Source organism: Leptopilina boulardi, unplaced genomic scaffold (assembly GCF_019393585.1).
Source record: "Leptopilina boulardi isolate dan_hultmark-lab unplaced genomic scaffold, ZJU_Lbou_2.1 LbouV2_361, whole genome shotgun sequence".
NCBI classification, from domain to species: Eukaryota; Metazoa; Arthropoda; class Insecta; order Hymenoptera; family Figitidae; genus Leptopilina; species Leptopilina boulardi.
This window is the reverse complement of record NW_026137931.1, coordinates 172,898-301,150: the sequence shown is the minus strand read 5'-3', so window position 1 is coordinate 301,150 and position 128,253 is coordinate 172,898. Positions and strand designations below refer to the sequence as shown.

The following is a 128,253-nucleotide window of genomic DNA, read 5'->3' as shown; positions in this document are numbered from 1 at the left end:
TTTGAATCCCGTAATCTATCTAGCGAGGCGTTAATCTGGGGTATCGCATATACGTCTCGTATCGTCACGGAATTTACTTTACGGTAATCGTTGCAAAATCGGTATTCTTTATTTTTACGTTTCGTTAGCACGATGGGCGAGCACCACGACGCACGTGACGGCTCGATTTTGTCGGCCGCGAGCATCGCATCGGCTTCGTCCATCATGATTTTCTGCATGGCGGGGTTTCTGGGGGAATAATTGAAATTTATTGGCTCCGTGTTGGGCTTTAAACGTATTACGTGTTCTCCTGCGTTCGTAACACCTTTTACGTTTTCGAAAAGTTTCAATTCTTCCGCGATTTCTTTTAACGCTTCAGCTATTACTTGTTTTTCGGATTTACGGGAATCGCTGCTTTCCGACGCGATATCGTCGTAGTCGAAACGATAATCCACGGCACTTAAAATGTCCAGGCCGAACAATAAATCCGAATCTAAGTTGGGGAGCACTCTAAACGTTACGTCAATCGTTTTACCGTAAAAATAAATTTTTAGATCTACCGTACCTAAAATTTTTGCACGACTTCCGTCCGCGAATCTCGCCATCGTCTTTACGGGTTGCAATTCCGCGACTCCATGTTTTACGATCTCGTTGAACACTTTTTCGCCGATAAATGAACGGCTGGCACCAGTGTCCAAAAGTGCGCAATACGTCACGCCTTCTAACGAGATCGGTTCATAAAGTCGCGCGTCGCTCGGGATTTTTACTACGTCTACATTGTCTGGCTTCCGGCTGTCAGGATTTGATTCTCGGACCGTTCTTCCGCCGGTTTTATTTCGGTCCGGCGTGCGTTTCCCGGTTTCTGTCAATCACATTCGCGAGAATATATGTCCTTCTTTCCACACCATGAGCAAAACTTCTTGGCGGGGATGGTACATTTCTCGCGTCTGTGACCCCGTCTTCCGCACCGCCAACAACAATCTTTTCGAGAGTACTCGTATTTGACACTGGCCAAATTTTCCTTTGCGGGGCGATTGTCGTCATTTTTGCTTTGCCTTTGTTCATTAGACAAAACAGACTGTGGTGGGGGTTTATACGATTTTTCCGCGACAAGGATAAGTTCGTATTCGTTACATAAACGGATAAGGTCGGCCACCGTTCTAATTTCGTGCCGCCGGATGTAACGGCGGTATTCCGGACGTAGATTATTGTATATACGTTCTACTTCGCTATCATGACTCATGCCGCCGTAACGTCGGATAAGAGTTTGTAACGCGGTTATAAAGTCGTGTGCGCTTTCTTTTGCACCTTGGGTCCTATTACGGATGTCTTCTTCTAGTTGACGGTTTATGTTAACCGGAAGGAAATATCTTTTGATGTCAAATTCGAAATCTTCCCAATAATGCCAATTACGGCGATTATTACGGTACCAGAGGATAGCTTTACCCTTTAGTAGCATAGGTAGACACGAGACCAAGTTGTCAAGAGGAATTTCGTATGTGAGACTAAGTTCGTCTATACGTTCAAGGAAATCCAATACGTTTCGCGTTCCGTCGAACGTAACTCCCCATTTACGGACCCGTTCAGCTAGGCACTCGGTCGTACGTTCGCGAGGTATATCGTGATTTCTTTGACCATGGATTGGTTGCGGTCTTTGATACGGATTACGGTCGATGTGTTCGTTATTACGGCGGTGATTGTTTTGTTCTAATCTGTTCCTTTCATCGGGTGTTGGTTCGCGATTTCTTACATAATTACGGGGAACATAGTCGCGTCGGCTTTCATCTCGATGAAAGGCGGGTGGGTCGACGCGGGGAACGGAAGGGTTACGGACAGAGCGTTGTCCGTCGCGAATACTGTGACGTTCGGAATCATGCTCACGGATACGGTTGCTTATAGTTCTATCGATTTCACTATCAAAAATGCTAGCGGTACTACTTGAAAGGAGACTAGTCCGCGAACTACCGGAATGATTAGAATGCCGTCCGCTTGCGATGTTATTTTGAACTATCACGTTGGGGTCTACATGATCATTATTTGTTAAATCATCGTTATGTGAATTTATTGTACGCGTGGTTTCCATCTTAATAGTTTCACGAAACAAATTCCGTAATTCCGAGAGAGCGAATCTGAGCGGCAATGGAACGAATCTTCGTCTTAATTCGTTTTCGAGATCTACTATACTCATTTTTGAAACGCGGGGTTTGGTTTGTTAATTCCTGTCGTCTGCCATTACTAATTTTTCTAAAGTCGATCTATGAAACCTGACATCATGTCCCTGTTCGGGCGCCAAAATCTGTAACGTTTGTGTTACGATCAAACTCCGTAACCTTTTAAATAATTGTAAAAAACAAATTATCAAATTGTTTTCTAAAAAATTATGCAATTATTTATCAATATCGAAAACATAATTACACAAAACACCTTCAAATGTAAAATTGATAAAAGATAATCTAGTCTGTTTGATTTTTATTCTAATGTCTTAAAATATTAAAATAATTAGATAATATTCCTCGGTTTTCACAATTTGGGCTGAAGGGACTGAAGAACAAAAAAACAGGGTTGTTTAATACGTTTCTTTGATTTTGACCACAGAATTATTGACCTTCTTTAGAAATATTGAGAAACATATAAGAATGTATATTTCTCAATATAAGGAGTGGTGAATCCAAGTCACTGAACTCGGATCACACCACTACCTAAATTTGCAAGATTGTAGAAATGTACTTAGCAACAACCAAGTGCATTGAACTTGCAGTACGATTTCCCCATCAAAATGTCTTTCAATAAAACGGATTGACATCGGGAAATCGAGGCAGTTTAGCCAGGAGTTTTGAACCGGGCCTTCGTAGCCGGTGGTTGTAATTCGGCAGTTTCAAGCCGAGAGTTTATCAAGCGTTTTTTTAATCAGGCAAAGAGCCTGTTTTATTTTAAAGTTCGGCAGTTAGCCGTGAATATAAAGAAAAAGAAGAATCAATACTCTGTGGTGGAAATTAGAGGAAAGTTTAAGAGATATTTAAAGAAATTGAGATTTACATATATAAAAAATTAAAAGTTCTTTCTCCTGAAATTGTGAGAAGCAAGAATTCCTTCGAAGATTCAGCAAATTGGTTAAAAGCGAAAAGAAAAGCATATCACTTGTGAGTATTACATAGCATCTCACCTTACACACACAGTATACCAACACATACACACAGCTCAGAGTTAGAGTTTCGCAAATATAAACAGAATTAGATAAAGTTGTATTAGGGTTTCTTTTTTTGGGGGAAAATATATAATTGTATAAATTTATCTTTGTGTTTCAATTAATTTAAATACATCTAAAGATATCCTCTCCTTCCTTTTGTAAGAATAAGGTTCTCAACCTATTGGCTGAAACAATAGCTAATTAGAGGGGGAATCCACTACCTATTACAATTTTGTCCGAAGGACACGTTAGTTAAAGTACACGACAATACGTTCGAATTACAGAGATTAAATAGCATAGAATTCTCCGAATTCTACTTTAACAAACTGGTGGCAGCGGTGGGATTCTTTCTCTATATTCTTTTCTAGAGAGGAGAGAAAATTTTCTTTTTTAATTTCATTTTTGAGTAAAGAAGATACATATGGTATACACTATACACACCCATACAAAATTATTGTACTGTGGAAAATTATATGGATACATTGATTTCATGTTTTAAAATACTTTGTCTATCTGTTTCTTCACAGGAAATATATAAATATCAAAAGTGCGGGTAGTAGATTTTTTTTAAGCTTATTTACGTTAAGCTTCAGGGGAACAGTAACCAACCTTGCGTCGGCAAGCTCTGGTTTCTCTAATAAACCGCGACCAATTCCTTGACTTAACCTTGCCGGAAGTGGGTAGGCACTTGGGCAAGTGAGAGGATTAAAAAAAAAAAAAAAAAATACATGTATAAATTACAAAAATAATAATCACGAGTTAGCTTACGGGAATAAAATACAAATTTTAAATATCGGCCTTAAATTCAACCCTATAGTTTGGAGTATTTTAACAGAGAATAGAATTTTGCATCGGATAGCATAGGAATAGAATTTAAAAAAAAAATATACAAAAGTCCAACAGAATAGATAGACTAAAAAGAGTTTTATTTTTCGAGAATAATATAGACATACATATAAAAAGGAAGGCAGGATAATATTTAAAAAGAAAAAAAGAGGTTTTAGAATTATACCGTGTTACTAGAAGAGTTTTCTTGGTGAGATAGCAAATTTCATAAAAATTGAGTCATAATGGGATTAATGAACTCGATGTAAAACAAATATAGAGATTAGATCAAATTTCGCTTAGACAGCAAGTCCAAAAGACGAGCGTTTAGACATATGTAGGAAAGGTCAGGATCATACTATATTCATTTTTTTTTAAAAATCTCTTCTCTTAATAAAAAGAAAAAAAAAAGGGGGGGGACAAATTATATTCTTACTTAGGGAATTTCACATTTAAACTAGTTAACGAAAACATCCCCAAATAAAAAAAGAACTAGATTAGAAAAGAGAGTAAGCCATGGAGAACGAAGGTCAAGACCCCCCTCCAGGAAACGAGAGACAAGTTGGACCTGAACAGAGAGGAGCTGGAGCTTTAAACGCGTCAACTTTAGGCGAACTATTTAGAAATAGAACAGATTTAGGTTATGCTGCAAACCCAACAAATTTGAGGGACATGATGGGGGAAGAACCAGCAGACGGAACCCTTTTAGTCCAACAGGCCATAGCACACTCATTGACAATACAACAAGCAGTAAATTGCGTGCCCTACTTTACAGGACAAAACATGCGAGTTCGGGATTTTATTCAAGATGTAGCATTCGCGTCTACCCACTTACCCCTAGCTTGTCAACCCTCTTTCATAACAGGAGTCTTAAGTAAATTAAAGGGCAGTGCAAGGGAATGCACTATTAATAAACAGTTCGACACCATACCGCAGCTAATGGACTTACTAAAAGAAAGATTTGCCCCTGGATTACCTTTCCAACATTATTTCGTAGAAATTACAAAACTACGCATGTTTAGAGAGGAAGATATACACGGATTATATGACAGACTCCAAGGATTAGTGAGTGGAGCAAGAGCGGCCGCGCAGTCCAAATATGCAAATGTTGCTGACGCATCAATGGTGATAGTAGAAGACGTAGCTCGACAACAATTTATTAGAGCACTTCCGGACGAAATTACAAACGTGATAGAAGCCAGACGCCCTCAAAGTTTAGAACAAGCTTTCCTCTTCGCAAAACAAACTCAAGAAGAAAGAGGTATAACTAGTAGACAAGGACATTTCTCATACTATACAAAACACAATTATGATAATAAACAAACGAATAACTACAATAGACAGGAACAATCAAGAGAAACCGGGTGGGGGTCTAGAAATCTAAGGAACCGAGAACTATTCGATGGCAGGAATCACACGCAGAACGTATATGGAAATTCCAACTACCGAGAAAACCGACAGAATGCAACAAATTACACGCAAGGAAGTTGGAGGGAACGACAATCTGGAAATAATAGAAATTTCGGGAACAATGAGTATAACCAAGGGGGATACAGATCAGGACAAGCGAATGGCAGAACCGATAATTTAAACTGGCAAGAGGTTCGTCATACGGACGCACCGATGAACCCTCACAACTCAATGCGTCCAGGAATTTTACGACAACAAGAGAACACAAACTTTACAAATTAAATAAACCATTAAAAGAGTCACCTGTAACGAGATTAAAAGGGAATCATTTATATAATGGGGAAGCAAATTTCTTTATAGATACAGGAGCCGATATCAACGTAATTAAAGTAACCGCATTGAAAGGAAATGCACCTGTCACGACTACAGATACATCCCATATAACAGGGATTACCCCAGACAAAGTATACACGTTGGGAACCCTTGAAATAGAAATTATGGATAAAAAGCATATTTTTCATGTGGTTGAAGATAGTTTCCCTATAGAAGCCCAAGGAATTTTAGGAAGACCGTTTTTAAGAGAGGAAAGATCTAGTGTAAATTTCTTTTATAACAGCTTGATAACAGCATCCAAACCTACTGAACCTATACCGTTTATTGACCTCGAATCTACTCAAGCTAATGAAGACTTAAAAAAAGAAGTGAAACCCGTACCTAGGACACCCTGCCCCAAGTCAATAAAAACAGTACCAGAATCAAAAAGGGAAATAAAATTAAAACCAAAAATTTTACATATTAAAGCCAGAAGTAGACAAATCGTGGAAATTCCAGTCGAAAAAACAGATTTGAAGGAAGGGTATTTACAAAAGATAGAAACACAAAAAGGATTATTTTTGGGAGAAGCCTTAGTAACTCAAAAACAAGGAAAATGTAAAATAATGGCCATAAATACCACAGAAAGAGACATCACCGTATCTATTTCCCCACAAGAACTATTGCCTTTTGAAATAGCAAACAATACGGAATCAGAAATTACACATAACGCAAAGATTGCCGAAAGCAGGACTAAAACAATCTTAGATACAATAAAATTAGACTATTTAAATCCCGAGGAACATAATTATGTAAGAAAATGGATAAGAATGGGTCAGGACAGATTTTATTTACCAGGTGACAAGCTACCAGTTACCCCATTAGTAAAACATTATATCCCCACTTCAGACGAGAACCCCGTCAAACGCAAGCAGTATAGGCAACCTCCCGAGTACGAAGAAGCAGGAAAAAAGTTAATCAATAAAATGGAAGAAAACGACTTAATAAAACATTCCAAATCCAACTATAATTCACCGGTACTGATAGTACCTAAAAAGGCCGACGCAGATGGTAATAAAAAATGGAGATTAGTAATTGATTTCAGAGCCCTTAACGAAAAGATGGTGGGAGAAAGCTACCCCATACCTTTGATCAATCATATTCTAGAGAGGTTAGGAGGAGCACAATATTTTTCAGTTTTCGATTTAGCGATGGGTTACCATCAAATAGGGACAGCAGAAGAGGACCAACATAAAACAGCATTTTCCTGCGGTAGAGGGCATTATCAATATAAAAGAATGCCGATGGGAATAAAAAACGCTGCTTCTACATTTCAAAGACTCATGGACAATGTTCTATCAGGACTGCAAGGAGCCGAGTTATTTGTTTACCTAGATGATATAATCGTATTTTCTAACACTCTCGAAGAACATGACAAAACAATAACTCGATTATTTGAACGACTTAGAAAAGCCAAATTAGCATTACAACCCGAAAAATGCGAATTTTTACGAAAGGAAGTGGCCTATTTAGGACACATTGTAAGTGCAGAGGGAGTCAAAGCAGACCCTAAGAAAATAGAGGCTATACAGGCTTTTCCCACCCCACGAAAACCGAAAGCAGTCAAAGGATTTTTGGGTATAACTGGTTATTATAGAAGATTCATAAAAGATTACGCTAAAATCGCAAAACCATTATATAGTCTATTAAAAAAAGAAAAAATATTCAAATGGGACACTGAAGAAAAACGAAGTTTCAAAAGACTTAAAAAAGCCTTGTGCGAAAACCCCATTTTGTTGCACCCAGATTTTAAAAACATATTTAGAGTTACTACAGATGCCTCAGAACATGCAGTCAGTGCTGTACTCACACAAGATAAAGATGGAATAGATTTGCCAATAGCCTATTTTTCAAAAACTCTTATTGGCGCAGAAGTAAATTATGATCCCACGGAAAAAGAGTGTCTAGCAGTGATACAAGCCTTAGAACATTTCAGACCATTTTTATACGGTACGAAATTTATATTATCATGCGATCATGAACCTTTAAAAATTATTAACAACGCGAACAAACCAACCACAAGAATGACAAAATGGTTATTAAGATTGCAAGACTATCAATACGAGTTTGTATGTAAACCCGGAAAAATAAACCGTTGGTTACCAGCATTATCGGAAAATCCCGTAGGAAAAATAGAAAGTGAAACAGAAGAGAATGAAACTACAGATACAGATTCTAATGAAAGGCTGACTCCAGAAAATACAGAAGACGAAGAAGAAAAACCGAAAATGAAGGAAAACAGAACATTCCCTATAAGTAGCGCCGCAAGAAAATACAATCCTATGAGAAATAGATCAAAATCAGATTCAACGTTAAAAGGTAATAAGATTGAGAAAAGAAAAAAAGGAAGACCCCCCGGAAAAACGGAACCAAAAATGACGACAATAGATACAGATGATCGTCCAATTGCTACAAGACTCAGAAGTCAAATTCCAAAATCTACAGTAACAAATTACGAGGCGGAAAAATTAAATGACAAACAGTGTGAAGAAGTAGAAATTGAATCGAGTTCAGACGAAGAAAGGACAGAGCCTCCGGAACTGATTCCTATATTAAGAAAACAATATAGTGTGCTACCCTCATTAGCTGATGGACCATCTACCTCGAGAGATTATTCATCAGAAAGTGACGAGGAACCGATAGAGAGAGAAAAGAAGAGAGAAGAGATAGAAGAAAATAAAATAGTCATACAAGTTGACCCTCCTGTAAATAGCTCCGACAGTGAAGAAGAAGTTTTTCAGGAAGCTGTAGAAACGGAAACTGAAAATCCCATAAATGAAAATTCAGAAAATAACCAATTAGATACAATGAAGGAAGATACTCTACAACCGGAAGGTGTAAACCAAGATACATTAGAAGGTATATTGGAATCCATAAGAAGATTCGACAATTCAATGGCAGAACATCAATCGTATTTCTGGGATAACCAAATGTTCGAAAAAGAGACGGAAATTGAAAACTCACAAGAAATTCTCACTACAGAAGACAAACTGGACGAAGAACCAAAGGACATCGAAGAGATCATGGAAGAATTACGAGATATAGCGCAAAATCTCCCAAAACTTAATACTGAAAAACAAACCGGGGAAGAACAATTAAGGGAAGAAAAGAAAAGAAAATCCGTAACCTTCGACACCCCTTTACGGCTCGAATTACCTAAAGCTCGATCAACCCCTTACTTAAAAGAAACCATTACAGAAGAATCAGACACTGAAGAAGAAGTAGAGAACAAAAAGAAACGTTTAATTCCAAGAAGATTAACGGAGACAGAAATAAATAAAACAACAGAAAAAACCCCACCCCATACGAAATTAGGATTAGGATTCAACATGCCGTACGTTGAAGAAAATTATCCAAAAAGGAAAAATTCTTTGGATTCGACCACAGAAAGAACGTTAAATAGATTAGAGGTGTTACAATATAGTCGAGAATCGATCACTGCAACAAGGGATAATTATGTACATTTTATGTCATCAGACTTAGAACCAAATGAATCAACATCCAAATTAATGATCGCTATAGGAGCAATAGACTTGTTAGAAATGAAATCCAAAAAACCTCAAAAAGGGCAAATATTAGTAACCAATTTTGGGAAAAACAAAGTGTATACTGTAATAGTTTCTAAAAAATATGATGACATAGTAGAAAAAGATGATTTAGCAAACGCCCTTAATAATTTGAAAAATACACTTGTTAAAAACGAAATTAAACAAATACGAATACCAAGATTTGTAGAAATATTAGAGGAATCAAATTTCGACTGGGTAGAAGAATTAGTGAAGACCTTTCTGAAACAGGATATTAGGATAGCTATATGTTACGGAAAAACAATAATACCCCCAGAAGAAAATAGGGCACAAATCATCGCAAATTATCATGATAGCCTAATTGCAGGACATAAAGGAGTGAATAAAACATATAGAAGAATAAGAGAAAAATTCACATGGCCAGGCTTAAGACAAGAAATAACAGAGTACATTAGAAAATGCAGAAGTTGTGCCGAGAAGAAAATAGTACGAACAAAAAATAAGGAACCCATGGTGATAACTGACACACCATTGGACGTATGGGATAAAGTTTCCCTAGACACAGTGGGAAAACTTCCAACTACTACTAACGGGAATTGCCATAGTTTAACGATGCAAGACCAACTCAGTAAATACTGCATTTTTGTAGCTATACCCGATATTAATGCCACGACGATAGCAAATGCGATAGCGACGCATTTAATTTCTTTATATGGAGCACCTAAATGCATATTAACAGACAATGGAAGATCTTTCACAAGTAAATTATTAAGAAAACTCGCAAAATTATTCAGAACAGCCCAGGTTACTACCACAGCATATAGGCCTCAAACGAACGGAGCGTTAGAACGCAGCCATGCCGTGCTGGCTGAATTCATTAGACATTACGCAGAAACGTTTGATGACTGGGACAGATTGTTACCCTACGCCATGTTCGCCTATAATACTTCGGTACATGAAGCCACAAAATTCACGCCCTATGAAGTAGTTTTCGGAAAAACAGCTAGAACTCCTAACAATTTTCCCACAGAAAAAGAAATGGATACATATGAAACTTATTTGAGAGAATTAGTAACACGACTCATCGAGATTCGAAGAATAGTAGCCAGGAATCTGATCCAGTCGAAAGAAAAAATTAAAGAAAAATTTGACAACAAATCAAGACCATTAAATATAAAAATAGGAGATTTAGTAGATGTGAAAGAAGAGGTAAGAGCAGGAAAATTCACACCTTATTACCATGGGCCTTACGAAGTGGTAGGAATTACGGAAAAGAATAATTTGGTATTAAGCGATGCAGAGAAGAAGAGATTTCGTAAACACAAAGATCAGGTCAAAAAGGCATACTCTTGACATAATGACAAAAACGGCTTGAAATTAGATGAAGAAGGCTATGTACACGCATATACTGATGGAGCTTGTAAAGCAAATGGAAAACCAAACGCTCAAGCCGGAATAGGAATCTGGTTCAACCAAGATCACCCCTTAAATATCAGCGCAAAAGCTTGTAATAGGCAAACTAATAATAGTGCGGAAATAGAAGCCATACAGAAAACTATCGAAATTCTTAAGAAACGTAAATATAGAAAAATTCGAATACATACAGACTCTAAGTTTGTAGTAGATGGGATAAAAGAATGGGTACCAAAATGGGAAAATAATGGCTGGAAGACAAGCCGAAAACGAGAAGTAATCAGTAAAAAGGACTTTGTAAAAATGAAAAATAGCATAGAAAACCTAGAAATAGAATTAATTTACGAACCAGGGCATAGCGGTATTTTAGGAAATGAAGAAGCAGATAGATTAGCAAAATTAGCAATAGAAACTAACCCATAAACATACAAAAATAAAAAAAAAATTTAAATCTATTGTTCAATTTAATTTACAGAATAAATAAAATGAACAACTACCTAAAAATAGGCATTGTATTGCTAGGATTGGCTGGACAAATAAAAACAAACGATGATGATGCTACTATCAAAATAACACCCATGAATAAAAACACAGGACTTTTTTATGAATTGATGCCAAATTTACAGCGTGTAACAGGGACATGGAGAACAATAATACTATTAGACACTGATACATTCAAAACACACCTACCAAACTTAGAAACGGAATACAAAAAAATGGAACCACTTTGTGAAAAATCAATGGGAATAAGTTGCGAAGACTTTCTAGAATATCAAACGTTGAACAAGAAAATTTCAGTTGCCAAATTACTCCAAGAACAATTAATAAACGTCATGACAGAACTAAGACAACAAACTTCAGCGAATCAAATGACTTCGTCCTCAAACAGAAAAAAAAGAAACGTACCACTACTAGGATTTATAGGAAAAATCGCAGGACCCATCGTAGGAGTATTAACTTACGACGAAGGAGAAAGATATGAACAACTATTCACAGAACTAAACGAAGCCCAAAAGAATACATCACATCTAGTGGGAGAACAAACGCATTTGGTGCGCGCAGAATTGCAGAATTTGTACGACATAGCACAACAACAACATAACAGATCCGAAGAAGAAAGAAAGAAATTATATGAATTAGAAGAAAGTATATTCCGTGTAGGATCCAAAATAGGCACAACTGACTTTATATTACAACTACAAAAAACGGCTCGAAAATGGAACGAACAAATAGAAACCTTTAAACACGGTTTAGAAGAAACTCTGAATGTCATATACAAAGTTATGGAAGGAAAACTACATCCCAAATTATTAAACAACCAACAAATAAAAACAATAGCAACGGAAGCACACAAATATTTGGAAAATCAAGAATACCCTATGCACATAGACAACCTAAATGTAGCAACAATAGCTGAAATTTCCAAAGTAAGTTTATTAATAAAAGATGAAAATCTTATGGTAACGTTAGACATTCCACTTCTAGAAAAAGAAAAATACCTACTATATAAAATGCATGAGCTACCAGTTCTACAAACAATGGGCCCAACCATGAACAGAGCTTATATCACACCTCACACTAAATATATTGCAACTAGTATCGAAGGAAGACATTATTTTTACCTAAAAGAAGAGGAACTAAATACCTGTCAATCAATTGAAAGAAAATACATATGTTATCCTACACAAGGGATATATGACATAATTTTAGCCCCCAGTTGCGAGTCAGAGCTATTGAGAGAACCGAACAATAATACCCTGAGGAGTTGTGACATAAGGATCACCAACAATCAACAACCACTATGGGAGCCCATAATAACAACCGGAAGTTGGTTATATTCATTAACAACAGAAGAAACAGCTTACTTAATTTGCCCTAAGCAAAAGGTAAGAACATTCCAACTAAAAGGAATAGGAATAATAAAATTATCGAGTAAATGTAATTTAAAAACCGACACCATAAAATTACCCACGCTACAAATCATAAATAACCCTAAGGAATATATTTACACACCAAAAATAGAATTGAAATTAGAAGAAATATCACCCATTTTAAAAACGGCTAAACCACGGGAGGAAACTATAACACCTAATGATGTTCGCCCTATTTGGAGAAAAACAGAAACAGATGAGAAATTACAAGATATAGAAAAAGAACTAAAAACACAAAGCTTGCACACGCTCAGTAAACAGAAACAATACCAATACACTAACTCGATAATAGGAATACTAGCAACCATCCTTCTAATCGTAATATTTTACCTAACAATAAAATACTGCACAAAACACAACGTGAAAGTCATATGCTGTAAAAACAAAAAAAGAAAGAACAACGAAGCAGAATCACTACACATATATGCTACACCTTCTCACGCAGTACAAAAGAAAATCGACAGAATAAGTATGAGAGACTTAACAAAAAAACAAGAAGAATGTTCACCCCCTTTGACCAAGAAACGAGAAATATTCCTACTAAGTGAAAATGAGAAAGAAGTTGAACCGACAACCAGTAATATGCCACAAACGGAAAAAAGAGAACGAGAAAACCTAAGCCCTATTTTTCAGTCTAAGAAAGCACCAAAAATCAGATATATCGATGTGGCCTAAATTCAAGAATAAAGAGGGAAGACACAAAACTGAATCCACAACCTATACATATATATGTACATATTGAACGCTTCAAACTAAATATAACATTTTTTTTTGGGAAACATTAACTAAAAAAAAAAATATATAGAAAAGAAAAAACTACAAAAAAACTAAAATACGAATAACAAAAACGGGAGACAACAATCTATAAAAAAAAAACTCTCTTTCACTCGTTCTTAATAATTGTGATTTTTTTTTAAAGGGAAAACCGTAAACTGAATGAGAGTAGTCTACTCACAAAAAGAATAAGTTAAGGAATAAAAATGGATAAAAACATAAATAACTAAAACTACCCATATATACTTCAACTAAAATATGCTTTAATTTGATAATTCACTACTAAGCCTTAAATGAATATATACGCACTAATATACATATATATACGCATAAAGAAATACTAATAAATTAACAAAATAATAGCGGGTGAAAATACAAACAAAAAAAATGTAACTCCGGTCAACAAATCAACCATCGTCACTAGGGTGAAGCGGCAACAAGGCAGCCATTTTTTTTATATATGTGTTTGTTTCCTTTGATATCCAATTCCATCTTCAGAAATTCAAAAATCCTCCTTTTTAGGATAACATTCGAACACGTTGAGACCATGAAAGTACCGGAAAGCCAAAATAATTCCATAAAAGCCAATCCATATCCAGACATCGAAATGTACCACCACAGTTCACTGTAATATATCGATAATAATAAACAAAGGGGAAACATAACAGTATGTATATGTAAACAAATGATAACTAACAATTAAGAATAAATAACAATAAAATGGGGAACAAAATTTTAGTATTAACACGTAATATAGTATAAAGTAAAACAAAAATATAACAAAAATATAATTATATAAATAAACTATATAAATATAACTATATAAATAAACAAAAATATATCTGATAATTACTAAAATGAAATAATAGCATTAAATAAAAAAAAATAAAGAATTAACTAAAAGGTCAATTTCATATTTAAAAAAAAAAAAAAAATTTTTTTTTAAACACAGATATTTATAATAAGTTATTAAGTATTAATAATAAACTAAATGTTAGGAAAACATTTTTTTTAAACATAAAAAAAAGGGGAAACATTACTCAGATCTTACCTTAAAAAGAAGAACAGAACACTAATAAAAAAATAGAAATATACAAAAAATTAAAAAAAAAAAATTTTTTTTACACATATATATAAAAAAATGTTGTATATAAATATACAAAATATATTCAACGACGAACATCTAAAACAAACAAAAGAAGAGGAAATATTAACCAACTGTACAAAATATAAATAAAAACATAATTAATAATACTAACCAAATCCTAGGATATGAACCGTCCCCACCATACATACAGTAATATCCATATTGTGGACAATTACCCCCTACCCACCCCGACTCCTCAACCAAGGCAAAAAACAATCCTGTGATTGACAGGAGCAGATGCTAAAAAAATTAAATAAATAAATAAAACTTATATAAGAAGCATAAACACTAAATAAATTTAATAAAAACCAACCTATAGAAGCACTTGAAGGCATACACACCGACAAAACACGAAATACCCCAGAAGACGAGGGAAAGGTACCTTACTGAGAAAAAAAAAGTAAAGTCAATTCACAGAAGGGGAGGTAAATAGAGAATATTTAGATAATAATTTTCACAAAAAATATATTTTAAATCTTTCCAATACAAAAGATTTCATAAATTTTTACTATTTTACAAGCGTAATTCTTACAAAAACCCGATTAATCCTTTATTAAAATCCGTAGATAAAATTAAGAAAATGAAACCTATTTTAAATTTAAAAAAAAAAAAAAATAATATTAATAACGATTTTTGTTTAACAATAAAATTCAAATAAATTATTACAATATACAAACAAAACAAAACCCACAAAATTAATTTTCCTACAAATAAAGAAAATATATATGGAACACAAATATTACGCCCCTGAGGAACAGGAATTTGAAATTGGACCCGACACATAAACCTAGACCTACACCTTCAATAAATTTTCAAAATATTACCTAACAGAATAATAAAAAAAAAAAACAAGAACAAAACGTAATGCAAATAAAAAGTTTAAAGAATTAATTATCAACACAATTACAAAAAATTACACAAACTCACACTTTATTAAAGTCTCCAATACCTTGAATTAATCACAAAAATTACACAAAAAATAAGAAACTTATAACATTATTATTTTACACTCATTACTATAAATACCTATAATATTTTTTTTGTAAAAAAAAAAAAAAACAATACTAAATATTACAATTACTTCAAAGTAATTTTTAACCTCACACCACACGCAGCACTTTAACAAACCACGAACAACTAACGAAACATAGGTGATACGAAACAGCGCGGGGCGAGAGGGAAATATGAAACCATTTACTCATAAGATGCAGTCTCCAAACGTCAGCATAATCGACCACCACTCTTACGGTATACTAAACAACAAAAGCAAAAAAAAAAAAAACTTCTAAAATCACCACTAAAATTTGTATTTTTTTTCTTACTTTATTTCTTAAACACAAAAATCAATACTTACCTGTCATCCTCAAAAACAGAAAGCTCCATAATAAATTAATAAATAATTCAACAAAAGAACAATTCAAAACCCCAAGAAAATACAGAACAACGCATTATCTTAAGTTAAATAAAAAAAAAGAGATTAATAAAAAATGACATCAACAAGAAGAATTTGAAACCCCAACTTCCCTAAAAAAGAAAGCAGGATAAGGAATAAATATTTTTTTTTCTCTCTTCATTTTTTTTTTAAATTCATTTATTGTTTTTTTTGTCTTTCCTCTTTCCTTTTTTTCTCCCTCTCCTTTTCTCCCATTACAATATATCTATCACGTCAAATATGATACTAAACCTATGTCTCCACCCAAAAATGCTTTAAAACAATACGCCAACGCTGAAACAAAAAAAAAACACAGTTTATGTACAAAACAAAGGTAAATATTGAAAAAATAACTCAAAATTTTACAAAAACCAATTTAAAAAAAAAAAACACAAACTTACAATTTCCCAATCGGAACTGACCAACTCCACCTCATCCCAACTACATTGATATCGCTGCACCCAAACTAGTTCCAAGGCTTCGTTCTGCATCCTATACCCACTAGCGGGAGGTACAAAAGGCAACTGGCGTCTAGGGCTGTAATTGTAAATAACATTTTAAAAAAAAGATATAACAAAATATATGAGCATATAAATATTACAATTAATATAAAATTTTTTTTCTAATAAAACCAAAAGAGTAATAAAATAAAACAATTCTTAACTCACTACACATAAACATTTACGCCTAGACAACCCTCTATCACCTCCACAGGCTCCTCTTCCGGCACAGCCACGACAGTGGGAAAAACAAAACCCTCAAAATCCCAATAGCCACGTACTTCGTAAACCTTACGCCCCCAGTTCCAGCGGTACTCTTGGACCCAACGAGAACACACACCAAACGACTCAAAATCAGTGGAATCCTTCAGACACACCCAACGATGCCCATTGCCAGTACGGCTAGGAGCATCTTCCCACTTTGGAAAGGCCAAAACAACCCTAAAAAAAAAAAAAAAAAAAAAAAAGAAATAGAAAAATATTTAATAAACACTAAAAAGAATCGTTTAAAATTTAAAAAAAAAATATAAAAAGAAAAAAAACGAAAAAGGAATTTTACTATATTTACCCTCGTTTCCCAATGCGATTCGCAATGCGCTGCCTTTCAATTAACTCCTCCCTTTTTCTCGAAAGGAACACCTCAACGTTAAAACCATCCCTACTGACGTATTCCAACGACATTTTTAGGACAGAGAAATCGAAACAATTTCCAGACATCATGTTATACACTTCACAAAAATTAACAACCGAACAATTCAACACACGAACGAGAACTAATGAATACCGAAATCAAAAGTCCCATAAGAAGTGAAAAAAAAATCATAAATCAGCAACTCATACCGTGAGAAGCAAACAAAAGGAAATATCAAATAAAATACGACAAAGACACTCAATTTACGCCGACAAATGATCTTTTACTCAGTATCCCATTACTTGCTAAATGAACACTTCCCGTATTGACTGTTTTCAAAAAGCAACGATTAACAATCCACATATTTTTTTTTCTTTATCACGCAAAATAGAAGCTGTCAAGGGACGACAGTTCAAATAAAAGGGGGGCAGTAACAACAATTATGTCGTCACATTCATATATTCAAAAAAAAAAGAAAACTGAAAATATTAACAATTTTTACAAGTCACTCATTTGTTTTGATTTTTTTTATAAAATTATACAAAATTTTATGAATTTAAAGAAAAAAATAATAAAAGAAAAAAAAAATAGTAAAATAAAAAGCATAATTATATATAATTTTTTTCTTTCCTTTTTATATCTCACACGAGCTACCGGTAAATCATCAAGTTACATTCCGACCTTACATTTACCTTGACGTTATACTGACACAAAAAGCCCAAATTTGCAAACGCAGCAAATCAAAACAAAACGAATAGTTTTTTTTTGACACATCGCATTTTTTTATTATTACTTTATTTTATTTAATAAAAAGTGGAATTTTAGTTTTTTTTGGTTTGCTGTTTCTTTGTTTTTCTCTTCTAATAAATACTTACCTTACAGAGAACCAATTATGTAAAAAAAAAAAATAATAAAATGGACACAAATTGTAAAACTCGAAGGAGTTATCTATCACAACTTACGCGGAAGATACACCTGGACCACAACATAAACAACACGCACATTTCTAGCAGCTGACAAGGGACGTCAGCCTAATAAAAGGGGGGCATTTGTTACGATCAAACTCCGTAACCTTTTAAATAATTGTAAAAAACAAATTATCAAATTGTTTTCTAAAAAATTATGCAATTATTTATCAATATCGAAAACATAATTACACAAAACACCTTCAAATGTAAAATTGATAAAAGATAATCTAGTCTGTTTGATTTTTATTCTAATGTCTTAAAATATTAAAATAATTAGATAATATTCCTCGGTTTTCACAATTTGGGCTGAAGGGACTGAAGAACAAAAAAACAGGGTTGTTTAATACGTTTCTTTGATTTTGACCACAGAATTATTGACCTTCTTTAGAAATATTGAGAAACATATAAGAATGTATATTTCTCAATATAAGGAGTGGTGAATCCAAGTCACTGAACTCGGATCACACCACTACCTAAATTTGCAAGATTGTAGAAATGTACTTAGCAACAACCAAGTGCATTGAACTTGCAGTACGATTTCCCCATCAAAATGTCTTTCAATAAAACGGATTGACATCGGGAAATCGAGGCAGTTTAGCCAGGAGTTTTGAACCGGGCCTTCGTAGCCGGTGGTTGTAATTCGGCAGTTTCAAGCCGAGAGTTTATCAAGCGTTTTTTTAATCAGGCAAAGAGCCTGTTTTATTTTAAAGTTCGGCAGTTAGCCGTGAATATAAAGAAAAAGAAGAATCAATACTCTGTGGTGGAAATTAGAGGAAAGTTTAAGAGATATTTAAAGAAATTGAGATTTACATATATAAAAAATTAAAAGTTCTTTCTCCTGAAATTGTGAGAAGCAAGAATTCCTTCGAAGATTCAGCAAATTGGTTAAAAGCGAAAAGAAAAGCATATCACTTGTGAGTATTACATAGCATCTCACCTTACACACACAGTATACCAACACATACACACAGCTCAGAGTTAGAGTTTCGCAAATATAAACAGAATTAGATAAAGTTGTATTAGGGTTTCTTTTTTTGGGGGAAAATATATAATTGTATAAATTTATCTTTGTGTTTCAATTAATTTAAATACATCTGAAGATATCCTCTCCTTCCTTTTGTAAGAATAAGGTTCTCAACCTATTGGCTGAAACAATAGCTAATTAGAGGGGGAATCCACTACCTATTACAATTTTGTCCGAAGGACACGTTAGTTAAAGTACACGACAATACGTTCGAATTACAGAGATTAAATAGCATAGAATTCTCCGAATTCTACTTTAACAGTTTGTAATAATTGAATCATTTTAGCTCGCCGAGCCAGGGTTTTTTGATTCAAAAAAAAAAAATATACAATTACGGTTGTTTAAAAACAAACAATTTATTTATTTACAATACTATATACATCAATATAAAATTACTTGACATCTTACGTTAATCGGATATGGACTGATATCAAGTTTCATTTGTTCTCTTTAATAGATGAGATACCGTGCGATCGGTTTTGTCATATGAAAAGAAAAAGACAGTATGACGGTAGTGATAAAAACTATATTAACAATTATAACGGCGATCAGCTCGCAAACTTCGCGAAACATTTACGGACTTAATACGGAACGGTAACATTAGTAGTACGGAATTGCGGGTAATGAAAGAAAATTAATTACGGTCGGTACGAAATTCAGGTGAGTTTACTGATTATATTATTGAGGAAAAAGAACGCGATATCGGTTCGGGACTTGATTTCACCGGCATCCATCGGGGTGTTGAGCCGCGGGGTAGAATCGGCTTCGATGCAGGTCGAGCCGCGGAATTCAGTTGATCGGCATTCAACCGGGATATTTGGAGCCGTTCGTAAAATCTTCTGCCCAGGTGATGATCCTTTCCTTGGTGGTGGTGTTCAATTTCGAAGATCCTGCCTAATCACGAGTAATACTCGTGATTACCTATACTAAGAGTAAAACTCTAAGTATATCTAATACCATGTTTAAAAGAACGAAAATATTCCACGTTTGAAATCTGCGTGTTCGAGTAATACTCGACATACGTATATTGCTAGAGTAAAACTCTATTAACGAAGAGTAACACTCTAAGTTATTAGTAAGGTAACACCTTACTGCTCCGAGTAATACTCAGTTCTGTCTTGAATTCACAATTTCTCCACCTTTTATATTCGTTCGACCGGCTGGGCAGTGGTGGGGGAGAACGATCGGATCGGGCGTCTGGAGGGAGAAATCTCTCGTTCTGCGCGGCGCTAGGTCGTATCTCGTTTGCTGGCGCGCAACTTTACGCTCCGTGCATAGGGGCCTTTCTCCACCGTCCGCGCCTTTGCCTGGGTCTTTTCGCTCGGTCTCGCGCTCTATAGTTTGCGTGCGCACGCCTCTCAGCTGATCCTTGGAAAAATCAATAATCGGGACATTATTGATTTTAACGCGTATATGTTTTTTTTTGTCGGGAGTAATAATATTTATCAAAATTCGCTTTCGTATTACACACGTAATAACTTTGTATAGTTGAATTTATATATAATTAACAAAAGGAACAATTGTCACACTATGTAATTTAACGTTATATCTCCTTATATTTGTAAAAAACTAATTAAACGATTATAACATATTTTTTTAAAACTAAAATTAAATAAAATAATCTGACACAAAAATCTTGTAACAGAACACTTATTAAATAGTAAATTTTTAGTGAACTCATCCACTGCATGCTTTGAGTACTCCAGATGTTACATTTGGTTTAAGTAATAACATAGTAACATAGTTGTTCTTTTAAAAATCACATTATTTAGGTTGATAAATAGAGAATTTGGAACTAAGAACTTTTTGGATAAATGATTTCATCGAACTAATCTACTGCATTATTGCGGTACCCAAGGTTTTACATTTCATATACGGAATCATTTTCTTGTAACAGTGTAATGTTATAGCAGACATGAAAATATTTATATAACACTCACAGAGATACGAAAGATTAAGATTGGTTTTTGTAATTTTTTGATGAATCATAAAAAGAGACACAAATTTCAAATTTTGCTATTTCACGTAATGACTTTGTAATGTTTAATTTATATATAATTAACGAAAGTAACAATTGTCGCAATATGTAATTTAACATAAAATCTCCTTATATTCTTAAAAAACTTAGTAAATGATTATGACCTATTTTTTTAGCACTAAAATTAAATAAAGGAATCTGACACATAAATCTTGTAACATAACACTCATTGGATAGTAAATTTCATTGAACTCATCCAATGAATTCTTTAGGTACTCCAGATGTTACATTTCGTTTAAGAAATAACATAGTAACATACTTGTTTCTTTGAAAATCACATCAATTAGGTTGAGAAATAGAGAAATTCGAACCGAGAACTTTCTGGATAAATGATTCCATCGAACTAGTCTACTACATTATTTCGGTACCCAAGATTTTTCATTTCATATACGCAATCAAAATTTAAACATTCTTCTTCTCTGTTAAACTACGTAATTAGGTTGAGAAATAGAGAAGTCCGAACTCAGAACATTCTGGATAAATGATTCTATTGAACTGATCTACTACTTACTTTGGGATCTAAAGTTTTAACTTTTCATTTGCGGAATCATTTTCTTGTAACAGTGTAATGTTATAGCAGTAAAGAAAATATTTATATAACATTTACCCAAGATTTTTCATTTCATATACGGAATCATAATTTAAACATTCTACTTCTCTGTTAAACTTCAATAATAAGGTACAGGAATAGAGAAGTCCGAAATTAGGACTTTCTGGATATATGATTATTTTGAACTGATCTACTACATACTTTGGGATCTAAAGTTTTAACTTTTCATTTGTAGAATCATTTTCTTGTAACAGTGTAATGTTATAGCAGCAAAGAAAATATTTATATAACATTCACAGAGAAACCAAAGTTTAAGATTATTGGGTTTTGCAATTTTTTGATGAATCATAAAAAGAGACACAAATTTCAAATTTTGCAATTTCACATAATGACTTAGTAATGTTGAATTTATATATAATTAACGAAAGTAACAATTGTCGCACTATGTAATTTAACATAAAATATCCTTATATTTGTAAAAAACTCAGTAAATGATTATGACCTACTTTTTTAGCACTAAAATTAAATAAAGGAATCTGACACATAAATCTTATAACATAACACTCATTGGATAGTATATTTCATTGAACTCATCCACTGCATTCTTTAGGTACTCCTGATGTTATATTTCGTTTAAGAAATAACATAGTAACATACTTGTTCCTTTGAAAATCACATCAATTAGGTTGAGAAATAGAGAAATTCGAACTGAGAACTTTCTGGATAAATGATTCCATCGAACTAGTCTACTACATTATTTCGGTACCCAAGATTTTTCATTTCATATACGCAATCAAAGTTTAAACATTCTTCTTCTCTGTTAAACTACGTAATTAGGTTGAGAAATAGAGAACTCCGAACTAAGAACTTTCTGGATCAATGATTGTATTGAACTGATCTACTACTTACTTTGGGATCTAAAGTTTTAACTTTTCATTTGTAGAATCATTTTCTTGTAACAGTGTAATGTTATACCAGCAAAGAAAATATTTATATAACATTCACAGAGAAACCAAAGTTTAAGATTACTGGGTTTTGCAATTTTTTGATGAATCATAAAAAGAGACACAAATTTCAAATTTTGCTATTTCACATAATGACTTTGTAATGTTGAATTTATATATAATTACCGAAAGTAACAATTGTCCAACTATGTAATTTAACATAAAATATCCACATATTTGTAAAAAACTTAGTAAATGATTATGACCTGACACATAAATCTTGTAACAGAACACTCATTGGATAGTAAATTTCAGTGAACTCATCCACTGCATGCATGCATGGTACTCCAGATGTTACATTTCGTTTAAGAAATAACATAGTAACATAGTTGTTCCTTTAAAAATCACATTAGATAGTTAAAGTAAAATTAATACTGAATTTATTAACTTATTTGAGATAAAACAGGTAAAGCGATTTTTACAGAGCGGTTCTATATGATGCGTACGAAAGACAAACAGAAACTAAAAACTTCGCAGATACCACTACATACGACGCACACAAGTTGTCCCTCTGCGGGCAAACTATGGAATCATCCTTGATTTAAAAAGACTGCGAAATAAAATTTAAAATAAAAGTAAATGAAATGCGATGAAATCGTAAACATACTGCCCACCTTGCGAGCGTATTTTAAGATTGCAATGGTCACAATAGAACAAAAGGTACGAACTTAAAACTAATTGGCGAAATTACAAGAATACGTATTAGGTTACAAATATTATGAATAGTTGCACGGTAATCGAATTAATTGTGTGATTGGACGAGTAAATTCAGACGCACTCGTCTTTACTTGAACGACTCTAATGTGACCGTCTTGACCGGGAATACATTTAATGACACGTCCTAATTCCCATTTAGCGGGTGGGAGATTAGGATTTCGTAGTAAAACAACATCGTTAATTTTCAAATTAACTCGCTCTGGCAACCACTTTGTTCGCTGTTGCAGTGACTGTAAATAATCTTTGGACCATGAGCGCCAAAACTTTTCTAAGACACGTTTATAAAACTGCCAACGCGACAAGTGGTTCTCAGGTAGATCCAGAACAGATATCGCAGGTACAGTTTTTAACGCAGATCCGATTAAAAAATGTCCAGGAGTTAATGCTTCACAACTCTCTGGATCTTCGTTTAGTTGAACAATAGGTCGATAATTTAAGCAGCATTCGATTTGACAAAGTAAAGTCGTTAATTCTTCGGAAGTCGGTGTAGCGTTTGATAATAATGTACGCAAATGAAATTTTACATTTTTCACGCCAGCTTCCCACAGACCTCCAAAATGCGGCGCAGACGGAGGCATGAAGTGCCACGTGATTCCATCTGAGGCCATGTGAGAAGCAATCGTCGGATCTTTCATAATGAGCTTAAATGTATGTGACAATTCGCGATCAGCACCGCGAAAATTCGTGCCATTGTCACTATAAAGATCTGTTGGCAAACCTCGACGTGAGGTAAAGCGTCTCAAAGCTGCGAGAAAAGCAGCTGACGTATAATCGTCAACAAGCTCCAAATGTATGGCTTTAACAGAAAAACAAACAAAAACAGCGATCCAAGCCTTATGTGACTTGGTTCCGCGACCCGAACTAGAGCGGACCAAAAATGGACCCGCGTAGTCAATTCCGGTATGAGAGAAAGGACGAGAAGGAGATACTCTAGCACTAGGTAAATCTCCCATAAGTTGGTTTTCAACACGCGCTTTGTCTCTCACGCAAGTGACACATTTCCTGATAATTCCTTTAATGAGATTTCGCGCACCAATAATCCAATATTGAGTGCGAGCAATATAAAGAGTCAACTGAACTCCCCCGTGTAATAAATTTTTGTGCAATTGTGTCAAAATTAAAAAGGAAATCGGATGATTAGGTAGAATATCTGGTGGGTTTTGGTAAGTCAATAACTTAGACTAGCGTAGTCGTCCGCCCAATCTAAGGATACCATTGTCATCGAGAAAGGGTGAGAACTTTTGTATGCGAGAACTTGAGAGAATTGGTTTTCCTTCCTTGAGACACTGAATTTCGTGAGCAAAAGAATTTTCTTGAACGTATTCAACCCAAAATAAAGCGGCATTGTTGATTTCGGTAGCCGTCACTTGATTCGAAAACAAAATTTGGCGTTTAAAGGCTTAAATAGCTCGTAAAATTTGAGCAGTCACACGCAATAAATGTGCCCAAGATGAATAGTGAGACATCAGTTGTGATTGCCAATCAGGTTCGAGGTTATTGTTGATCAGATGAGAAACTATACGAGACTCTTCGGTAGTTTCCAGACCACAATTTCGTCGAGGCCATGTCTCCGGTGAATCTCGAAGCCAAGTGGGACCCTCCCACCAAAGGGAAAAGGTTGACAAGTCCTCCGCTGAGAGGCCACGTGAGGCACAATCCGCGGGATTTTGCTTGGAAGGAACATGATTCCACGTAGCTGCAGGCAACTCCGTTAAAATACCTGACACACGATTTGCAACGAAAGTAGTCCAGGAAGTTGGTTGCTTCTGAAGCCAACTGAGAACAATTGTAGAGTCTGTCCAGCAAAAAACTTGAGAATTCATTAAACCGAGAGAATCAATAACAAAATGAATTAATTTAGACAAAAGGCTTGCGGCACATAATTCGAGTCGTGGGATGCTTATTGTCTTGAGCGGAGCAACTTTTGTTTTGGACATGAGGAGACTGACTAAAACATCACCTGAAGCGGACCGAATTCGAGAGTATACGACTGCAGAATATGCGACACTCGACGCAGCCATGGATTTGTATCGAGACTGCATCAGAAGAATTATGCGTCCATCTTGGAACTGAAAGATTTGACAAGGCCGACAATGAAGATCGAAATTGATTCCAATCTTTAAGCAAGTCCGAGGAAAGAGAATCGTCCCAGTCTAGCTTTCGAAGCCAGAGTTTTTGCAAAAGAATTTTTGCAATAATTGTCACAGGCTAAATCCAACCCATTGGGTCGAATATTTTCACGGTAGCCGAGAGTATTGATCTTTTTGTTGCAGGTTCTTCAGGAATTTCACAAGTTTTGAAGTGAAAGGCATCATCTGACGGTTTCCAAAAAATTCCGAGGACTTTGAAACCTGAAGAATAGTCAAAAGGGATCTCAACTGCTAAACCATGAGCAGCAGAATCCAATCCGTCTAGTAAATCAGGAGAATTACTAAACCATTTCCGTAATGGGAATCCCCCAGCATTTGTCATATTAATGACTTGATCTCTCACCTTGAGTGTGGAGGTTTTATCCGATCCTCCAAGAAAAACGTCATCAACGTAGGTTTGCTCCAAAAGCACGGAAACAGCTAAAGGAAAATTGTCCTTTTCGTCATGTGCCAACTGTCTCATTACGCGAATGGCAAGATATGGCGAAGACGCCATTCCGTAGGTAACAGTATTTAATTCAAACACATGGATCGGACACTTAGGAGCTTCTCGCCACAAAATACATTGATATTTTCGATGGGCAGGATTGATGAGAATCTGGCGAAACATATTAGCAATATCAGCACACAACACGAATTCAAATTGACGCCATCATAAAATGATGGAGCAAATATCTGTTTCTAATTTTGGACCGATGTGTAAAATGTCATTAATCGAGGTTGTGTTGGACGTTGGACTCGAAGCATTAAAGACGACTCTAACTTTCGTTGTTTGGCTACATTCGCGAACGACAGGGTGGTGCGGAATAAAGACACGAGATGAATCAGTCTGGTCAACGTCAACTGGAGTCATATGTCCCATCTCTTGATACTTTCCTAGAAAATCACGATAATTTTCAGCAAGCAGAGGATCACGAGTAAATCTTTTTTTTATTCTACACAACGAATTGAGAGCTATGTTATAAGAGTCACCTAATTTCGAGGGGGAATCATCAAAAGGTAATTGAACTACTTATTTTCCATTTAAGTCTCTAAAATGTGTCTTCATAAAATGATGCTCACATTCAATTTCTTTTTTTGTCATTAAATTCACTGCTGGTATCTCTTTCAATTCCCAAAATTGACGCAAGCTTTCGTCAACTCGGGTTTCCATGGAAAAGTGGACATTAATGTGATAACTTTGAAGAGGAGATCCTTGTAGTGGTCCTGATAAGATCCAACCAAATATAGTTGACTGAGCAACGAGATCTCCACGTGGTCCAGGACAAATCTCAGGTTTGAGCAATTGAGCGTACAGATCGGCTCCAATCAGCAAATCGATCCGGTCACTTTCCCATGGATTTAGATCGGCAAGTTCGAGACTTTGAAGATTTTCAGGAATTTCTAAAAGGGTAAATTCAGCTGGAACATATGCAGTGATTTTTGGAAGTACGAATGCTTGAGTTTGGAGCGTGGTTGAACAAGGTTTAATCATTTAAATAGTGATAGGAACGGAATGAAGGATTTTATTCGTACAACTTCCTCCCAAACCGGACACTGTAACATTGGTATTTTTGCGTGAAAGACGTAATAATTGAGCAATTAATTCGGACAAAAACGTAGCTTCTGACCCTTGGTCAAGAAGAGTGCGGACATGAACGCGGCAGCCATCAGGCGCCTCAACCATCACTCGAGCGGTTGCCAACAGAACAGTAGTGCGGTATTTTTAGACGAGTTCAAATGCGATGAAATCGCCACATCATCAGACACTTGATTTGATTCTGAAACGCTATGATCAGTTTTTAATTCGCGACTTTGTGACAAATTTTTATTATCGCGATGCAATAAAGAATCATGAGGCTTTTTACAAATATTACAAAATTTTCGGCTCTGACATAAATTGCGATTATGCTTACCTAAACAGTTGAAGCATCGTGAATTAGCCTTTAAATATTCAGAACGTTCATCAATTGTTTTTTCTTTAAATACAGAACAAGCATAGAGGTTATGTTCTCTGTTACACATTGGACATACAAACTTTGTTGAGTTTTGATGCGTGTGTACCTTCTTGAGTACCGACTGCGAATGATTTGAATTTTTACTTTCAGGACGCTTTTTAATATCTACTGTAGCTTCTAAAGCGCGAATTCGAGAATCAAGAAATTTAACAAATTGATCGAGAGAGGGAGGATCTGTCTCTTCACTAATTGACAATTCCCACTGATCACGAGAAATTTTATCTAACTTGTTTATTAACATAAAAACTAACAAATCATTCCCCTCATCGATAGGACGTTTTAGACTTTTTAAAGCAGATGTCGCAGTAATAGAAACGTTACGCATAGTTTTTAAATTATTCAACCAATCTGATGTGACAGGTGGCAATTCAACCATCTTTTTTAAATATTCATATATTAAAACTTTAGAATTACTATAACGAGTTTCGAGATTTTCACAAATATTCTGAAAATTGCCATCTGTCCCTGGTTGATTTTGAGCAACTATTAATGCTTCACCTTTAAGAGATGATTTGAGATAATGAAGACGCTCTGCATCCGACAAACGATCGTTGTCAATTACAAGAGATTTAAACAGATCTCTAAAGGTGAGCCACTCACAATACGAACCTGAGAAAGTGGGTATAGTAATGCGAGGAAGTTTTACAGATGATGATGCTCCTCGTGGCGTTGCATCTGGATCTGGTGGTTGAGAACGGTCTTGTACCGGCATGGGCGGTGGCTCAGGAAGACTGCTAAGTATGTGGTATATGGCCTCCTCATACAAGTCCTCAATCTGATTAAACTCTTCAGAATTATAAATTGTAATTGTTGTCTCTCCTCCTTCGGCTTGATCAGGAGGATCTATTATTGGAGGATTTGCAAGTAAAGCGGCATGATTTTGTCGACACCTCAGCCAGCAATCTTGTAAATTTGTTAGGCGTCATAACAAAAGTTGTCGAGTTGGATTTTCGTAATTTAAAACACGATTAACAATCTTTTTGATAGAGTTAAATAGAGTTTCTTGGTCACTTAACACTCGTTCATAACTAGTCGTGGCCATGTTTGTTACAGGAAAAATGGCCGACCACGCTACGTAAAATATAGTGAAAAAAATTTTTCATTTTTTTCAAATTTTTCAATTTTTCAAAAGGTTCTCGATACTGAGAAAAAAAGTAAAATAGCACCAAAATATTGCGGAAAAAACACAATAAAGTCTTAAAAAAGTACTTTTTGACTATTCAAGTCACTTGAGAGAATAAAAAAATGCAATATATAAAGGAAAAATCCCTTAAGCGTCACTTAACACACAAAGCACTGATTTCACTTTTTTTTCTCCTTTTTGGAAATCCGGCTCAAAGGACCATGTTATGAATTTAAACAGTTTAACATAAAGGACTTGTGAAAAAAAGGAGAATAAGATAGTGAAAGTAAAATTAACACTGAATTTATTAACTTATTTGAGATAAAACAGGTAAAGCGATTTTTACAGAGCGGTTCTATATGATGCATACGAAAGACAAACAGAAACTAAAAACTTCGCAGATACGACTACATACGACGCACATAAGTTGTCCCTCTGCGGGCAAACTTACTTTGGAATCTAAAGTTTTAACATTTCATTTGCGGAATCATTTTCTTGTAACAGTGTAATGTTATAGCAGACATGAAAATATTTATATAACACACACAGAGATATCAAAGTTTAAGATTGGTTTTTGTAATTTTTTGATGAATCATAAAAAGAGACACAAATTTCAAATTTTGCTATTTCACGTAATGACTTTGTAAAGTTTAATTTTTATATATTTAACGAAAGAAACATATGTCCCACTGTGTAATTTAACATAAAATCCGTATTTTTTAGCGTTTATTAATTTTCCAAATGGAAAATGCATTTTTTATTGTAATTTCTGAGAAAGTACTGTTACAGTTTTTGTGAAAAAAGTGCTCATATTTAATTTATTGACATGAAATTTTTTTCATTATTATAACTCAAAAAAGTTTTAGCTGGTGTATATCTTGCCAATAATCAATTATCCATAAAGGAAAAAGCATTTTACCTTCTTGTTTTAAAGAAAAGGCTGTTGAAAATTTTCCAAAATTTTAGTTTCAATGTAGATGGCGCTGCCTCACTTGGACCTGGCCTTAATTCCTTTGCCTACATGGACCGTTAGAAATTGTTCTTATTTATTCGAAAGGAACGAGTATTAGAGATTAAGAGAAAAGAAAGTATAATGATATGCAAGAAAATATTAATTTCTTATATTAAGATTTCAAATAGAAACTCAAATTAGTTTTTAAGCATAATAAAGTATTGCAATCAAATATTACTCACAACTTACTTATGTGCTTTCCTTGAAGGAAAGTATACGTAGTATGGTTAAATAATTTATATGTTTAGATATTTTAACGATGTTCAAAATTGGTCGGAAGTCAATACAGGTACCAGATTTTAATTATCATTTATCGAAAGTACAAATACTCCCATTTTTGACCATATTTAACACTGGAATCCAAAATAAATTACACCGAGTACAATGGTTCGTATGGAACATGCAGTATTATTGTTTAATTGGACAACTAAGTCCGAATCCGGTTTCGGAATGAATAAACAAATCTATTACTAATGGGTCAAAGGTTAAAGTACAGAAACCCGGATAAAGACAATTAACATATTATACCACACTAAAATAATAAGATTATTATTATTCGATATAATAGATAATGCTTCTGAAAAAGATTTTGTGTAAATCTAACAGGATCATTTATAAAAATACGAAAATCTTACAGTTTGTGGTTTCACGTAATATCATGCCTTAAATTATTTCTGTAACGCATACTTTGAGGATTTTTGTTATAGTGTAGTGTGCATGTTAGTTAGCTCTGATTATATAAGTAACGCATACTTTGAGGACTCATTGATAAAATTGTACTGAAATTATGCGTTTTTTCGAAAAACTACAAAAATTTCAATGGTTCCCTCTTGAAAGATATTTGACTAAATGGAAAAATATTGTTACTAACAATGATTATCTATAAGTACTAAAGTGTCTCGAAGTGGAAGAAAGCAATTTTCTTTAACATGATTACTTTTGAGAAGAATTTTTTTGACATACTTTTTTTTTTATTTTGTGTTGTGTTTGTGACAAAACAAATCTTATTGTAGTTAATACCACTCTGCAATTGTTAGACTTTTGTTTTCTTGAGAGTAGTCTATTTTTGGTTGAATGTTTTATGATTTCTACTGTTATAATTAGTGATGCACAACGATACGAGAAGATCGATTATCTCGCACGAAATTTCTCGTTTTTAACTGTCATTTTTTAAAAAACAACTCGAGTTTTTATTTGTTTTTATCAAATCGTCTCGTCCCGAAAACTAACACAAAAACGATCGAGTTCTCGGAGTATCTCGGAAACGTCAAAGATAATGGGAGAATTATTAAAAGAAACTCAAAATCTTAAAAGATCCTTAGAGAGGTATATTAGCATTTTCAAAAGTTTAATTTTATCTAATATATAGTTAAGATTATTAGTTTGAAAGTTTTATATAAATATAGTTTTTAAAGGTTAATAAACAAATAAATTGTAGGTTAAATGTATTATTTAATAAATAATACTTAGCAAAAATTAACATTAAATTAAACCAAATTATACATTAAATATAAATTAACGATTTATTCCTTAATAATTCATTATTTATTTCAATTTATTTAATTTATAGTTTGTAACAATGTGTAATTTTTAAAATTTACATGATTAGAATTATACCTAACTAATTTTAATTTATAAAAGAAATTATCACTAATTCGATAAATTTATTTGATTTATACTTTTTAACAATGTGGAATTATCAAAATTCACATGGTTAGAATAATAAATAACTTTAATTTGTTAAAAGAATTATTATTTTTCGTTAACAGTTATTAATATATTAATAGTAATTTATTAATCTTTTAACCAAAAAAGTTAAAATCATTTTTCTACTAACCTCCGTTTAATTTTTACATGTTTGAATTTGCAAAACGAGATACTCGTGAAGCTCGCTCGGATAGTCGAGAAGATCGTTTTATTAAAACAAAACAAACTATATTCTCGGTTGTCAAAATTAAAAAGTCCGATTTTCTCGCTCGTTTCTCGGATCGTCTTGCTCATATGCATACATGGGAACTTCCCATGTACTCGTGGGATCTAAATGGAGACTACAGAAAACAACAAAAACAAAAGTGTTTCGCCTGAGAGTACCGAACACTCTTTGGAGAGTCGGGATTCAGGGCTTGAGATATTGCTGCAGGAAGAAAGGGCACATTTAACGTTAACTTTAGCCTCGGTAATATCGCCTCAGGATGAAATGAAACCTGAAAGGGAACAATATATTTCTGAGGCTCTAATACAGAGAAGTTCGGGACGATCTCAGGGTTCCACTGTTACTGTGGTCGAAGACCTAATGGCGAGATAATCCGTTAAGGGTAAAAAGCTCAGTGGCAGCGCAACAAGGAGGTTGGAGAATCCAAGGGTACAGAACCGGCAAGGGTCTCAACCTGCTTCATCATCGACTTCTATGCGGGCCAACAGTAAAGCTGGGTCTGTTGGTCAGGCACGAAAAGGAGTTCGCGCCGATAAGAGTCAGACACCTCTCCACAACAGGAGAAGAGAAGGAGGCAGAGACCCCTAGTTGGAACCGCCTAATTCTCCCAAGTGTCAAGATCTGGGATTGCACCTCGTTTCTGAGAAGTTCGCCTCACAAGAGGGGCGATTTTAATTGAGTGTCTTGACTCAGATTCTCGGGAGTGGTTAAATGTCCACGTACCAAATATCTGTCAGGCAATCGAGGGTCTGCCACTTAAAGTGATAGATAATTCTAACCTCATTAAGAGGGCCAGGGTGGTTGCTTGGGTACCAGGTCCTAAGGTGGACCAAGTTTCAATCCTGACTAACCTCAGGTAACAGAATCCTGGGGTGTATACAACTAATTGGAGGTTGTATTCGGGAGGTTAAACAGGATCAGGGGTAGTTTCTACGGCTGCAAGCTGGACTCTCGCGGTAGATGTGCCTGAGAGTAAGCTGGGTGTGCTTGAGTGTCTTCACTACAAACTGTGTTTCGGTCTTAGGCATATTACTCTTCGAGTGAGTAAGCACAGAATGGATCCGGTGAGTTGTAGACAAGACACGGCTAGCGAAGCGACGGAGGATTTCGTGGATAAGTCTTAATATTGACGGACCACAGTATTCAATGTTCGCAGATTAACTTGCATCACTGTATAAGCGCAACGGCGATTCTAGCCAAGAACTTTACAGCTATTGCCTTCATTCAAGAACCTTGGGTTTACAAGTGTAAGATTAGAGAACTAAATAACTGTGGGGAGTTAGTGTATTCACCACAAGAATTACCACCCATGGCGTGTATTTTCTATAAGGGAGTAAATACGGTTCCTCTTTCAGAATTAACTAATCGAGATCTGGCAGTTATAAAAGTCATGTATCGAGATAAAAATGGAAGTAAGAAAGAGTTGATTCTTGCCTCTGGTTACTTTCCAAGAACAGAAAATGAACTCTTACCACCGGACAAGGTGTACTGTCAGTACTGGCCTCCCTGTTAATGCAGACAAGACAAATATTGTTTTCTTCACTAGAAAATACAAAGTTCCAACTGTGAGGAAACCTGTATTTTATGGAAAAGAAGTGCTGTTTTCTGATTCGGTTAAATATCTAGGAGTGATTCTGGACAAGAAGCTAATCTTGAGAAAGCACTCAGAATATCAATATAGTATGTTTTGCACTACTTTTTGGATTTGCAGAAGGGCAATTATATTATCTTGGGGTCTAAAACCGGATATGGTTTTGTGGCTCTATTGTATGGTCCTGTTGACAAAGTTTCTGCATGCATCAATTGTTTAGTGGATTAGAGAAAACGGTTGAAAACGGTGAACTTCTGCCTTTGAGGTCTCTTTTGAACCATTCCTCTTCAAAAATATTTGACCGAATGGAAAAATATTTTTACTAAATATCTATAAGTACTAAAGTGTCTCGAAGTGTAAAAAAGTAATTTTCTTTACCATAATCCCTTTGCGCAGGATTTTTTGACATACTGTAAAAAACTCAATACAACATAATTTTACTTTACTGAACATGGAACAGGGAAAAAAAGCTATACTGCGCATGGTGATTATTATATTTTTATTTCAAGCAATAATTATTATTTTTGAAACGCATACTTTGATGAATTTTTATGTAGTGTAGTGTGCATGTTAGTTTGCCCTGAATATATAAGTAACGCATACTTTGAGGACACATTGTTAGAATTGTACTCAAATTATGCGTTGTTTTTGAAAATCTACCAAAATTTCGAACCATGCCTCTTGAAAAATATTTGACTGAATTGAAAAATGTTTTTCCTAAAAATAATTATCTCGAAGTGGAAGAAAGTAATTTTCTTTACCATGATTACTTTTTCGTCGAATTTTTTTGACATACTGCAAAAAAACTCAAAACAACATAATTTTACTTTACTGTAAAGGAAACAGGGAAGAAAGCTATACTGCGCATAGTGATTATTAAATTTTTATTTCAACAATAATTATTATTTTTGAAACGCATACTTTGAAGACTTTTGTTATAGTGTAGGTTTCATGTTAGTTTGCCCTGAATATATATATCGGGCTGAAAAAACTTGTACAAGAAAATGTACATGTTCTTGTACATATTTTTTGTGCAGGTTTCATGTATAAGTACTTTCCCATGAACACGTTCATGTTCTTGTACAGGAACATTTGTTTAATAAATTTTATTATTTATGAAACGCATACTTTGAGGACCTTTGTTATGGTGTAGTGTGTATGTTATTTGGTCTTGGTTATGTAAGTAACGCATACTTTGAGGACTGCTACACTGCGCATAGTGATTATCACATTTCGATTTTAAGCCTTAGTTATGTATTATTTATGAAACGCATACTTTGAGGACCTTTGTTATTGTGTAGTGTGTATGTTATTTGGTCTTGGTTATGTATGTAACGCATACTTTGGGGACGGCTGCACTGCGCATGGTGATTATCACATTTCGATTTTAAGCCTTAGTTATTATTTATGAAACGCATACTTTGAAGTCCTTTGTTATAGTGTAGTGTGTATGTTATTTGGTCTTGGTTATGTAAGTAACGCATACTTTGAGGACTGCTACACTGCGCATAGTGATTATCACATTTCGATTTTAAGCCTTACGTAAACCTACCCAAGTGTTACACTCCGATTTGGATGAAACTTGGCACGTTTTTAGAACTTGTAAAAATAAGAAATACGTATTTTTTTATATGGGCTGAGACGAAGGTTTAAGGGGTGAAATCACCTCCTAAAGTTGCTAAAAATCCCCCCAAAAACGCATAATAAAATCCAAGCTCATAAAAGGTATAATTAATTTCTATGGGACATTAAACACTATATGTAGGGGTTTTTTGGGTCACTGATTAAGAATCAGAGGTTATATTAGCCAAATTCAAAATGGCGGCTCCAATATGCCGGACGAATTTTTCAAAAATTCATTGAATTCGCTTAAAACTTGTTACTCGGGGGTTTTTGGGGTCGCTGATTACGAATCTGAGGCCAGATTTACAAAATTCAAAATGGCGGATTAAATTTACAAAAACCACTGTTTTTTAGTTATGTTTTAGTAATGTAAAAAGTCATATCCCGTATAGCAAAATGAATTACAGTCAATCGTTTATCGAGAGCTTCATTAAATTTATGTAATACGTATGTAGAAATTTTTTTTAATTTTTGGCTTCGAGTACCATCATCTAAAAGTTGTTTTTTCCAAAAATACAATTGTTCCTTGAGTTTTAAGCGTCGAAACCGATTCTTAACTGTCTCGAGTTTCAACCGACCGTTCCTAGATTTTCAATAGACAACATTCGTTTTTTGATATTGCATAAGAATATCTCATTCCGAAAAAAGGGAGTCTTCATTTGGTTCCACCTTCATACACACCTGATCTTCTTCTTGTTCGTCTTCGATTGAAAGCGAAGGTGGTAATGTGTTTGCATTATGAATATGCAATTGTTTGGAAATTTTAACATTTAAAGAATCATTGATTGCATCCTTTAATTAATATGTATGACCTGATTTACAAAAAGCGGGCTAATGTATCAAAATGATTTTCCATTTTTTTGCCGTTTTGGATAAAGGTTGAGACACTTGTTCACATGATGTTTCACTGGTGGTAGTTCACTGATTTAAAAAAAAATCTGTAACAGCTGTTTGTCATTTATTTTTACACGTAAGCCCCCTTTTTGTAGACCAGATCACATGTATAATATACAATAGCATAATATATAAATATATTTGAAATTATATTTATATTATAGTTATTTGTTTAAATTAATTAAATACAAAATATTGGTATTGACATATTGTTAAGAAACTTCATTTCAACATTTGAAAATTCCCGCGAGAAAGTAAGTACAAAACTTGTCGGTAGATGGATGTCTTTCTCACAGGAGAGGTAAATCCAAATTAATATAATTACATCTACCACTTTTTCATTTCTTCGCTTTACTAATTTTATTTTCAAATTCTTTGAATACGTTAATATTGCAGGTAAGTATTTTTAGCATCAGGTAGTATCATTGATTAATTAATAATTTATTATATTCTAATCGTTATTACGTTGATTCATATTTCATGAATTTTATTTTAATCTTAATTTTTAAAATGTAATCTAACAATTTGCATAACTATCATGTCTATGAATCCTAAAAATATTGTCAAGTTATTACAAATAGCTTTTTCAAAACCAATATATGATATCGAAACCGCCATAACAGAAAATGAAAGAAACTTTAGTTCGCATTTGGAGACCTTAATAAAGGATGCAATCAACGATTCATTAATTGTAGAAGTTTACGAACAACTGCATTTTGATAATCCAAATGCATTAACACCTTCGCTTCCAATTGAAGAAGAACAGGAAGAAGATCAAATGTTTATGAAGATGGAGACGAATGAAAACTCCTGTTTTGTAGAAGATATTCCTATCGAGTATAAAAAAAAGCAGTTGATTATTGGAAATCTGGAAACAGTCGATTAAAATTCCAAACAGTTAAGAGTCGGTTTAAACGTTTAAAACATAGGGAACAATTGTATCGTTGGGAAAAACAACTTTCAAATGATGGAACTCGAAGTCAAAAATTGAAAGAAATTTCTACATACGTTTTGGATAAATTCAAGGAAGCTCTCGATAAACGATTAACTGTACATGACTTGGATATTCGTAGATGGGCTTTAGAAGCTCGACAAAATGTCTCTTTATCGACTGATTTATTTAGGGCTTCAGAAAAATGGCTTTATAAGTTTAAAAAAACGTATGGAATTGTTTCCCGAAAAATAAATAAATTTGTAACTCAAAAATCAATAGATGAGAGAGACAAAACAGAAACTGCAGCTAATAATTTTGTTAATGAAGTAAAAGAAGTATTGTCTAATGTTGGAGAAGCCAATGTTTTTAATTCCGATCAGTCTGGCTTTAACTTGGAAATGCACACGGGACGAACATTGGCTTTCAAAGGTCAACAAAAAGTTGAAAGTTTGACACAGTCCAAGAACTCCATGACCCATAGTTACACTATTCAGCCGTTAATTTCAGCAAATGGTATTTTATTGTCTCCTCTTTTGCTTGTTTTGCAAGAAAAAGGAGGTCAATTTGGGCCTTATGTGAAACAGAAAATGTTTAAAGCAGAAAACATTCTCGCTTTAGCTTCAAACTCGGGAAAGATGACATCTGAACTTTCGAGAACGTGGTTTCGAGAAGTTTTTCTTCCACAAGCAAACCAAAATTCTGCACTGTTGCTTGATTCTTGGAGCGGTCAAAATTCTGCAACATTTAATACAGTTCAGCAAAGTGGCAAAAACTGCATCATTTTAACAATTCCCGCCGGTACTACAGGTATGGTGCAACCTTTAGACGTATTTTTCTTCAGACCTTGGAAGAATTTCATTCGGCAATTTTCCGACAAAGTCATTCTTCACGATTATGATTGCAATTTACATCAACGAGACAATATAATAAAGCTTCAATCTCTTATCCACAATCAATTCTCATCTCCTCGGTTTCAAAATTTAATAAAATACGCATGGTATAAAAGCGGTTACCTTGAAGATAGACCACCTGAATTCGAAAATCCTGTAGAATACTGCTTTCAAAACTGTGCAACAGAATGCGCCGTTTGCAATGATGTGGGGATGATTAGATGTGCTTGGTGCACAAAATCTTTGTGCTTTACCCATTTCTATGCAGAGTATCATTACTGCAAACCCGATAATATTGATGTGAGTAAGATCCCATAACGGATAAGATTGTTTGTGTGTACGTTCCGTTACAATATTTAATTTCATTTTTTAAAACTAAAGTTGCAAGGTATACTTACTTTTGTGTTAATTTTATAGGTAAAAAATTATTCAAAATAATTTTTTTTTATTTATTTTTTAATAATTAAAGAAATTAAAAAACCTAAAAAAAAATTAAAAATGTAAAACCAAAAAAAAAATTAAAAAAAAAAAAAAAAGAAGTGCCTAATCTTACCGTAAACCTCCACGTGGTGCACTTCGGGGTCGTGAAATGTAATTAAAAACTTCACCAGCTAATTACGGAAGTAAATATTCGTTAATTTAATATTCTTTTAGAATCTTCAATAATATAAATTATTGATCTTTTTAATGACTTTAATTCATTTTGCTATACGGGATATGACTTTTTACATTACTAAAACATAACTAAAAAACAGTGGTTTTTGTAAATTTAATCCGCCATTTTGAATTTTGTAAATCTGGCCTCAGATTCGTAATCAGCGACCCCAAAAACCCCCGAGTAACAAGTTTTAAGCGAATTCAATGAATTTTTGAAAAATTCGTCCGGCATATTGGAGCCGCCATTTTGAATTTTGTAAATCTGGCCTCAGATTCGTAATCAGCGACCCCAAAAACCCCCGAGTAACAAGTTTTAAGCGAATTCAATGAATTTTTGAAAAATTCGTCCGGCATATTGGAGCCGCCATTTTGAATTTGGCTAATATAACCTCTGATTCTTAATCAGTGACCCAAAAAACCCCTACATATAGTGTTTAATGTCCCATAGAAATTAATTATACCTTTTATGAGCTTGGATTTTATTATGCGTTTTTGGGGGGATTTTTAGCAACTTTAGGAGGTGATTTCACCCCTTAAACCTTCGTCTCAGCCCATATAAAAAAATACGTATTTCTTATTTTTACAAGTTCTAAAAACGTGCCAAGTTTCATCCAAATCGGAGTGTAACACTTGGGTAGGTTTACTAGTTATGTATTATTTATGAAACGCATACTTTGAGGACCTTTGTTATTGTGTAGTGTGTATGTTATTTGGTCTTGGTTATGTAAGTAACGCATACTTTGGGGACGGCTGCACTGCGCATGGTGATTATCACATTTCGATTTTAAGCCTTAGTTATTATTTATGAAACGCATACTTTGAAGTCCTTTGTTATAGTGTAGTGTGTATTTTATTTGGTCCTGGTTATGTAAGTAACGCATACTTTGAGGACTGCTACACTACGCATGATGATTATCACATTTCGATTTTAAGCCTTAATTATTATTTATGTAACGCATACTTTGAGGACTGCTACACTACGCATGATAATTATCACATTTCGATTTTAAGCCTTAATTATTATTTATGTAACGCATACTTTGAGGACTTTTTTATAGTGTAGTGTGTATGTTATTTGGTTTTGGATATATAAGTAACGCATATTTTGAGGACTGCTACACTGCGCATGATGATTATCAAATTTCGATTTTAAGCCTTAGTAATTGAAGGATTGAACGAACTTACCTAAGTGAAGGTCAATCCAAATTGTATGAGCTGTCTCGTCCGAATAGATCAAATATATGTAGTACCGCCGTACTGCTGGTTCCGCCACAGTAATTTCAAAGCTAAAGCTTTTTTCGCGCCTCCTATAGGTGACGCTTCTATACTTCCTTCCTTATGTTCCCTATGCTCCTTACCGCCATTATAGTTTAAAGCTTGGCTTAATTCGCATAAAGGGTTATTTTTCTAGGAATAATTATAGGGAGGGGAGGGTTTGATCTATTCGGACGAGACAGCTCATACAATTTGGATTGACCTTCACTTAGGTAAGTTCGTTCAATCCTTCAATTGTACTGCGCTGTCTCGTCCTCAAGATCAAATATATGTAGATGTTCAAAGTTTCATGCGAATTTATGCCATTTAGTTTTATTACATTTATATATTATAATCGTGATTTGTTCCGCTTAAGCGGGCACTACAAAGTAGAGTAGTAATCTTATGAAAAAAAGGAAATAGAAATTAAGATTTCTGAACAAGAGTTAAGTGATTAAACTGTTTTAAGTAAGAAAAAAACAAAAAAAGAAATTAGTTAGTTGCAAAAAAACGACGCGAATGTTCCGTTATCTGTCACGGGTCTGTTGTAGAACCGTGCAAACGTAGATGATTTGGCCGACCAGCCGGCTGCTCTACGGATAACTTCAATGTTTGTACTTCTGCGAGCCGCTGCTGAAGTTGATGCATGTCGCGTGGAATGTGCGGTGAAGATTTTCGTATCTATACCGCTCTCTTCTAAAGTTTCACGAATCCATCTGCTTATTGTTTGCGCTGTAGCAGGATGGTGAGGCTTTTTGTGAGTGAGCAACAATTTTCCTGCACTCGATTTGCCTGATCTTAAGTTTTCTGTTTTGGTGATATATGCCCGAAGAGTTGAAGCTGCACATATCTGCGGCTTTTCTGTGAATGTTGGCATCTCTAGAATTGGTTGGAATTTACTCCTTGTCGACGTCTTCAGATTTTCTGTGATTTTGATCCGGATTGTATCCCTGTCAAGGCTGATATTCTCCAGTTGAATCGCTGACAGTGTCTGTACTCTCTGTGCAGTGATTAGAGCGAGTAATGTTACCAGTTTTTTAGTGAGCAATTGCAGGGTGAGGTTTTCGTTAGGGTACCATTTCTCTAGGTGATTGAGGACCAAATCAGGGTCCCAAGTAACATCGTATTTGTAGGTCTTAGGCAGTTGCGTGGCTGCGCCCTTGAAGAATCTAGACACTCGATTGTCCTCGCCGAGTTTGTTTCCCATTATAAGGGACAAAGCTGCCCTGTAAACATTTACAGTGCTGTAAGATTTCGTCTGATTCAAAATTTCGGTGAAGAACTGCAGAATCTTTGAGATGTCGTAGTTGTATAATTCAATACTTTCCTTTGCGCAGAACTCGCTCCATAACCTGATCGGCTTGGCATATTGTCTGAGTGTACTCTTTGCAATTGATTGTAGCATTACCTCCGCTGCTTCCTTGGTTGCTCCGTTCCTCTGGAACGATTCCCTGATAATCTGGCAGCTATCAACGTGAGGTTTTGATGCAGGGGATGCGTCTTCCTGTGAGGAGAAAATAATAAGTGAGCATGAGGTTTGAGGTAAATTAGTTTCGAGACTGTTAAAAGCGTAAAGAGCGGATACCATGGTTGTGTGGGCCACATGGGTACCACAACAACTCCTGTCGCCTTGTCTGTTTGAATTTTCTGTAGTACTCGCAGTATTACAGAAAAAGGAGGAAAAGCATAAAACGAATATTGATTCCAATTTATGGTGAACGCGTCTATGTTAAATGAATCCGGGTCTCTTTGCCAAGAGACATATTTTTTGCATTTTGCGTTTGCTCTCGAGGCAAAGAGATCAATCTCAAAAGGCCCAAGGATTCGTTCGATTTTTCGGAATGCCCAAGATGCTAATTCCCACTCGGTTTCTTGTGGAAGCATTCTCGATCCTTCATCGGCTTCTTTATTTTCTTTAGAAGGCAAGTAAGATGCATGGATATAGAGCTCGTGACTTTCACACCAGTCCCAAATTTCTCTTGAAATTTGAGTTAACCTGGGATACTGTATCCCGCCCATTCTGTTGACGTAAGCAATCCCAGTCGTATTGTCCATACGAAGCAATATCTCACGATTGTGCATTTCTTTGGCGAAACATTTCAATCCAAAGAAGGCTGCTATCAACTCCAGAGCATTTATGTGAAGGTTACTCTCAGCTTCCGTCCACAAACCGTAGGCTTTTTCACCTTCACAAAAAGCTCCCCAGCCCGTCAATGATGCATCTGTGTAGATCTCTTTCGAATAGACGTTTTTCCTAATGGGATTAAATGAATTTCGTATTTTTTCTGCCCACCATTCTAGATCTGGCTGAATAATATTGGGAAGTGTGATTTTGCTATTATAATTGTCGTTGGATTCTATTAGTGCAAGATATTTTTCGCGTTCAAGTCTTTTTGTGTGTAACCAACCGTATTTAACTGCGGGGCATGCGGCAACTAGGGTGCCGATCAATTTTGCTAAATCCTGTATTTTACACTCTTTGTTTTTCAAAAACCTATCGACTAGCTTGCTAATTGTCAATCTTTTTTTATCTGGTAATTCAATGCGAAATTTTTTGGTATCTAGTACTAGCCCTAAAAAGATGCATCGTTGAGCGGGCTGTAGCTGGCTCTTGCTTTCACTAATCATGAATCCCAGAGATTCCAACAACTTTCGTGTGATGTGAACATGTTTACGACATTCTGCTTCTGATTTTGCTATAATCAGTATGTCGTCCAGATAGATCACAAGGATAATTCCTTGACATCTGAGTTGATGGACAACGGGTTTGAGCAGTTTCGTAAAAATGTACGGGGCTGTGCAAAGCCCGAAAAGTAAACTCTGGAATTCATAGGTTTCGTCCCTGAAAGCAAAACGAAGGAACTTGCGGTGTTCCTCTGTTACTGTGACCATGAGATACGCATCTATGAGATCGATTACCGCCATGAAAAAATTTTTATTTATAAGGCTTATTGCCGTTTTCAAATCCTCAATCTTAAAATGTGATGTTGGGATGAATTTATTTAGTTTCTTAAGATTGAGGATGAAACGGTCTTCGCCACTAGATTTTTGTCTCAGAAAATATGAGGACAAAAACTGATTGCTGCATGGCTTGCAACGAAATATTGCACCTATTTTTAGTAATCGGGATAGAGCGTTATATGTTCTCGTTTCGTTCTCAGTCGACAGCTGAGGCGTAGTCGGAACAATCATTTGTGTTGGTTTTTGTTCAAAAGGTATTTTGTAACCCAGGATAGTATTTATTATATAGAGGTCTTGTGTAATTACCTGCCAATTTTTTACAAAAAATTTTAGTCGACCTGTCATTGCGCTTACCTCTAGTACTTCCGGTATCGAGATGTCTGATTGCGCGGTGTCCGAGTTCCTCGTCGATTCCCCCCTCCCCTCGAGTTGGAACGTGGGTAACTCTTCTTGAAGGGGGTTTTGGAGTTTAAATGATTTTTGTGTGATGTTTTCTCTTTGTCGGTGTTGACCCTCATTGATGTTTGCTGCTTGGAAATATCTTTGCCGGACTTTTCCACTTCCTTGGCTTGCTTTAATTTTTCCGCTAGTGAATCTCCAAAAAGTAAGGTATCCACTGCTGTTTCGTCGGCAATTGCTTTCAACCTTAGAGAGAATGACGGAATGATGAAAGATCTTCGTGTCATGGATATTTTATGATGCAGATCTGTCAAAATACGGCCGACGTCACTGAGGATTTCAAAGATTTTTGTAATGTGCGACTCATCGAGCTGCTTAGAGGATTTTCTCATTTCTAGAATATCGGTGAGAAAACGGCCGACTGCAGAAATAGCTGAGCAAAGTTGGACTTGAGAGGCAACTTGGTATTCATCCTTCTTAATAGCTGATGAGCTTAGGCTGGCTTTTATTTCTGGGTTAAGGCGCGGCGCACCCATTGTACGACAGTTTTCGGCAGCATTGAATTTTTTAACCACTTCTTGTTGTATCTCTTTCGGTAATCCAGACTGTAGAATTTTCGACCATAGTTTGGCAATTGACGGATGGATGGCACCACTAACTAGATCTTTATCACTAGCGCCATCTCCTAGTAGCTGCAATAGAAGCTTGCTCTGTCAACTCTGAATTTTTTCCTGTTGATTCCGGATTTTTTTCGTTCGATTCAGAGTTTTTTCCTCTCGTGTCTGGATTTTTTTCACTGTCGATTTCGTTTGATTGGCGCTTACCTAGCGGACTTCTGGATCTGCTACGGCTACTGGAGAGGGACGGCGAGCCTCTGGTGCTGCGCTCATCCCCTCTGCGTGCTCTTGGATTTGAGTAAGGCGTTTCTCGCAGATAACGCTCATAACTCAATTCTCTGGCATAAGTGGACTCTCGGCCCGATGTTCGTCGATCACGATCTCGCATTGTCGAAGAGTCTGGAGTTCCTCTCCGTGAACTCGCAGCCCTACGCTCTCGCGAGCGTGCATAGGATGATTGAGAATCTGTGCTGTTCGATGTCGAACTGTGACGCGAACGATGACGCCGTGCTTTTTCCAGTTCCTTTTTGAGTTTCCTTATCTTCTTGTCCTTCTTTTTCATCGAAGACTTCTTCTTCTTATGACGACGATGACGACTTCCTTCTGATGAACTTGATTCTGGCGTTGAAGATGACATTATTTTAATTTTTTCACTGACTGTCACTGTGATACGTGTGTAGCGGAACGCACAAAACAACGTAATGACGGTAAGGAGCATAGGGAACATAAGGAAGGAAGTATAGAAGCGTCACCTATAGGAGGCGCGAAAAAAGCTTTAGCTTTGAAATTACTGTGGCGGAACCAGCAGTACGGCGGTACTACATATATTTGATCTTGAGGACGAGACAGCGCAGTACAATTATTTATAAAACGCATACTTTCAGGACTTTTTGAAAGTATACTGTACACTTTACTTTGTCCAGATTATTAATGCAATGCATGTTTTGAGGACACGATTGTTACAAACATTGTACTCAAATTATGCGTTCTGTACATAAAATTGTCCTCAAAGCATTCGTTGTATATATAATTTTGTCCCAAAATTATGCCCTGTACATATAAAAGACGTACAAGTACAATGCATTCTTTGAGGACATTGGCGGCATATAAATTTTTAAGTCCCCAAACTATGCCTTGTGTACTTAATCCTTGATTTAAAAGTAGTTAATTTGAGTATAAATCAATTATTCCAATTGCATAATGTAGTATTTTTCATCAGGAACCTATATATGCGGCAAAAAACGTGAGTCCCCAAATCATGCTTTGTACATACATATATATATATATATATATATATATATGTTAATGGTTTTTCTTAATGATGACACATTAAATAAAAGTGAAAAAGTAATTGTTTATATTAATTTAAGGAATATACATTGACTCGAACAAAACGGACATACGTCCCCTTGACAACGTGACAATAACGCATCTCATGCCATTTTTCAACTGACTCAAACTTACGTACAACCAAAACGAGCCAACGCTCCACACAACGCCCTCTGCGTCCATACTGCACACACGCACTATTTCAAAATAAATTTATAATATCGTTAATATGAAAATTGCTAACAGTCGGTCATCCTGACAGAAGTTTGTCCTCAAACTTAAGATATTCGCTTCAAAGTAATATCACAATCACTGTAAAATTTTATTACAATAAGATATAAATTATAAAAGTAATTAAAGTTGTAAAAAGAAATTATTGTTAGTTGCGATCTCAAAAGTAATTCGGAACTTTTCTAATTCTCGCACTTCGTCGGAGTACAATAGGTGATTGTTGATTTTGAATTACTTGAGAATTAACATTTGTGTTTACAGTTTGATCAACTATTTCCCTATTATTTTTATCAATTTCGTCGTCTGAATCGGAATTGGAATCGGACATACTATAATCGTCGTTGAACGTATTTCGCGGATTCCAAATTTTTAATTGGCTAACGTGTGCCGTAGTAGACGATCTTTTTGCACCTTCGTTTCGAAGACTAGTCACCGCATAAGTGTCATGATTCAAGGCTCGTGTAACTACCAACGGACCTTTAAACTTAGGCTGCAATTTGGTAGACTCACCTGTTGCAATCGGATTCGTTTTCATTTTCAATCGCTTAGAATCGTAACGCGTTTTATAATCATTCTGTGCACTTTGAATGTTCTCACGGATTTCGGATTGTAATTCAGACGGAATTCGATAAGTTTCGCTGTTTACAGTGAGTTGACGAGTAGCGCCTTCTGAAAAACGAGGAATGTAACCGTACAAGGCTTCGAATGGAGAACATCCAGTGGATTTCGATACAGATGTATTTAAGTCGCGTTGTAAACTGGGAAGAAGCGTGTCCCATTTGTTCGCATCCAGAGTACCGAGTTTAGCGCGCAAAGCAGGCAAAATAGTGCCATTTAATCGTTCAATATTTCCGTTCGCCTGCGGATGTCTGCTAGAGTTAAGTACATGTTTAATGCCGTGATCTTGAACAAATTTTTCGAACGCTTTCGAAGTGAAACATGTTCCTCTGTCGCTTACAATTTTACATGGCGCTCCGTAGGTATTTACAAATCTTTCTAGTCGTGAAATTACAATCTTAGTACTCGTATTCTTTACTGCTTCGATTACCGAGAATTTAGTAAGGTTATCATTTATGCCAAGAATATATTTGTTTTTACGTGGCGTTTCGACGAAAGGACCTAAATGATCTATGTGAACAACTTCAAAGGGGCGTTTACCAGGAGGTATTGGGTGTAACTCGCCTTCCTGTTTCCCCGGTTTTCCTTTGGACAAAATACACTCGAGACAAGACTTAACGTGAACTTGAACATATTTCTTCATTTTCGGGAAATAAAAAAACTCGCGTATTCTAGCTAAAGTCCTTTCGACGCCGCCATGATCTTTCAGATCGTGATTTCGAATAACTACTGTTTTACGCATGGATTGAGGAACTACATAAAGTTCGCGCTGTGTGTCGTTTACATTAATCAGTTTGTACAACATCCCGTCAGATAATTTGTAATCTTTAATTTCGTTTTTCTCAGACTTATCACGATCTTTCGGATCTTTTTTGAAAATATTTACCTTACGCAAAATCTCAGAATCAGATCGTTGAAATAAAAGCAGCTCATCTTCGCGCGTTTCAACATTGAAAATATAAACATCATCAATCAAATCATCAGGCTCACCTACTGGTCTACGTGACAGGGCATCAACATGTGCCATTTGTTCGCCAGCTCTATGTTTAATTGTAAAATTAAATTCCGCAATTATCCCCAGCCATCTAACGATCTGAGGATGTTTTGTTTTTAACGCGTTAATGTTAACAAGAGCCTGACAATCCGTGACAATGGTAAATTTAAGTAATATTAAAAAGTCTCGTAATCGCGTAACAACCCAAACAATTGCCATCAACTCAAGCTTACTTGAATGGTATGAGCTTTCGACCTCGGATGTCCTTCTACTAACAGCATAAACTAGTCGCAAATTTTTCTTATCACCTTGCAAAAGCATTCCTCCTATTCCACGCGAGGACGCATCTGTGTGAAGTTCCGTAACTTCAGCATCAGGGTTGTAAATCATTAGAACCGGATAACTCGTAAGTTTAAATTTAATTTCTCGAAAACTATCTTCTTGTTCAATTCCCCACGAAAATTTTTCGCAATTTTTAGTTTTTGTTAAATGAGTTAGCGGTGCTGAAATCTTGGCGAAACCGGGAACGAACCGTCGAAAGAAACTCGCCAAACCAAGAAAACTACGAACTTCATGTACGTTTCGAGGTCGTTCAAAATTTTTAATCGCTTGTGTTTTCGCGTCACTCGGTTGTAATCCATCGATACCGATCTTAAATCCCAAAAATTCAACAGTTTTCATCGAAAAACGACATTTAGAAATGTTGAGGGTCAATTTAGCGTCCTTCAACAACTCAAGGACAGTTCTCAATTTTTTAATCATATCCTCCCATGACGTAGATGGTATGCATGTATCGTCAAAAAAATTAAAAACCACTTTCCCCTGTACTTTGCCTAGAACTTTGTGCATCAATTTGGCAAAGTAAAAGGGAGCATTGGTTAATCCAAAATTTACTCTTTCAAATTGACCAGTCTGCTTTTCGGTTATAAAAGCAGTTTTTGCTTTCGCGTCGTCAGTCAAAGGAATTTGGAGAAAACCCTTAGTTAAATCGAGAATTGTGAATCGTGTTGCTCCCGAAAGAAAACGTAATGCGTCATCAAAGTTTGGTAAAGGGTAACTAATTTTAATCGTATCAGTGTTTAACCCGCGATAATCAGTCACCATTCTCGGAATACCGTGTTTATTACGAACAAGAAAGGCGGGACTGGCATATTCTGCGTCTGTTTCTGTAACAATCTTCGCTTTTTTGTATTCTGTCACTATATCGTCCAAATCATTCCTATCAGTCGGATTCATTTTATACGGCTTCGAACAAAACGGAACAGATCCAGGTTTTAATTGAATATCCATCGTGATTTTATTGGTCTTACCCAATTCAAAAAGATTTAACGCTATACAGCACCGATATTCATTAAGTAAATCAATTAATTCCTGTAACTGTTCGGGAGTGACATCGTCGTCTGTCACAATATCTTTTGCCGTAATTGGTAAAACGCGAGGTTTCACTTCATCTAATTCTTCGACCGATAATATTGCTTCCCCAATTAAATCCCCTTTATTTAATATTTTGGGTTTAGAATCGAAATTGACATACGGAATAGTCGCTTCACGATCTCGGTAAACAACATCAACGAAATTAATACAGTTCTGCTCGACTACAGTAGTTCGAGCAACTTCGGCTTTAAACGGAAATTCATTTGTCATTTGCAAATCTTTAAATGGAAAATTATCGATATCGCGAAACTCAAACTTATCTCCGATTCGAACATACGCGAGATCTGTCAACTCCGTGAAATTTCGCCCGATCATAACCTCAAAATTCTAAACATTATCGGGAACGACTCTGAAAACAACATTGCGCGGCTTTACTTGATCGACTTTTAAAACTCCCGTGATCACTCCCGGAGATTCGACAAAACTTCCGCACGCACCAAATCCTCTCAACTCCAATTTCCCGGCCTCGATGAAAAATCCCGAATTAATAGCGGCACTGAGTTTAATTGTTGACACGGAACTCCCGGCATCCACAAACGCAATAAACGGTTTATCATTTAAATTGACAGATTTAATAAATTTTTCGACAGAATTATCCGAACAATTAGAATTTACCAACTGGACATTTTCGCTTACATTTTCTTTTTTTATAAAACGATCACATTTATTGGCCTTATGACCCACACGTTTACAATTAAAACACTTTACCTGTTTTGGCGGCTCATTACAATTCCTACTAAAATGACCGCTTTTACCGCAATTGAAGCATTTCAATACATTTCCGTTGTTTACTTTTCGCTCCTCCGTTGACTCAGACACTGAATTCGATGTTCCGGTCGATGTTGAAGGTGTCGCCATCTGTCGCCTATCGTTGAAATCAGAATTCTGGCGCTCTTTCGATAATACTGCACCTCCAGGGTTCCGCCGATCACGAATGCCAAGCAATTCTCTTCTCTCCTTATCATCTTTCTCGTACTCTTCGATCGAACGATACATATGATCAAGGTCAAAAAATGATTTTGCCTTTATATAATCACTAAGGTTGCGCAGACGAAATCCTTTACAGATCTGTTTTCTAGTTTCGCTATCATTTAATTCCAAAGCTCTACAAAGTTTAAACTTTCGGTGAAAATATGCTGTCGCTGTTTCATTTGAAGCTTGCACGCACTGTGTAAGTTCCAAAAGCAGATCTACCTTTGTTCTTTCGTACACAAAAGTTCCACGGAAGGCAGTTTGCAAACTTAACCAATCAACAATTGTCGCGACTCGTGCCTCGTACCACTCTCGTGCCGAACCTACGAGATGAATGCGCGCCGTCTCAAACGCCATTGCATGAGTCCAACCATGCAAGTGTATGAAGGAATCAAACTTCTCGATCCACAATTTTGCTTTTTCAGGCCCTTCAGTACCATTGAAATTTTCCACGCTACGATGCAAGTCGGGCATAACGTGGAACCTCTGAGGTTGTTGCTGTTGCATGTGCTGTTGAAGCGTCAGCATGGTGGCTTGATTCTGCTGCACAATGGCCATCATGGTTGCCATAAACTGCTGCATGTCCAAGGGAGGGGGAGGGGCATGAGGCTGTTGGTTAGGATTGCGATTTCCAGGATCACCATCCTGATTTGGGTTTTGAATGAGACGATTAGCTGCGGCAGCGGCGGCTTGCTGCGCTCGTATCTCTCTTTGAGCAAAATCTTCAAACTCGTTCGCGTCGGCCATCTTTTACAAAATGTGCACGCACAAACACACAAATCACCGGATTATCCCACTTCTGAACTGTTAATGGTTTTTCTTAATGATGACACATTAAATAAAAGTGAAAAAGTAATTGTTTATATTAATTTAAGGAATATACATTGACTCGAACAAAACGGACATACGTCCCCTTGACAACGTGACAATAACGCATCTCATGCCATTTTTCAACTGACTCAAACTTACGTACAACCAAAACGAGCCAACGCTCCACACAACGCCCTCTGCGTCCATACTGCACACACGCACTATTTCAAAATAAATTTATAATATCGTTAATATGAAAATTGCTAACATATATATATATATACTTGAGTAAAGAAAAATATAAGAAAGAAAAATACTGTGTTCATGAGTACACTTGCACTCAGGAGAATGAGTATATATATATGTGTGTATATGAAAGTCTAAAATATACACTAATATAGAAATCCCTAAAATACAAAAATGCATAGGTAAAATAAATTCAATGTTTAAATATTATATTAAATAATTAACAATATATAAATAAAAAACCCTTTTATATTATCTTAAATATCAATAAATAAAATAATAGAAATTATTTTATTTTGCAAAATTATTATAAAAAATTAATTAATTATTTTAAAAGAAAAAAGTTATAAATTATTAATAAAAATCAAAGAAAAGAAATATTAAGAAATGAATTTAAATCTAGAGAAATAGAATTTCAGAAATAATAGAAAGAGACAGAAGACATTCATAGATAACACTATATAAGAATACATAAGGAAAAATAATAGTAAGAGACGAAAGATATAATTTCGAATATAAAGTAATTATTAATTTAATTCAAATTTAAAGATTTTTTATTAACAATATTAAAAATAAATATAAACTACTATTAAATTAAGTAACCATATTTTTCATTTTCTTACATAAAATAATATAAATTATTTTATTTAATTGCTTAAAATAATAATATTAAAATAAAAATTGTATGTTAAATAAAAGTAAAAATTATTTAAAAATTAATGGTAAAGGTAAAATTTTTGTCAAATTATTATTTTTTAAGATATTAAAGATTGAAAGAAATTATAGTAATAATTGAGAAGTGATTGACAGCTGAACAATGGCATTGTTCCCTGTATACGTTACAACGGAATTAGAAAGAGAGAAATCGCTCTGTCCTTACCAAAACAATTTAAATACTATTGGCTAAGAAAATAGGACGCCGCGAAAAATGCGATTAGAGGGAAAATTTGGCGGTAAGAAATATGCAGCAAAAGTATACGAAGAAAGGTAGGAAGGGAAAACCGCGGATTGTCAAGCAATCAGCTATCAGAGTCTCTCTAACACACTTACTAAATTTAAATATACAAGGGATATAGAGAAATTTGGGGGATGAAGCGTCTTCTCGAGTTAATAAATAGAGAAGGAGACCCAAATTTGGACATACATTCTCTGAATTTCAATCAGACACTCTACATATAACCTTATTTTATTATAATTTTTTGACAGATAGTTTGTGAAGTTTAATTGTGATTGGAATTATCTATAAAACAGTAAGTTCAAAAAGAACAAAAGAACAAGCATTTAAAATTCTTTTATTATTTAAAATATTAAATTTTTATTATTTATATTTTTTTTATTATTCATATTTTTCTTTAATCTTATATAATATCTGAGAGGCTGGTTTAACAACCGTTCCAACTCAGAATTATATAAGAAATAAAATATTTTAACAAATAATAAATTTAAAGTTAATATTAGGAAAGTAGAAGAAACGAAAAAGTGAATAATCACTTTAATTCAAAACATATAATCTACAAAGTCACGCCATGGAGAAAGACTTGAGGGGTTTCTGATAACTCGGAGTACCACCTCATTATCTGGATCCTTAAGTGGTAACAAAAGCAAATCGTAAGTCTTTTGAAGATACATATATCTCAAATTCATTGCAATAGGCGATCAATTTGTTAATGTGTAAGATTCAATTGATTATGAATCCCTGCCCTCCAATTATTTAGTTAATTTAGGAAATAAATAATTTACTTAAATTATTTATTTAGCAATTTTTCAGAGGAGTAAATAAGTTTTTCATTTATTTTCCATTTGACTTGGATCATTTTAATATGTTGTTAAATTAATAACATGTTAAATAAATCAGTGTTTAAGGAACTTGACCTTGATAGTTGACAGGTTTCTTTTATTTTATTAAAATTTTATTTTATATTTTTTTTATAGATAAGCCTGCGAGCTAATTTCGAATCTCAGTTGAAGAAAAACAAATTTATTAGAAAGAAATTAAATAAAAGGTGAAAAACTCAAGTTAATTAATGAGAAGATTTCATTTAATTTCATTCAGAACGAACTCACAATTAATTATTCAGACTCAAATAATAAATAATTATATTAAATGGTTGATTGTATATTTTATTTTTCTATTAATAACTAATATTTATTTTTTTTGTAAGGTAAAAATATTCGACTTTGAAACGATATATGACATATATTCATATATAAAAGTAGAAGTGAATAAGAAAATAAACAGCTGATCTACCGAATAATTACTGGAAAGATTCCTCTAATTTGGTAAACAAGCAACAAGTTTTCTAAAAACAAAATAAATATTTTCTTCCAAATATATCTATAGAAACAATAAATTTAAAAATTGATCTAATTTAAATAATTCTGTTATATTATTACAATCATATCTGTTGACTTAGCTGGCACGTGTCTATTGTATCAAATAATTAAATTTGAAAATATAATGTCCCTTTAAATTTGGACAATAGCCATTCTTTCTTTTGTATAACTTATGTAATGTGGGTGATCACCATCTAAACATTTATGTTTACGGTCATTCAACCACATTTTTGAACTTATTAATTTCTCAGAACCGAAGCAAATCAAGGCCTAAATAGATAAGAAAGTAAACATAAACACGTATGATAATATATATCCCCGGTGTGAGAGTTAATAATGCTACAACCTCTTTCCGGCGCTTCTTCGAAAATTATTCTTCCTGTTTTTAACTCATTTTATTACGCCCTTTCGATTGGTAATATGCAAAAGTTGAAAAAATTTGAATAAACTCTTGAAATCGCGATTTTTAAAGATCGGATTCGGTTAATCGTTAAGTAATTGTTATTTTTTACCTCTTTCTAGCGCTTCTTCGAAAATAATTCTTCCTTTTTTTAACTCATTTTTTACGCCATTTCGATTGGTAATATGCAAAAGTGGAAAAATTTGAATAAACTCTGTAAATCGCGATTTTTAAAGATCGGATTCAGTAAATCGTTAAGTAATTGTTATTTTTTACCTCCATCCGGCGCTTCTTCGACAATAATTCTTCCTGGTTTTAGACTCATTTTTTTACGCCCTTTCGATTGTTAATGTGCAATAGTGGAACAAAATTTATTAAACTCTGAAAATCGCGATTTTTATAGATCGGATTCGGTAAATCGTTAAGTAATTATTATTATTTATCTCTTTCCGGCGCTTTTTCGAAAATAATTCCTCTGGTTTTTGACTCATATTTTTACTCCCTTTCGATTATTAATGTGCAATAGTGGAACAAAATTTATTAAACTCTGAAAATCGCGATTTTTATAGATCGGATTCTTTAAATCGTTAAGTAATTGTTATTTTTTACCTCTTTCCGGCGCTTCTTTGAAAACAATTCCTCCTGTTTTTGACTTATTTTTTTACGCCCTTTCGATTGGTAATATGCAAAAGTGGAACAAATTTTAATAAACTCTGAAAATCGCGATTTTTTGAGATCGGATTCGGTAAATCGTTAAGTAATTGTTATTTTTTACCTCTTTCTGGCGCTTCTTCAAAAATAATTCTTCCTGTTTTTAACTCATTTTTTACGCCCTTTCAATTGGTAATATGCAAAAGTGGAAAAATTTGAATAAACTCTTTAAATTGCGATTTTTAAAGATTGGATTCGGTAAATCGTTAAGTAATTGTTATTATTTATCTCTTTCTGGCGCTTCTTCGAAAATAATTCTTCCTGTTTTTAACTCATTTTTTTACGCCCTTTCGATTGGTAATATGCAAAAGTGGAACAAATTTTAAGAAACTCTGGAAATCGCGATTTTTAGTGTTTAGTGGGGAAGAATCTTTAGTTATTTTCTTCCAATGTGTTTCTGTTTAGTTAATACAGTCATTTTTGCTTTAATTATCTTTAGTATACATTGTCATGTTGTACTTTTATGTTCTTTTGATAATTTTGTTCACTTAAATATGCATGGAATAGGTTTTGATTTCGTTAAAGTTTTAACGTTACGTTCTTCAGCCCATATAAAAAACTCTTTTTTCCAGTAATCTACTTGTGAAAAGACACAATAATTAAATTTTTCAGCTTTCTGGATACAAAAGTGTGTGGGGGAGCCTAGAAAATTTATACCAGTTTTATTTTTCCGTTTAGGCGGAAGATAGGAATTTTTTTCGAAGTTTTTTTTGGAACTTTTTTTAAGTGTTATTGAGTACAGGTTCTTTTGTTTTCGAACTTAGTAAAATAAAGCGGATAGAAATTATTAATTTAAAAAATCAGGAAACTATGTAGGCGTACTACTTATTCAAAAAATTTTACGCCACTTTTAAATTATTATTATTATCGTTATCTTATAGAATATTTAATTATGCAGTAATTGATGTACTTAAAAAGTTGTAACATTTAAATATAAATGAATTATTGTTCTTATAATTGAAAGAAAACATGTTTTTTGGAATTATTTGAAGCAATACTTACTATAAACCTTTAGTTTTTACTTGAAGTTAGTTTTCTGTGTTGAGAATGGATCTTTTGTTACTCCTATGTCTGGGATGCCCAACTCTTTTAGCGATCAATAAATTAATTAGACTTAAATATGTGACTTCAATTTTATCTAAAGAATTAAATTTTTATTACATCTCTTTTTTGGTTGTATTATTTTTTTATTGGTTTTATTTTCACTTTTTATGGAATGATAAAAAGAAAGTGAACTCCCAACTTTTTGTTTAAATTTAAATTGTTTAAATTTTTTGATATTATAATTTAACATTATTTATTGGTGTTATAATTATTTAAAAATTTAGCGTATGTACATTAACGTAGAATTTTGTAATTTATAATTGTTATTGAAAATTTTATAATTTGTTTTAATTTTTAATGAAAAATCAAAACGTTGCAGATTACACTCGAATCTCGTTATAACGAATCTCGATACAACGTTCGCTTGTTATTACGAACACCAAAACTCTTTATATAACGACAAAAATTTGTCCCCTTTACCCCCACCAATTTAAAAAAAACACGATCGAATTTAAATATGTAAGCTATTAGATTCATCAATTTAAAAAGTTTTTTGTTGCTCAATTAACTTGTATGAGGTTAAATAGTAACCAACTATTACATATTTGGTGATTATCGTAAAATTAGAAATGTTGAAATAATAAAAATACCTACAATTCAAAAAGTTAAAAAAATAGAATAAGATTTTGTTTAAATTGAATAAATATTAAACTGACATATATTTTTAGGATTATTTATTTATTATCAAATTCATTGACTTTCAAAATTAAAACTTTTTAATTTATTAACGTATAACCTCTATTACGAATGTTGATTAAGAAGTTTGAAAACAACCCATTAAAATATTTACAAGGTATCTATATATATATATATATGTTTTCCATAATTGGAAATTAATATCATTCGTATATGTATACACTAAAGAATGTTTATATTAAATGTCAAACAAATTTGACATATTGTAAAGTTGGTTACAGATAAATTCACGTTTTTAAATAGAATGTGAAATGGGGGCCCCTCTTGTCATCGTTATATCGAGATTTTAAAGTCCTGACCTTGTCGTTATAACGAGATTTAAGTGTACATGTGAATATAATGGTTTCAAATATATAAGTGTTTTAAAACTTGAAAAAATTAACAATTTAAAATTTTGTACATTGGTCGTAGCTATACATTAATTTCTAAAGTTAAATTATATTTTATAAATGTCATTAAAATGTCCAAAAGTGTAAATAGTACGCACTCTTTCAAAGACGCTTGGATAAATTGTTTCAGCTGTATATTGATTAGATCCAGTTGGTTTGGACACGTGCGTTATTCTTGTGTCAATCCGCTTAAATTTTGATAAGCATATAAATTTCTAAAATTTTACATTTTAAGGATTTTATAATTTAAATCTAAAATATTGAATTGCATCAACTTTCAATTTATGCAAACAAATTTTAAATTAAACTAATATTTTAATTAAAATGAAGCATAATCGGGTATTTTTGATTACCATATTTTAATTTTGAATCTTTATATGTTAAAAAATCGGACAAGTGCGAGTTACACTCGCATTAAAACCGAGGGTTCCGTACCCTTAAACCTAAAATTTGAGGGGTTTAAAGTTTGAAGGCCTAGATAGAAAACATAGACATATTCATAGACATAAACATAGAACATAATCTACGCATAAATTTGAAAATAAATTAATAAAACTAAAAAATAATAAAAATATCAAAAAATAAAAAATGTCAAAAGATAATAAAAATAGTAAATGGTAAAAAATAGAAAATGGCAAATTATAAAGAATGGCAAAATACTACAAAAAAATATAGCAAGCACAATTGGAGTTGAAAAAAAATCAAGAATTTGCCCCAAAAAAAGGAAGAAAATTTTATCTTTCTAGGTCAAAAATTGTAAAACTTAAGGAAAAAGTCCACTTTTTAAAAAAATTGTATGTTTTGAAAAAACTCAATTAAAAAATTTTTTTGGTGAAAAATCATGATTTTTATCGAAAATTATCAGTTTTTCCTTGAAAACGCTATAATAATCAACTTCAATCGTTCTCGCTATATTTTTTTTGTATTCTACACGCAAAATTACGTAAAAGTGTATACACTGCGACCTGAGTTTAGCGGCAGGTTTGGTGGGTCGTTCGCTAATCTCAGTAATGAGATTTCCCGAAATCGGCGTCAGCAATCAGGGCCGTACGAACTACTTGAAATACGAAATCCTTAAACTCTTTTTTTGAAAATTCTTCATCTTATAATACATAATATTTTTATTGAAATAATTATTATAATTATATTTTAATTTTTAGATTTTATTATAATTATAAACAGTAATAAGTAATACTTAAAATTACTTTTAATAAAAATTCAAATAATTGTACTGACATCAGACAAGAAAGGGGAAAAACTCACCATTTGCCTTATAAATTTTAAATTTATTTGAAATTAAATAATATAAATTTCATCATATATAACATTGAGAGCAAATATTAAAATTAAGATTTTCATAAAGTAAATTTATAAATTTGCTGGGAGTGAAAACAAAAATAAAATTTGTATACATGTATATAAATAAGCTTTTATAATTTACCAAATTTTTTATTTAAAATTAAAGAACCTTGTACCTCCCAGACAAACGTCTCCGCTTGGTACTCATTTTCAACTAGAAGGAACCGCGTTGCCTTACTTCTACGCTCCTGCTCGAGTCGGAGCATCTTACGCTTACCGCTTATTTACCATCCTATTCTTGCCGTTTCCGAGATTTCGCTAAACTCGGGTCGCAGTGTATATTTGAAACTCTTTAGATAAAATTTTCTTCGGTTTTTGAGGAAAATTCATGATTTTAAAAGAAAATTATCAGTTTTTCCTTGAAAACGCTATGATAATCAACCCGAATCGTTCTCGCTATATTTTTTCTATAATCTACACGTAAAAATACGTAAAAAAGTATAAATTTGGATCTCTTAGGATAAAATTTTCTTCTTTTTTTATTCGAAAAATCCATGATTTTTTCTAAAAATATGAGTTTTCCTTAAAAACAATATGATCATCAACTCCAATCGTGCTCGCTATATTTTTCCTGTAATCTACACGCAAAAATACGTAAGTATACCAAATATGAACTGTCTTGGTCAAATAGTGTGTGCGTTAGGTGGATTAAACGCTTTTTTTCAAAATTTTTGATTTTTCCTTGACAACGCTATGTAAATTGATCCGAATCATGTTCGCTATATTTTTCCTGTAATTTTCACGTAAAAATACATAAGTGTACCAAATTTGAGCTCTCTATGTAAAAAGATGTGGCAACCAGAGGGGGGGTACATAGTCATTTTCAGGGATTTTTCGTAAAAATTCATGGTTTTTCCTTGACAACGCTATGATAATCAATTCCTATGAGATTCGCTATATTTTTCCTGTAATCTACACGCGAAAATACATATGTATACCAAATTTCAGTCCTCTAGATAAATTCGTGTGGCCGCTAGGGGGGGGGGGTACATGCCTTGCTTCACTAGTCTCATTAATAGGGTTCCCCCTTCGGGTACGGAACCCTAAAAATGTAAGTTGTGAGTTTAATCGTTGCAATAATATCACAAGACTTTTAATTTATTGAAATTTATGTTTCCGTAATATGAAGAGAAAAATTAATAAATTAACAATTATTTTAAATCGAATGATTCTTTATATGGAAGGAAAAAATGTATTATTACCATTATAAAATGTAAACTTACTTTTTATGAAGATGAGTAGCCCGTCTGCCATTTTCCAAGAAGTTGATGTGGTGAAAAAAAGGATTTATTTCAACCAATTGCTTAAAGTTATATATTTTGTTTAAAACTTTATTATTGTTGTGGCGAAATTTTTCAACCAATGAAGTGGCAATTATATCAACCAATTGTTTTAAAATTTCAGAAGATTGAGTGACGAAATTCTTCAACCAATTTTGTAATGAGTTAAGGCTGAAAAATCTACTTGTTACTATTGTCTTTAGTTAGTAACCTCATCTTTTTTCAATTTTATTTCATTATTAAGTATGTTTGCTCAGAAATATTATAACAAATATTGAGATGCTTAAATTTGACAATATGCTATAACATGAATATAGAATGATATTAATTTTAATAAAGTCAGAAAACTTCATTTTCATTTTTAAAAAAATGAATAGTTTAAACCTTGGCATGTCTAGTTGACCGTTATCCACAGAAAGCAATAATTTGGTTGCCTGGTGGAGACTATGGGAGACACATTCTATTGCGCTGGAGTAAACATAACCCAGAGCAGGCAGAATGTGAAAATGACTTAGTTAATATGTGGTGTAGCGTTTTGAGATACTCGAAGGTATCTCTAAAATTTTTTGATGGAGTGTTTTCTTTAGGAAGGCTAATCCAATATGATTTTTCCTTTTTATTTCCTTCTTGGAAGTTTGAGTTTCTTATTTTTGAAATTCTTTGTGCGCTGTTTTCTGATAAACGCATCTTCAGAAAATAATGTGCAAATGCTTGTCTCGTATTTCGTAAGTTACTTTGGTCGAAGTACCTAATTGCTCCACTGCATGCAGCAAATCCCCACATGCAAGAAAAAAGACACAATCATGACAGGGACGATTTTTGTCTTTTAGATCATGCTGTCTTGGTAAATTAGTGGATCTGTATAGAATCCAATCTTTTAAATCTTTTGAAAAATTTACTGGACTATCTTCGCGACTTTCAATAAACCAACAAAATCGATTTATCAAATTTGGAGGTACTTTCAAACATAAAGAATCTAAATAGAGAAATAGGTGGTTTACAAAGTCTACAATTAACAAGGTCCAATGGTTCCTGTAATAGACAGGGACGAGCCATACGGGGTAATCAAATAAATTGTACGTTTTGAATAAATTACTAAAACCATTGGAGACTTCACCTGTTTCCATTAACCGTGCAGTAAAAAGAGTGTCAAATGACATATCACTTAAGCTAATATTCTTGGCTTATTCAAGTATTAAGGAGAAAAAAGTATTTATAATTTCATCCTCAATATCTTTGGATTGTTGTAGTGTTTCCAGAGACGTCTTATCAAGCAAATGTCCTGAAATTTTTATCGTCAAATCTGGAAAATTATCCGGATACTGTAAGGAATCTGGTAAAAAGTGTTTAACTGCTTCACAATTTCTTTCTGGGAATTTAACGCAATGTGTACATTCATTTTTGATATTTGATGATATTGAACTTATAATTTTGTTGGTTTCTGTATTTTCGAATAAAATTTCATCAGTGGAACATTTTGAAATGTTTCTTCTACTTCGTTTTTTTCGACTTTTTGGTCGTTCTTTGTGAACAGCTATTGCTTCTTTTTATTCCTTTTTTCGGTTGATGTTTAACAATATTTTTGCTTGAATAAGTCTCTTCCTTTTCGACAGGCTTATTCGTTGATCTAATTGACTCATCCAAAGCAATTTTTTTTTGTTGATTGATTTTTTGTCTCTGTGTTATTCTCGAATATTCTCTTTCTCTTATGCGGCCTTCAAGTATATTTTCTATTTCGTAAATAAATCTGTTTGATTTCATGTGTTTTTTTTGTGGGAAAAAGAAATTCTTTGTAATTTTGAAATTATTTTCCACTGGTTGATTTGTATCGCGAAGAATTTCAAATTTTTTAATCAAAATTGCAGACTACATTGAGTAGAAAGGGAAAATAAATTTTATAAGATAAGTTATGATTTCAGGACTGTGAAATTAGTTTATACTGTTAGAAAAATTCATTTCACTTTCCATGGAAATCATTTTTTCATACACTGCATTGAATTTGTGGTAAAATGGCGAATTATCGCGTAATGCGTCAGCAATTTCAATGTTTTCATACTCATATAGTTGAATTAAATCTTCATCATCATTATCATTGTTATTTGAAACATTTTTATTGATTTCTAAAAAGTCCTTAGTTTCAAGATCACATTCCGTGGATGTGTTAAAACTCTTACACTCTTCTAAAATCTTGTTGAAATCCGAATTCTTATTTTTATACTTGAAGACGACAATCATTTGTTCAAAAATTATTAAAGTTTATTTACACCACGAGGTTTACTAACTATAGTTCCAGTAGAATCAAGATAGAGAAATACTGGCTTTTCTTTTTCAACAAGTTTAGCTAAGTGCTGCAACTGTCTTTCGGTGAATAAAATCACATAGAAAGGTTTGTAAGAATAAGCTTGCACATATCCATTTACATGCTCACCTATCCAATTATTGCAAGACCTATCTATTAACATTGCCATTCCTTTTTGAAGGAGGATATTTTGCTTCTAACTCCTTCGCAACAATTTTCCGATTTTCACCTGTGACATGTCGACGATGGACTTCATCCACATTGTGAGTAATACTCGAAGAAGACGTAATGATATTCAAAATAATGTCACGGTAAGGAGATTCAATTTTTTCAGTTGTCTTGAAAACAAATCTTACGCATGCAGAATTTTTACATTTACACTACCGTCCGAAATTGTGCGAACTCTGCTTTTTCAACAACTATAAAACTGTTCAAATCTTCAAAAATATTAAAACTAAAATTTTTTCCTCTTTATTTTATTAAAGCTAATAAAAGTCTGAAAGAAATGACACCTTGACAAAGAGAATATGTTAATTTTTCAATTAGATATCTAAGAAAAACCCAATTTTCAATGTTTTTACTATTTTTTTTATTTTTCTGGCAAAAATTAATATTTTTAAACGTTCTTAGGCTCATTGAAATCGTATTTTGTCATGCAATTCAAATTATATAAAACAATTTATGTACACATTCTTCCCTAGCGTATGCAAACCGTGAAATTTGGCTCATAAAATGTCAAAAAATTGTGATTAATATTTATATGACAAAAAATGATCAGTAAAATCTATAAATCTTAAATTTACTTACATAAATCAGAGAAGTTTAGAATGATATATTTACTTGATTTTTAAACATTATATTTTATTGTAGAATTAAATTTAAATTTTTTGACATTTTATGAGCCAACTTTCACGGTTTGCATACGCTAGGGAAGAATGTGTACATGAATTGTTTTATATAATTTGAATTGCATAACAAAATACGATTTCAATGACCCTAAGAACGTTTAAAAATATTAATCTTTGCCAGAGAAATAAAAAAAATAGTAAAAACATTGAAAATTGGGTTTTTCTTAGATATCTAATTGAAAAATTAACATATTCTCTTTGTCAAGGTGTCATTTCTTTCAGAATTTTATTAGCTTTAATAAAATAAAGAGGAAAAAATTTTAGTTTTAATATTTTTGAAGATTTGAACAGTTTTATAGTTGTTGAAAAAGCAGAGTTCGCACAATTTCGGACGGTAGTGTAGCAAGAACCAATAATAATAAAGCATTTTGGCGATTATTCGGCCGCGCGAAATATTTTTTAACCATTAAAATGCACTTGGGGAATACTTTAGCAAAATGTTCATTGAATCGTAAAGTCCAACCATTTTTCAATTTTGACGTATTTGTCCAAAAATCAGTCCAAAAGGAAACAGTCAATAAAAGTTTCTCATTTCCACTTTTTTTATATGAAATTGTCTGTTTCATTTCGATAATTTTTTCATTCTCTTCACTTTCGACAATTAGAAATTCAATTTTTCGTGAGTTTTTTTCAACAGTTGCAGTAAGTGGTGATTCTAACACATTTTCTCTTTCCTTTTCCATTATTGGTTTTATTTCATATGGGTTATCATTCGTTTTGTTTTCAATCCTTTCAGAAATTTCGAAGAATGTAATCTTTTCATTGCCAGTAACTTTGTAAGAAATTGTTTTCTTTTCTCCAGCAAAAATTTCATGCTGTTCATTATTAACGTTGCTCCGCATTGTTGAAGAGGAAAAACTTACATTGTTATCAAAATTAAAATCTTCATTATCAATGTTTATCGTATTCAGTGGTAATTCCAATACATTTTCTATTTCATTTTCCACTTTTGGCTTTATTTCATACAGGTTGTCATTCGTTTCGTTTTTGTTGTTTAATTTCTCCACAAGTTCGATAGAATCTGTTAGATCTTCCATGCATATCTCTGCAGACTGACCCAATCGATTTGCAGTGTCTGTCATAACTGTAAGAGATTTTGCACATTCATTTTTAGATGCAGTTAGTCGATCCTCGTTTAAAATAGGAGAGAACCTATTTTCATTTGTATAATCTGAATCTAAAGACCTGACAGTTGTAATTGTCGATGTTGCTCTTGTGGATTTTTGAAGATTTTCTTGTACGCCAAAGATAACTCTTTGTTTTACATCCTCGAAGTGTCGTAAATATAATAGGTGACATTTTGGTATATATTTTTTATTCACAGGACTGGTAAAGTTTTTTAGGACAATTTTACATAACTTAAACCACTCACCATTTTCATTAACACTTCTATTTTTCAGTCGATTGCACAACTCTAAACATTCTCTTTCATTCAATGAATTTTTATCATTTTCAGATACGATATACTCTAAGAGAGATATTTCTAAATTATCTACAGTAATCTTCATGATTTAAATTCTTTAAATTGAACACACGGGATCAATTAAATTTTATAAATTTAACGGTTAAAAAGTTATAGTTAACTAATTATAATTATTTATGACATCTTGCAAAATAAACAAAGTCACAAAATTAAAGAATAAAACATTACTAACATCAAGAACCAGCAAAGAATGGAGTTTTTTAAAAACTCTCCATCTCAAATTTTTAGTTCAAACAAAGAAAAAGAATTCAGCGATTTCATAAATTTCAAAATAGATCAATTCGCAAGATTTAAAAAAATCACACTGAAAATTGAATTATTTTCAAACACACAATACTTCAGATTTTTCAATATCACAAAACAGAAAACATTTACTTCACTTTCTGCAAATCATAAGTGTAATAAACGCAAAGAACAGCAGTATCTAAGCTTGCGAATCAGGTCATGACACAAGATTAAAAAAATGAAAATTTTATTATTTTTTAAAACACAATACTTTAGAGATCTTTTAATCTCACAAAATGGAAAACTTTTATTTTTTTCCTCGAATTTTTCGTCTATTGAACGGAAAGAGAACAACAGTTTGAAGTTTTGCAAAATAGGTTAAGTCGCAAAATTAAAAAAATTGATAATTTAATTATTTTTGTATATTTTTTTTCATGTCAAAATTCTAAATTTAATTAAAACAAATAATTCAATGATTTCTAAACATGGTGTCCATGATGGATCACAAGAACAAAAAATGAAAAAATATATTTTTAAATATTCAATATTTTAGAAATGTTTATAATCTTTCTAAATGTAAAAATTTACCTTATTTCTTATTCTGTAAAATCCGAAAAAATATTTTTGGATTATTTCACAAAAGTGAAATAGATAATACTTTCACCAGGTTATTCTCCTCTCATTAGATGTAAAGTACATTTACCATAATTTTTATTATTTTAATTGGATTGTGTAAAATGTCACTTGACAAAAGTGACAATCGTCAACACTTCGGGTAACCTACAATTGTAAGGAAGTATGAAACAAATGAGCATCAGAATTTTACGTTATTTCATATTGAGAAATTAAGCCTTGTGTACATGGTACAATCTGTTTTATGTTTTGAGTGAGAAAGATTCATTATGGTGAAATCACATACAGGCGTAAAGCATCCGTATATTAAAAACCTGGTATCAATGATATACCACAATTATTTACTATTGCTTTACTTAGTCTAGCAAAAACTTCTAGTTTTAAAAATCATGAAATTTTTCCAAAAAATGAATTGATCTCTGGTTAAAATATCGGACTGATTTCTGACTAATCTGCGATTAGTCTAAAACATTACGGTTTGTGGTCAGGTTTTTGTCAACCGTAATTGGTCCGGTTAAGTCAGAACACAATAAAGTACAATTTCGGTGAGTGTCGGATCGCGATATGTGTCGGATTTTTTCCACGCCTATAATCTTGTCAAGTGTCGGGTGTCATTCTCTTACTTTTTACGTGGGCATCGAAAATCAGCGCCCTATAAAAACGTTTCAAATATGTACGTTAATAAAATAAAAATAATGTTTTTAATTATGAATTTGAAGTAGGTAAATTGATTTTTAATTTAATTATATATTAAATTATTGTTTAATCTTTTATATCCGAGAAGAATTATACATTGTATATTAATAAGCTTTGGAAGACACCTTGATACGGCACTATCTGCCACCCCACCACAACTCAAGGGGCAATCCGAAATGTATCGAATTTTGTGGTCCCGACTACCCGACACTTACCGAAATTGTACTGTACTGTTTATGAATACCTGGTGAATACAAATATTGTTTGATCTAATCCGGAATTAGTCCGATTGTACGCTTACGATTATTTAAATTCAAATATTTAAAAATAATATTTTAAAGGGGTTGGCTATATTTTTTGTGAAATCTTCACGTGAAATTAAATATGTGAATTTTTGCGATTAAAATACAATAAAAACATTGCAAGTAGAAATAAATTTAAGTTTTATTTTTTTCAAAAAAAAGTTTTATATAAAATAAAACCCAAGTAGCACGATATATCAACCAGATGTCACGGTGATATCACCGGGGAATGTCACCGTGACATCAGGAAAATGTCAAAATGTCCGCCTTACGGTGATATCACACGGTGACATCGAGGTGATATCATGGTGACATCAAGGTGATATCACAGTCATATCATGGTGATATCACCGTGATATCATGTTGATATTTTACAGGGACTTAAAATTTTTAATAATTTAAAAAATAATAATAAATAAAAAAAATAAAATAATAATTTTTTAAAAATTTTAAGTCCCTGTGAAATATCAACATGACATTACGGTGATATCACCATGATATCACTGTGATATAACTGTGATATCACCTTGATGTCACCATGATATCACCTCGATGTCACCGTGTGATATCACCGTAAGGCGGACATTTTGACATTTTCCTGATGTCACGGTGACATTCCCCGGTGATATCACCGTGACATCTGGTTGATATATCGTGCTACTTGGCAGTGGCGTAGCTGTAGGTGTGCGAAGTGTGCGGTCGCACAGGGCCTCGCAAGCCTAGGGGCCTCAGAATCGACTGTGGAGTTGGGAAAATTTTGAAACACTTAAAAAATAAATTTGATAAAAATTGGTCAATTTTCACTTTAATATAATATAAAATGGAAGCAAAATAAAATTGTAATTTGTTTAAATATTATCGGAATATTGAATTACGAATAATCGATTTTTTACATCGATATTATCAATATTATTGTATATCGATACTGATATTCGATATACAACTGTAAACAAAGAAAGCTGCTTGCTGTTGCAGTACATAACAACAGCAATTAATTTCAGCTTTATATGAATACATAAGTATTTCGTGATTTATTTATTATTCTATTACTGCATGGAGTTTTTCGTTAATTGTACCAATCGTATTGGTTGTGTTTTTATATAGCGTAAGTTTTGAAAATAGCTGGAATGTCATTGCGTCCATAGCTTTTCTAACCTATAAATATTCTTGTTGTTTCTCGCGTAGTGTTAAAAATGTTTTATTTATCGTAAATTTTAGTTTGCCATTCGTGTCGACATGTCACCACTTAAAATTATATATTCTGAAAGATTAGTAAATTGATTAATTTTTCACTATTTTGAGCAAATTAATTTTTGAAAAATCATGATGTATGTAAAAGGTTTTTTCAGATTTTTTATGTTAATCATATTAAGTTTAGACTGGACAGAATACTATATTAGTATTTTATATTTTGTAAATTATTTAGTAATAAAATCGAACATAACCTATAAGATTACTGAATTAAATGCATCGATTTCACGGAGGTCTATTATTAATTTTTTTTTAAATTGTGTTTTTGTATAATGTAACCCATAAAGTAATTTCATTATATTTTTTTGATATATAGGTACTTTTAAAATGAGTGATAATTACATAAAAAATATGTCTATAGGTTTTTTATATAATTATGTCGGGTCCGAGTAGAAAATCAGATGCAGTCAGAAAATGGGAATCAGGAGCATCGAAAAGAAAAAGAAAAGCTGCCGAGGCATTGTCAAATGAAGCCATGAGTTCTACTATGATTAAATTTCTTAAAAAATCTTCGAATGATTCAACTGTAAACTCCGATGAATCTGTTTCCCAAAATATAGTACAAGAAAATAATGTATCAAAAAATATAACTGAAGAAGTTTTTTCAACTGAAATGGAAAATAAGTCTGATTCTGAATATCGTATGATGAATGATCCTAGTGAAAATGAAAATGTTTTAGAAGAGATTGATTTTACTGAGAATAAAAGTGATGAAAATAAAGAACCTAATTCAAATGTTGCTTTACCAGAGTCATTGATTAGTACAGATCCAGGCAAGTGGCCATTTTTTATTATGGTCTCGCACCGTCTCTACTTAATTGAAATTGAGCCTTATAAAAATTCAGAAATTCAAGATGATTATTATCCCAAAGATATTGACAAAAGACATTTTTCTAATTCTTATTATGTTAGAAAATTAAGTAATGGCGAATCTCAACAGCGCAAGTGGCTAGTTTATTCAGAATCTCAAAACAAAGTCTATTGCTTTCCTTGTAAACTTTTTTCTAATTCGCAAACACATGTGGTACGTGAAGGATGTGATGATTGGAGACATTTGAGCAACATTTTAAAAAAGCATGAAAACAATCAGGAACACATGTTGTGCATGTTTAAATGGATGGAATTTCATAAAGCAATCAAACTCGGGAAAACAATTGATATGGAAAATGAAAGATTGCTGCAAGAATCTCAGAAATATTGGTACAATGTGTTTCAAAGATTGGTAGATGTAATAAATTTTTTGGCCTCACATAACCTGGCATTTAGAGGTCACAGAGAGTCTAAATATGATCACGTATTAAGCGAGCATTTGCAAAACTTTAATGAAAAAAAAATTAGACAAAGTTATATGAGTCCTGAGATTCAAAATGAATTGATCACATTAATGTCTAAATCATTAATTGATAAAGTAATTGAAAAAGTAAAACAAGCCAAATATTTCGCATTTATGCTCGATTGCACTAGAGACGTAAGTCGAACTGAACAAATGTCCATTATTTTAAGATTTTGCAATGCTTTGACTGGCGAACTAGAAGAACATTTTATTGGATTTATAGCAGCATCAGAAACAACGGGGGAATTTATAACAAAGTTAGTACTAAACGAACTGGAAAAGCATGGTTTAGATATTCAAAACTGTCGTGGTCAAGGATATGATAATGGTGCGAATATGGTGGGTATTAATAAAGGAATATTAAACATAAATCCAAGAGCATTCTTTACACCATGTGGTTGTCATAGTTGGAACCTGATACTAGTTGATGCAGCCAAATCATCTTCGACTGCAACTACATTTTTTGGTTATATACAAAAAATTTATTTGTTATTTTCATTATCTAGTAAACGCTGGGAGCTACTGAAAGATAAATTAAAGTTAACATTAAAATCTTTGTCTGATACGCGATGGGAAAGTAGAATTTCTGCCGTTAAAGCGATCATTTTACAATTTGATAAGATCATTGATTGTATAATTGAGTTGAAAGATCAAACAAAAGAAGCGGATGTCTTGTGTGATTGTGAGGGCGTTTTAAAAGAAATGCTCACTTTTGAATTTATTGTTTCAATCCATGTTTGGTATGAAGTATTACTGCGTGTGAACAATATAAGCAAAATTTGGCAATCAGTCCAAATTAATTTGAATGTGGATGTTGATTATTTACGAGATTTTAAGGATTGGCTCCAAGAATATCGCAATTCTGGCTACGAGAGAACCCTTGCTGAAGCTCGACAATTTAGAGAAAAAAGTGCTTATGAAATCTCACCTGATTTTTAAAAGAAAAGAATCGCTAGAAAGAAAAGAATGTTTGATTACGAACACGTCGATGAACCTGTACAATCTGCTGAAAAAGAATTCGAAATAAACTTCTTTAATGCAATGATTGACCGAATTGCACAAGATATCGAATGGAGATTTAATGCCCTAAATGAATACCACGAACAATTTGGTTTCATTTACAATATAAATTGCTTAAAATCTTTATCAAAAGAAGACCTTTTGAAGCATTGCAGTAATTTAGGAGAAGTTCTTCGAGAAGGTGAGAATAGTGATATACAATCACATGAACTATATGAAGAACTTCAAATTATACAGTCAAGTTTGCCCAAAGACATTATTGATGGTAAACAACTTCTTCAGTATATTGTGGAAAACAATTTACAGGAAATATACCCAAACAGTTACATAACTATCAGAATTTTGCTTACTATTCCAGTCAACACAGCTTCAGCAGAGAGAAGTTTTTCAAAGTTAAAATTGATAAAGAATTTTTTGCGAAACACAATGACCCAAGAACGACTTTCAGGATTAGCAGTTTTATCCATTGAAAGCGAAATAGCGTCCACTTTAAGTCATCAAGAAATCCTCAAAAATTTTATTGCAAAAAAAAGTCGAATTTTACCTTACTGTAAGAAGTAGTGATAAGTGTAACTTCACTTAAAATGTTGTAAAATATATTATTTATAACAAAGTGTATTCATAATGTGAATGACATATACGTAAATTTTTTATATTGTTTTTTAGCAAAGATGTCAACTTTCGTTACTATAGTGACGCAATTTGAAAAAAAAATTAAAAGTTGCCAACCTAAAAAAAATATATTTAAAAATTGACCTATAAATATAATTGAAAAAAGGTACATTTATTTATTTATTAAAATGAATTTTGACCAAACAAAATTTTTAGAATTGATAAATACGATGAAAAATTTATGTAAAGAGTACGATGGAGGAATTGAAAAATGGTAATAAAATAATCCAAATTAACATCAAACCAATGTAACACTCGCTTGCTTGCAAAATAATAATGATAAAACTGAAAGTTTCAGAGATAAAAGATGATAAAAAAACGAATATAATGCAAATTCTCATAAAGTAGTACAAGATGATCAATCTATGAGGGAATCCCTAGGAAATAAAAATGAAAATAATAAAAAAATCGGAAAAAATTTTTATAAATTGTTTTTTTTTCATGATGAATTAAATAAATTTAACTAATGAAATTAAGGGAATTATGAGAAGTTGTAGTTAACAATTTGAATTTTCCCGCCAGAAGATCATGCGCATTCATATTCGCGCACTTCTACCGTGTGTGGTCGGTATAATAAGAGTTCTTGTCACTTTTAAAAAAAATGTTGTTTTTTAATTAAATTGCAATCATTATGAACTGTACTATTAAATAATAAAATAATTTAATAAAATTTGCAAATTTCTATGAAATATAAATTATTTCTTCACACAGTTTACACTAATTTCTTGAAAATATGGTGAAAACTGACGAGTTAAAATCTACATATACGTACCACTTGCACATATCAAGTGATTATTTATTATTTATCACTTTAATAATTGAAATTCTTGCAAAAATTAACTCTATAAATGTTCATTTACCCTCCCAATTTTTATTTTTAAAAAATTTCATCAATTGAAAGCTTTTTTTGATAATTTCTCAAAATCAACTTAGATTCGCCCCAGCTGAGTCGAACTTAGGTAAATCAAATACGCCAGGGGTAAAAATTTGGCACACTTAGGTGTGCCAAATTTGAGTTATTTATGTCAAAAGATGTGGCCGCTAGGGGGGGTAAATAGTAATTTTTAGGCATTTTCCGTAAATATTCTTCGTTTTACCAAGACAACGCTATGATAATCAATTCCAATCAAGTTCGCTATATTTTTCCTGTAATCTACACGCGAAAATACATATGTGTACTAAATTTCAGCCCTCCAGATAAATTCATGTAGCCGCTAAGGGGATGAGTCCACGATTTTGAAAAAACCGATTTACATTTATTTATTTCTTAAAACCCTGGCGGATCTCGTAATCGGAATGTACGCTGAATTCGTCCTACATTCGTTACACATTGGTTAAACATTTAGTTTGAGTGAAAATTGTGTAGAAACTGAGTGGAAACTGTGGAAAAGTGTAATTGAATTGAATAATAAAAGTATTTAGTGATAGATTTGTGCTGTATTTGTGATAAATTAACGTGTTATTATTAAATAACTAAAGTTTAAAGTGTAAAATGTTCGCGTAAGTGAGTTTGACAGGCTAGGGAATTTTCTAGTCACATTCAAATTGATAGTCGATAAAGAAGTTGAGCCGCCGACTTTGCACGGTATGTGGCAGCATTCATACTTTCTCCTTTTTAAAAATTCTCTTTTTTAATTGTAAATAGAAAAATTAATTAATTAATAAGTTATATAGTTTCTATGTTGTCATTTTTTTTAACAATTGAATTTTTGAAGATTGTTTAATGAGATAAATTAAACTTGTATAATCGATGCAAATTGTTGTTTTTAAAATACTTTTAAATAAATCTTTTCTTTTAATTACATTTATATTAAAAAATATTTTAATTTATTGAACAATTTGTATAAATGTACCAAAAAATTTATTGTTAAATTATTATATTATTATTAAATTTAATCCTTTTATAACAAATTATTATTTTTTAAACTACAAATGCATTTAATAAGAAAATTAAAATAAATAATAATTTAATAAATTTATTTTAAAAAATTTTTTTAATAATATTAGTTAAAAACTAAATTTAACAAAAAATGGTGCTCAAAAGTACGGGTGCGGAGTTGAGTGAAAAATAAAAAACTCAAATTTTATTTTTATTTATTTATTTACAATGTGATTAAAGAAAGAAATATATATGTATTATTAAAAGTTTATTTTTTAAGTTGAAAAACCAATACGATATAATAAAAATCTCTCTTGTAAGAAGAACGCACATTAGAAAATTTTCATACCATTCTCAGTTCCGTGGCGTTTCAAAATTGTGTCATGTTTAATAAATAGAATCAGTTTAAAAATATAACTGTATTTCAATTATTTTATTTGATGAAACAGTTAAAAATCGTCACATTTATTTTACAATATTTTTTTATTTTATTTGAAAATTAATTTCCTTTTTATGTTATAAGTATTGATAGCAATGAAAAATAGAATTGCATTTGTAGCAATTAAAAATTTAACCAATCCACATTACTTCTAATTCACAAGCACACTTTTACACGGAAGTTTTTTCAGAATTTTAATTTTATAATCTATCTTAAATATGCAAATATTTACAGTCATTTATACACAAACTGAAATTTACAGCGTCAATTAAATAATATTAATGTAAATTAACTTAAAAAACACAAATATATTGAACATAAGTCTTGAAACTTATATTGAGTGTCATTTTAAATTGGAATCTTTTCCTATTCATTTATAACTTTGATCTTTTATGATCTTTCTGTTTTCATCAATTTAAGTTGTTTCACAAATTTAAATTTTACATTAACTTGGCAGAGAAATAATTTACTGCAGATTAAAATTTTTTATAAAAACAAAAACGCTAAAACGATACAAAATTCGCATTGAAGTTAATTTAAAACGGAATAATCCACCATCCTTAATTTCAAATGAAAATTTTAAGAATTTCAATTTTATTATGTAGTGAATTCTGCGTAAAATTTTCACTCAAAATTTTTTTTAATGAAACAAGTTTTTTTTAATTCTACAGTTAAAATAAAGAAACACGAGTTTTTAAATTTATTATTTTATGTAAATTACAGAAAATAGTTTTTTTTAAATTTAACTTTTTTCGGAGCAGGACACTTTAAAAACACGTTTTTCTCTCTTATAATAGAAGATGAAAAATAATGTAATGTATGAAAATTATTTGTATTTTCTTGAATATTTCAAATCTATGTTGTAAAAAAAATAAAGTTACTTATACGAAAGAACGAAAAAAAATGAAATTGTTTTTATAAAAAGTAACTTCTCAAAAGCGAAGTAATCGATTTTTGATTCTTTTCTGTTATTATAATCAATAATAAATAAAGTGATTCATCTATTTTATGCGAAAATGATATTCTTTACCTTTAAAATACTATTGACAATATACTAGTTACACTTATAGATTTTCGTACATTTAATTTTTAATAATTATAACCACTTTTCCAAAATATATTATGTAAACCAATGTATTTAATAAAAAATTTCCAGGAAATATTTTAACGGTGAAGAACACAGCTTTTACAAAAACGACAAAAATTTATTTATTTATCAAAAATTATAATTAAAAAAAAATAAATAAAAAATTGATAAGTTCGCTTTTGAGAGCAAGTCACTTTTTAAACGCAAAAAATTCCTAAATGAAGTTAAATTTGAAAAAAATCACAACTTCCGTAATTTTTTGTCAAAGAATAAAATAAAAAAATAATATTTTTCATTATTTATTATTAATATAATATAATAATAATAAATAAATAAAATTCTTTATTTTTTATGTAGAATTCTAAAAAAATTGTTCCAATAAAAAAATTTTTGGATCAAAAATTTACTAAGAGTGCCTCACATGTAAAACTGTACAAATTCAACTTGTAGTACTACATTTAAAAATTTTTGGTAGTAAACCGTGTTAAAATAAATCTTTCTGATATTTCGATATTTTATATTACATTGTTTTGCTTTCCATTTTGAACATAATCAGCCAAACATTTGTTGATATAAATTTTTTTATAAATCTATTAATATACATTGATAGTACTTTACTATCACGAGTTAAAAATTCGCGATCTAATATTTTTTCAATAATTGACTTACACTTTTTGACGTTTCAACATTATTGGACTATGGCTATTTCTTGAAAAGTGATTTTTTCATTTAGCTTTAAAAGCTGAACTTGACTTTTTTCATTCTTCGTGACGGAAAGAAAAATTAAATTTTTAAAGGATGATTGAATTTATTAATAATATTGGCTTGCTCGAAGTATGTTTTGTACTTCTATCAGATGAAGAAATTACTTCGTGGTTGGTAAGTTGTCGAATGATGCTTTGTTGGGACTCTGCTTTGTCTCATTAGCGTTGGAGCAGCAATTGGAGAATTTTCTTAGATTTTCCTAAAATTCATAAACAAGCCGTCATTAAGAAAAGGACTTTTTGTGTTTGATATTTAATTTTAAAATAAAGTAACTTAAATTTTTTATTGTATATTTTCTATTATGTTTTTTATGTCGTCACAATTATTTGAAGAAAAAACCGTATATACCTTTTTCCTATGGACGCATTCCTGTTTCCTTGGGATCGTTATTACGAATACAATGATTTCCAACAACATTTTCAACATTCTTTTGTTGTGGTATTGTTTTTCATGGTATACTTGTAAATCACTACATTTTTTCCCATTGTTCAAGACTTAAGGAACTCTCTGAAATGAACTAGGTTTTTAAACAAATAATTAATTTATTTACTTGGGAGGGTTGTGCTGATTAATCAGGATGGTAAGACCTGATATTTTTATTTTGTAGGATCGTTGTCACTTTATAAAGACTATGGGTCTTGCGTTAATAAAAGACAAATATTCCCTTTTATAATAGTTTATTATAATTATGATTTAATAAAATAGGTTACATGTATGATTACTCACTTTTACGAGGAAGATTCGTATTTCAATGAAGTCGCTGAGTTGTTATACAAGAGCTCGGAATTTGCTTTAAATGAATGAAGATACAGTTTGTCGGCTCACACTTGTGTGACACTCACACAACTTTAATGTTTTTGATAATAAAGCGTTCTATTTCGAGTTATAATTCGTTGTATTACGTCACTTACACCTGTACAAGAAGGAAGTCTATTCTGAATGTGAAAGAGAAGCAATTTGTGAATTATAATGAAGAATCTGCTTTATTTTATTGTAAAATTACGACAGTTAAATCAATGAATTTATCTATTCTAAATGTTAAATTGTAGTTACTTGCACCTTTTCAGGAAAGAAACTATTCTAAATGAAAAACAATTTAATTTGCACCCTTTCAGGAAAGAACTATGTTCTAAATATTAATATTGCTTCTCTTGCACCTTTTCAGGGAAGAATTCGTTCTAAGTGAAACACAAAAACTTGCACCTTGTCACAGGAAAGAATAGATTAACTTTCACGAAATAAACTGAAGGGTCGCTCAACAATGATATTAACCACATAGATTACACCGGAACTTTTGACATCTCCTCTTAATTTGCAATGGGTTTATATACTAGTCAATTCATTACTTTATTGGAGATGATTTAGAAAATGAGCACGATTTTTGCTAAAACGTTTAAGAGCACGTTTTTAGTTAAAACGTTTAAGAGCACGTACGATTTTTCTAGGAATCGTATGTGCCTTTATTTCATAGTAATTGAGCGACATTCAATTCAATTTTTTGATATCGATATTATTCATCGATATTAAATTGTTAATCTATTACTATTTAGACAATTTGTGCATTTAATAGTGTTTCTGTTTATTTTTATTTTCTGTATATAAGAATAACTATATCCATATATATATACTCGTGTTATATGTGTATATGGACATACATATGCATTGCACACGTGTCCTTTCTGATGCATCATTATTTCATTTTAATTATTTTACTTTATTATCTGTCATCCCGACTTCACTATGATAATAGTTATGTAGATTATTTATCATCTCTCAAGATAATGAATGAGATGGTAACATTTCCTTTAAAAGAACCAGTTGATAATTTAAAAACTTTTAAACAATTATAATTTTATGTGCATACATACACATATACTCGTACATACATATACACATACTTATTTTATTTAAATATATTACTTATTAATATACGTGAATTTTAAATGCAATCGGTATTGCCTATAGAAAGGGGCTATTGAAAAATTCGCATAACAGCAAAAATGAAAATTTATATATGTCGGGATGTAACAAACACATACGTTCCTACAATTCCTCAGAATTGCAATCACTAACCTCAATATACATAATTCCACGACTTTAACAATTACTATTTCATTCTGCACATATTCCCGGAATGTCGACGATTTCTTCCACATATTTACATGTAATTGGAAATGCAGATTTCACTGTCAATTCAATGCCTAAAAAATTTTCAAATAATATTTTTAATTTTCAATGAAATGCTAAATTTAATACAAAATATTTTAATTTTATTTTCCATTTGATTTCTTTAATTTGAAAAATGTTTATTACTTAGTAGCTCAGGTCATCCAAACTGGTTAATCGAAATTCAAATTGTTACATAAATGCAACTAGTAAATTGTACTTCAAAAGCAAATTTGTTTAAATAAATTAAGTCCTTGTTAATTTATGTCAAATATTTTCAAAACGTTCCAATTTCTTTGTCAAACAATTTTATCAAAATTTTAGTTACTCCGAATTCCATTACAATGTCACTTCTTTGTCTCATCAGCCTACACTTGAAATCTTCTTGATCACTGAAAAGTAAAAATTCTAAAAATAAAGCACGCATAAAATGAACTGATAAATTGTAAATAAATCGTCTATTAAAACTATTGGGAAATAAAAAATCTAAACAAATTCTAGCCCATTTGTTTGAAAATGCGGTGAAACTAAAAAGGGGGAAAGCGCTTTTTTCGATAATTTCATTTTTTCAAACACAAATTATATAAACGGGTTGGATATAATTTTTTTATATGCTTCATGCAAGAAAACAATATAAAAACCAATTTTTAGAAAGTTTCATTAAAATTTTTTTTTTGGGGGGGGGATGGATAAGCCTTTGTGTCCTCCAAATCGTGTATTTTCATTAAAAACGAATTAAAAATCATAATGAATAGTGTTTTTGGTATTTTTTTAGAATTTACTTGAAAAAATACATGTCCATGTCAATTTTATGGTCAATCGGTGGGATATATTTTCATTTAGAGCAAAATAAAATTGGACAGACGGACATAATAGTAAAAACATAAGAGTACTGTATGTACACTTTGTGTGAGGAATCCTAAAAATATATAAAACCTCTTAGATATAAAAGGAATAAAGAAATTAACTAATTATATACTTATAAAAAATTTGAATAATTTGATAAATATTTGTATATATGATATGATGTATTACGAAATGTAACTTACTGAAAAAACGTCTATTCAAAATTGCATGATTTTCTCTCACAAATTAAAGGACCTTGATGTTTAATTTTGTGTGAGAATGAGTTAGTGTGTGTTATTGTGTGTTTAATCGGTTTCCCATACGTTGCAAAGAGAAACTAGAACAGTTCCATGTGCGCTGGAAAGAAGCCTGGATTAATGACATCTCGAAAATGAACAAATTCTTTTTGTCCAACTCGTCTCACGTACTGCATATGCGGAGTTCCATATGCGTTTCCATCGCTTGTCAGTACATTACCAATAAATCCTGATATTGTTTCTTGACCAACCGTGTAGGAGATTAATTTTTCAATAAGATAAAATCTTGTTTGTCGGAAGCGCCTTGACGGTTTGCAGAATGCAACATAATTACAGAATTTTTTTCTAATGCCATCTTCAATTCTGTATTCTACTCCATGAATAGTGGCTATCCTGTAAAGTAAAATTAATCTCTCTGGATGCATTGTAAAACCTGATTGTCGAACAATATCCACTTCTTCTATGTTAGGAAAGCGAACTGTTGGTGTGTTCTCTCCACGAAAGTAATGCCCTTCTGACATACCCTCTACATGATCCTCTCTTATATTAAGAAGACGGTTAAACTCTTCTCTGGTTACATCTGCAATTTCCACTTGTTTAGCCGCAACAATAATGAATTTTTTTATGAAGAATCTGGTGATGAATTGATCTCCTCTTCCATGTGGGCTTTTGACAGCATTAGTAATTTTTTTATTCAGCGATTCGAACGGTAAAGCTGAAAAGGCCCACAAAGGGCCCAAGTCTTCAGCTGACTCCACAAGGTGATTTAAAATGTGAACGTTGAAAAGCATATTCGTCAAGCCATAGTGCCTCTGATAATCTCGTACAAATAGCAAAATCAAATCTCGTGCAGTAATAAACTGTTGTCGAGTAATCGATGAGGAATTCAAAATGTATATAGCTGTACAAAGAAAAGACAAGTGCTCGAGAAATGGTTCATCCAATATTCCAGTGAGACAAGGAAGCGCATAATAAAGTAACCAATTCCTCCATTCAGATGCTTTCCACGTTTTCCACGTTTTAATACTGCGAGGTTGCCTGGCGATTCTTGTAGGTGATTTGATAAATAATAACCTTTCGTCAATAGTTGTAATATTAGCCGGCGTTCCAATGTACCAATTCTCATTTGCATCCGTTAAATGTCTTTCCATCAATCTTTTAGCAACTCCAAGAAAGGGATTGTGTGCCGGATCAATAGCAACACCTCTCTTAAGATTGAATCTAGGAAGTCTAGCAAGAGCTGAAACACCTTTAACTCCATTGACTGGTACTCTTGCGTCAACAGCTGCTATTCCATCGCGTCGGATAGCTGCGTCGCTCCGGGGTGTGTAATTCTGTGCACGATTTCTGCTTTTGTTGTCCACAATTTCGTCATGAGCATCGCAATCTGTGAATCCATATTCGCCATTAAACCTCTTCATCCTTAAGGCATCTGGCCTTGCAAGGGAATCTGCCGTAAATGTTGTTACAATAAATCGACTGATTACTTCAATCTGCCCGTTAGGCTGCCATCGAATTCCATTTCTGTACAAATTCCTAAACTCATTTATCATTGGTCTCAGTATTGTATTCATGTCTGGAGATTTATCAGCAATCCATAGGCCAGCAATAAATGAGTGTTTCTTTCGTGCATGAGGTGAAAGCTCATTTAATTGAAGAACTATTGGATAAGTTGTTGCAGGAGAGGATTTCGTCAGCTTTAGACCATCGGTCCACAATGTAAAGGAGTAGTTATGAGGTTAATTCAAGAAATTTCCTGGTCGACTCAAACTTCTGTACCATTCTCCATCGTAAATGTCCTCCATAGCGTTCTGATTCAATTTTACTCTGTTGTGTTTGTATTGCAAGGCTTCGTGTATATTAGGAATCCGGAAGAGATCAATAATTTGAGGAGTTAAACGTATTTGTATAAAGAGTGCAACAAATGTTTCATTTTCTTCTGATCCACAATTACCGCAAGCACATATTACTACTATTGCACCTTGACCAATTTCCTGTTTACATTCCGAGCAAAGTATCGGTAAGCAAGATTGTCACCTTTACGACCCAGTGTCCTCCATAAGGCATTTTTTGTTGTAGGTATGTTAATGTATCTGAATTGTTTTTTAATCCATTTTAAATTATCCAATAAATGCTCATAAGTAGCATTGTGCCGGACAAACTGAGCTAAAGCTACCAATAATTGATCAACAGCTGTAATGTCTACGTTATAGTGCAAATCTACATGCATACCAGCAGTATTGATGCCCGTAAATAACGTTTCTTGTGGACTTTCTCTCAACTCTTCATCAACGTTATTAATAATTATTGCTGCAGGAGCCTCTATATTTGCAGGGTTATCCAGATCTTCATCGTCGTCTGCGATTTCTTCATCAACTTCGTCGTCGTCCTCAGATACCTGTTCATCGTCACCAAGAATTTCTTCATCAATATCATCATCATCATCATCATCTTCGTCCAATTCCTGTTGCCTGTTTATAGGATTTCCGAAATGTGCTATCACTTTTTAACTGGAATAATTAAATAACAAGAATTATTAACAGCTTTAATTTAATTATTGCATAGATTTAAAAGCTGCAATTATTTTGCAATATTTATTTCAGAAATTTTTTTAATAGAAAAAAGTATCATAACCAACTTAAAAAGTATTTTAAAATGCATCTAATTACTTTTTATATGAACTGTTTACTACAAAACACATAAATTAATAAGTATTGAATACTACATATATTATTAAACACTTTTAATAAGGTAAATAATTTGTGATTGAAATATAAATAATAGAAATGATGGGTTTTTTTCCTACATTCAATAATTTTTATTTCAAAATTTTTATTCTTACTTTTGTTAATAAAATTATAAAATGATGATTACACAGAAAAAATAGTATATAAACTGTCAATTGTACCAAAAAAGTTTTTTGGTAATAAAACTAAATGTAATAGAAAACTTTTAACTTAAAGTTTTTGCTAGGAAGAATAATATTAAGTCGATATTTGCATATGATGACCATTGTTTTTTTATTTATTACATAAATTTAGTTAAAAATAAACAAATGACGTAAAAAAAGACAGATTTTTGGAATAAAACTAGTTTATGACGAAGTTCAATTGAAACATTTAAAACAGAAATTTAAAATATAAAATATAATCTACATAAACAAATTAATTCCTTGAATACAAAAATAACATTCATGCATGGTTCCTTTCAATTCGTGTGTTACTTTCAATGTAACAAAAATGAAATAACCGTTTTTCTAAGATTCCCTTAAATTGTTATAATCTATCTAAAAGAAAATAACCGACATTTCAGACGATCACGAACATTGTTATTAATTTGTGTTTAAATTGTTTATAATATACTTTTATCTTTGATAATGAAGTTTTAACAAATACTCTATTTGTCAATTTTATTGACATGAATAACAAGTAATAGAATTAATAATTTATCCACATTATGCACCACGGCTAACGAACACAAATAAATACTTGTTTACAAAATAAATTTACTGGGAGTGATCGAACAGTACTGCTTGCTTTTGCTTTAGTCTATATCTGAAAACATAATTTAAATTTAAAAATTAAATATAAATTAAATTCATGCCAATGATTGAAAATCGGTTTTTCAATACTACAATAATACATACTTGTTAATTCTTATCGTATTACGCTCGCCTCGAAGAACTGATAAAGCAAATTTTCTAAGAACTTCAAGTGACCAGTCACACTCTATGTCACATGGAATAGACCACTTAGCAATTTTGTTCATTTCAATTGCAACATCTACAAATTTAATTATACATTGTTAAGTATATTAAATTTTTTATTATACTCGTATGTTCCCCCATTTGTTTAATTATATATAAATAACGTCACTTAGCAATTAAAAAAATTGAAAGTAGAATAATTCCATTACAAAACAAAAATAGTTTTAACTTTTTTAAAAAAATGTTTAAAATTTTATTAAGTTACTCAATTTTAGCACCACCTCAATAACTCCGTTTATAACGTCATAGGGGCCATTCAAGAATTACGTAAGCATATTTTTATGGTTTTTTGACCCCCCCCCACCCTTCTCCAGTAAGCACTTGTACATTGTCCCCTCCACTTCTTTTAACAATAGCGTAAGCAAATCAGAGACCCCCCCTCCCCCTAAGGTGCTTACGTAATACTTGTACGGCCTCATACTAAAAGTACTGTATGTTAATTTATTTTATCGTAGGTTTGATGTATTGACCTTATATCATAAATTATATTAAATTAAATATATTTTAAGGTAAAAAAATCGGTTGTTTTTTTTGAATGCATGTATTTATAGTTACTCTACTCAAAACTTCTTTAATTTTCAACAGATTTTCAAAATGTTTGTCTTGCTCAATTGGGGAAGACCACATCTCTTTAAAAATGTATTGTTTGTTTTGAAATAATAAAAATGTCCAAGACTGCATTTGAAAATATTTTCTATTTTTTTATTTTATCATTTTTTCAACTTGAATCAATTTTTTTAAAATAGTATTCGTTGTAGAAGATTTTTTCATAATAACTTCTTAAAAGTATACTTCATTCCGAGTAAAACAGGCATTTTCTCAAAACATTTTAATACAAATTGACGCAGTTTCGTGAATTTTAAAATTTTAGAATTCGTTTGCTAAATTTACAAATACTTCAAATTTGATGTGAAATTTGCATTAGGGAGTTTTCAGGCTTCGCAGTGTAAGAAAATTAAAAAAGGGTAATGGGTGAAACTTTGATTCACAAGAAGAAAAATAGGTGAAAATCTAAATGTCGATTTTATAATAAAATATGGATTTATATTTAATAAAACTGTTTCAAAGTTATTCTAAATTGAAGTCTACTTACAAAAAAGAACAATGTTGAGAAATTTGCTCTAGTTATTGAAAAACTTGTAAATTTTTTTTTAATTTGCTGTAATTTCCCCGAAATTAGAGCATTTTTAAAAATTTGCTCTAATTTTTGCGAAATTGTTGCATTTTTAAGAAACTTGTTTTAATTTTCCTGAAATAGGGGCAGTTTTTTTTAAATTTGCTCTATTTTTCGCAAAATTGAGCATTATCAAAAAATTTGCTATAATTTCGGGAAACAATAAATATAATCGTATGGTAAAGAACATAAAATAGGGGAAATGAGTTAAAAATAGAAGAAAAAGGGGAAATCTTTATTAAAAAATTTTTTTTGAAATACAGGAAAAAGGGGAATAGAAGAAACACTGTGCAGTCTGTAAAGAGCAAAAAATATTTATCAAAGAATTTTCTTATGTAAAGATTTTAAAAAAAATTCTTAATACGGTTGCATTTGTCAGATGCCCATTACAAAGTTGAGAACAAATTTTGAAATATTTTATACAATTTAGTATACTACATCTAAGCACGTTTTCTTTATATTAATAAATATTAATATTATATATTAATTTATTATTAGGGTTAGCCGGGGTAAATCCGAACCCTAATTATTTCAGGTTAATTAAAATTTTTAAAAATAAGTTAGACATGAGAATTTTTACCTCATATCCACTGGAAGAGATTCTAATTATTATCCCATTTTTCCTTTGTTAATTAGCAGCAGTATAAACAAATATATCGAGTATTGCATAAAAGATTGAAAATCAAAGATAACTCTCTTTCAGTATTTTGTCTCGAAGGGGTTTTTCACTGTTTACCAAAATGTTTGTTGAAAACATTTTTTTTGGATCTTAATAAAAATTTAGTATTCAAGGGTTTTTGGAGTCGTTGATTACAAATTTGAAGTTAGTTTTTCAAAATTCAAAATGGCGGATTCAATATGGCAAACGAAAATTTAAAAATTCATTGGATTCGCTCTAAACTCATTACTGGGTTTTTATTTTGGTCTCTGAATCTGAATAAAATAAAATTTAATAACTTAAAAATTAAAAATAGCGGATCAAAATTAATTTTATGTATCATATTGGATCCGCCATTTTAAATTTTAAAAATCTGACTTCAGATTCGTATTCAGCGACCTCGAAAACCCCTGAGTGGCAAGATTCATGCAAATTTGATCATTTTTAAAAATAATTTTTAGAACAATCCGCCATATTAAATCCGCCATTTTCAATTTAAAAAATTTGACTTTTATTTTTGTATTTGCATTTAATCACTCCAAAATACTTTCTGTACTAATTTTTGCATAAATCCGTTATGATTTGATGAAGTTATTGAAGGTTTTAATTGTGTAATGCATTTTAATTCTTATCCTGTTTGATTTTTGTATTTATATATGATGCATTATTACATAATAGGTTATTATTATCATATTTTTATTGAGTTTTTATATAAGTTTAACATTTGCAATACTTTAAATTTATTTTCTTTAAGATTTTTCTGAAATACAGTGGCCCGGTATTTTAGGACAATTGCAAAGTACCAAGGTAAATACGAACGATAAGTTTGCTGCGATTGTAATGTATCAAAAATTTTTGCTACCTCATAAAATTGTTCTATGGAAATAAAGTAACAACTTCATGCACCAGAAAACCGGAAGTATGGTCTTTTAAAAGAAAAAACTTATATTATTGTTGCAACTTACTACAAGTGTTCGGATTTACCCCGGCTGACCTTAATATACCCAAGCAGCACGTAATAAAATCTTAAAGTGAAGGGAATATTCCATTAAATATTAGGAATATTCCGGTGGAATATTCCAGGGATTCTAAAGTAATATTAAAATGTCCGCCTCACAGGAATTTTTTAAGATAAAATCGAGGGAATATTCCCAGGTAATAATGAGGGAATATTCCCTGAATATTCCACGGGGAATATGAGAAAAAAGACTTAATTTCAATTTTTCGAATATCACCACGGAATATTCAGGGAATATTCCCAGAATATTATTTAGGAATATTCCCTCAACATAACCAAGGAACATTCCCTCGATTTTATCTTGGAATATTCCTATGAGGCGGACATTTAAATATTACTTTAATATCCCTGGAATATTCCGTGGAATATTCCGAATGTTCAATGGAATATTCCTTTTACTTTAAGGTTATATTACGTGCTGCTTGGGTAATATATTTATTTCCTAAAAACCAGTTAAATACCCTAAAAACGACCATATTTCATGGTTTTTAGGCAAAACATGGTCGAACACTTTTGATAATGATATCTAAAGAACGCGTTGAGATATTTTAAGTTTCTTGGGTTTAAATTAAAGCTGAGGATTCAAAAATGAATTTTATGTAAGATTTAGAATTTTCGTACAACTATTGTAGAAAATGCAAAGGATCAATTCAATGAATTAATTTGCGAAAAATTACAAAAAAATTAGTCCTTACTCAACAAGTGTTACAAAATGTCTAAATGGTCCAAAAATATTTATTGATACTAATTTCGAATCATTTGTGCATGTCTTACTTCAACCTTTTTAAAAACTCCTTGCTCAACACCTTTCGGTGCTCTGCCAGCCGTTAACTTGTATTCGGATGGTTTCCAGAACCCTAGTATCAGCTGCTTCATTCGTTCCGGCATCTCTGTTGCAAATTTTGCTCTTTCGAGCCGATCTTCGCAAAGGAGTATGCCTGCATACTGAACCTTAAATAAACAATTTCAGGATATATTTGAAATCCCGTGATAATGCAATCGTAATTCAGTTGATGGAAATTAATTTTCCAATTATTTCATAGTATTGTTTTTTATACCCTGAATGAAGTATCTTCATCATCTACCGCCACATTCTCCGCCACGTTTGTCGGTACGTTTGCCGGTACGTTTGCCGGTACGGTTGGCAGTACGCTTGCCGGTACTTCTCTCACCTCTTGTTCTTCTCCTTCCTCATTTACTTCGTCATCTAACACCTCTTGTTCTTCTCCTTCCTCATTTACTTCGTCATCTAACACCTCTTGTTCTTCTCCTTCCTCATTTACTTCGTCATCTATCACCTCTTGTTCTTCTCCTTCCTCATTTACTTCGTCATCTATCACCTCTTGTTCTTCTCCTTCCTCATTTCTCTCTTCCACATCCTCTTCGTTTCCTTTCCGTTTTTTTAATTTTACAACTGTGCTTTTTATTGATTTCAAATACTTCAAAATAACTTCATTTTTTTTAGAAGCTGCAATTTCTCCTTTTAAAGTTTTAACTTCATTTTGTAATTCATGAACTTTTGCTTGCATTTGAACATTATTTTCTTGCACCTCTTTAATTGTTTTATCTTTTTCTTGTAATTCAAGAACGTGCACTTCGCATTTCTTAAAAAAATGTCAACATAATTAACTGAATTTCGGAAATGAAAATATATGTACTTAACTTTACAGACAAAGAGAATTATTATATAATATTCACGAATCATGTGTTTTATTAATGTATGTTATTAATGGAAATTGTTTACTTCTAATAATTTGAGTATAATACAAAAATGGTAGTTTAAAGTAACAACAATTGGTCAATTTTTATAAAAATAAATCTCATGCTTCATTGTAGAAATAAAATCTTATTTTAATATTAAATTACTATTTTTATTTAATTAGCCTACTTTTAAGATAAAAAAGTTTACATTATTTGATTTAAATTATGCACGAGATCAATATACTTCTAAACTATCTCCTAAGTAAAAATTCTAAGTAGAAAAAAAAGAGGAGCTGAATTGCAAAAATTTATAAAACTGCTTATTTCATGAACCGATTTATGGGCTAAAATTAAGGCTCAAAACAACTTTAAAATAAACCATATTAATATTTACAATTTTTTTTAATTGCAGGATTTGTTAAGAGTAAGAGACTTATCTGTTACTCATTTATATAATTATAATTCAAAACGTACATTGAAATTTGAAGTAATTTAAATTATTATTTCTTATTAAAAGAAGATAATGAATAATGTCAGTAATAAAAATAATAATAACAATAAAATTAATAATCATTTTAAAAATGTGATAAATGGAAACAAACTTTAAGTATTTTAATTAAATTTAAAAAAAAGTAATTCAAATTAATGCAAACTTTACAATAAACCTTATAAAAAATAATATTTCCTTTTTACTGTGTTAGATATAAACATTTTATCTTATAATTCACAAGTAATTTGATTTATAAAAAAGGCATTCTCTTTTCGCATGCAAAATCTTGTCTCCCGAATAACCATAGATTAAAATATTTCGACGTCCGCATGAAAAAAGACGACTTTGGCACTGTAGGATAAATTCATAATAAAAAATTCGCCAAGCTACAAGGATTTAAAGTGAGAAGATTCGAGAAAAACGAGTTAGTTCGAGTATTCAATTATTATCTTCCCTGTTAATAGAAAATCAAAATAAAATGTTTACAAGTTTATAATTAAGAAATAATTATGACAAATGCACGAATCAACGCGGGACACTGTAGACTGTTTTCCGTCAATAAAATATCTAAAATTTGAAACATTTTTAGATAATAGCGACCATCTATTAAAATAAAAGCAACAAAGTGGTCCCTTTTCATGCTAAAACCCACATATATTTAATAATTAATTACTTTAGCCTTTCCAACATATTTGAAAATGTTTTTGACTGGAAGGAGACCAGTGAAATGAAAGTTCGGCGAATTCTGTAAAGCAAAAACAAAAATTAATATCTTACAAAAAAAGAATAAATAAAAATAATAAAATGTTACCGGTCAAATTGGGATAAATACTTTTAAGGTAAATGTCCAAATCATTGCGGTGCACAAAAATGGGGACTGTTGTAAATTTATTTTATATACACGGTGGTATATAAATATGGGGCATTCTACGTTAAATTTTCGTTCAAAACCTTTTTTTTATTGAAACATTTTTTTTTAATTCTAATTAAATAATAAATGAATATTTGATTTTTATTTTTTTATTAGATAAAAATTAAGGAAGTTATGATTCTTTATTAATTAAAATTTTTATAAGTAGGGCACTTTTGAAACAAGTTTTTCTCTGATATACTATAAAATAAAAATAGTGTTATATTTGAAAATCATTAGTTCTTTCTTGAATATTTTAAACATGTAATAAAACAATTTTGTTAATTAAACGAAAACAAAAAAAATTGAAATTCCTTTTAAAAAGTAAAATTTTTTCAAAAGCGAATTAATTTATTTTTGATTTTTTGATTCATGATAATCACAGATAAATAACGAAATTTTTCTCGTTAATGCGAAAGTATTGTGTTCTTTACCGTTAAAATACTATTTACAATTTTTTAATTCTGCTCACAGAGTTTCATGCATTTATTTTGTGAATATAAACCTTTTTCCCCTAGCATTCATTTGTTTTTGTCTTTCTTTCAAAAATAAATCATGTAAACTTTTCAAAGATAAAACTATTTTTTAACTTTTACCACAACAGAGAAAACCCGCTTTTAAAAAGTCCCCTGCTCCTAAAAATGTTAATTTAAAAAAGAATCATAACTTCATTAATTTTTGTCAAATAAAAAAATAAAAAACATATTCATTTATTATTTAATTACAATTCGAAAAAAATTGTTTCAACCAAAAAAAGTTTTGAGTGGAAATTTAACAGAAAATGCCCCATATATAGGTTCTTTTGAAAAAAGAATCAGCTACGATTTTCGGAGATGACTTTTTTATTTGGAATCTTGGGACGATTCTAGACAAAACTGCGTTAACACAATTTTGACTCATTTTAGGTAAATCTAAATGTACTTGAGGACCACCGTGTATAAAATTGTAATTTGTAACAACTTGTGCTAAGGACTGAGGTTCTCAATCAATTAAATGATTTTAAAATTAAGTTTTCATTTTTTGGTTAATGTATTTATTCTTTTTACTAAGCATAAAACACAAACAATAAAAATTATCTTTCTACAGTGATCGGAATCTGAATAACTCAAATGAAAAAAATTTGTTGTTCGCGAGCATTTGAAAAAATCAATTTTCCCTTTTTAAGAAAAAATACAATACAACGATTTATCTTTACAATTTAATATATTTTCATTTTAATAATAAATGTAAAAAAGAATAAAAATTGTAAATTTCAAAAACAAAGTTCAGATTTGTTAATCAACATTAATGTAACATTCATCGCCTTATTTTTTCCGGTAACATATCTTATTCTAGTCTGTACAAACTTACATCATTTAGGACGTCAAGGGCATTCCTCTTGTCGCTCTCTCTTTGCGACTGTGTTGCTAATTTTTTAATTAATTTCTAAAACAATTACAATTAATTCTCTTAATTATAATAATTGACAACATTGTTAAATTTACCAAAAGAATTAAAAAAAAATATTTTACTGTACAGCTTATAAAAATATATTTGCTATTTTTTTAAATACTTACCCTACTCTTTAAACATAAATGAGCATATTTTTTTTACTAATATAATGAACAAAAAAATAATGATTTAATAATAATTTATAAGTAGTTTTTTGTTAAAGAGATTGTACTAAAAAAATTATTGAATATTCATTGACAGTTGTATTCTGCAAATGAAAATCGCGAAAAATCCATGAAAATGATTAAAAATTAGTCATATTTCACAATTTGTCAGCATATACGGAGTCAAAGTTTTATACGACGGAAAGCAATTCCATTTCTCCACCGTAGAAAAATTCCATAAAATGCTATAAATGCATTTATATATTTACTTATTTATATTTAAAGAGTATCATATAAAAAAAGTAGTTTTTTTCTTCTTTTATTTACATTTTCTTGTCGACTTTTCTCCGTTATATATTTTCTTTTTAACTTTTCGTCGTTTCTTTTCAAATTTTTGTCGATTCATTGCGAGTTCATTTCGTCGTTGCTTTGCGAGTTCTTTTCTATCACAGTTTTTTTTGCCTTCTCCGGCGTTAAAGACGGTGTATACGGACATTTTGCCGTTCTGACTCGGCTTCCACATCTTACAGCTTCAAAATCAAAAAGAAAATAACTATGAAGTACCGCAATGAACAATAAATTGCGAAGCGTCCACAAATTGTATTACGGTCTGAAGGGTAGAGGGGGGGGTCATCAAAAACGTGACAAAATGTGACATGGGAAGGAGGGAGGTCACCCTAAGTGTGAAATCAATTTATTTTTCAGAGTAGAAAAGTAATATAATTTATATTACTTTTAAAGGGGTCACACACAAACTATGTAAGCTTTGAAGGGGGAGGAGGGGGGCCAAGCAAAATGTACAGTAAAGAGACTTACAGTAGGGGGAGGAGGGGTTAAAATTTCCAAAAAAAGTGCTTACATAGTTTGTGTACGGCCCCTAAGAAAACGAATGATTGCTAACTGAAGAATAAAAATGTTTCATCAATTATAAAGTGTACTAATTATGTTTTTTTATTATTCCTGAAAAAAATTAAAGCAATAGTTAAAGTATATTCTATGAAACTTTGTGTTCATTAAATGAACAATTTGCTTCCTCATGCGGAAATTTTTTTTATGTCAATCAACTTGTTTTTAATGATTTTACAAAATATATTTAATATGTTAATATATACGTAAAAGTGTAATACCAAAAGTCATATTTTTCAATTTTTTGATTGATTTTTGAAACATTGATAACTCCGTTATATTTTTGAGTAATAGGTTCGCAAATAGGTCAACATAGGCATTTTGAGAGATATTCTTGTAGTTGGTTATGTTGATTTTAAAGTTATATAAAGATTTCTTAAAAATAATGCAAAAAAAAATTTTTTCAAAATTTTTTTATTATTAAAATTTCAACAACTCTAGACAAAAAACATTAAAATGTTCTCTAATAGGTCAAAAAATGCTTTTTAAAAAACTCTAAAAAAAGAAAGAAGAATATTTCAGGTTTACCTAAAACACCGTCCGTCACGATTTTTCACACACGAAAAAATCAATGATTTTCAGAAACTATGACCAAAAAAAAGATACCCGTGTCTGGCCGTTTTGCGAGATCAGGTCATTTTTTGCTTTTAGGGGTAAAAACAACCCTTAAATGAAAGGTGATAGGAAATCTTGTACAAATTAATAATTTTTTATGAAACCTGGTATCTCGTGGTTTTCCGGGTCGCTGATTACGAATCTGATGTCAGATTTTTAAAATTCAAAATGGCGGATCCAATATGGCGGTCGAAATTTATAAATAATAATTATTTTTTATAAAACTTGGTATCTAGGGGTTTTTAAGGTCGCTGAGTACGAATCTGAAGTGGCAGATTCAATATGGCGTTTCAAATTTATAAAAGTTCGTCGAATTCACTTGAAACTTGTTACTTGAAGGTTTTTGGAGTTGCTAATTACAAATTTGATGTCGGGTTTTCAAAATTCAAAATGGCAGATCCAATGTGGTGGTCGAAATTTATAAATGTTATTAATTTTTTATAAAACTTCGTATCTCTGGGTTTTTGGGGTCGCTGAGTACGCATCTGAAGGTAGATTTTTAAAATTCAAAATAGATCTAATAGTACATAAAACAAATGACAATTGTAGACTTTTTTACTTTGCACAGCAGTCTATTTTTTTTTCTTTTAGCAACTTTCCTCTCTATAGATTTAAAGTTTTTGAAGCAGTATTCATAAAACATTTTTTCCACCATAACGAAAGCATTGTGAAGTGAAACAAAAATAATAAGTGTAGCAGGCAAAATTATAAAGAATTATAAATTAACTAAGTATAAACATTGCTGTTTTTTAAGAGAAAATTCATTTTTTAATAATCTTTTAACAAATTTAAATAAATCTTTCTACTCCTTGGTTTTTTAGGTCGCTCATTACGATTCTGAAGTCAGTTTTTAAAAATTCAAAATGGCGTATTGAAACATTTTTGACCCGATATTTTTAGCATTTAAAGGTATTCTGAAGGGTTAAGATTTGAAAAAATTAAAAAAACTTAACAAAAATTCTAAAAAAATCTTTTTTTTAATGCTTGTAAATTGTTTATTTAAAAATTTTCGGTTCTTTTAGTACACTATTTGATATAGCCTCAAATTACTTGTAAAAATTTTATTAATGGGTTAATGCATGCCTTCTTTTCCTATTGTATGTTACTAATTTTCGAGCGTGAAACGCGAGTGTCGTGATGAGAATGTTATCCTTAAAGTCAAAGTACTTTAAGAAAATGAAATTTAATTTATAATAACCAAAAATTTCACTTACATAAATTGTACAAAAAAAATTTTATGAATAAAAACATTAGGGCAAAACCTCATACAATAAATTTGTTGATTTAAAAATGCATTTACTTTAAAGGTCTTTTTTTAATGTTTTTAAATTTTCAATTAATTTTTTCTTTTATTTAATTGAAATTAGTTCGAAGCGGAATATCTTATTTTAGTAAATAATTTGGTTTGTCGATTTTCGTTAATTACAAAGACCTGGCCAATCAACGGCGCAAAATTAAGGATCTAAGTTTGAACAGCTGCAGTGCCGCTATTCTCTTTTTTTTGCTCGATAAAAAATTTATTCTAATACCTTTAAAACTTACCTATTTGTATAATTTAATTTAACGCATTTTAATAAAGACTATGAGTTGTTTCTAATAAATTTTTCAAAACAAGTCGATTATATGAAGCTCCCTTATTAAAATAACTACTTTTGTACTTATTTTAACTCTGTGTGTAATTAATTTTACTCTTTTTAATAAAATTAATAAAAATAATTTCTTTCTTCTTGACATTTTACATCAAAATTAATTAAATCAACTACGAAGTCTGAAACAACTACAAAATCTCATACTACCAAATGGATTCTTGGGTCATTCAACTACTTTCTGGTAGTATAATTAATACAATTTTTGAATGTAATTGAAAAATTTTTGAATTTATATATGTTTTTTAATGTATATAGTTTTAAAAAATAATATTTATGTTTGATTAAATAAACATATTAGAATATATTCTTATATATTTGAAAATCAAAAAGACAAAAGGAAGCTTTTTCTATTTCAAGTAAGTAAAATAATAAATAAATTTATTACTTCATGTCAATGTTTTATTTGTTTTAGAATAAAATGCGAAGTATTCACAAGTCTTGCTGCTGATGTCAAAGCACTTTCTCCAACAGAAGGACAGGATTTATATTATTCCCCTTCTCGTTCTTTTGAAGAGAACAATAAAAGATAAAGAAGAAATGCTACTGGTTTTCTGTACTCAACGTATTTATCGCTTCGAGAAAAAGTTTCACATCTTAAACTGTTTGATTCTTCAAAAAAGCTAAAGTTTAAAAGGAAAAAGAAAGTGAAGGTGCATTTTTGTAAATTATTTTGAAAATTGTATTTATTTTCCGTTATTTCAAATAGTTTATATATATATTATAAATATTTATTTATAATTTATCATTTACTATTCTTTAAACAATTATCAATTTTAATTTTTACATACTACAATTGTGAAGTAACTTTTAAAACTTAAAATTTTTATTTACATGATTTATTTTGTTTGTTAATTATTAATTAATTAATTTATTTATTAACAAAAATGCAAACTTATAAAACGCAACTATTATGTTTGTTCACTTTCTAGAGTTAGAAGAATTTCCATTTGACGTAAAAATTTTATTCGATAAAGAACCAGAGGACAGAAAAGTTGCATTTGCTACTTGGAAATGTTCATTTTATCATCGTATCGAAAGTGCTTACAAGAACAAAAGTCCAGAAAAAGCACTAGACAAATTTCAAGTTTTGAAAGGAAGTTTGGGACAGATATTAGTAAGTACAATTAGTAATTAAAAAAATAAGGTAAAAAATTTTATATTGATCGATAAGAAAAAATGTGTTTAATTGCTGAATAGAAATTGTACGATATACTAAACTGTTTTAAAAGATAAATTCTTACTATACGCATATGTATAAAATATTAAAGAGCAATGAGTTTCAGATTTCAGCAGATTTCGAAGAGAGTTTCAAGAATTTTAAGCCTGAGAAAACTGATAAGTTTAAACAAATAGATATAAATAATCGTTTGATTTTAAATTGGTCAAACATTGCTGCAAAGATCATTCGAGTCGCTCAGAAAATCGACTCAGTTCATAAAAAAACGTGAAGAAAAAAAAAGAAATATCTAATGAAAATTCTGAAACAGAATCAGATTTGTATTTTAGCACGAATTACTTAGATTTACATGATATTCTTGAAAAGAATAATAATCCGGAAAGTAATTGTGAGTAAAATAATTCATTAATTCCAACCAGAAATATTAATTATTAATATTATGATCTAAATATATATTTTAAAAATTATATTTTCTTGACTGTTTAGCACATGTGACTGCGTTGGCATTCCTGCTTGTGACATTTCACAGAAACCAGAAAGTAGAAACAAACTTCAAGAATTTGTCTATGAAAAGTGCGCTTTTTACGAAAGGAAAAATGTAACGACTGTTCAACCGTACGTAATTTTCACCGGACATTTGTGTGCAATTGAAGATTTATACGTAGTCATAGGAAAAAACATTTACGAGTGCAATTCACCAGACGTGGCTGTCGACTTCTGTTTTAAGTTTTTTTTCGCATTGCCGGTAAATTACTCGTAACAGGACTTGTCAATTGTAGCTGAATATTCATTTCTATTTTCGCAGTTTAAAATAATAAAAATCTTTTTCACGTTCGTAAAAAATAGTTCTTACAAAGTAAATTTTCAACAGGACGTTATGGAGTCTTATGTTAATTTGCCATATTAAATTATTATATATTTTATTTTTATATTGTAAAAGGTTTTTATAAAAAATGGATATTCATGATAAAATATTGAAACTAACTTGCGAATTGTATAACAATTATAATTTTTCAAGATCTGACGTACAGTTTGTGATAAAACAATTTCAAAATTTTATAAAAAATGATTACAATCCATTTTTATTAAATGAACTAAATTTAAAATTGCATAATGCTGTTGATGAACAGGTTTCAAATACGATTAATAATGTTTTTGAAAAATACCAAGATCCATTTACTAAATTCAGTTCCGAGCAAAAAAGAATAACATTATATAAAAAATTAGGATACTATGAGGAACCTGAAATTTGTAACCTGAAAGAAGATGTAGTGCCGAAATTCCATGAAGACAAAGTACACATGACGACGGAAATGACAACAATGGTTCATTTACCATTGAGAAATACCTTGCAAAAACTTCTTCAAATAGTTGGATTACTAAAAGCAACATTATCATATGGAGATTATTTACTCTCTAATCCAGAAGTTTGTTCGAATTTTATTCCAGGTACCTTGTGGAAGGAACAGACTAAGGATTTTAAAGAAAGCGACATCGTTTTGCCTTTATACATTTACTTTGACGATTTAGAAACAGGAAATGCCTTAGGATCACACGCTGGGAAAAATGAAGTTGGATGCGTTTATGGAACCATCCCTTGCTTTCCGCCAATCTTTGCTTCAAAACTAGACAGTATTTTTGTAATTGACATTTTTCATTCACAGGACAGAAAGAAACTTTGAAATAATATCATCTTTCGTAAACTTCTTGCTGCACTGAAAGATTTAGAAAGTACACCCCTCGAGATAATTATCGATAACAAAGTGCACAAAATTTCTTTTGTCGTGAGTTTAATTTTAGGCGACAATTTAGGGCATAACGGGATTTATTGAGTCTTTTGGATTAACACATTTTTGTCGAATTTGCTACGTTGGACCGGATAAATCTACAATCATGTTAAAGGAGGACGTGTGCGAATTAAGAACAGAAGAAAAATATGAGACAGCCCATGTGGTAATATTAAATAAAATTTATATATAATTTAAATATGTTTTTTATATATAATTTATATTTATTTTTTATTAAATTTATATTAAATTTATATTAATACTTTATTTATTTTATATTGTAATTTGAGTATATATATTTTTTATATAATATTGTTCCTATTTATTTAACTTGGAAATTGTATAAAAAATGTATTCGAATAAAAGTTATCAGCATTACATATATATGTATATATTTTTTTAATTTTAATTTAGGTCTGATATATTCTCTTATAATATATTAATATATTAATTAATATATTAACAATATTTTTATATTTTACAATACAAATATGTACATAAATGTTAAAAATTATTTATTGTCGATCTGTACCTTTTGACATGAAGCATATATAATTTTCTACCCTTAGAATCTTTTTGTCAATATCATTACAGTCTATTATTTTGATGCAATATGTTTCCCTAATCGGAGTAATATAATTAGAGAAATCTAAATTCAAACTTTTGTGAATGATTTTCTCGTTGTTTGACTCGTTTCTAACAAACTGCCTCAAAACAGCAAATAATTTATTTTCTATGGAAATGAAAAATTTTATTATACACATTACTTTATTTTTTGTTATAATATTAAAATTATTACGTCTGACTTGTCTTTCGTAAATTTCAGAAGTAAAAATTTCGCCAATAAATAGAATTCTAGCATATATTGTAACATTGTTAATATCAATATCAAAATTATTTAAGATCAGAATATCGTTTCCACATAAAAGATGATTATTTGGAGCTCCAAGAGGAGTAATAACTTGACAATCTTTTGTTTGAAGCTCTAATGTGCTTTTTAAAATTTCATAGGCATTAACGTATTTAATCGAATTTGCAATTTCCATGTCTATTTTGTTTGTCCCATGAATTAAATTTTTAATGTATCGGTTACCATCTTCAAAAGGAAAAGTAGACCAATCACTCATAGGGCCCCAACAGTTTACAAAATACACCAAATGAAGTAATTGGTGTATGTTAAATGAACACTTGCGTGTACCATATAGTTCTTCAACTTTAAAAGCAAAAAATACCAGTAATTTTTCTGCTAAATTCAATTGATTTTTACTTATTTTATGTGATAATAAAATATGAATAGCAAAAACTAATGTCAAATAATGTTCATGTTACGTCCCGAGCTAAGGCGAGGGTGGTTTTTATTAATGAATAAAAACAAGGGGAGGTAAAGTGCTGATTTATCAAGTTGGTAAATCTTGATATTTATTTTTATGTGGATTCGTGTCACTTTATAAGAACAAGGGTCCTTTGTAAATAATATTATGCATATTCCCTTTTAAAATGAACAATTTATTTGATAATAATGTTTTATAATATAATTTTTACTTACAATATTGTAGTTGGTTCTGGATTGTTACAATGCAACCGGCTTTACACAATTGTATCGCAGGATGACAATAATTAAGTTCGTTATTTAGCACTAATGCACCAACGACTATTTAATACTATTTAAGAATTACTTCTCGACACTGTATCTTAATACAAAAAGAAACTTGTTTCCTTAATAATCGGAAGTAACTTTCATAAAATAATATTATACGACAATCGAAATAAATGAACTTATAAAATTCAATGAAAATTACCTTCGATCTTATATAAATTATAAGAAACAAGACTCTTTTTATTAACGCTGATTTAAAAGTACAATTTAACGATTGAAGGGCCGACTCAACGATACTGTTCGGGCAGAAACTCACCGGAGTAATATGACGACTACCAATGATCAAGTTGTCATTTATATACTCCTTTTTGAAACTGACTCAATCGTTGATAATCTAATTTTAATTGTTTAAGAGATATAAAGTTCACAGGGTTATTTAGTTTCTATGATTACCTTATTTAAATCTTATTATTAATTATTTTATCTCGACCGAAGTTTATCAGTTTGTGACATACTTTAACGATTCTGAAAGGTGCAAAACATGTTTACCCATTATTTGCATTTTCCATTAATTATCATTATTGCATATATATTTATGTGTCTAATTATGTATTGTATTTAAAACTTTTGATGACAATATGGTATTCTGTCGTACCGATGCCTTCATGATAATTAATTGCGTTAGTCAATTATCTTACGTGTTGATAACGCATCGACTACAGCGAAGAAGAGTAATGCTACTTTTGGTCGATAATATGGATTATCGTATATAGATCTTTTCATCAAATAATGTACATATATATATACGCATACATACATACACATAAATACACACACATATATATACTCTTTTCTTTACGTTTTAAATGATATTATTTTAATTTAACTATTTAATTATGCACATATATATACATATATACACATATAGATATATATAAAAAAATTGTTTAATTAGTCGGGATGTAACAGTCCTCCCTCCTTAGTGTTTTTATCGTCCTCGATAAAAGAATTTTGTCCATATACATATACAGCTATATTCATCTAGGCATACTTACATACATGTACATACATATATAAATAATTTGTTAACTTTTATTTTATTGTTTATCGCGATGTGTGTTATTTTGTGTCTATAACTTGTATAGCAAAGAAGATTTATACGGATGCAGGTGTCTGTAAAGTTCAAAAAGGCCAATTGAGCCACTGATTGTGAGACGGACACATGAGATAAGAGGTAAGTTGATCCTTATGTGTTTTTTTGAACTTGGTATTGAGTTTTAGATATATCGATGCAATGAGGATTATCAATTCCCATTCTTTGATGGTGACTGAAGTCAGTATCTTTCTGAAGATGGATGTGTGCGAATCCGATGATAGTTCGGCTAGTACCGTAACCATTGAGAACCATAATGCACCCAATGTGTCATCAATATCACAGGATTATCATATAGATGGAATCTCTGGTGAGTACTTGAGTTTCATCAGTAGTATTATATTCTTACTGCGAGGAGGGTCGTTAATAATTAGTGCGTGATAGAAAAGATTTTTTTTTTTTTTTTTTTTAAAAAATAAGAACTCATGGCGGAAAATTTGCCAAATTCTTCAAGTGTTGAGCATCCCGGTCGTAGTGATGAAAATTCTGCAGCAATTCCATTGAACCAAACTGCAGCTTTTGGAACGCCTATGTTTTTGAATGCAATAGATTTTTCGGCTGTCACTTCGAATAATTGGTGCATTGTTCACTCACGTATGCTTGCTCAAAGAATTGTGGACCTTGAGGAACATTTTGGAATTTTTCAATTTGCCTTTTGGAGGGTGGCGTCCTATCAAGCCATTGACACCCTGTGTAAATTGTACGCTGAATTTTCCGGATTTTATATTGATCCTGCAAAATTTACAATTGTGCGGGAATTAGATAATTATCGACACGGAGTATTAATTCGAGTCAGTTCCGCGGAAATAAAAAAACAAATATTTTCTTGTGAATACTTATTCAAGTTGAGAGGTTTTAATTTGGATATCATTTAAGTTGGTAGTCCATTAATTATTTTTAGTTCAATATTAAAAATTTGTTAGAAACTTATTATTTTTATTTATAGTTGGTGCAGTTCGAAGAAAAATAATGGAGGTTCTATCCAAGGTGTTGATTTTATCAACGGAAATGGATCGTTTAATGAAGCGAGCCATAGCCCTCCAGGAACGTCATAGATATCCTATTTCAAACCATTTTGTAAAACGCTTATTTTCTGAAAATCAATTACGTTTACCAAGACTGTATGGAGGATCGAATTTTTCTGTGTCTTCTGTCCAAAATATCCAGCTTGAGAGTGGAGAGGAATATTTTGAAATTATATCCAGGATTAGTTTGATGATGGAAGAACTTTTGGAATTATTGCGAGGAACGATGTCACTTCCGTCTTCTTCAACTCGTCCTTGTCAACATGATAACATAGCTTCTGAGTGTACAGGGTGAGTTTTACATTATTTTTTTTTATCCTTTGTAGAAATTTATACGCATATGTACATACACATACAAATCTGTACAATGATAATAATATGCTGTTTGTTTGTTTATAGCAATCCTGGTGCTTCCGATCGCTATTGTCTTTGCGGGAGATATATGCGCATGGAATATAGCACATATCTGTGTCGGTGTGGTCATGTGACTCGTGACTCCAGGTTACCTCATATTTCTTTGAAACAAGCCGATGCTGATATTCAATGTCTGCAGATTGTCGAAAATCCGTAGAAGGTCTTCTCACTCTCCATTCATGCGTCAATCTCATTATAGTGGAGATATATAATTATATACATATATATATATATATATTTTTCTCTCTTTCTTTGAAAATTTACACACACCTATATACCTACAATATTTCTCTCATCTATTTTTCATGTATCCATAAGCATCTGTATTGTTTTTGAATAAAATGATTATTCTATATATTTTTCTTTTGATAAGAATATATTATTAATATTTTGATTAAATGCAAAGAATTTATTTCATTATTACTCTTTTTTTTATATAATTTTAATTTTTTTTTATATATTTGCAATAATGGGTTAATATGTTTTAAATGGAAATAATCTGCACAAAATATGCGTTAGATAGGTCATGTTCCTTTACATGTACGCACACACATGTACATATATACATACATATTTAATGCAACTCATTTCCACTTATTTGATTATAATTTTTAAATTCTATTATAATTGATATTACAGTACTTGCGTTGACATCTTACAGTGATTATCAGAAGTGATTAATATATATCTTCTGTAGCTGTCCTTATTATCGGTTGGTTGGTGTCTAACCGGAGCGTTTCTGTTTCTACTTAACGACGATGGTTATGTATACCGGTATAATTGTATTATAATTAGATTAAAGTATATACTTTCTTTGGTAGATGTCCTCCTTCTTTAATAAGACGCATTGTCCTCGATGTGTAATCAGGAGCGGATTTAAATATTTGTCGTTCGGTTTGATCGTTGTCTTCTTAATGATATTGCTTTATAACAAATATATATGTTCTTTATTACTATTACAGCTAGTATTATTAATAGTAATTTGAAAATAATTGATATGTAGTTTGTAGCTTCAGAAAAAATTCCGAGGAAAGGAATATCCATCTGAAAGTAGTTTTATATATATAATTTTTATTATAATTTTTATTTTGTTTATAAAAAGAGGAAAAAAAAGAAGTCGACCTCCATATCCCCTTTCTTCATTTTCTTTCGTCTTTTTATTTATTTGTTTATTTATTTATTATATATATATATATATATTTTTGTGAGATTATTATAATATTTTATTATGAAAAACAATAATATTTTATAATTATTATTTGTTATTAATTGTTTGTTATTGACAATTGTTTTAGATTTAACGGAACAGAAATATTCCAAAATTCATCATTATTAACAGAAGGTTGTTTATTTGAAATGAGATGTTTGTTTCTTAATTTACCAAAACAATTATCTTTAGTATGGCCCCTTATATAACATTTTTCGCAACAATTACCCCACTTGTAAAGTTTGATTTTTAATGTATTGGGGTTTTCTTGGCACATTATATAAGTTAGGCTTGTTGTGTTTGTATTTTCGTTTTCTTCGCTAAAGTAATATGTTTTTTCGAGTAATTTTAATAGTTTTCGCGCAACCGTGTGTTCTGCTAATTTGATTCTTAGTTCATTTTTTTGCGATAGCAGCAAAAGTGTTACCATGTTTTAAATCTTTTACAGTACATTTTATGTCATAGCGTCTGTTATGTGAAGGGCCTACTACATTTTCTAATTGGAAGACAGGCTTTTCTAAATTATATTCGGCAGTTAATTCTTCGAGTATTCCTTTTGGGTGACGGATGTCGTCAATATTTCCTTTTGGAAATATATTTATATTTATTAGTTCTCCTTGAAGAGGTGGCGTTCGAAGTATTATTTCAGCCATCTATAATACATAAAATAATGTCATTATTTTTATTCAAATGCTAATTTTAATTTGTCTATGTGTTTTTGGAACCTATGACCATCACTCGTGATTAAAATTGCTGTGTTTATCTAAAATATCCACTATTTCGTAAGGTCCATGATAATAGGGATCTTAAAACATAAGCTTTGTCACCTATTTTTCCGAAAAAGGGTTTTGATTTTTTATCATAAATTTCTTTGGATTTAATTTTGGATTTTATAAGATTTTTGGCCGTCAGATTTTTTATTTCTGTTAGTCTTGTTACTAATTCAATTAAATATGATCCATAGGTTTCTAATTTTTCTTTTGGTGGAAAGGAACTAGGGGTCCTAGCAGTTTTTCCAAATACTAGTTCAAAAGGTGTGAAATTTGTTGCTTCATGAACTGATGTATTATAAGCGAACATTGCAAATGGTAATAATTTATCCCAATCATCGTAATTTTCTGAATATTGTTTTAAAAAATCTACAAGAACTATGTGACTTCTTTCTAAACTTCCGTTTGTTTGTGGTCTGTATCCGGATGTTGTTACTTGTTGTACCTTAAAAATTTTCGATAACTTTCTCATGAGTTTGCTTATAAAACTTGTTCCTTTGTCAGTTAGAATAGTTTTTGGGGCTCCATATTTTGAATATAATTCAGTTGCTACTGCGTGTGCTATTGTGTTGGTTGAAATATCGGGGATTGCTACTGCTATGCAATATTTCGATAAGTGATCTTGCATTGTTAGAATGTAGGAATTGCCATCTGGGGTTGTGGGTAGTTTTCCGACGGTGTCTAGTGAAACTTTGTCGAAAACATCAAGGGGGGTGTCAGTAATTAACATTGGTTCTTTAGTTTTTGCTCTAACTAATTTTTGTTCTTGACAAGTGGGACATTTTCTGATAAATTCGGTCACTTGGTCCTTGATTCCTGTCCAAAAAAATTTTTCGCGTATTCTACGATAAGTTTTTGTTACTCCTTTGTGTCCTCCTATCTTACTAGTGTGGTATTCTTTTATAATGTTCTCTCGAATATCTTCTTTCGGGATAGTAACTTGTCCGTAGCATAAAGTAATTTTTATATTGCTATTTCGAAAGACAAAGTTTAGTATCTGTAAAAGTTCATTCCTGAGTAATTCGTCTGTTAAATCGCCTTTTCTAGAAATTCTTATTTCTTTTATGTTATCTCGTTGAAGTGTAATTTTTAAATTTTGTAAAATATTTTGTACATCTTCTTTAAGAAGCTGATCAAAATATTTATGTTTTACAATTAATGTGTAAATGTTATAACGTCCTTTTGGAGTAATTAAAATTTGTCCTTTTTTTGGGTTTTTGAGTCTTATTTCTTGAGGGTCGATTGCTCCAATATCGATAAGGAGTCGACTAATGGGTGTTGTAAATTCGCAATCGGAGGACATGAAATGAACATAATTATTTTTATAATAGGTTAAATTTTCTCTACATCCGATTATATTAGAAAATTCTTTTTCATTTGTTATAAGAGGTATTTCAGGTGGGATGCTTGTAATGGAAGTTTGAATTTTTGATTTTTGTTGTATTTCTTTGTTTTGTGGAGTATTTTCTTTTTCGTCTTCGCTTTGTTCTTCGATTTCTTCAGATTCTTCAGATGATGATTCTTCACGTATTGGTGGATAGGGTGTAGATATTGCAAGTGGTCTGTCAAAATTTAATGGTGTTACTGCTCTTTTAGATTGGTTTTCAAAAGTAACATTTTTTTTATTGGTATTTTCTTCAATTTTTTTGGTTGTATTTGGTTTTTCTGGCGAGTTATTTAATTTTTCTATGATTTCCTTATGAGCATTGGTTAATTTTTCAGCTACTTTTTTGGAAAATTTTACATAGTTTCCAGGTATATGTGCATTGGCAGCTTCATGAATCATAGGATCATCTTCACCAACAGAAAGATTATGCCAATCTCTTGGTGGTAGTTCTTCTTCTTTTAACCAATTTTCGTGTTCTGCTAGTGATTTATTAAATTGTGCTATTGAATTTTCTAAATGTTCTGCTATTTCTTCTCTAGTTTTTGAGGGAATATTTTCTTCTTCTGAGAAGTTATCTTCACTTTCACTTAACGGTGGACTGACAGTTTGAATTATTTCTTTTTCTGAAATGATGCTTTCTGCAGGTATTTCGATTTCATTGATTGGTATTTCTGGAGGTGCATTTTTTGGTGCATGTGGGCTATATAAGGGTGGTATTGGTGCACTAAGGCTTGGTAAAACACTCGTACTTTTCTTTTTTATGGGAGGAATTACCTCTTCAATTTCTGACTCTGAACTGGATGAATAATCTTGCATTACCTTTCGCTGTTCTGTTTTTCGTCTCTTTGTTACTCGCTGAGCGATAGTGCTTGTTTCTAGTTTTTGTGTTGATGTTGGTCTAGTTAAGCTTTTTGGTTGAGAAGTTTTTGTAGTTTTGGTCGGTGGTGGAAGATTTTTCTTCGGTCGTAATGAAGAGGTTGTTTGTCCAGTACTTGTGGATGGAACACTTGTTCTTCTTGAGCGTGTAGAAGGAGCTGCTGGAATTTTTGATTTAGTTGATTGTCGGGTTTCTATAAGGATTCTAGCTGTTTTTGTGCTATCATTTTCGATGGGTTCTTCTATAGGGTTTCTAGAAAGTGCATCTGCATTATGGTTTAGTTTTCCTGGTTTATATTTAAATTCATATTCGTAATCTCGTAATTTCAGTCTCCATCTAACTAATCGTTGTCCAGGATCTTTTATAGAATCTATCCATTTTAATGGTTCATGATCACTAACTAATATAAACTTTTTACCATAAATGTAAGGTCTAAAATGATGAACAGCATAAAGGACTGCTAGGCACTCCTTTTCAGTTGTTGAATAATTTTGTTCAGGTGAATTTAAAACTCTAGAAAGAAATGCTATAGGTAAATCTATTCCATCTTTTTCTTGGCTGAGTACAGCACCTACGGCGTAGTGGGATGCATCTGTGGTTATAGTAAAGACTTTACTAAAATCAGGATATTGTAATATAGGGCTAGTACATAAGGCTGATCTTAATTCTTTAAAACTTTCTGCTTGTTCTTGTCCCCAAATAAATTTAATATCTTTCTTTAGTAAATTAGTTAAAGGTTTTGCCTTGGATGAAAAATCTTTTATGAATCTTCTGTAATATCCGGCTAAACCAAGAAATTGTTTTACATTTTTAGAATTTTTTGGGGTAGGAAAATGCTCTACAGCTTCAATTTTTTTCGGGTTAGGTTTGACTCCTTCGCTGGTAATTATGTGACCTAAATAAGCAACTTCTTTAAATAAAAATTCGCATTTCTCAGGTTGTAGTGTTAGTTTTGCTTCTTTAAGTCTTTTTAATAGTCTTCTTACCTTTTTACCATGTTCTTCTAAATTTTCTGCATAGATTACTATGTCGTCTAAATAGACAAATAATTCTACTCCTTGTAAGCCAACCAGTACTTGATCCATGAGTCTTTGAAAGGTAGATGGTGAATTTTTTAGCCCCATAGGCATTCGTATATATTCATAGTGTCCGTGTACAGTTGAAAATGCGGTTTTCTGTCGGTCATTAGGATCTAACTCTATTTGATGAAAACCACTAGCTAAATCAAAAACTGAAAAATATTGGGCCCGGCCCAATGAATCGATCACGCTTGTGATATTCGGAAGGGGGTAAAAGTCCCCCACGGTCTTTTCATTTAGGGCCCTAAAGTCTATAACAATCCTCCATTTCTTCTTTCCAGTCCCATCAATTTTTTTAGGGATTATGAGCAATGGTGAGTTGTAAGATGACGAGGAAGGACCTATGGCACCTTCGGAAAGCATTCGTTCTATGACTTTATCTATTTCTTCTTTTTGGGCAGGTGAAAATCTATATGGTCTTGTGTGAATGGGTATTTCATCTATTGTAATGATTTTATGTTTTATACGATTCGTTGGAGTTAAGTGTTCACCTGGAAGATGAAAGCTTTCAGGGAATTCTTGTACTAATTGTTTGACATGTTCTTGTTCTTCTAAATTTAAATGTTCTAGTCTTAAATTGTTAATGATTGCAGTAACTCTGTCAGTTGGAGTTTCACATTCGTCAGTTGAAAATTCATCGTCAGATTCTTCACCCGGAAATTTATAATATTCGAATGGAATTAGTTCTTGGGATGGAATTTTTATTTCTATATCCTCAAGAGTTGTATTTATTGCTAGTATATGGCAAAGTCCATTTTTGTTTGTTACTACTCCTTCACCTATTATTAATCCATCAGTTGTTTTAATTAAAGGTAGATATCCTTCTTTTATTTCTTTATTAGTTACTTCTATTGGGATAACTTGTCTAGTTCTGGCTTTAATAATTAGATCTTTATTTTTATTTTCTTTATTGTTTACTAAAATTTCTCTAGCTTGAGTTGATTCATTATCTATGAACAAAATAGGTTTTATTGGATTAGATACTGTAACAATAGTGTTGTGCCAAAATGAGATTGCCGCTTTTTCTTCTCTAAGATAGTCTCTGCCTAGTATTCCGTCGGATTGTATGGGGAAATCAGAAGGTACGACTTGAAATGTTACTAACTTTTTATCTAATAATATTTTTGTTGTTCCTAATGTTGAAATTTTTGTAGGGGTTATTCCTGTTATTTGAATAGCTTCGTCTTGTACAACTATTAATGTAGGATGTAAAACACGTAATTTAATCAAACTAACATCTGCTCCTGTATCTATTAACAATAGAGCAGTTGAATCTATGAAACTAGGAGATTTTAGAGTGATTACTGGGGATTCTTTATTTGTTCTTGTTTGCAAGATAGTTCTTGTTTTCGAAGCATCATTACATTGGCTTGACACTCTTGTTTTTCGGAGCTCGTCGTCGCGTCTGTTCGTCGAGCTTGGGTAAAGTTTAAATTCTTTTCATTTGATGGTACTGGGGATTGAGCACGTGGTGGTGTTCTAGTGCCTACGTATGGGTTTGTTTTAAGTCCTTCTGTTCTTTGAGGAGGTGAGTAATATGGATAAGGGTTGTTGTATGGTATATATGGATGTGAATTAATTTGAGGAGGTGAAAAATAAGGATATGGTGGATAATAGTTAGATCCTGATGGTAGGGAATTATAAGGATGTTTTAAAATTCCTTGTGAAACTGGAGATTGGGATCGATATTTTGATTTATCTTCTGTGGGGTTGAAGCGTACATGGGGGCTGGGACTTCTATTTCGAGGTTCGTATTCTGTATTTCGCATTCGATAATCGCTCGGCTGCTGATATCTTGAAAAATGATAAGTATTATTGTAGTCATGTAACTGATGTTGATGTCGAGATTCGTATTGCAGAGCTGCTTTAAACGCGTCATCGATTTTTTTAAGATCCCGAGCTTCTATCATACTAGAAATAGCATCTGGAAGTCCTCTTATGAAAGCTTCTAGGGCGCAATCATTTAAAGGTTCTGTCATATTTTCTATTTTGTCTGCGTCATAATTTTCTTCTAGGGCAGCCCTTGCTCCGGATAATAAAAGGGTTAATCTGTCATAGAATTCACTTACGTTTTCACTGCGACCCATACGAATAGTGGATATTTCATGTAAATACCAAGAATAAGATTTTTTAGGGGCAAATCTTTGTTTCAAGTGTTTTATAAGTTTATCAATGGTTCTAAATTTTTTACCATGGGTGCTGTCTCTAGCAGCACCTTTTAATTTTGATAAAACTGATTTAATATATTGATCTTCACAATTTATGGGAATGCTAGATTCTCCATTAATAATATCTTGAATAAAATCTCTTACAGGAATATTTTTTCCATCGTAAAAAGGAATGTGCATAATACCCTGTTGTAAGGCAAAACATTCTGCCATAGATGTTACCATAGCATCATTTAATGTTCGGTTAATAGTACCTGCTAAATTTTCCTCACTGTTAGCCATATCTAAATTTTTAGGACCAATTTTCATTAAGAAAATTTATTGATGATATTTAGATTGAAAGGTAATCCTAAAATTCCAACTATATCCGTTAATCCTTGATGTTTAATAACATGAAATTCGAAAATTGTATAATTAATTGGAATATTAATTAAGCCTATTGTTTGAATAGTATCGTCCCTAAGTGAACAAGATTTTGAATAATCTATTCCGAAAAATGGTATTAAATCCTTTTCCTTAATTAAATTTATTGGAAGTGAGGGGTCAATAATGAATAAACCATCAAAAGATTTAATAAATTTAGATTTGAGAGTAATTTTTGGGTATAATTCGTTGTATTTTTCAAGAAAATAAAAATAAGAACTCATAAAAAGTTTATATAATTTTAAATTTGTAATTTAAAATGTAATTATTGAAGATTTTAATTAAAAAAGGGATGTCCTAAAACACCGGCTAATTGTATCAGATTATTGCGCCTGAAAGTATGGAATTTTATTACTTTATCAACTATTCTGATATAAACAACACCTGTGGTTACTAATATGGCTTGATATAGTATATAAGTTTCTGACCTGTCAATTCTAATGTGTGAGGCTAAATAATCTTCGCTAATTAAATTAATGATTTTAGTAGGATCTATTAAAAAAAGACCTGTGCAATTATGTAAATCAAATGAAAAAATATGGATTGTGGGGTAATCAAAATTTATTATAGACATGTAATTAAAAATTTATAGATTAATATAAACAAGAAACAGCTCAATTAAATACAGAAAATGATTTTAAATTGTTATATTCTGAGTGAGCAATATTTTAAATTCTTGTACAATAAAATATATTTTAAACCACAAAAATATAGAAAGGAGTGTAATAAGAAACAGAGTTATAGATAATATACAGCAATACATGGATCCTATATTTTTCTTTTATTATTATTAAACTAATGCAATTTTCAGACAAGGTTAAAAAAAATTTGTTATAATCGAAATTTCTTCGGGTTAATATTTAAAAATTCTAGTCCCAATATGCCAGCTAATTCGGGTTGATTATTATTTATAAAAGTACTGAATTTGATTGGATTATTAGCGATCGAAATGTATACTGTGCCAGAAGTATATATTGGTCCCGGGACTAAAGTGTATATTTCGGAACGATTGATAATTACTTCAGGACTTAATTGATTTTCATTAATTAAATTAATATTTACTGCTCGATTTATTATAAATAATCCTCTAGAATTTTTAATTGTTTTGGACGAAATATGAATTTTAGGGTAAATTTCAGTATTAAAAATTATATTATTGCTTTTGTTAGACATAAAATTTTTAACAACACTTCCTTATTTTGAAAAAGTTTCTTATTCGTTGTTGAATGGAAATTTTATGTTTACAGATGATCTTTTCGTATTTTATTGATACCTGATAAAAATAATTAGTTTCGAATATCTGATCAAGAAAGGGTGCTCCTAAAATTCCAATAATTTCCGAATTGCCTTGATAATTGACAATACAAAAATTTAATGAAAAATCCGAAAATTCTATCTTTACTTTTTCACTTGTATAAATTGTATTTTCACGATATGTAGTCAAATTATGTTTATCAGTAGTCGCAAAAGAAGCAACTGCAGAATCTTTTATTAAATTTATAGATAATGTATGATCTATAAGAAAATTTCCTGTATGTGTTTTAAAATAACCAGAATTTAATGTAACATATGGATAATTATATTGATTATTTTCTGTATTTTCAAAATATTTGTTCATTTAATTAATTTGCAATTCATGATTTAAAAGCAAGGGAAGTTTTCAATTATATTTGTTCTAACTGTTGAAAATTATTAACTTGCACCTTTATGCAGGAAAGAACTATGTTTCGAGTACTCCGAACTGCGAGGGGAAACTGATAATTCTAATTGCTAATAATAGACAACTTGCACAATAATCGAGTACAATTCGATCCGCAATTGCCGATTAAAGAAAGAACAAGGTTAATTGTTTATTACTAAATTATTTAACAAAAGTGACATCCCACCGCTGCCACCAAATCAGCTGTTACGTCCCGAGCTAAGGCGAGGGTGGTTTTTATTAATGAATAAAAACAAGGGGAGGTAAAGTGCTGATTTATCAAGTTGGTAAATCTTGATATTTATTTTTATGTGGATTCGTGTCACTTTATAAGAACAAGGGTCCTTTGTAAATAATATTATGCATATTCCCTTTTAAAATGAACAATTTATTTGATAATAATGTTTTATAATATAATTTTTACTTACAATATTGTAGTTGGTTCTGGATTGTTACAATGCAACCGGCTTTACACAATTGTATCGCAGGATGACAATAATTAAGTTCGTTATTTAGCACTAATGCACCAACGACTATTTAATACTATTTAAGAATTACTTCTCGACACTGTATCTTAATACAAAAAGAAACTTGTTTCCTTAATAATCGGAAGTAACTTTCATAAAATAATATTATACGACAATCGAAATAAATGAACTTATAAAATTCAATGAAAATTACCTTCGATCTTATATAAATTATAAGAAACAAGACTCCAGTGATGCCAGGCTGCACACCAATTCCACTCCCACCATGCCGCCCGTGCGCCTCCCTCCATACGGCCACACACACAAGTATAAACCGTGCGCTTACTCTTGTAGGTGTGCCTATTTTTCGTTTTCCTCATATTCGCCCGCTTCAGCTGAGCGATTATGCCTGTTTTTACCGACAGCCGGTTAATTTCACGCGCGAACTTTTGAATTCTTTATAATATAAATATATTTTTATTAATGTTTTTATTTCATTTCATTTCATTTATTAAGTTAACGGGACATGCCCTTTCGTACAATAGTACTTATTATAATATAGATACAAACTTGTATATAAAAAATATAAATATAATTATAACTAGGTTGGTGCATTTTAATTATTATTTAGTATTAATCTACATAATGCCGAGGTGAATCTTGTTAAATTATTGTCAAATAGGTCTATTTCGTTAGAAATTGAATTAGCTTCTCTACTAAGTCTATCAATTAAATTTTATAGATATTTATTAATAAATAATTAATAAATATACTATATATATATACTATATTATAAATATAATATATTACATATACATAATGTAATATATAAATAGTACTGAAAAATAAAATTAATGGTGATAATAATTAATATTACATTATTTATACCTAATTATAATCACTATAAGTAAAAAAAGATATTTTTTAAAATCATAATGTAGTAAATAGACGATTGTTATTATTATTAGTAACTGAAAAATTTTTAACTTTTTTTATAAAAGTAATAATAAAAATTTATTTTTTAACATTTAAACATACAATTAAATTACACTAAAAAAACAAATTTATTACTTTAAATAATTGATTATTTGTATTGTTTATTTGTTATTATTTTGTTATTATTTGTATTGAATAATAAATATTATTTTAGCGAATTAAATTGTATTTCTTTTAAATACGGAAATTATTGGCTTAAATACAATTTATTTCATTCTAACAATAATTATTTTGTTTAAATAAATAAGTATATATTTAATAATAGACAAGTAAGTGATTATTTTAAAAAAAAAATTTTTTTTGGTCTATATATTATTAAACCCGTTTCCTCACCACCCTGGAGGTAGAGTTTGTAGCGCGTTTTTTTCTCTTTGAGGACTAATTGAAGTTGCATGCAGTTTATGACATTGAATATATTATTTAATGAAAATAGCATAAGTTGTAAAATTAGTAGATAAAAAACATGATTATTTTTAAGTGAAAAATAAATTAGTCCTTAAAAATTGCTCTTTCCAAAGCAAACTTCTAAAAATTATTTTAGAGAAATATTGGCTGTAAAAAGAACATTTTATTTTTTCTAGTCTTGAATACATTTAAAAGATACAATTTTTCAGATTTTGAGGACATAACAATAACTATGTACTTTTCACAGCCAATATTTTAAAAAATATCTTTTTTTACTTATAGTGATTATAATTAGGTATAAATAATGTAATATTAATTATTATCACCATTAATTTTATTTTTCAGTACTATTTATATATTACATTATGTATATGTAATATATTATATTTATAATATAGTATATATATATATAGTATATTTATTAATTATTTATTAATAAATATCTATAAAAACATTAATAAAAATATATTTATATTATAAAGAATTCAAAAGTTCGCGCGTGAAATTAACCGGCTGTCGGTAAAAACAGGCATAATCGCTCAGCTGAAGCGGGCGAATATGAGGAAAACGAAAAATAGGCACACCTACAAGAGTAAGCGCACGGTTTATACTTGTGTGTGTGGCCGTATGGAGGGAGGCGCACGGGCGGCATGGTGGGAGTGGAATTGGTGTGCAGCCTGGCATCACTGCAAGACTCTTTTTATTAACGCTGATTTAAAAGTACAATTTAACGATTGAAGGGCCGACTCAACGATACTGTTCGGGCAGAAACTCACCGGAGTAATATGACGACTACCAATGATCAAGTTGTCATTTATATACTCCTTTTTGAAACTGACTCAATCGTTGATAATCTAATTTTAATTGTTTAAGAGATATAAAGTTCACAGGGTTATTTAGTTTCTATGATTACCTTATTTAAATCTTATTATTAATTATTTTATCTCGACCGAAGTTTATCAGTTTGTGACATACTTTAACGATTCTGAAAGGTGCAAAACATGTTTACCCATTATTTGCATTTTCCATTAATTATCATTATTGCATATATATTTATGTGTCTAATTATGTATTGTATTTAAAACTTTTGATGACAATATGGTATTCTGTCGTACCGATGCCTTCATGATAATTAATTGCGTTAGTCAATTATCTTACGTGTTGATAACGCATCGACTACAGCGAAGAAGAGTAATGCTACTTTTGGTCGATAATATGGATTATCGTATATAGATCTTTTCATCAAATAATGTACATATATATATACGCATACATACATACACATAAATACACACACATATATATATATATATATATATATATATATACATATATATACTCTTTTCTTTACGTTTTAAATGATATTATTTTAATTTAACTATTTAATTATGCACATATATATACATATATACACATATAGATATATATAAAAAAATTGTTTAATTAGTCGGGATGTAACATTCATAATACTTTTTACGTAATTTATCCTTCAGTACAATTGGAGAGTAAAATAATAAAAAGTCTATTTTTTCTGTCGCTTTCCAATATTTTCTATGTTCTAATGATCGAGGAATTCGCTTTATATAATCAGGAGGATTTATATTCAATAAAAACTTACTAATTTCTTTTTGATTTTCTTTGTTAATAAAATACTGCTCTTTACTATTCGCGGAGTCAAAAAATAAATCTAACTGCATATCAATAACTCCATAAAGACAATGCATATAGTCTGGTGGGAGTCCTAAAGCCATGTTAAAGTGTGGTAATGTTGAAAGAATAGAAAATCCCTTAACTCCATTTTCATGCTCTAAATTATTGAATGTAGCTTTAGCAGCTTCAAATAACATATTTTGTTTACTTTTGACTGGTAATGTAATACCAAGTGGAGGGAAGACAAAGTTGTGACCTTTTCCAATTGTACAAGATTCTCCTGGATGATTGCAGTAAAGACAACCGAATCTCCCATTGTATTGCATATGATTAGCTGCTGCTGCTCGAGCAGGAGCATCTAATGTTCCTATGGGAGCGATTACTTTACTGTTAATCATCTCACTACTTGAAGTTTTATACCAATCTATTCCTGTTTGATATAAGTTTTTTAGGTAATTAGCAAATGGCATTAAAAATGTATTCATATTCACTGGTTTTGTTTCAGTGCTATAGTACATTGAACAAACAAATTGAAAACTACGCCTGTATTTATGCGGAATATTTACAATTTGAACTTGAATTGGCCATATTTGACTTTTAGAACTTTTTGAAATTGGCACACCATCCGTATTCCATAATAAACAAACATCATATTTATTGGGAATTGCATTAAATTTTAGTTTTTGAAATTGTGTACCTAAACTAATGTCATATATACAACCATTATTTTCGGCTAATTTTTTATCATGTTCGTCTATTAATAAATACAATTGGCGCCTTTCAAATGCATCTAGAAGCATTGACTTTAAATCGTAATCAATGTGATATAAACCATTAATGTCAATGCTATCACAGTTTGGACACTGATTAATGTCACGTGTAGTCATCCATTCACCTATATAAAACCAACAATATTCGCAATACCTATGCTTAACTACAGGCCTTTTATGAGATGGAATGACTTCACTCAAAAACTTATCCAAGATGAACATGTTTTTAGGAAAATTGTTAGGCTGAGGTAATATAAAATTCACAAATTTTAACAATTCTTCTAATCCTTTTTTAGTAAACTTGTTTTCTACAAAAAGCTCAAGAGTTTTGCAAACGGCAATACCAGATGACAATTTGGACCCTTCGTTTAAAATTCTATTTAACCAGGAAAAGTTACTTTCACATTGATTTCTTGGAGTATGAACTATACTTCCTTCTGAGTCATATTCATAACACGATTCTTCATCCGTTAAATATTTTTCACATTCATTGTATAATAAATTATGACTAGATTCTTCTGATAAATTAACCTAGTAAATAAATTATAAAATTATTGTATTTTATATATTTATATTTATATTTATATTATTGTATATTGTAAAAATTATGACACATAAAATAATTATTTGTTTATTTATATATAATAAATTATTATTAATTATTATATATTTATATGATTATTTCAAATGGTAATAAAGAGTTTAGAGTTTAGAAAATAATTTAATATAATAATAAATTTAAATATTATATTGAAACTATAAAAAACTACTTATTTAGCAAAATATATTTACTACAACGTTTTCTAAAATGTCTTCCGTTTCAATAGTAGAGTCTCTATTTTCCTCGTTAGTATTTTCTGAATAATCAATATTTTTTTCTTCTTCAGAATCAGATTTTTCATTAATTATTTCATTGTTTTCATAAGCTTCATTCGTTTCATTATTATATCCTGTATTAGCTGAGATAAGAATCTCTTCCTCAGATTCAGAATTTTTATTTAATACCCTACGTTTCCACCGCATTTGCGTAGAATAAGGGACTACTCTGTCCTAAAATTAATTTATTAAATTTTTAGGTTTAGCGTTTTATTCTTTAATATTCATTTGAACAAAAAAAATATTACATTTTAAGTAAAAAAAAATTGTCAAGGCAGACAACTTGAATAAATAAAATAATACATAATTATCAATTGATTTGTTCTTTTAATTTATGTTAAGTTTTTCTTAATGTATAATATTATAATATATTATTATATTAAATACTATAATAATATTATTATAATATTAATAAAACTGTTCTTTTATAGCATTTTACATAAAAATAAAAATTATCTAAAGTAATAAAAACGTATTTTTTAATAAGATTATTTTAATAATAAATGTTTGAATAATATAATCTTTACCTCATCCTCATCATCAGTATCTCGTAAGTAGCGTTTGTATCTTCCCCGTAAACCACGTTGCGAATTATTATTAATTATAATGTTCTTGGACATTGTATATATAAATATCACAACAAAATCATAACCAAATTTCTAGTTCTGATTTTATTTTTCTGCTGAGAAACAAAAGATAATTGTGAAAGTCATTCTTTCAAACTTCAAGCTATAAAAAATAGTCATTGATCTATATTTACATAGCAACCGTTTTAAACAGTTATAGTTGCACTTTTAAAAAATCAAACGCATCAACTAATAATTCATCAAATTCAATTAAAATGGAGAAACAAGAAAACCAATATTTAATAAAATGTGAAGAAGATAATTCGTTCTGTGTAGTATATGAAGAAGATATAGTATACAACGGAAAAGTCAAATTGGAATGTGGTTCCACAGTTTGGTTTATGTATAAAATTCAAGGATCGGAAAAACCCTACAGAGGAAAGATTATAGAAATTTCTGGTATAATGATTTAAACAATATAATAGAATTTTTTTCTTAAAAAAAATAAATTCAAACATATTTTAATTTAATTCAAATTAAATTTTTCATAAATAAATAAATCATAATATAAAGTTAAAGAAAATTAAAATATTGTAAAATATCGTTATTTTAAACATTTAAATATAAAATGTTATGTTTATACATTTATTACTCCAAATTATTTTTAAAGCAAAAACTTTAAACTCTTTATGTTAAGAGATGTTTTTTTTAAAAATCTTTTTTTAAACTCTTTATGGTATATTTTACAAATTTAAATTAAATTTATAAATTAAATTTATAAATTAAATTTATAAATTAACTTTATCATAAAATTAATAGTATAATAAAAGTAATATTATAATGAATTTCATAATCGAAGATGATGAAGAGATGCTTCTTTCGTTAGCGAAAAATTTTACTTCAGCTCGCGAATATAAAAGCAAAACTGGAGAAACTTCAAAAATAAATTCGACAAAAAAACCAGAGATGCAAAATATTAAGATGAAGAATAAAATGTCCACCGATAAAGACAAAGAATCAATTCATGCAAAGAAGGTAAAAAGAACATTTATTGCACATTTTCTCTATATTGACTTTTAATGAATTATTTTTACACTTGTAAATAAAAAGATGGTAATAGGCTAAATAGATTTTTAATGATAAAAAATAAAATAAAAAAAAATAAATAATATTGCAGGAAGCAAGAAAAAGAGCTGCGAAAATGGAGGAAAAACACATTGCGTCGGAAATCAAATTTATTAATAAATTACAACAAAATGTTTCTATCATTCCCAACGTTACAATAACTGAAGAAACAAAGTTATTGGAAAAATTTAAATTATTAACGATTGAAGGACAGAAACATTTGGATGAATTAATTCAAGCTAGTATTGTAAGTTTGAAAAAATAAAACTTCAATTAAACTGAAATATATACATTATAGTTAATTAATTAATTAATTGATTAACTAAAAATTGTTCTTAATTTATATATTTAATTAATATTCGAATGGTACTTTTAAAAAGTATAATTAATTAAAAATCGCAATTAATTAATTTAATTAACAAAATTTCTGTTTTACAAAATTTATATTAAAGTTAATTTTTAAAAAGGAGTTAGAGCAATTATTTGCAAATAAAAATGAAAAAATTAAAAAGAAGGCTGAGGTTGAGAAAAAAATTGAAGTCCCTTTTAAAAATTTAAAAAGAAATTTCGAAGAAGAAAATGAAGAAAATAATTCCAAAATAATGAAAATTTCTACAAAACTCGTTGATTATGATGACATTGATAACAATGATAATTCGTACTTTATTGATGATGAGGATGAAGATAAAGATAAAGATGAGGATGAAAGCGAAGATGATACTGATTATGTTACTGATAAAAAATTAAAATCAAACAACATTAGTCATAGATCTTCAACCTTAATCATGAAAAATAAAATTGATAAAAAGAGAATTATGGATGATGCAGGACCATCTTCCCCATTCAACAGCATCAAGAAAAATGATAAAGATATGGACGAAAACTGGACTTTAAAATACAATAATAAAAATGAAAAGGTATATATTTTATATATTTTTGATAAGATTTTAATTTAATCAATTTAATCAATTTTTGAATTTAATCAAAATTATAATCGATTATAATATTTGAATAATAGACTGTGGAACTAATAAAGGACAGCAATATTTATGTCGATAAAGTGGCATTGGAATGTGCAAAAAAATCTGCAACATCAACGAATGTATTCGCTCGAGCCTTATTAGAATTAATTTTCAACAAAGATGCATTAAAAGAATGCACGTGGAATGGTGGTCCTGTGAATGGAAAGGGGAAAGGAAGCAAGGAGAAAAGTCCTGCTTTGAGTTTGAGTGGAAGACAAACCCTCATTGGTAATTAAGTTTGAACGTAATTATTTTAATAATAATTAGTTCAACACTTTATGAACACTTTGAAAAAATTAAAATATAATTTTAACATACCAGACGAAATATAAAAAACAATTTTTTTAATATAGCGTATGTGACTTCTTATGCTGAAAAGTTGGGATGGACTTTTAACCACCAAACTATGATGCAGAGTCTGAGAACTAAAATTGGATCATTGAAATCATAAATGCAGCGGTTTAAAATGATCTGTATTAATTAATTTTGAATTTATTATTTAACTGTTCTTTTTACATTTTTAATATTATATTTCCTATAGATCAAAACATAATTTTTTTTCTATGACCGTTTAATTTTTAAAATTTAATCAATTTTCCAGTTAATAAAATAATATTATTTATTTTATATTATATAAAGATTAAAAAAATTATATATAAAATTATATAAAAATATATATGTCAGTTATATAATTATAACATATATTACATTAAATATTATTTATAATTAATAAATTAATTGTTTAATCAATGTTATTGTGTGAAAATTTATAATTACAATAAACAAGAAATACTACACAACAAATATTTAGATTTTTTATTTAATTTATATAAAGTTTTCGCATAAAATTAATAAAAATTGTAATATAATATTATTAATATTATTAATATTATTATACTTAAATATATTCTAAATCATAAAAAATTGAATACGTATATATGTAATGCTGCTATAAGTTATGTATTTATTTGAATAAATTTTTTATACAATATCAAAGTTCAATAAATACAATTAAATTATATAAAAAAAATATATACTCAAATTACAATATAAAATAAATAAAATATTAATATAAATTCAATATAAATTTAAAAAAAAATAAATATAAATTATATATAAAAAACTTATTTAAATTATATATAAATTTTATTTAATATTACCACATGGGAGATATAAAAAAAATAATTTTTCTTTTACGGGCCTTAAAGAAGTCTGTGTTTTTAATGATTTGAAAAATTTTCATGCTTATAAAAATACACTACCGTCCGAAATTGTGCGAACTCTGCTTTTTCAACAACTATAAAACTGTTCAAATCTTCAAAAATATTAAAACTAAAATTTTTTCCTCTTTATTTTATTAAAGCTAATAAAAGTCTGAAAGAAATGACACCTTGACAAAGAGAATATGTTAATTTTTCAATTAGATATCTAAGAAAAACCCAATTTTCAATGTTTTTACTATTTTTTTTATTTCTCTGGCAAAAATTAATATTTTTAAACGTTCTTAGGCTCATTGAAATCGTATTTTGTTATGCAATTCAAATTATATAAAACAATTCATGTACACATTCTTCCCTAGCGTATGCAAACCATGAAAGTTGGCTCATAAAATGTCAAAAAATTGTGATTAATATTTATATGACAAAAAATGATCAGCAAAATGTATAAATCTTAAATTTACTTACATAAATCAGAGAAGTTTAGAATGATATATTTACTTGATTTTTAAACATTATAATTTATTGTAGAATTAAATTTAAATTTTTTGACATTTTATGAGCAAACTTTCACGGTTTGCATATGCTAGGGAAGAATGTGTACATGAATTGTTTTATATAATTTGAATTGCATAACAAAATACGATTTCAATGAGCCTAAGAACGTTTAAAAATATTAATTTTTGCCAGAGAAATAAAAAAAATAGTAAAAACATTGAAAATTGGGTTTTTCTTAGATATCTAATTGAAAAATTAACATATTCTCTTTGTCAAGGTGTCATTTCTTTCAGAATTTTATTAGCTTTAATAAAATAAAGAGGAAAAAATTTTAGTTTTAATATTTTTGAAGATTTGAACAGTTTTATAGTTGTTGAAAAAGCAGAGTTCGCACAATTTCGGACGGTAGTGTAAAAGTGTAGATAAAATGCATGATGTCGATGAAGGTATTGCAACTGATGTTATGACAAAAATTTTATTAAAATTAATTGAAGATGAAGCTTTCACGATCGACTTCGTAAACGACGCTTTAACTTCAACAGATTTCGGGTTCGAATCATCAAATTTACCTCCGAAGATTTCATTGGATTACATCAAGGCAAATAATCACCTGAAAATGTTAACCTCGGAGTCGTTATTTTTCACGAGATATTTCGGATTATTAGTGGGACACATGGTTAAAGAGGATAACAAAGCTTGGATTTTATACACAAAACTGAGAGAGATTGTACACATTTTTAACTCACCGTCCATCACTCATTCACACCTCTTGCAACTCGAAATCTTGATAGAGGAACATCACAAGTTGTACATCGAGTTATTTTGTCCTTTGAAAGCAAAGTTCCATTTTTTGCTGCATTATGTGCGAATAATGCTGCTGACTGGTTCCGTGATCCACACATCATCGATGCGTTTTAAATCGAAACATCGTATGATTAAAATGATTTTAAATGGAACTGCTTCTAGGAAAAATATACTACAAACTGTTGGCATTAGATTGCAATTGGGCTTAACGCATTTCATCTATTCCAGTCACCAAGAATTGTATGTCAAACACGGGGATGAGATGCCAGACGACTCAGTAGCAGTCCATTTTCCACTTTCTAATTCACGGAAATCAGTCAGAAACGTAACTGTAAATGATGTCACTTATAAAATTGGATCTATTATTATTGCTACTATTTTGGAAAATGGTCCTGTTTTTGGAAAAATTGAAAAAACTTATGTTGTTGAGAATTTGATTTATTTCAAGTACGTTCCATTTCAAACTATTGCATTGGATTCAATTCGCATTTCCTTGCATATAGCGTTGTTGCAGACAGCCAACATAGAAAAATAATTGAGCATAACTCTATAGTAGTAAGAAAACCATGTTTAATGTAATTGTTATTACGCCAGAGTACAATTTTTTTACCATCTTCTTAAAGCATAATTCAATAAATAGATAAAAATATTTTATAAAGTTCATAAAATGTTCATTTTTATAAATATTTTTATTTTGCAAGTTTTAAAAATGCTATACGAATTTTGAACTTTGTTGTTCTTATAAATCAGTAATAATAATTATTTTCAAATAATATTAAAAGTGATATAAAAACTCATTTCATACACAATTAACGATTAATTAATTTTTAATAACATTTACACCTTTTTCATACAATAAAATAGATATTTCAATAACATTTTTGTAATTAAAACTTTTATAAACACAAAAATATTTATATATTATTACCATTTATTTGAAAGTTACATCCTTTATGGTAATTATCTGATCATGAATAAATAATAATGAATGAATGCATATTAAAATAAATAAATAATAATTTAATGAATAAACAATTTCAAATATATTTCACACTTTAATTTTTAGGTTATGTTAAATATTTTATCCATCTATAATTTATTGCATCGATTGAAATTTTGTATTATTTTTTATATATGTAAATAAAAATGTTATTTGTTTTCAAAAATATAATAACTCGTTCATTTTATATAATAAATTCATTTCATTGGCAATAACCTATTAATTAATGTTATTAATTAATTAATATATACACTCTGATGATAAACGATACAAATTAATATATACTGATCTGCACCGATTTTTAGTGTGCACGGGATAGAAACAATGCTGCTAAGTAAGCACCTATAAAAGTAAGTGACATGCACCAAAGTTTCCCGTTCATTCACCGTATTGTTTCATGTCATGTGCTACATCTGAAATTTAGATGCTGGCACCGAAAAATCCCGTGCCTACACGTTCTTTCTTGGTGCTCTACACTATGAACTAACCTGTCAGTTCGTACACCGTGAATATAGGTGAAACCTTCTTTCCGTGTAGGCCTGTAGTTTCATAGGAAAGAAATAAGGATCTCAATGGAAAAAACCAAGGTAGCGAGTAATGGAATGCGATGTGTTGGTGTAGCACTGTTACGTACAAGCGCTTATATGTATGCCCGTTGCGCGAAGAACCCATGGTTGTACGAGTTGTTGTTGTCCCAAGGTTCAGCTTATTAGCTTCAAAACTAAAAGTTAAGGAGGAGATACGTTTTTTCCGAAATTTCGAGTTTTTAGAATGTACCTATATTCAATTGAATTCCAATCGGATTTGCTATAATTTTCGTTTAATCTACTCGCAAAAATACTTATGTATACCAAGTTTAAGCTCAAACAGTTAGAATGGCTAGGTTTTAGAAGTGGCGACATGATTTTCTGGACGGATATGAGTAAAACCATAAGGGTTCCGTTTCGGTTCACTGTGTGAACGGAACCCAAAACAGACCAAATACCTGAAATATTAAATAAAATCAGATGTTACAGAGGGAAGTTTTAATACTACTTCTTATTCAATAATTCAGTTACTTAACATATTTTTTAAATTTTCATTAGTTATCTAATTAAAAATTTGTTAAATCTTATCGTATGGCTGACTGAATTTTTATTAATTAAAGTTAATTTAATTTTTTTACACGAACACCGTCTAAAATTGAACACGCGTGATATCTCGCTTTTGAGAAAATCAACCATTTACATGTGTTCGAAGCTAATTTTCAAATTGGGCACAAAGCCCAATATAAGATTCCACGGCCCAATGTGAGGCCCACAGAAAAAATTAGTTTTCTTAAATAAAACCCACTAATCTCCTGTATCCATTTCGTAATCGTTATGAAATTCTGGGTTAAGACTTGTAGTACAAATGCCAAAAATATTAGGCCAAATTGGGTCTCACGTTGGGCCCCCAAAGATAAAATTTTTTAAAATTTATTTGTTTGTCAAAAAATTTTGGGCCTAATCCCAGACATTGGGACCAATATTTTGGGCACTTTGTTACGTTCACAAAATCTTTTTCAAAATCATTATTTAAAATATCTAATAATAATGATAGTAATAATTATATTATCTTAGTGTGGTATAATATTGTGTAAAATGCACAATATTGTATAACCTATTGTATGGTATAATTGTTATTGCATTATTATATTAAACCTAAAATTAATACGAAATTAAGAAGTGCAGTATAAACCAATACGGCAATTAAAGTTCATAAGAGGTCAAGACTGTCACCACAGTAAGTGACCATTAAAAGTCGTTCGCTTCTACAAAGAATAAGAGAAGAAGACCGACACAATGTAGCATATTTTTCGCACTCTGTAGACACATGCATATGGTGTCATACGAGGTCATCGCGGTCAATCACCTGATCAAATAATCTGAATTGATTAAAGATCAACTAATCTTTGAATTAACGTATATTAATTATTTAATTAATTAGTATTATTGTTATTATATTCCATTAAACAAAATTATTGTATGTTTGTATGACTTTATTATTAATTTCACAAAAAATAGGACATGACTTACATGTTTAATTATTATTATTAACAATTAATATTTTTATTAATATCTTAATTAACTGAAAATAACTGGCATATATATAAGTCATGTAATAAGATCATTTTTCCAAGAATTGTCTGGAGAAGAAGAACCAGTACATTTTCCCACTTTTTACCAAGAAACAACAATGACTCCTCTCCATCCGATGAATTCATATTGGTCATTATAAAGCCATTTAATTCAGATTGGGTAACAGTGACGATATATATTATTTAATATGTTGATTGGCTATTTAAAATCGTCACAACGTCACCTTTGCCCCGTCACCCCTATACCAAAGGGTATAAAAGCCTGGAAATTCTCCTCCAGAACCAATATATTTTTCTGCGACAGTTTACTTCAGACAGTTGTCTGTATTTCGGTTTTCTGTACTTTAATATTTATCCCATCAGTAATAGATTCGTTTATTTATTCCGAAAGCGGATTCGGGCCTAATTGTCAAAATTAACAATTATATGGCATGGTCCATACGAACCATTGTACTCGGTATAATTTATTTCGGATTCTGATGTAAAATCTGGTCAAAGATCGGCATTCGAGTATTTTTATTTTCGATAAAAAGATAACCAAAATCTCGTACCCGTATTGACTTCTAACCAATTCTAAACATTGTTAAAATATCTAAACACATAATTTATTCAACCATACTACGTATACATTCCTTCGAGGAAAGCACATAAGTAAGTTGTGAGTAATACTGGGTTGTAATACTTTATTATACTTATAATTTAATTTGATTTTATATTTGAGTTCTTATTATAACATCGTCCGACACGATTTTTCACAGACGAAAAAATCAATGATTTTCAGAAACTAGGACCAAAAAAAGATACTTGTGTCTGGCCGTTTTGCTAGATGAGGTCATTTTTTGCTTTTAGGCGTAAAAACAACCCTTAAATGAAAGGTGATAGGAAATCTTGTAAAAATAAATAATTTTTTATGAAACCTGGTATCTTGGGGTTTTCCGGGTCGCTGATTACGAATCCGATGTCAGATTTTCAAAATTCAAAATGGCGGATCCAATATGGCGGTCGAAATTTATAAAAATTCACCAATTCATTTGAAAGTAGTTACTTTTGAGTTTTTGGGGTCGCTGATTACGAATATGATGTCAGATTTTCAAAATTCAAAATGGCGGATTCAATATGGCGGTCGAAATTTATAAAAGTTCATCGAATTCACTTGAAACTTGTTACTTAAAGGTTTTTGGGGTCGCTGATAACGAATATGATGTCAGATTTTGAAAATTCAAAATGGCAGATCCAATATGGCGGTCGAAATTGATAAATATTAATTATTTTTTATAAAACTTGGTGTCTAGGGGTTTTTGGGGTCTCTGATAATAACATAATAATAATAATAATAAAATAGTAACATTTATAAATTTCGACCACCATATTGGATCCGCCATTATGAATTTAGAAAACCCGACATCAAATTCGTAATCAGCAACCCCAAAAACCTTCAAGTAACAAGTTTCAAGTGAATTCGATGAACTTTTATAACTTTCGACCGCCATATTGAATCCGCCATTTTGAATTTTGAAAATCTGACATCATATTCGTAATCAGCGACCCGGAAAACCCCGAGATACCAGGTTTCATAAAAAATTATTTATTTGTACAAGATTTCCTATCACCTTTCAATTAAGGGTTGTTTTTACCCCTAAAAGCAAAAAATGACCTGATCTAGGAAAACGGCCAGACGCGGGTATCTTTTTTTTGGTCCTAGTTTCTGAAAATCATTGATTTTTTCGTGTGTGAAAAAAAAGATGAATTTTGTTGGACGGTGAAATAAGTCCAAATTGTGCTAACGCAGTTTTGTCTAGAATCGTCCCAAGATTCCAAATCTTCATCTCCGAAAATCGTATCTGATTCTCTTTTCGAAAAAGACATATATATGGGGCATTCTGTGTGAAATTTTCACTCAAAAATTTTTTTTCAGTTGAAACAATTTTTTTCGAATCCTACATAAAAAATAAATAAATACTTGTTTTTTGTTTTGTTATTTGACGAAAATTACGGAAGTTATGATTTTTTTTTAATTTAACTTTTTTGGGAGCAGAGCATTTTTAAAACGTGTTTTAAAAGATAAAGATAAAAAGACTGAAAGATAAAAAATAGTGTTATATATCAAAATTATTCGTTTTTTCTTGAATATTTGAAATATGTAATAAATCAATAACGTTAATTATACGAAAACACAAAAAGATTTAAATTACTTCGCTTGTAAGAAAATTCACTTTTTAGACACAATTTCATTTTTTTCGTGTATTCGCATAACTAAAGTAATTGTTTTATTACATTTTTGAAATATTCAAGCAAAAACGAATAATTCTGATATATAACACTATTTTTATATTTAAGTACAACAGAGAAAAACACGTTTTAAAAATGCCCTGCTCCTAAAAAAGTTAAATTAAAAAAAATCATAACTTCTGTAATTTTCGACAAATAAAAAAACAAAAACTCACGTATTTACTTATTTTTTATGTAGGATTCGAAAAAAATTGTTTCAACCAAAAAAAAATTTTTGAATGAAAATTTCGCACAGAGTGACTCATATATATGTTTTTTTCGATAAAAGAATCAGCTCCGATTTTCGGAAATGAAGATTTGGAATCTTGGGACGATTCTAGACAAAACTGCGTTAGCACAATTTGGACTCATTTTAGGTAAACCTAAATGTGCTTGAGGACCACCGCGAGGTGTCAGTATATATTTTTAAAGTTATGGGCAAAAAAAGATTTTTCAAAAGTTTTTAAATGCAAAACAAAATTTAGTTAATCTTAGTTTATTTTTGTCAAAGTACTCTCATTACACTGATCGACACGAAAAATGGTTCAAAGATCGGACAAGGATATTCTTATAGGATTTTTAACGCTGAACACGAATCCGACCTGCATAAGTGCCCATCTCGTCGAGATTTTAAGAAAAATGTACTTAAAATCTCAAAAAACCCTGTCATCTATAAGAATCAAATCCAGACGTGATAGATCGTGACAAGAGGGGAGTAGGGAAAAAGTGCTTGAAATCATTTGTGAACGCTCCCTTATAAATTAAATATTGTGTGAACAGGGTGTCTAACAACTTCCAGAAAAAAATTCCCTGACTTTTCCCTGACTTATACTACACTCAAAAACGTATATTCACATACATCATTTATTTGTTTATTACTTAATTATTAAAACATACGTATTTGAACCAAACAAATATTAGCAGATAAATAATAAATATTTGATTAAAATATTTTTTATTCCTTTTAATAAAAGCGAATATATTAGCCTTAAATAACAAATTATTTAAATCAATAAAAAAATCAATAAAAAAATTTTCTATCAACATTTTTGACTTAAATACCTTATTTACTTTTATCAAAAATTGTTTAAAAATTTTGCTAATCAAAAAATTGTTTTATTTTGCACTAGAAAAAAATATTAATGTTCTTTGTTTTGAATCGTTGATAAAACTTAAATAATAAATGGAACTTTTTAATTAGTATTTGTTTTTTTAAAGAAAAGTAAAGAAGAAACATTTTTTAAAATAAAAAAGTAGTTACTTTAATTAATTGACAAAAAATGCCAGAAATTTTGAAAAATTCACTGACTTTTCTCTGATTTTCCTGACCATTTGAATTCCCTGACTTCCCTAACTTCCCTGACTGTTAGACACCCTGGTGAAGGTTGCCACAAAAATTTGATTTTATTTGTCCCTGATTTCCAGACGCAATTTTTTTTCCCCTCATCCAAATGAGGAGAAAAATTTGAGAGATTTCCAATTTTAAAAACTTATACAAGAATTTTTGTAAGTCAAAATTTGAATTAACATGATTGAAAAACAGAATTTTCATGTACAAGTTTTAAAAATATTATAATTTTACAATGCTTCTGATAAAATTTCCAGATATTTTTCTACTTTACCCGAACCGTGGCAACCCTGTCTATGTTATACTATATTAAAATAATAATTTCATAAGATGTCAATTCCATACTTTAATACGCTTATTCTTTTCCAAATAATTATAATTGGTAAATCTTGTTATTCAGAGTTCGAAAATTTTTTGTTTCGTAACATAGCTTTAGAATTCATTTCTTAACCCATTAATGCCCATGTGAAGTGGCTATTGAGATCTGAGTCTTAATTTTAGCAATAATTTTTGTTTAAAAAAAATTTTTAGCAATGTTATAAATAAATAAATGAATTGTGATTTTTTATAAATCTATATCACGCCATTAGATTCTTCGCGAAAAATTAATATGCAAGAACATGTATGACTGCATTTTTTCATACCATCAGTTGTTGTAAAATTGTTATAAACAGTTGGAAGTAGAGCTGCCCAAGAAACGAGAAGAGGCGAGACTTATTCAAACCTCGTCAAATTCAAAAAATTTTTAATCTCTTTTCAATGTTCGTTAATTTTAATAATATTCACAGAAAAAATTGGACTCAAAATGAGTCAGAATTCGACTCCTTTTAAACTGCAACAATAATGAACCCACCGTGATCAAAATGAATTCAAACTTTTTCTGCGTTTTTGGAGTAACATAATGAGTGATTTTTTAAAATTTTTCTTGCATTTATAAACTTCTTGAGATTGTAAATATGTTCATGTACATAAATTTTGTGTAACATTTTTTTATATATAAATATGTACTTTGTAAAATTTTTGATGAACTATTCTTCATCAAATGTTCATTTCTTTCGTTAAAAATCAAAAGTCCCGTCTTGGTCTTCGACTCGAAATTTTTTGATAGCTTTCGTCTCATGAGCAGTCCTAATTTCTTTCATGAAATAATTTTTTAAAATACTTGTTATAAATAAACAAATTTTTAAATTTTTAAAAACTAATATCGCTTATCAATTCTTCACTTAGAAAAAAATTGTATTTAATCAACAACACTCGGATTCACATACGTTCAAAAGCAAATGTCATTTACTTGAATTGATATTTCATTAATTTTATAGCACTGCTTTTAATTCAAGAAAGGCAGTCTTTTGTTTCAATAGCAGTGCTATAAAATCAACTAAATATTATATTACATGAAAATTTCATGTATATGAATATGCTGCCCACGAGATCGAGACTGGTCTCGGTCTCGTCTCGGTTTTTCGAGACGATACCGAAACGATATTCATCTTGGATAAATCGAGACGAGATCTATACCAAGTTTAACGAGACCGAGACTCTCGAAGATATCAAAAAGAAAAAAAATAAATTAAAAATTTTTATTATCATTACGAGAATTTACATATATTTTTCAATTTAATTTATTAATTTATTTAATTTATTAAAAACAATTAAGAAATACGTATTTTTTAATGTAATGAAAAAATTTCATATACATGTAAAACTAAAAATTTTCCAGATTTTTTTTATTTAACAGTTTTCTCGAATTACTAGGTACAATGTACTCTAAAAAGAAGAATTAGATGTAGCATAAACCCAATAAGGCATAATATTATTTATCATAATATTATTTATATGTAATAAAATAAAATAATAAAATCAAATGAAGCTTAAATTTTAATTTGGTTAAAATAAAATAAATTAATTGATTAAAAATAATTTAATAATTTAATTTAATATTTTCAAAATAATTGTCTTTAATTTAGAGAAGATGTTAAAAGGTTTTTTAGAATGTAAAAATCCACATTTTATTTCGACAATGTAACTTTCTAGGTTTCTTGCGAGACTGCGAGATCGAGACCAATATCAATACCGAGACTACATTTCTCGAGACGGACCTGCAATTTTAGGATTTAACGAGACCGAGACGATACTATGTGAAATCTCGTCTCGTCTCGTGGACAGCACTACAAGAAATACATTTGCTTTTGAACATATATCATATGAAGACGAGTGCTATTGATTCAACAGAATTTTTTTCTGAGTACAAGTAAGAATTTACTACTTCTCGATGTTTTCAAAACTAATACCGTCAATACGGGTAAACTTTGGAAACTTTTACTATGCTATTTATTTATCTTAAAAACTTAAAATACTAGATCGAATAATTTTATTAATGTTTTCTAACTAGTAAACATGTGATTTATATGTTCTATTTATAATTAAAAAGTAATGTTACATTATTAAAAGCAAAATTTCAAGTGTCTATAGTTACTCGCACTGTCCAAAGTTACCCGCATTGACTGCACGATTAATTTTTAATTTTTTTGGTCAAAAACTGTAAAATTTAAGACAGAAGATACTTTTTGAAAAATGCTAATAAAAATAATTTATTTATATCAATTTTAATAAATGTATTATTTTGCATTTGGAAAATTTTTTTTTTTCAATCATTGATGATAAATGTCGTGAATTTGTAAAATTTAAATGAAAAATTAATCAATATTAAAGGACGTTTGTTTATTTACTTGATAAATATAGACGTTGCACATACTTAAAACTTAAGCAAAAAATTGAAACAAAACTGTTCCATATAATACACTTTGTGCATGGAACTCCTACAACTGGACATGTGTTTTCTTTGCACAAAGTAACTCAATTTAATACAGATATTTTTTTCTTCAGAAAATGATTATTTGAAACTTTATCATTCATACAGATCTTAAAATCAATATTTTCAAAACGGCTCACTACATATTAAAATAACAACAAACCATTTCTAAAAAATTTTAGTATAACAGAAAATTTTGTTCATATACAAATTGTTTAAATAAATAATTTTAATATGTTTTAAATAACTTTCCTCGAAAATTTATATTTCAATTTTTTAATTAATTTTTTTTGAGGTCTACGATTTCGTGAATGAGTGTCCTTAACTGAAGATACAGAAAAATTTCATGACAACGTACAAAAGAGTATAGGCTAAAAAATTTAAAATTTTTGATACTTAAAAACTCTTGAATGAAATTTTTGTACTTTTATGT

The 128,253-nt window shown here is 30.8% G+C and overlaps 5 protein-coding genes across 5 annotated transcripts; 2 read left to right on the top strand and 3 right to left on the bottom strand.

Moving 5' to 3' along the window:
- Positions 1 to 23,428: 23,428 nt before the first annotated feature.
- Positions 23,429 to 24,382, bottom strand: LOC127286472 (uncharacterized). The gene has a single exon (XM_051312903.1). It carries the CDS (start codon positions 24,380 to 24,382, stop codon positions 23,429 to 23,431), a length of 954 nt encoding a protein of 317 aa, XP_051168860.1.
- Positions 24,383 to 39,983: 15,601 nt separating this feature from the next.
- Positions 39,984 to 42,679, bottom strand: LOC127286471 (uncharacterized). The gene is made up of 2 exons (XM_051312902.1): positions 41,099 to 42,679; positions 39,984 to 40,991 (listed from the first exon to the last, which is right to left on the bottom strand). Exons 1-2 carry the CDS (start codon positions 42,677 to 42,679, stop codon positions 39,984 to 39,986), a joined length of 2,589 nt encoding a protein of 862 aa, XP_051168859.1.
- An 840-nt stretch (positions 42,680 to 43,519) lies between these two features.
- LOC127286469 (putative RNA-binding protein Luc7-like 2) lies at positions 43,520 to 44,101 on the bottom strand. Its single transcript, XM_051312901.1, has one exon. The coding sequence runs from the start codon at positions 44,099 to 44,101 to the stop codon at positions 43,520 to 43,522; it is 582 nt and encodes a 193-aa protein (XP_051168858.1).
- Positions 44,102 to 66,544: 22,443 nt separating this feature from the next.
- Positions 66,545 to 68,440, top strand: LOC127286468 (zinc finger MYM-type protein 1-like). Its single transcript, XM_051312900.1, has one exon. The coding sequence runs from the start codon at positions 66,545 to 66,547 to the stop codon at positions 68,438 to 68,440; it is 1,896 nt and encodes a 631-aa protein (XP_051168857.1).
- Positions 68,441 to 68,467: 27 nt separating this feature from the next.
- Positions 68,468 to 69,082, top strand: LOC127286467 (zinc finger MYM-type protein 1-like). Its single transcript, XM_051312898.1, has one exon. It carries the CDS (start codon positions 68,468 to 68,470, stop codon positions 69,080 to 69,082), a length of 615 nt encoding a protein of 204 aa, XP_051168855.1.
- Positions 69,083 to 128,253: the final 59,171 nt, after the last annotated feature.

Excerpts from the sequence above, each read along its gene's own strand:
- LOC127286472 (XM_051312903.1), bottom strand. The coding sequence starts at position 24,382 with ATGGGAGATTTACCTAGTGCTAGAGTATCTCCTTCTCGTCCTTTCTCT.
- LOC127286471 (XM_051312902.1), bottom strand. The coding sequence starts at position 42,679 with ATGATTGTTCCGACTACGCCTCAGCTGTCGACTGAGAACGAAACGAGA. Across the intron at positions 40,992-41,098 it reads AGGCGACAGGAGTTGTTGTG|GAAGACGCATCCCCTGCATC; the intron begins GTACCCATGTGG and ends TTCTCCTCACAG.
- LOC127286469 (XM_051312901.1), bottom strand. The coding sequence starts at position 44,101 with ATGTCATCTTCAACGCCAGAATCAAGTTCATCAGAAGGAAGTCGTCAT.
- LOC127286468 (XM_051312900.1), top strand. The coding sequence starts at position 66,545 with ATGTCGGGTCCGAGTAGAAAATCAGATGCAGTCAGAAAATGGGAATCA.
- LOC127286467 (XM_051312898.1), top strand. The coding sequence starts at position 68,468 with ATGTTTGATTACGAACACGTCGATGAACCTGTACAATCTGCTGAAAAA.